This window comes from Oncorhynchus masou, chromosome 17 (assembly GCF_036934945.1).
Source record: "Oncorhynchus masou masou isolate Uvic2021 chromosome 17, UVic_Omas_1.1, whole genome shotgun sequence".
NCBI lineage: Eukaryota > Metazoa > Chordata > Actinopteri > Salmoniformes > Salmonidae > Oncorhynchus > Oncorhynchus masou.
Window position 1 is genome coordinate 11,863,018 of NC_088228.1, and position 122,199 is coordinate 11,985,216.

Consider the following 122,199-nt stretch of genomic DNA (forward strand, 5'->3'; position numbering starts at 1 on the left):
ACGTCGTCTACTGTATTCTTTCTCTAATACCAATGATACCTTAAAATAAAACATGTTTAAATAGAGAAATTGGTTCAAATAAAATATTAACATCTGGAAAACCGGGAAGATAGATTTATTTAATGACGTTTAAGATCACAATGGATGACTAATCAAATTTTCTACAAAAACAAAATCGTGACAGGAACCGGTGAATTGGCTGATTGAGCTAACATATTACACAACCTCTCAAAACATTTACAAAACAGTGAAAACTTTCAAATAGACCAAATAACACAGTTATGGCCTTCGGGATGCATTGGCGTGTTTGGCAACTGATAACCAAGCAAGCCTCCAAGCCAGAATGCTCGACTCACCGCTCTGTTCTCCTAAAAAGACGAGTTTAAATTTCCTCAGAGGGTTCCCCAAGTCTCCTCCGGCGGACATGGTTACAGCGATAAAGCTCTATCGGATTATAATACAGGTTTTCTGATCCAGAGGCGTTGTTTCTTTCACTATCGGTGTGTTGGGATCCTCCTCTGCTCATATGATGATGGGAATGCAGCTCAGTATCGTCCTGTCAATTTAGGATGCGTGTGCGCCTGTGCGCGACCTCACCTTATTCGTTCTCTCACCTTCTGAAATATTATGGCATTTTCTACGGTTATTCCTTACATTTACACAGTGTATGCATTTTCAGAAAAGTAAGTAACGTAATGCAATAGCTGTGTTTTCGGGTTAGTTTTTATTTCCAAACACATTGTATTATAAACAATTTGTTATAGTAATATGACATTCACATTCATTCACAAATAGTGTCATTGATACAAATCCTCATAAAATTAAAAACATGCGAATACAGTACAATAAACCCGTAGCATATACCGTTTTTCATGATAAACAAACCGAAACATTGCTTTATCAAAACCATATGAAGTTATCAAAAGGCCCTTCAAAATGGAAGAAACTGCTATGTTAATTTGTATTATAGTTCAAAATAAAATCTTCAATGTTGATACTTCGTAATATAATAATATGGCCATTTAGCAGGCACTTTTATCCAAAGTGACTAACAGAGCTGTCATTGACAGTGGCACATATTCAGCTTAATTGGCCAATGCGGGAATTGAACCAGCAACCATAGTGTTTCCGGTATTGCGATCTAACTTGAGCTGAAGGAACCAATAGCCTTGAACCTCTCAGGCTCAGTGCCTTCCTCTTACTCCGGCCTCCCAGGCTCCTTCTCAATACCCAGGCTAGGCCTGTGATGGCTGTAATCTCCAGCCAGCCAGGAATAAGAGCACTGACCCAAGGCACTTATAACCCACCTGTAGCCCAATAACCCGAAAGGTTGCTGGTTCGAATCCCCAAAACTGACGAGGATAAACATCTGCCGATGGGACCTTTAACAAGGCACTTAACCCGAACTGCTCCTGTAAGTTGCTCTGGATACGAGCATCTGCTACATTGCTAAAATGCGTAAATAAAACGTTCACAAAAAACAAGGACAACAAGACTCTGTTCGTGTTGACCCCTAATTTACAAGCACATCAAGTGCATCTGCACCTGATCCGAAGGACGTTGTTTGTTGTAGTAGTAACCGCAGGCGCTCAGTTTATTCCCACAGGCCTCTGCTTCCACCAGACACAGGAGTAGTCAATGGCCAGTTTAAACACAGCAAGGGCTGGCAGCCAGGCTGAAGTATATGGGTTGAAACATATTTGGAATCTATACTGAACAAAAATATAAATGCAACATGCAACAATTTCAAATATTTTACTAAGTTACAGTTAATATAAGGAAATAGGTCAATTTAAATGAATTCATTAGGCCCTAATCTATGGATTTCACATGACTGAGCAGGGGTGCAGCAATGGGTGGGCCTTGGAGGGCATAGGCCCACCAACTTGGCAGTCAGGCCCACCCACTTGGGAGCCAGGTCCAGCCAAATCTGATGAATTTTTCCCCACAAAAAGGCTTTATTACAGACAGAAATACTCCCCACCTGTCAGGTGGATGGATTATCTTGGCAAAGGAGAAATGCTCATTAACAGGGATCTAAACAAATGTGTGAACAAAATTTGAGAGAACATTTCTGGGAATTTTTTTTCTCAGCTCATGAAACATGGGACCAACACTTGACATGTTTTGTTTATATTTTTGTTCAGTGTAGATGGGGTTGTGGGATGAATCCAGTGAAGACCATGAGGATCATGGAGGGCAGGAGATGGGGGTTGCTCTTGGCAGAAGAACCTGGATGGGCAGTGCCCATACCCATGACAGCATTATATGGGGATGCTGTCATTATATTATAATATATAATAATAATAATCTCTAATAATAATCTATAAAAAATCATCTCTAATAATAATCTCTAATAATTAAAAAGATTACCTATAATAATAATACTAATCTATAATAAAAATCTATAATAATAATCTATAATAATAATATACAGTAATTACAATCTCTAATAATAATAATCTCTAATAATAATAATAATAATAATAATCTCTAATAATAATAATCTCTAATAATAATCTCTAATAATAATAATAATCTATAATAATAATAATAACCTATAATAATCTATAATCTATAATAATAATCTATAATAATAATAATAATCTCTAATAATAATAACAATAATAATCTCTAATGATAATAATAATAATAGTATAATAATAATAATAATCTATAATAATAATAATAATAATCTATAATCTATAATAATAATAATAATATATATAATAACAATAATAATAATAATATCTAATGATAATAATAATAATAATATAATAATAATAATAATCTATAATAATAATAATAATCTATAATAATAATAATAATAATCTATAATAATAATAATCTATAATAATAATAATAATAATAATCTCTAATGATAATAATAATAATATATAATAATAATAATAATCTCTAATAATAATAATCTCTAATAGTAATAATATCGTATAATAATAATCCATTGAACTTGTAGCACTTTTCAAGGACCCAAAAACGCTTTACAATTGTAGAAACTTAACAGATCAAACAAGGCAACACCAGACTAGCAGCAGGGAGAAATAGAAACATGAAACAAAGAGAAGGGGGAGGTGTTTAAGCAGGGAAAAGCTTTAGGAGGGACTGAACGATGGTGATGGGCTTAGAGTCACAGATGGCTGGAGGGAGGGAGTTCCAGAGCCGTGGAGCTTGGACTCGGGAACGGCAAGGTGGCCTGCTGTGGTGGAACAGAGTGAGCGTGTGGGTTGGTAAGGGAGAAGAAGGTTGGAGAGGTAAGGGGGGGGAGGGGCAAGGTGGCCTGCTGTGGTGGAACAGAGTGATCGTGTGGGTTGGTAAGGGAGAAGAAGGTTGGAGAGGTAAGGGGTGGGCAAGGTGGCCTGCTGTGGTGGAACAGAGTGAGCGTGTGGGTTGGTAAGGGGGAAGAAGGTTGGAGAGGTAAGGGGGGGGGCAAGGTGGCCTGCTGTGGTGGAACAGAGTGAGCGTGTGGGTTGGTAAGGGAGAAGAAGGTTGGAGAGGTAAGGGGGGGGCAAGGTGGCCTGCTGTGGTGGAACAGAGGGAGCGTCGTAAGGGAGAAGAAGGTTGGAGAGGTAAGGGGGGGGGGCAAGGTGGAGAAGAGCTTTGTACGTCAGAAGGAGGATCTTGTAGTTAATGCGTTGAGAGACAGGGAGCCAGTGGAGTTTATGGAGGATGGGGGTGATGTGCTGCCAGGACTTTGGGCTGGAGGAGTCGGGCTACAGAGTTCTGAACGATCTGGAGCTTATAGAGGGAGCTTGCGTTGTTGCCGGTAGAGTAGGAGATTGATGCATGTATGAGGGTTTCAGCGGCAGGACAGGAGAGGGAGGACCTGACTTTGAAAATATTGTGGAGGTGGAACAAAGAAGATTTGACAGGGGATTTGATATATTGATTTGATATACAGTATTTGACATGGAATTTGATATAGTGATATAACTCAAGGATGAACTATTCAGTACCTGGACTCTGTGAGAGTTTAGTGGGTCGGTAGTGACATTAGTGCAGCCAGTGTGACAGAGAGAGATGTACTCTGTGCTGTTCACTCTACACACAGGGTTAAAGACATAATTCAGACAGGAACAGTTGGAGTTACAGAGAGGGAGAAACCGGGTAAAATAATAACAGAATAGAATAGACTAGAATATTTGCCAACCTATCAGTGATGGTTGCTTTGGCTACAACGGTGCAACATGTTGAGTACACAATGCAGTCAGTGGTCTATATAAAGCGAATGACGTAGAGACAGCATAGGGAGACTGAACATTAATAATTGAGTTAGGATTTCTACCGCCAAATGAAACAAATGTCACAGTAAAGTGCCACACAGTAATGAGGGGTATTTTCATACAGTCCACTGGATCAGTGTGTCACTGTAGCCCACGTTGACCCCTGCCACTCTCTGAGTGGAACAGCCCATGAAGACGAGAGGTACACAGAGCAGGATGGAGAGGGAGAGAGGTACCTAACACAGATTCATCAACACCCCGCCCAGCAGCCCTACAGCAACAGTGGGCAGGTTGATGCCCCTGGAGAGAACCAACAGGGTGGAGGTCACAGTTGGGTTTAGGGTCAAAACAATTAAATGTTTCAAGCTATACATTTAGAGATTGTGTGTGTGTGCGTGCGTGCATGTGTGCGTTTGGAGTGTGTATATGTGTGTGTTTGGAGTGCGTATATGTTTGTGTTTGTGTGTGTACAGTAAGTGTGTAGCGTATGAAGCACATCATCCATGAGCAAGCTGCCATAGGCGGCGGAGGTGCCATACTGGTGCTCCAGGAACTAGCTGAAGAAGGTGGTGAGGCCAGCAAAGGAGGAGGAGGGAGAGAGGGATGGGGAGAGAGGGATGGAGGAAGAGGGATGGGGGAGAGAAGGATGGAGAAAGAGGGATGGGGGAGAGAAGGATGGAGGAAGAGGGATGGGGGAGAGAGGGATGGAGAAAGAGGGATGGGGGAGAGAAGGATGGAGGAAGAGGGATGGGGGAGAAAGGGATGGAGGAAGAGGGATGGGGAGAGAGGGATGGAGGAAGAGGGATGGGGGAGAGAGGGATGGAGGAGTAGAAGTAAGAGGGGATGGGGAAGAAGGATAGGGAAGGAGATTAATGGATGGAGAGGATGGGGGAGAATAAGGGGGTTATCGGGACAGGAGCAGAGAGAGAATGGTAGGGGAAAATTCCATTGAATTTGAAAGTCATTGCTTCATATTTTTCTGGCTGTATGTGCTCTTCTTATTACTAACGGTGGAGCAGTGACATACTTAAACCTATCTTGTCCATGTCTACATAGATTCAGAGCATCATGAACCCAGGAGGTACCCAGAAGGCTGGCCCAAAAACAGAGATGGTGAGTGGGGTGGCTGGAAGACACAATAAATGAATTGTGAATAAAATATCAACCAGGTGATATTTAAAATATAACTCATCGCCAGGGCCAGATTCAATGAACCCCTAGAAATGATTTCATTGATAAAACGCTCAGATCAAATCGATATCCTCAACAAAACATTTCACAACAAAACATTTCACTGTTAGTCTACACCTGTTGTTTACGAAGCACGTGACAATTTAAAAAATGTTTAACTAAAGAATGTGTCAATGAACATTTTGTCTGGTTCTCCTATTAGAAACGTCATGATAGATTCAGGCAGAACTGTAGCTGTAGCTTACCAACGTCCACATAGGAGATGCCAAACAGCACCTGGGAAGCAGCCAGGGTCAGCCACTGTGTCTGCTGCCCCCCTGTCTGCACACCTCAGGGGCAGAGGAGTTCTTCCTGGGAACACACACCTCCCACAACCCTTCGGCTAAAAAGAACAACACATGCATATATTTCTCTGTAATCTGTTCAGTATTTTTGAGAAATATGCAGTGAGCATTATTATTGTTTACCAAAAAAGCTTTAAAGAAATCAAAATATATTTGAGATTTGTCAAATAGCCGCCCTTTGCCTTGATGACAGCTTTGCACACTCTTGGCATTCTCTCAACCAGCTTCACCTGGAATGCTTTACCAAGAGTTTCCACATCTGCTGAGCACTTGTTGGCTGCTTTTCCTTCACTCTGCGGTCCGACTCATCCCAAACCATCTCTATTTGGTTGAGGTCGGGGGATTGTGGAGGCCAGGTCATCTGACGCAGCACTCCATCACTCTCCTTCTTGGTCAAATAGCCCTTACACAGCCTGGATGTGTGTTGGCTCATTGTCCTGTTGAAAAACAAATGATAGTCCCACTAAGCCCAAACCAGATGAGATGGCGTATCGCTGCAGAATTCTAAATAAACCATAGACAGTGTCAACAACAAAGCACCCCACACCATAACACCTCCTCTTCCATGCTTTACGGAGGGAAATACACATGCGGAGATCATCCGTTCACTCACACCGCGTCTCACAAAGACACGGCGGTTGGAACCAAAAATCTCCAATTTGGACTCAAAGACCAAAGGACAAATTTTCATCGTTCTAATGTCCATTGCCAAGTCTATTCTTCTTATTGGTGCCCTTTATTAGTGGTTTCTTTACAGTAATTAGAACATGAAGGACTGATTCACACTGTCCTCTGATCAGTTGATGTTGAGATGTGTCTGTTACTTTAACTCTGTGAAGCATTTATTTGGGTTGCACTTTCTGAGGCTTGTAACTCTAATGAACTTATCCTCTGCAGCAGAGGTAACTCTGGGTCTTCTATTCCTGTGGCGGTCCTCATGAGAGCCAGTTTCATCATAGCACTTTGTCACGTCCTGACCTTAGTGTTTTTTTTATGTCTCTATTTTTGGTTTGGTCAGGGCGTGATTTGGGGTGGGCATTCTATGTTTTTGTTCTATGTTTTGTATTTCTGTGTTTGGCCTGGTATGGTTCCCAATCAGAGGCAGCTGTCTATCGTTATCTCTGATTGAGAACAATACTTAGGTAGCCTGTTCCCACCTGTGTTTGTGGGTAGTTGTTTTCTGTTTTGTGTGTCTTCACCTTACAGAACTGTTTTGTTTCGTTCATACTCTCTCTTTGTTGTTTTTTGGTTATTGCAGTGTTCAGTTTATTTATTAAAATTAACATGGACACTTACCACGCTGCGTATTGGTCTGATCCTTCCTATTCCTCATCCGAGGAGGACAACGTTCGTTACAGAACTACCCACCACAAACGAACCAAGCAGCGTGGTAACAGGGAGCCGAGGGTTCAGGACTCCTGGACTTGGGAGGAGATATTGGACGGCAAGGGACCCTGGCACAGGCTGGGGAATCTAGCCGCCCCAAAGAAGAACTGGAGGCAACTGAAGCTGAGCGGCGGCAATATGAGGTAAGGCAGCGCAACAGGCACGAGAGGCAGCCCCAGGGGGCACACTGGGGGAGATTGGCGGAGTCAGACGATAGACCTGAGCCAACTCCCCGTGCTTACCGGAAGAAGCGTAGTACTGGTCAGGGACCGTGTTATGCGGTGAAGCGCACGGTGTCGCCAGTGCGCGCTCATAGCCCGGAGCACTATAGGCCAGCCCCCAGAGAGTGGGCATCCAGCCAGGGCCTGTTGTGCCAGCTCAGCGTCTTTGGTCTCTGGAATGCTGTTTCAGCCCAGGGTATCCTGTGCCGGCTCTGCGTGCTGTGTCTCCGGGGCGCTGGGAGGGTGCAGTTCGCCCTATGCCTGCGCTCCGCCCGTGCCGGGAGAATGTGGGCATTGAGCCTAAGGGAGAGGTGTGAGTGGTATGCACCATATCTCCAGTGCTCCCCCATAGCTCGGTTCAACCTGTGCCTGCACTCTGGAGGGTCCGGGCTAAAGTGGTCACCCAGCCTGGAGGAGTGGTGGGTGCCAAGGCTGCGCACCAGAGCTCCAGTGCTCCCCCACAGCCCGGTCCACCCAGTGCCTCCTCCACGCACCAGGCCTCCTGTAGGTCTCCCCAGCCTGGTGTTCTCCCGCCTGTCCGGAGCTGCCAGAGCCGCACGCCTGTCCGGAGCTGCCAGAGCCGCCCGCCTGTCCGGAGCAGCCATGCCTCCCGCCTGTCCGGAGCCGCCAGTGCCGCTCACCTGTCTGGAGCCGTCAGAGCCGCCCGTCAGTCCGGAGTCGCAGGAGCCGTCCGTCAGTACGGAGCCTCCAGGTTCTCCCGGCACAGCCAGAGTCTCCCGCCTGTCCGGCGCCACCAGAGTCTCCCTCCTATTCGGGGCCCGAATAGTTAGAGGTCGGCGGCAAGGGTCGCCACTCCAGAGGCGCCACATAAGTGGGCCAAGACTAAGGTAGAGTGGGGTCTACGTCCCGCACCAGTGCCGCCACCACGGTGTAATGCCCACCCAGACCCTCCCTTATAGGTTCAGGTTTTGCGGCCTGGGTCCGCACCTTTGGGGGGGGGGTGCTGTCATGTCCTGACCTTAGTGTTTTTTTATGTCTCTATTTTTGGTTTGGTCAGGGCGTGATTTGGGGTGGGCATTCTATGTTTTTGTTCTATGTTTTGTATTTCTGTGTTTGGCCTGGTATGGTTCCCAATCAGAGGCAGCTGTCAATCGATGTCTCTGATTGAGAACCATACTTAGGTAGCCTGTTCCCACCTGTGTTTGTGGGTAGTTGTTTTCTGTTTTGTGTGTCTTCACCTTACAGAACTGTTTAGTTTCGTTCACTCTCTCTCTATGTTGTTTTTTGATTATTGCAGTGTTCAGTTTATTTATTAAAATGAACTTGGACACTAACCACGCTGCGTTTTGGTTTGATCCTTCCTATTCCTCATCCGAAGAGGACAACAATCGTTAAATACTTGATGGTTTTTGCGACTGCACTTGAAGAAACGATCAAAGTTCTTGAAATTTTCTTGATTGACTGCCCTTCATGTCTTAAAGAAATGATGGACTGTCGTTTCTCTTTGCTTATTATGGCAAGCTGTTCTTGCCATATTATGGACTTGGTCTTTTACTAAATAGGGCTATCTTCTGTATACCCCCACAACCTTGTCACAACACAACTGATTGGCTCAAATGCATTAAGAAGGAAAGAAATTCCACAAATTCACTTTTAAGAAGGAACACCTGCTAATTTAACTGCATTCCAGGTGACTACCTCATGAAGCTGGTTGAGAGAATGCCAATAATGTGCATGTGATCAAGGTGGCTATTTGAAGAACCTCAAATATAAAATATATTTTGATTTGTTTAACACTTTTTTGGTTACTACATAATTCCATATGTTTTAATTCATAGTTTTGATGTCTTCACTATTATTCTACAATGTAGAAAATAGTAAAAAATAAGTAAAACTCTTGAATGAGTACAGTAGGTGTTCTAAAACCTTTGACCGGTTTTAGTATAAGCTGTATAAGGAAATAAGCAAACAGGAAACCACTTACCCAGGGGCGGCGCTCCTAGTGGCAGCAGACTTTAATGCAGGGAAACTTAAATCAGTTCTACCAAATCTCTATCAACATGTTAAATGTGCAACCAGAGGGAAAAAATTCTAGATCATCTGTACTCCCCACACATAAATGCGTACTCTCCCTCACCCTCTATTTGGTAAATAGTGACACAACTTTATCCTCCTGATTCCTGCTTACAAGCAAAAATTAAAGCAGGAAGCACCAGTGACTCAGTCTATAAAAAATGATCAGATGAAGCAGATGCTAAACTACAGGGCTGTTTTGCTATCACTGACTGGAACATGTTCCGCGATTCTTCCGATGAAGACACTGGAGCTCCACAGGGGTGCGTGCTCAGTCCCCTCTTGTATTCCCTGTTCACCCACGACTGCATGACCAGGCACGACTCCAACACCATCATTAAGTTTGCTGACGACACAACAGTAGTAGGCCTATCACCGACAACGACGAGACAGCCTATAGGGAGGAGGTCAGAGACCTGGCCGGGTGGTGCCACAATAACAACCTATCCCTCAACGTAACCAAGACTAAAGACACGAGGCTCCTCGTGTGGCAGGTGGTTATGGAGTTGGACTAGTTAACGGAAAGGTTGCAAGATTGAATCCGAGCTGACAAGCTAAAAATCTGTTGTTCTGCCCCTGAACAAGGCAGTTAACCCACCGTTCCTAGGCCTTCATTGAAAATAAGAACATTCTTAACTGACTTGCCTAGTTAAATAAAAGTGTACATTTTTTAAATTAAAGATATAAAAAAATATTGGCCAAATCGGTGTCCAAAAATACAGATTTCCGATTGTTATGAAAACTTGAAATCGTGCCTAATTAATTGGCCATTCCGATTCAACGGTCAACCTCTAGTTGAGAGCTTCAAATTCCTTAGTGTCCACATCAACAACAAACTAGAATGGTCCAAACACACCAAGACAGTCGTGAAGAGGGCACGACGAAGCCTATTCCCCCTCAGGAAACTAAAAAGATTTGGCATGGGTCCTGAGATCCCCAAAAGCATCTGCAGTTGCAACATCGAGAGCATCCTGACCGGTTGCATCACTGCCTGGTACAGCAATTGCTTGGCCTCCGACCGCAAGGCACTTCAGAGGGTAGTGCGTCCGGCCCAGTACAACACTGGGGCAAAGCTGTCTGCCATCCAGGACCTCTACACCAGGCGGTGTCAGAGGAAGGCCCTAAAAATTGTCAAAGACCCCAGCCACCCCAGTCATAGACTGTTCTCTCTACTACCGCATGGCAAGCGGTACCGGAGTGCCAAGTCTAGGACAAAAAGGCTTCTCAACAGTTTTTACCCCTAAGCCATAGACTCCTGAACAGGTAACCAAATGGTTACCTGAACTATTTGCATTGTGTGCCCCCCCAACCCCTCTTTTACGCTGCTGCTACTCTCTGTTTATCTTATATGCATAGTCACTTTAACTCTACATTCATGTACATACTACCTCAATTGGCCCGACGAACCAGTGCTCCCGCACATTGGCTAACCAGGCTATCTGCATTGTGTCCCACCACCCGCCAACCCCTCTTTTACGCTACTGCTACTCTCTGTTCATCATATATGCATAGTCACTTTAACCATACCCACATTTACATACTACCTCAATAAGCCTGACTAACAGGTGTCTGTATATAGCCTTGCTACTGTTATTTTCAAATGTCTTTTTAACTGTTGTTTTATTTCTTTACTTACCCACACACACACACACACACACACACACACACACACACACACACTTGTTTTTTGTGTGTTTTTTTCTCTGCGCTATTGGTTAGAGCCTGTAAGTAAGTATTTCACTGTTTAGGTCTACACCTGTTGTATTCAGTATTTCACTGTAAGGTCTACACCTGTTGTATTCAGCATTTCACTGTAAGGTCTACACCTGTTGTATTTGGCGCACGTGACAAATAAACTTTGATTTGATTTGATATATATATACTGTATTCAGTGACTGAGGATTTACAAAATAATCGCTTGATAACCTGTTGAAATATAACTAAATTGTTATATTGTTAAACTCTAACTGAGAATTTAATTCTTCAAGGTTTTCTCTAGAGGATGCTATCATGAGCCAGCCAGAGCAACACAATTACACCTGTATTCATAGTCTAACTAGTGTCATGGACTTCCTGCACTGTAATGCTTTGAATTTGGGCAAAAATGCACTGTAATATATTGAGTAAAATATTTGTGTTTGTCTTCTTACCAGCTAACATGGAGTGGTACTGGTAGGGCTTGGACAGGAAGTGAGGTAAGGTCAGGGTGGCAGCAGCACAGGACATGAACAGCCCTCCCAGGCCATTGAAACGAGGCCGTTGGACCCGGCTCCTAAAGTGACGGACAAACACCACTAGCACTCATCTTAAACACATCTACTTTGACACAAAAAGTATACACCTCACACATATGGTTTCAGAAAATAACACCTATACCATGTCAGATATACAGTGCCTTGCGAAAGTATTCGGCCCCCCGTGAACTTTACGACCTTTTGCCACATTTCAGGCTTCAAACATAAAGATATAAAACTGTATTTTTTGTGAAGAATCAACAAGAAGTGGGACACAATCATGAAGTGGAACGACATTTATTGGATATTTCAAACTTTTTTAACAAATCAAAAACTGAAAAATTGGGTGTGCAAAATTATTCAGCCCCTTTACTTTCAGTGCAGCAAACTCTCTCCAGAAGTTCAGTGAGGATCTCTGAATGATCCAATGTTGACCTAAATGACTAATGATGATAAATGCAATCCACTTGTGTGTAATCAAGTCTCCGTATAAATGCACCTGCACTGTGATAGTCTCAGAGGTCCGTTAAAAGCACAGAGAGCATCATGAAGAACAAGGAACACACCAGGCAGGTCCGAGATACTGTTGTGAAGAAGTTTAAAGCCGGATTTGGATACAAAAAGATTTCCCGAGCTTTAAACATCCCAAGGAGCACTGTGCAAGCGATAATATTGAAATGGAAGGAGTATCAGACCACTGCAAATCTACCAAGACCTGGCCGTCCCTCTAAACTTTCAGCTCATACAAGGAGAAGACTGATCAGAGATGCAGCCAAGAGGCCCTTGATCACTCTGGATGAACTGCAGAGATCTACAGCTGAGGTGGGAGACTCTGTCCATAGGACAACAATCAGTCGTATATGCACAAATCTGGCCTTTATGGAAGAGTGGCAAGAAGAAAGCCATTTCTTAAAGATATCCATAAAAAGTGTTGTTTAAAGTTTGCCACAAGCCACCTGGGAGACACACCAAACATGTGGAAGAAGGTGCTCTGGTCAGATGAAACCAAAATTGAACTTTTTGGCAACAATGCAAAACGTTATGTTTGGCGTAAAAGCAACACAGCTCATCACCCTGAACATACCATAACCACTATCAAACATGGTGGTGGCAGCATCATGGTTTGGGCCTGCTTTTCTTCAGCAGGGACAGGGAAGATGGTTAAAATTGATGGGAAGATGGATGGAGCCAAATACAGGACCATTCTGGAAGAAAACTTGATGGAGTCTGCAAAACACCTGAGACTGGGACGGAGATTTGTCTTCCAACAAGACAATGATCCAAAACATAAAGCAAAATCTACAATGGAATGGTTCAAAAATTGAAGGTCCCCAAGAACACAGTGGCCTACATCATTATTAAATGGAACAAGTTTGGAACCATCAAGCCTCTTCCAAGAGCTGGCCACCCGGCCAAATTCAACAATCGGGGGAGAAGGGCCTTGGTCAGGGAGGCAACAAAGAACCCAATGGTCACTCTGGCAGAGCTCCAGAGTTCATCTGTGAAGATGGGGGAATCTTCCAGAAGGACAACCATCTCTGCAGCACTCCACCAATCAGGCATTTATGGTAGAGGGGCCAGACGGAAGCCACTCCTCAGTAAAAGGCACGACAGCCCGCTTGGAGTTTGTCAAAAAGGCACCTAAAGGACTCTAAGAAACAATATTCTCTTGTCTAACAAAACCAAGATTGAACTCTTTGGCCTAAATGCCAAGTGTCACATCTGGAGGAAACCTGGCACCATCCCTACGGTAAAGCATGGTGGTGGCAGTATCATGCAGTGGGGATGTTTTTTAGCGGCAGGGACTGGGAGACGAGTCAAGATTGAGAAAAAGATGAACGGAGCAAAGTGCTCCAGAGCGCTCAGGCCTTCCAACTGGGGCAAAGGTTCACCTTCCAACAGGACAACAACCCTAAGCACACAGCCAAGACAACACAGGAGTGGCTTCGGAACAAGTCTCTGAATGTCCTTGAGTGGCCCAGCCAGAGCCCAGACTTGAACCCAATCAAACATCTCTGGAGAGACCTGAAAATAGCTGTGTAGCGACACTCCCCATTCAACCTGACAGAGCTTTAGGGGATCTGCAGAGAAGAATGGTGGAAACTCCCCAAATACAGGTGTGCCAAGCTTGTAGCATCATACCCAAGAAGACTCGAGGCTGTAATCGCTGGTGCTTCAACAATGTACTGAGTAAAGTGTCTGAATACTTATGTAAATGTGATAATTCAGTTTTAATGTTTTGTATACATTTGTTAAAGTTTATAAAAACTGTTTTTGCTTTGTGATTATTGGGTATTGTGTGTAGCTTGATGAGGGGGAAAAAACTATTTAATCAGTTTTTAGAAAAACGCTGTATCAAAATGTGGAAAAAGTCAGGCAACCTGAATACTTTCCAAATGCACTGTACATCCATAAAGACTGAAATATAACAAAAATGTTTGTCATAGATACACCGTATTTTCAGCTGTTTTTAAAAAAAGTGTATTAATTATGAAATTATGAAAAATATGAATAACATTCCCTCCAGCTAGTGCTGGAGAGATTTTGCAGTTACACATGACTTTGTGCTGTCCCAGTTGAGAACGGAAGAGGTGCTGTACCTCATGCAGGGAGGAGATGGTGCCCATACTGTAGATGTGCTGTTGAAACCCAAGGGGTGCTCTATGGTGGTGATGCAGCTCTTGACGTAGGCACTTTGCAGCAGCTGGATGAGCTGGAGCAGACTGTGACACAGCACAAATAGCTCGGGGGGAGGGTGAGGGAGGAAGAGAATGGAGAGAGGGGGGTAGAGAGGGGGTAGAGAGATAAAGAAGAAAGGAGACATGCAGAAAGAGAGACGGAGAGAGAGAGAGACAGAAAGAGAGAGGAAGAGAGAGACAAACAGAGAGAGACAGAAACAGAGGCGAAGAGAGAAACTAAGAGAGAAACAGAAAGAAAGAGGAAGAGAGAGACAGAGAGAGAGAAAGAAACAGAGACAAAAAGAGAGAGACAGAAAGAGAGACGAAGAGAGAAACTAAGAGAGAGAGACAGAAACAGAGAGAGACAAACAGAGAGAGACAGAAAGAGAGACGAAGAGAGAAACTAAGAGAGAGAGACAAAGAAAGACAATGAGAGAGACAGAGAGAAAGAAAGAGACGAAGAGAGAGAAAGAGGCGTAGAGAGAGAGAGACAGAGAGAGAAAGAGAGAGAGAGAGAAAGAGAGAGACGGAGAGAAAGAGAGATGAAGAGGGAGAGAGGCAGAGAGAGAGAGAGAGAGAGACAAAGAGAGACAAAGAGAGATGAAGAGAGAGACAGAGAGAGAGAGAAAGAGAGAGAAAGAAAGAGAGACGAAGAGAGAGAGAGAGAGAGAGCGAGAGAGAGAGAGAGAGACAGAGAGAAAAAGAGAGGCGAAGAGAGAGGAGACAGAGAGAGAGAAAGAAAGAGAGACGAAGAGAGAGAGAGAGAGAGAGAGAGAGAGAGAGACAGAGAGAGAGAAAGAGACAAAGAGAGAGAGAGTCAGAGAGAGAGAGAAAGAGACGAAGAGAGAGAGAGTCAGAGAGAGAGAGAAAGAGAGGCGAAGAGAGAGACAGAGAGAGAGAAAGAGAGGCAAAGAGAGAGATTAAGCAAGCAAATTTTCTGTTTGTACCAAGATACCTTCTATAGGCAATGAACACCTATAAATAAGGAAAGCCTTCTTGGCCGTCTTATCTCTGGTAGACCTTGTCTACATATGATATCTTGCTGTGGCTACAGAATGAGGGCAAACTGTTTTTGATCTTTACTTTGAGCATGAATATAGACATTTTGCAGTCCGTGCAACACGTGGAACTGAAGAAGTCTAGACTCACACCAGAAAGGGGTGTTAAACTCCAAAATCAAAGTTTGTCAGATGTTTTCAGACCTCAGAAGTCTTCTCTTGAGATATGTCCACATTCCAGGCCATCTGTTTTGTAGATAAAGCTTTATGCTACAATTAATGGAAAAGACAAGCATCATATAATTTCCAGATTTTCTGTGCCTATCTTTTACATTAATTTGGCCTTGATGCATTTGCAGGATCTATAATCAATTTTGAGATTCACTGTGGACTAGTTCAGATCTAGTTACAACCGCAGACCAAGTGTAACCACGCCGGCCCAGGACCATCACATCCGACTTCTTCACCTGCTAGATTGTCTGAGACCAGCCACCAGGACAGCTGATGGATCTGAGGAGTATTTCTGTCTGTAATGATTAGCTTTTGTGGGGTAAAACTAATTCTGATTGGCTGAGCCTGGCTCCCCAGTGGTTGGACCTGGCTCTCAAGTGGGCCCTCTCATCCATGGCTGCGCACCTGCCCAGTCATGTGACATCCATAGATTAGGGCCTAATGCATTTATTTCAATTGACTGATCTCTTTATATAAACTGTGTCATGACGTTGGCCTTGGGGGGGGGGTAGGTTTATGACAGTCATAAATATCTCTTCCCCCCTTCTTCTTCTCTCTACCCTACTGAGGTTACATTTGCAAACCCCTTGGTTAACATAGAGATTCTGGGAACATCAGAAGGTGGGGGGAAATGAACTATATTCTGGTAATCCGAACAATTGAACATATGCGGTGGTACTTAATGAATATGATGTCAGTTCGGTTGTCATCTGAGACATTCTCATCAATGATAAGATGACATAACCTCTACAGTGGAAAGTCTACACATCAGAGTTATCAGATTCACATGGAATTGTTGTTCAATTTAAATGTTTAAATATGAAATTATTTGTGATGGGATGAAATGTGATTTTAGCTTCTAAAATGTGAGATTTGGGTTTTCATAAGACAGGGCTCTGCTCAATCAGTGGCCCATCCCTGTGAAGGGACATGGGCTATAAAACTTTTCAAACACGCCCACCTCTCCCTTCCTATATAAGCCCTTGACGACAATATAACATCCTGTAGCGAGGATGTAGGACGGTGGTCCGATGTCAGAATGTTTCACATAATAACTACAGAACGAGGCCAACATCAGCATGAGCTTTGGTTGCGAATGGTATGAACTTTGAACTCTTATTCACTACAGAAGTGATACCTCCTAGCCGTTGAGTTAGCAACAGCAGACGCAACGAGGGTTAGGAAGAAACAGACAGAGTATCCCGTCTATCACCAAACAACGTTACTACAATGTATCCAATTGACAACCAGAGACATTCTTCAATTGACTCGGTTTGGCAACACGGCCTTCCATCTACCACCAACCTACCGAAGCGCAGCTCAGAGTAAATATTTATTGCATTTTCCTTTTCCAAATGGGCGGTAATTTAGAATGCATCAGATACTGTACTTACGATAGCACAGCTTCTCCCTGTGTCCCTCAGTCTTCCCGCTCTTTCACTCAAACCCAGCCCTTTTCTTTTGTGTAACAAGCTGTCATATCTGTTCCGCCCGCTAGGGACATTTTCCTGTATGACGTAATTTGTAATCAAGTTATGATTTAATTATGTGTATGTGTAATTCTGTGTGATTAGTTAGGTATTTAGTAAATAAATAATTTAACCCAATTTTGTATTGCTGATTCAAATTGTTAGCCAGGGTTCGTGCAGATAACCAAGAATTTACAACTTTCAGATGAGACTGAATTAAGATGACGATTGATATTGATTGCTATTGATGTAAAATATTACTAGGTCTTTAAGAGTTCATTCGGAAGATAACAGCTCTATAATTATTATTTTGTAGTGCCCGACTCTCTAGTTAATTACATTTACATGATTAGCTCATTCAGGTGATATTAATTACGGAGAAATGATTTTATAGAATAGCATGTCATATCACTTCATCCGGCATAGCCAAAGACACGACAACTGTAACTCAGTAAAATCTTTGAAATTGTTGCATGTTGCATTTATATTTTTGTTCAGTATAGCATTAGGCACTGTTGTAATGAGTCAATGCAAAAACAGTTTGTAATTTGTACTTGGGCAGACATCAGGTTATGTTACAGGGGCTTATGTTGTTGCTGATTTTAAAACACATAAAACTATTCATGTAAAACAGACTTTCCATGAGATAGATTGTGGATTGTGTACGTGTGTCAATCAGAGGGTGAAAGGGCAAGACAAAATATATAAGTGCCTTTGAACAGGATATGGTAGTAGGTGCCAGGCACACTGGTTTGAGTGTGTGTTTTTTACCCTCAACAGTTTCCAGTGTGTATAAAGAAAGTACCACCACCCAAAGGACATCCAGCCAACTTGACACAACTGTGGGAAGCATTGGAGTCAACACAGGCCAGCATCCCTGGGGAAAGCGTTCGACAACTTGCAGATTCCATGCTCAGACCAATTGAGCCTGTTTCTGAGGGCAAAGGGGGGTGCTGATAGTCCCAGGTTGAAAATACAATCTAGAAAGGCCTTTCTAATCAGCAGGTTTGCATGGGCTTTCCATGGTGACATCACCATGAAGTAAATTGGTTAGTAGACCAATTCCAAACCTCTGCCAACAGCTAGTTTAAATTTGTCCTCCTCCACTATTCTCAGATAGTCCAAGCAAAATTCTTGCTTGAACATTTTTGGGGGGCCCATTTTAATGGAAATCTATTACAGTAATGTACTTAATTGTCACCAGAAATTATTTTATATTGATATAAAAACGGCTGATTAGGGCATTTATTATCCAACATAAATCAACAATCTAAAAGCTGTAATGATATCATGATCAAGGATGTATTCAGCTTCTTTCAATTGATTTGCAATGACATAACACTCATGCACACTCATTCTGAATTAATAGTCTCTCCAAAAGCCCCAAAATGCACTGAACCGTCTAACAACACAAACAAGTTTTACAAAAAAAATATCAAAAGACAAAGTGAAAACCAGGACTAATGTTTGAAATCCTTACAGAAAGCAGGCTGTGGTTGATGTATTTACAGATCTTGTTGCTGAAACAGGAAAATTCTGTGGCGCTGCTACACTTTTGAAGCTCTTCTTCCGGACTGGTAGTCTACACTATGAACTAGCCTTGTGCCCAGACACTGACACTCTCTGGTGCCCCCTGGATGGTACCTTCCATGTGCTGCAGCAGTCCCAAAGAACGGGGCTTTGATGTCCTCAAATCTGTCAAGCCACAACCGCTTCCCTTCCTGGATCTCCTGGAGGACCGCCTTGTGGAAGTCCCTGACGGTCTCCCATGGGAAACCCCCTACGTGGTAGAAGACATCGTCTCACATCAGGTGCCCTCATTTTCAGCTCCTCAGCTGTCAGCTCCTGCTCCAGGATGTGGAAGTAGCCCAGCATGTAAAGGTCAATGGTCAGGCTGTCGTAGATCGCCTGGGGAGGCAGGAAGTGCTCGGGCAAGAGGTGGTGGGGCGATTCTGGCTTGGGGATATCGGAGAATACGGGTGTTGACCATCTTGTCCACGGCAGTTTTTTACGTGGTAGAAGTGGAAGAGAGAGCTGGTCCGTTGTGGCATCCCCAGTTGTGTTGTCGTCCAATGTTGTATCCCTGACAGTGTCGAGTTCATTGTGTCGACCACGGCCTCGTTCGACCGCCTCCTATCTCACCCTGGCTCTCATGGAGATGGCTTACACCGACTTCAGGAACAGAACAACGATGCGCTCGTCTCAAGAGTTGGACCTCAAACTCCTAACCGACACCCGAGACTACTGATCTCCCTCTCCACCCTCTGCTGCATATTCACAGTACCAATTAAAAGTGTGAACACCTACTCATTGCAGGGTTTTTCTTTATTTTTACTATTCCCTACATTGTAGAATAGTGAAGACAAACTATGAAATAACACATATGGAATTATGTAGTAACCAAAAAAGATTCTTCAAAGTAGCCACGTTCTGTCTTGATGACAGCTTTGCACACTCTTGGCATTCTCACAACTAGCGTCATGAGAACGTCACCTGGAACGCATTCCAATTAACAGGTGTGCCTTCTTAAAAGTTAATTTGTGGAATTTCTTTCCTTCTTAATGCGTTTGAGCCAATCAGTTGTGTTCTGACAAGGTAGGGTTGGTATACAGAAGATAGCCCTATTTGGTAAAAGACCATTTCCATATTATGGCAAGAACAGCTCAAATAAACAAAGACAAACAACAGCAATAGCAGCCCATAGTCACAGCTCAGATAGGGCACCTTCTGAGTGTTAATTATTCAACGCTGGGATTGGATGTCCAGGGATGAGGAAGTAAATCAAAAGGAGGCTGGTGGGAGGAGCAATAGGAGGATGGGCTCGTTGTAATGGTAAGCAAATATATGTAAACCATGTTTGACTCTGTTCCATTTCAGCCATAACGAGCCAATCCTCTTATAGCTCCTCCCACCAGCCTCTGCTGAGTAGACCAATGGCTATGTGGATGTACAATTGAAATCGGAAGTTTACATACACCTTAGCCAAATACATTTAAACTCAGTTTTCACAAATCCTGACATTTAATCCTAGTACAAATTAGGATCACCAATTTATTTTAAGAATGTGAAATGTCAGAATAATAGTAGAGAGAATGATTTATTTCAGATTTGATTTCTTTCATCACATTCCCCGTGGGTCACTGAATTAGTGTTTGGTAGAATTGCCTTTAAATTGTTTAACTTGGGTCAAACGTTTCGGGTAGCCTTCCACAAGCTTCCCACAATAAGTTGGGTGAATTTTTGACTATTCCTCCTGACAGAGATGGTGTGACTGAGTCAGGTTTGTAGGCCTCCTTGCTCGCACACACTTTTTCAGTTCTGCTTACAAATTTCTATGGGATTGAGGTCAGGGCTTTGTGATGGCCACTCCAATACCTTGACTTTGTTTTCCTTAAGCCATTTTGCCACCACTTTGGAAGTATGCTTGGGGTCATTGTCCATTTGGAAGACCCATTTGCGTTCAAGCTTTAACTTCCTGACTGATGTCTTGAGATTTTGCTTCAATATATCCACATACTTTTCCTCCCTCATGATGTCATCCATTTTGTGAAGTGCACCAGTCCCTTCTGCAGCAAAGCACCCCCATGACATGATGCTGCTACCACTGTGCTTCACTGTTGGGATGGTGTTCTTCGGCTTGCAAGCCTCCCCCTTTTTCCTCCAAACATAATGATGGTCAAAGTACATTAATCTCTAGGAGACAGAGGGCGTCTCCTTCCTGAACGGTATGACGGCTGCATGGACCCATGGTGTTTATACTTGCGTACTATTGTTTGTACAGATGAACATGGTACCTTCGGGCATTTGGACATTTCTCCCAAGGATGAACCAGACTTGTGGAGGTCTACAATTTATTTCTGAGGTCTCGGCTGATTTCTTTTGATTTTCCCATGATGTCAAGCAAAGAGGCACTGAGTATGAAGGTAGGCCTTGAAATACATTGACAGGTACACCTCCAATTGAATCAATTGATGTCAATTAGCCTAGCAGAAGCTTCTAAAGTCATGACATTTTCTGGAAGTAGGGGCAGGGTAAGCAGGTCCGGAGCAGAATCCAAGGAAGCAGTAGAGCGGGGGTCCAGGGCAGGGGAGCAGCATTGACAAGACCAGAGTCAGAGTGGACAGAACTGTAGCGGAGAGAAAAGCAGTGTCAGGCTAGGGAAACCAGGCACCACAGGATAACAAGCTCTATGCAGGTGCAAACAGCTAGAAATGCAGACTGAGCAGAGGCTACGATCTGGCAGTATGGAAGTGGCAGGGCTGAGTATTTGTAGAGGTCTTGATTATGGAACAGGTTGCAGCTGGTGGGGATCTGCTCTGACTCTAGCACACCTGTCTCCACTCACACAATCAGATACACCCACACAGAGAGAGAGAGAGAGAGAGAGAGAGAGAGAGAGAGAGAGAGCACTGGGAGAGTGGCGGCAGTTTAGGGAGACACGGGATGAGAAGTAGTGGGCGTGGCAGGGGCAGATGTAACATGTATGCATAGATATAAAGCAGTGTTCTATAGCTATGGCTGTATGGATGTGAGAGAACCAAACACTTGGGCAGGGGAAAGAAATGACCTACAACAATGGAAGGCCTGTCAGACCAACCAGAACAAAGGCATTGAATACTTCTTGGCTCATTGGGTAGCCTTTATGTTGGAGCATCGGAGACATTTATTGGCTGACTGGTTCATCATTATGTTATAGCATAGTAGACATTCATTGGCATCAAGCTGTTGATTGATAGAGATTTGGCTTTGCAGTGATCGGGCCAAAACAAAATGAGTGAGGCTATAGGGAGAACATGTGTGAAAAGGCATAGCACTAAAGCCAAACACACACACAATACAATAATAACAATAATAATAATTCCACATATAATCAGGCCATCTTCCCCAATATGTCACACATTACAAAGGCCCTTTAATCCCTGAATTGGGCTGTATCTTTAGGGTCACACTGTCGCAGCGGTCAACCAAACAACTAATCGTTAAGTACACTGAACAAAAATATAAACGCAACATGTAAAGTGTTGGTCCCATGTTTCTTGAGCTAAAATAAAAGATCCCAGAAATGTTCCAAACGCACAGAAAGCTTATTTCTCTCAAATTTTGTGAGCACATTTGTTTACATCCTTGTTTGTGAGCATTTCTCCTTTGTCAAGATAATCCATCCACCTGACAGGTGTGGCATATCAAGAATCTGATTAAACAGCATGATATTTATAAAGGTGCACCTTGTGCTGGGGATAATAAAAGGCCACTCGAAAATATGCAGTTTTGTCACTAAACACAATGCCACCGATGTCTCAAGTTTTGAGGGAGCGTGGAATTGGCATACTGACTGCAGGAAATGTTTACCAGATCTGTTGACAGAGAATGTAATGTTAATTTCTCGACCATAAGCTGCCTCCAACATCGTCCAACGTCGTTTTAGAGAATTTGGCAGTACGTCCAACCGGACTCACAACCCCAGACCTACGTGTATGGCGTTGTGTGGGCGACATTGTGAACAGAGTGCCCCGTGATGGCAGTGGGGCTAAGGTATGAGCAGGCATAAGCTACGGACAACAAACACAATTGCATTTTATCAATGGCAATTTGAATGCACAAAAATACCGTGCCGAGATCCTGAGGCTCATTGTGATGACAATTTTTTTAAAGGTATCTGCTGCTAACAGATGCATATCTGTACTCCGAGTCATGTGAAATCCATAGATTGGGGCCTAGTGAATTTATTTAAATTGACTGACTTCCTCAAATGAACTGTAACTCAGTAAAATCAATGAAATTGTTGCATGTTGTGTTTATATTTTTGTTCGGTATATTTCATTAGTTGAATTAGATGTGTTAGTGCTGGGCTGGAGCAAAAACCTGCACACCATGTACAGTAGGGGCCCCAGGAACAGGTCTGAACAACACTACATTAGAGACCCTTTTTACACATTTCAAACCAGCACGTCCTTGCATCCTTGTATAAGGTAGGATCTATGAGTTTTAGATGATTGGCGATGCCAGACAACAAAATCCAGACAAAGGACACAAGCAAATGTTGCATAAGTTCCACATTTATTTCACTTTATTCTGACAAATTGTTTACGTGTCCACAAACATTAGAAGACACTAGAATTCCAACACTCAAAAGATAACGTGAGCACTGAGATGACATCACAGGCCAGTTATTATGGAACGGGGGTTACATTTGTGCGATCGGACCCACCACAGCCAATCAGGTTCATTATTGACAAGACAAGAGCCAATCAAATGTCAAGTTCAATGCAGAGTCATTTAGGCGGGCGTTTAGTATACGGGGCTGTTTCTATACAAAGCTGCACTGAGGGGGATAGGGCGTCATTAGCAAGCAGTGAGGGAAAGAGAGAGCAGGGTGAAGAAGCAGATCCACATGCTTGGATCCGGGAAATGTAATGCTACATAAAAAAGCTGTCAAAGCAGTAACAGAATCGATCTGTATTTGTATATATAGCCGGCTCACGGAACTTCAAATGCATCGTTTTAACTTCTTCTTTGAGGATGGAACTTCATATATCCTAGCTGTAAGAAGAACCCTAGTTTTAAGAAGTATCCTAGCGTTAAGAAGTGCCCTAGTTTTAAGAAGCATCCTAGTTTTAAGGAGCATCTTAGTTTTAAGGAGCATCTTAGTTTAAAGAAGTACCCTGGTTTTAAGAAGTATCCTAGTTTTAAGAAGTATCCTAGTTTTAAGAAGTAGAGTTAAGAGTTAGTAAACGCTAAAGCGACAATAGTACATTTTTAATATGATAAATTATGATGTTATAAGTACAATAAATTATACTTGGATGACAATTCAATAGCCCTAATATTCCTTACTCACGTAATCCACCTCCAAATAGAAACAAGAATTCATAAATAAAGCTTTCTTTTCTTCCATTGGTCGAGTAGGCAAAATAGCATACCAGTGTACACCAAAGTTTAAAAAAATTGCATACGACACACACCAAGATGACCACAACCGGGTCGGCAGGTAGCCTAGTAGTTAAGAGCGTTGGGCCAGTAACCAAAAGATTGCTGGTTTGAATCCCGAGCCAACAAGGTGAGAAAAAAACATCTATAGATGTGATCTGGAGCAAGGCACTTAACCTTAATTGCTCATGTAAGTCGCTCAGGAAACGAGTGTCTGCTAAATAACTAAAATGTAAAAAATACAAATAATAAACAGATCCACAATATGAAACCCAGAGATAGGTTGTAAATTTAATTAGTTCATAGTGTGTATCTTGTAATAGGTTGTATTTAAGTTTCAGCATTCTAGAAACAGAAAACAAAGAACCGTGTGATTTTCCACTGAAACCAATCAACTCTCAATTATTGCACTGCATTATATACGCAATATACTCCTTGTAGGAAGGATATAAGAAGATATGTTCATAATTGAGGATATAAGCGCTTATTAATATTATTTGAGGAACATCATGTGTGAGTACACCATGTTTTGCATGTTGCTCCCTTGCTGTGGCTATCTGAGCATGCTCTGTAGGTTGACAGGCCTGAGGCATGCATAAAAACCCAACACTATGTGTTAGATGGGAGAATTGTGTTTTGACCAAAAACACAAACCTCGCCATACAAACAAGGAACAACCGTAGGACATGATCCAATTGGCTGTCTGGCCATGGCTGGTCTGCTGCACTCACACATGATGTTGCTGTAAACACAACACTAATGCTTGGTTTTCAATAAAGCAAAAGGACGTACGAAAACATAGAACACTCAGACTATGAGACAACCGGCAACTTCAGTTTGAAATGGTCCATCTCCTACGGCTGCTCGACCAAGGTGGCACTGAAGAGTCACTTTGCTTCGGTCGGCAGTGCCACCTTGATTCACTTTGGACTACTCTCGTTTCAGATAGCAGTTTGTGGTCATCTGGGTGTGAAGGAATGGTCACAGCGACAATAAACCACAGCCAAAGTCCCCAGGATGGCGACTTCATAACATCTACAGGTTCATACTGTATAGGTTTCTGACACAAGCATCAGGCTGTAAAACAGCCATACAAAAGCAAAGCAGAGGAGGTTAGCTGCTACTTTACACAAGAAGCTAGTGTAGCCTATAGACTGTACACATATTAGTCCAAATGGATAGAATCACATGGACACACGGCATCAATATTATGTTCATAGCATCAGAGTAAATAAAAGCTTGCTTCGATACATGTAACATTGAGCTAATGTGGTGGACGTCAACGATACTAAAGTGTGGATTTGATGAAAAACAGGAAAGAGAGAGAGCGAAGTGGAGAAAGGGAGGCACTACCTGGTGCATAGCGATGCACTTTCAGACAACTCGACTGGTGGAAAAAAGGTCAAAAATATCCCACTAACTTATCAATTGAGTATAATCACAGGGTTCTTTTAAATTATTCAATGTACTGCAACCCACCACCATAGAAGGCAAAGCAACCCACCACCATAGAAGGCAAAGTAACCCACCACCATGGAAGGCAAAGCAACCCACCACCATAGAAGGCAAAGTAACCCACCAGCATAGAAGGCAATAAACATCCTCTTGCTGGAGAGGAGCCATTCTTAGTATATCCACGTGGAATATTTAACTTATAAACAGACATTCAGGGCCAATAGCAGAATCGTAGATATTACATTAATATCTCACTAAAACCTAGGAGCCATTTTTTCAAGTCTACATGACAGTGGATATCTTCACTATTTTAAATAGATTGGACTGCTTTGGTTAAAAACAACTGAGTGAATGGGACAGGCATCAACTCAAGAGAATATAATGCAACAATAAAGTGCCATGCGACAAAACTGGTCAGTGATCCCACATAAATAAATTAAACTGGTCAGTGATCCCACACAAATAAATTAAACTGGTCAGTGATCCCACATAAATAAGTTAAACTGGTCAGTGATCCCACACAAATAAATTAAACTGGTCAGTGATCCCACACAAATAAGTTAAACTGGTCAGTGATATATAAATTAAAACTAAAATAACAAATAAATAATATATATACACAAAGAATATGTAAACGGTCAAGGACACATTGCTCTCCAGTGTGAGTCAGGCAGGTGGCGTATTATATTGCCTAATGCTCTACAAACATGTTACTATGAAATGTCAACACAGTGAACTCGCCATTCTCCAAGCATGGAAGGCAAAGTGTCATCCTATTGCCCTATCATATCCCCATTACCCTAATCTGTCCATTACATTATCCAACTACTACAGTACCCCACTTCTATCCCACTGTATACCGTCTAAAACCTGGATACATCACGTTCATCCTATACTGTCTAAAACCTGGATACATCACGTTCATCCTATACTGTCTAAAACCTGGATACAAAACAGATGCAACGACAACGAGTTCCAGTTTGCGACTGGCAGCCATTTCAACATGAGGTAAATGTGGATATGCTGTTTTAACATGAGAACACACACACAGAAACAGATATCTCTTATGAGAGGACTAGAAAAGGGAATATACCATGTCACCATTAATATTTTTCTTATCAGTCTACAGTGTTAATAAGAAATAGATGAGTGGCTTTGATCTGGGGCATAATGTACAGTCAGAGTGGGGCGGTTGTAAGTAGCAGGCCATTGGAACTGATAACAACTTGGACTAAGACTTATACACTATAACGTTTCTCTTTGTTTGGATAAACCCTATGGGGACTGTTAGCATGTTAGATAACGGTAAAGTTTACGTGCACATGACAATGGGGCGTGTCACAACCAGGCACAATACAGCCAGCAGGGGTAAGCCCCACTACACAGGGTCAGGTTGTTAGTTAAGTCTTACATGGGTATTAAGGGTGTTTGATGGGTAGTTTAAACTGTGCGTGTTCCAGGTAACCAGGAAGAGGCTTCAGCTGGGATGGTTTTAAGTGCCATTTGGGGAAGTATCAGCGACAGGATGGAGCACTGTTAGGACAGGGAGAGCTGTTTAGATGAGCTGTATACAGGAGAGGGTCAGTGGAGCTTTGAGATTGTGTTTTTGTTTTATTTTTTCTCCCCCCCCCTCCTCCCCTCCCGTGTGTGTTCCTCTCTCTCACATCCTTGGGCCTGACTTTCTTCTGGAGAGCTTAGACCTTGGGGAGGGAGGGAAAAGAGGGGAGGGTTAATGTTTGACTGAAAATGATCGGGGGGAGACAGTGAATTTGAATTAGAAAATAGCTTGAACAAGTGTTTACGAGGAGATTTAAGTAACCTGGTATTACACAAAAAATAACATTTTGAGGAGGGGTTTTCATTGATGAACACGGGGTAACAATGTTGAGGCAGTGAGGGGTTACTATACCTGATAGTTCCGGCGAGCAGGGGGTTAAAAGCATACAGCCAGTCGTGCATCTCCTTGTCATTACTGGCCTGGAGGAGTATTCCACGATGCTCGGTACACACTGCAAATGTGTTTGGAGTCTAAAAGCAGAAATGATTTAGATCACTAAAAGGATCTGGTAAATTAACTACAATTGGACAGATACAGGAAATCAATGGTATAAAACATATATTTATTATCCATTTATTAAAAATATACTTGTCTATAAACAAAAAATATATCCAAGAAGTGCATTCCAACAAACGTATTAGTGGTATACTGTATTTTTGGTTTATCCATTGTATATTTGTAATATATGAGTGATTTATTTGTAAAAATGTATATGGTATATTTTTGATATATTTATGAAATATTTGGAAGAAGTTTCTGTCAGTCGTACCCGGAGCAGAGTCTGCTTGTCCTCGCTGTATTCCACCTGGGCAGAGGAGAGGTTGATGACAGCGCGCTCCACATTGTCCCTCTCGTTGCGGTACAGGTAGACGTAGGGCCGGCGTACCACCACGTAGCGCTTCACCCAGCCACTGGTGTGGGGCTCCAGGAAGTGCAGGTAGCCTTTCTTCGACACGATGGGGCTGCAGCCCAGGGGAGATAGAAGGACAGTTATATTTCACTTATATATGAAGTAAAAATCATATTTTCTTATTTATTGTTGATTTAGTAGAAATACAGCCCATCCGAATAACTTAAGTATTGCTCATATATTTTTTCATCTTTATAGTGATTCCAAACAATGAATCTAGCAGAGATATATCGTAATTCACCCCAATATTAAATTGTATGACTCATCTGACCTCTATGGAATCCTGTACAGCAGTCTAGTCCTAGCTGAAATTGCTAAGCCCCAGAGTGGTCTGGTCTCACCTGACGCGGATCTCCTGGATGTCAGGGACGAAAGTGCAGCCTCTACCCGGGATCCTCTTCCTATCTACAGGGCTGAAGGGGTCCAGGTCTGGGGTTGAAGCTCCAGAGCTGGGCTCAATGTGCCTGCAGACCAGAGATAACGTTCCATCAATGTTCTCTCAACTTTCTTAAAACATTGTGCTTTCTCAATGTTCTATCAATGCCCTTTTAACAAAGCTCTTTCTACAAAGCGAATGAATTCATATGCATATACAGAGCATTCGGAAAGTATTCAGACCCCTTGACTGTTTCCACATTTTTTTACGTTACCGCCTCATTCTAAAATTGATTAAATCATTTTCCCCCTCATCAATCTACACACAATACCCCATAATGACAACGCAAAAACAGGTTTTTAGAACTTTTTGCAAATGTATTTAAAAAAAAAATGAAATTTCACATTTACATAATTATTCAGGCCCTTTACTCAGTACTTTGTTGAAGCACCTTTGGCAGCGATTACAGCCTCGAGTATTCTTGGGTATGATGCTACAAATTCGGGAGGTTTTTGGGAGTTTCTCCCATTCTTCTCTGCAGATCCTCTCATGCTCTGTGGGGAGCTTTTTCAGGTCTCTCCAGAGATGTTCGATCGGGTTCAAGTCCGGGCTCTGGCTGGGCCACTCAAGGACAGTCAGAGACTTGTCCCGAAACCACTCCTGCGTTTTCTTGGCTGTGTGCTTAGGGTCGTTGTCCTGTTGGAAGGTGAACCTTCGCCCTAGTCTGAGGTCCTGAGTGCTCTGGAGCAGGTTTTCATCAAGGATCTCTCTGCACTTTGCTCTGTTCATCTTTCCCTCGATACTGACTTGTCTCCCAGTCCCTGCCACTGAAAAACATCCCCAGAGCATGATGCTGCTACCACCATGCTTCACCGTAGGGATGGTGCCAGGTTTCCTCCAGATGTGACGCTTGGCAATCAGGCCAAAGAGTTCAAACTTGGTTTCATCAGACCAGAGAATCTTGTTTCTCATGGTCTGAGAGTTCTTTAGGTGCCTTTTGGCAAACACCAAGCGGGATTTCATGTGCCTTTTACTGAGGAGTGGCTTCCGTCTGGACACTCTACCATAAAGGCCTGATTGGTGGAGTGCTGCAAAGATGGTTGTCCTTTTGGAAGTTTCTCCCATCTCCACTCTGAAGCTCTGTCCGAGTGACCATCGGGTTCTTGGTCACCTCCCTGACCAAGGCCCTTCTCCCCCGATTGCTCAGTGTGGCAGGGCAGCCAGCTCTAGGAGAGTCTTGGTGGTTCCAAACTTCTTCCATTTACAAATGATGGAGGCCACTGTGTTCTTGGGGACCTTCAATGCCTCATACATTTTTTTGTGCCCTTTCCCAGATCTGTGCCTCGAAACAATCCTGTCTCGAAGCTCATGGCTTGGTTTTTGCTCTGACATGCACTGTCAACTGTGGGAACTTATAGACAATCTTATATAGATGATCGATGGAGCTCAATTTTGAGTCTCATAGCAAATGGTGTGAATAATAATGTAAATAAGATATTTATGTTTCTTATTTTTTATAATTATTTCTAAAAAACAGTTTTCATGTTGTCATTATGGGGGTGTGGGTGTGTAGATTGATAAGGAAAAACATTTATTTAATCAATTTTAGAATAAGGCTGTAACATAACAGAATGTGGAAAAAGTCAAGGGGTCTGAATACTTTCCGTATACTACTGGTCAACAGCAGGTCTGGGGTGAATAAAATGGGAGTGAGGGGTGACAGTTGAAAGGACTCATACCTGAAGTCATAATGTCCCTCCACCAATGAGGGGCAAGTAGAGGACGGCGTTAGCGTGCTCAGAGCAGAAGAGGACGGTGACATCAGCGACGCTGACATCTCAGACAGCTGAAACACATACACACAAGCATACACAGATAATCACACACACACACACACACACATATATACAAACAAACATGAACATATACACACAAAATAAGCACACACAAACACGCACATACAATGACACCATTATACATTCATCAACAGTTCCCATGTATTGCATTTGGAGGGTCGGCAAGGTCTATGACAGAATCTGATACTCATCAAGTCATCCGATGAGGTCATGAGAGGACATGTGTTTCAGCCCCAGGCTTTGGTAACACATGTAGAGACAACATGCTGTAGTAGGGACAGAGAAGCCTGACATTCTCTGAGACGGGGGTGGGAGGAGAGGGGGGTTGGAGGAGAGGGGGCTAGGGGTGAGAATGAGAAAATGTGTAGGTCGGGTGAAGGATTCCATAGAACAGAAGTAAATCAATGGAAAAGATGGGACCTCGGGGGATGGGGTTGTCGAGTGATGATGAGCAACTGAATATTCATTCATTCATTAAGAGAAGTGAATAGGGTAGTTATTTTGTTTTAATGTTAAGTTCTTCATTCGAATGTATTTCCTTGTTAGCATTCAGTTTTTTGTTAGAGTTTAGTTCTTTGTTTAACAAATAAGCAAATGATCAGAAAGGCTGCGTGTGTTAACTAGACAGGGGATCCGGAGGGAAAGGATGTAGATGACAGATGTCTTGGGTGGGATCAGTGAGAATCGTCTGGAATCTATAGGGGGCAGGTTTGATGGTATTCAAAGTGCTTTGGGCTAGGGGCTGGCTGGGGAAAAGTATCATGCACGGTGTACTGTAAGTTGGTTATAGAGGGGGTTAACAGGCCTGGGGGCTGGGTTCTGTAAGTGGGTTATAGAGGGGGTTAACAGGCCTGGGGGCTGGGTTCTGTAAGTTGGTTATAGAGGGGGTTAACAGGCCTGGGGGCTGGGTTCTGTAAGTGGGTTATAGAGGGGGTTAACAGGCCTGGGGGCTGGGTTCTGTAAGTGGGTTATAGAGGGGGTTAACAGGCCTGGGGGCTGGGTTCTGTAAGTGAGTTATAGAGGGGTTAACAGGCCTGGGGGCTGGGTTCTGTAAGTGGGTTATAGAGGGGGTTAACAGGCCTGGGGGCTGGGTTCTGTAAGTGGGTTATAGAGGGGGTTAACAGGCCTGGGGGCTGGGTTCTGTAAGTGGGTTATAGAGGGGGTTAACAGGCCTGGGGGCTGGGGCTCACCTTGCTCTCACTGGCACTGCTGCTCACCTGGCTGTACTCCCTGTTGAAGGTGTGCATGAGCAACCGCAGACACTGAGACCGCAGGAGGAGGAGAGGAGGAGGAGAGGAGGAGAAGAGGAGAGGAGGAGAAGAGGAGAGGAGGAGAAGAGGAGAGGAGTTAGCAGAAAAATGTATTATTATTACTCATAATCACAACCATTAAAAGTCCAAAAAAGAGAGAGAACCAGAAAGTGTTCTGGCAAGCAAGCATTGTATTAGGAGCTCCAAGGTAGGCCTGGTTCCTAATAGAAGCCAGGGATTGTAGTCACCTTGGCAGCCAGCTCCCTTTGCCTCTGGCTGGGGCTTTCCAGGGCGGGACTGCCCCCGGGGCTGTAGCTGAGGATGGGGCTCTTAGCAAAGTCGCTGATGTCACCACTCTTGCAGAGCGCGTCCTGCCCCGCGGCCAGGGTGGCCTCTAGTTTCTCCCGCAGCAGCAGGTAGTGCCTGGTCTTCTCTACCTGTAGTGACACACAGAGAGAAACTGCTGAGTCTCTGGCACAAAATGGCCACTGTCCATTATCCAGGTGAGTGACTCATTGGTGAGTAGTACCCCCACACAATACTATTTTGAAAACAGCTACTGTTTATGAATGGAAACATAATTGATTACTTGTTATTCAGACCACATTTCATTGGCAAAGTATTGTTTGTTTATTTCATTCATTCATTGACTATCACACTTGACTCCACCCCTCTGAATTCCGGCCCACCCACCCTACAGACCCTACCAATCCAAGGCCTCACCTCCTGCAGCAGGCTGAGTTTCTCCAGCTCCCACTGGTGGTCCAGGATGAGGCTGTCGCTACGGGGCCTCCACCCAGCCAGGTTCTCCTCTCCACGGACGTACGCCACTGAGGTGTCCAAGACGCGCCTGCGCCGCCGCTGCATGCCTGAGGGAAAAAATGGTAAAAAGACAGCCATGTCAAATATAAAAACTGAACTATGTTTATATACTGCCTATATACTGTCTGTATACTGCCTATATATACTGTCTATATACTGCCTATATACTGTCTATATACTGCCTATATACTGTCTGTATACTGCCTATATATACTGTCTATATACTGCCTATATACTGCCAGAACACACTAGGGATGTGGGTTGCAGCTCAGTCCAGATTTATCTCCAGACAGAGTGAACTGTTAAATTGACAGTTGCACACACAAGTTGGATGAAATGCAGCCCAGATACTTGTGTAGAATTAGGGGGTGTGGTATATGGCCAATATACCATGGCTAAGGGCTGTTCTAATGCACGACGTATCACGGGTGCCTGGATATAGCCCTTAGCCATGGTATATTGGTCATAATACCACAAATCTCAGAGGTGTCTTATTGCCATTATAAACTGGTTACCAACGTAATTAGAGCAGTAAAAAAATACATGTTTTGTCATACCCGTGGTATTACGGTCTGATATACCACGGCTGTCAGCCAATCAGCATTCAGTGCTCGAACCACCCAGTTTATAATTGTGTTTATAATCAAGCATTCTGCCATTCCTTTACCTGGACTTCCGGCATCAGCGACATGGCAGAGACTGACTTCATACACTCCAGTGACACGGTTACTGAGGAAGAGAAGAGAGAACAGAGTTAGTACTGTCAGAATCCACAGAGAGGGCTTGAGGTGGGGCCTACCCACATAGAGATATATAACCTAGAATAATATGGTCTATTTTCTATTTCTACGGGCCTAGCTACCTCTCTGAGGGCCTTAGGCAGCCGGTGCTGAAAAGGTTTCTAATGGAGCGAGAGGCAGGGAGCTTGGCGTCACGGGAGTAGAACACCATACAGAAGTCTTTGGTGATCACCGTCGGCTGGGCGCAGTTCTCCATCTGAAAGGCATGGACCAGGACCAGCATTAAGCTCACATCACTTGACATTGTAGTGTACAGGCTAACTCACCACTTCCCCCCATCAATATAGAGAGCCAACATGGGTGATGTTTCTGGGTTGCAGCGAAGGAAATGTTTACCTCTAGGTAGGCTGAGAGGGTGATGTAGATCTTCTCTCCATAGGGAGTGACTCGGTTCAGAAGGAGGGAGTTGTGCATGGAGCTGTCCCACGCTGCCTCGAACCGGTAAAACGTCCTGTAGGTAAACAGAACGGAAAAAGTTAGTGTTTTTTGTGTCTAGCACAGGAGGCTGGTGGTACCTTAATTGGGGAGGACGGGCACGTGGTAATGGCCAGAGCAGAATTAGTGGAAAGGTATCAACAACATCAAACAAATGGCTTCCGTGCTTTTGATGCCATTCCATTCTCTCCATTCCAGCCATTATTATGAGCCGTCCTCCCCTCAGCAGCCTCCACTGGTGTATAGACGAGGTTTTCAATGATGAGTGACTGGAAACACGTAGTATGCCTTTCCTTCGTCGGCATAGATCAGGCAGTATCAAGAGGAAAAGGGTATTCAGTTGTGCAAAAGCCCCTCAAAGACAAGGGGTACTGAAACAAACTCTATACATGGACAGAAACAGCAGCTTTGAATTCACTGCTAAGCGTCATGTCAAATGAACATGTTGGGTTAAAAACAACTGCAGAAAAAAGTTAGAAATAAAACAACAAAAAGCAAAGAAACAACGAGTTGTGAAGCAGAAAGGTTGTATAAAGAGAGAAGCAGAAAGGTTGTATAAAGAGAGGAGAGAAGCAGAACGGTTGTATAAAGAGAGGAGAGAAGCAGAAAGGTTGTATAAAGAGAGGAGAGAAGCAGAAAGGTTGTATAAAGAGAGGAGAGAAGCAGAAAGGTTGTATAAAGAGAGGAGAGAAGCAGAAAGGTTGTATAAAGAGAGGAGAGAAGCAGAAAGGTTGTATAAAGAGAGGAGAGAAGCAGAAAGGTTGTATAAAGAGAGGAGAGAAGCAGAAAGGTTATATAAAGAGAGGAGAGAAGCAGAAAGGTTGTATAAAGAGAGGAGAGAAGCAGAAAGGTTGTATAAAGAGAGGAGAGAAGCAGAAAGGTTGTATAAAGAGAGGAGAGAAGCAGAACGGTTGTATTAAGAGAGAAGCAGAAAGGTTGTATAAAGAGAGGAGAGAAGCAGAAAGGTTGTATAAAGAGAGGAGAGAAGCAGAAAGGTTGTATAAAGAGAGAGAAAGCAGAAAGGTTGTATAAAGAGAGGAGAGAAGCAGAACGGTTGTATTAAGAGAGAAGCAGAAAGGTTGTATAAAGAGAGGAGAGAAGCAGAAAGGTTGTATAAAGAGAGGAGAGAAGCAGAAAGGTTGTATAAAGAGAGGAGAGAAGCAGAAAGGTTGTGTGTTATACCTATGGTCAACTCCCAGGGAAACACTGCAATACAGCGAAGCACAAAGAAAAGAGAAGAGGGCGAGCGGGTTAAACAAGCAGCTGAGGATTTCACAGCAGCAAAGTGACCAAAATATACAGTGTTAATACACAACAACAAATACGAAGAGAAACATAGACATACTGCAGCAGAACATTATGGAAAATCATATTCGGTGTTGTTGTGAAAGAGAGAAACAAGCTACTATGTATAGTATGCACAGCATGCACAGTATGTCCATTATGTCCAGTATATCCAGTATGTACAGTATGCACAGCATGCACAGTATGCCCATTATGTACAGCATGCACAGTATGTCCGGTATGCACAGTATGTACAGCATGCACAGTATGTCCGGTATGCACAGTATGTACAGCATGCACAGTATGTCCGGTATGCACAGTATGCCCAGTATGTCCAGTATGTCCGGTATGCACAGTATGTACAGCATGCACAGTATGTCCGGTATGCACAGTATGTCCGGTATGCACAGTATGTACAGTAAAAAGCTGAGAAAGGGGAAAGCATACGTACTTGTCGTCATACGAGGGCCAGACGTAGCCTGCAGACAAGATGTTGAGGGAGAGGATGTTTGGGTCAATGATGGTCTCGTCAGCCTCAGGAGTATTCCGGATACGCCCTGAGAGAGGTCAAAGGTCAAAAGTCAAGAGATGGATGTTTATGATCCACCCGACACAGCCAGAAGAGGACTGGCTACCCCTCAGAGCCTGGTTCCTAGGGAGTTTTTCCTAGCCACAGTGCTTCTACATCTGCATTCTTTGATGTTTGGGGTTTTAGGTTGGGTTCCTATATAGCACTTTGTGACATCTGTTGATGTAAAAAGGCCTCTACAAATACATTTGTTTGATCGATTGATGTACTGTAAAGATGGAGCTAGTGGATCTTTACTGTCATTACGCTCTGTTGTCTCCTAATAAAGCATTCTTCCAGCCGTACTCACCCACCACCAGCTCCTTGACCTCCTTCCACTCTACGTCATTTCCTGTCTCGTGTGCTATGGTAACTGTGATCCTCCTCTGGATGCCCTGTGGACAGGTCACCACACAGGAAGTCAACACTGGGCTTTGAATAACTGAGAAATAGATTCAAATCAACTCCCCTCTGAAAATGTTCCAATTCTTTACCTGGTGAAGGAGGAAGGTTCCATGGCAAGGCATGCCACCTCTGTGGTCCACCACTGAAGGGATATAGCTGAAGACAAACACAGAACAAATGTACAAACTATATGAGTAAATTATGATTGTTGTGTCCATTTGATTCCTTGATACGAACAGGGAAGTAAGGAAACAGATGTAAGGTTGCTCACTCTCCATTGGCCTCCAGCTCACAGATCTCAAAGAAGGCCATGAGGTCATATTTGGAGTGACATGGGCCTGCCATGGAGCGGGTCAAGGTGTTTAGCTTGGTGGCCGGCACTGTGAAAGAGAAGGAATGAATCTGGCCTGGTTAACGTTCTGGCACTGTGACAAAACACTTTGCTAAGATAAAGAGAAGGACACATTGGCATGTTTGAACCCTCACCTGGTTTAGACAAGGGCATGACCCTCGGGAATTGCCTCCTAGAAGGTCGAAGGGGACTGTAAAAAAAGTGAGAACTTTTAAAATGGACTATTTTAGCAAGACAGTGAAACGGGATCAATTGAAGAAGAAGAGAACGAGTAGAGTTTTATCACCTGATGAGGTCTTTGCAGAGAGGTGGGAACGGCTGCTTCTGGTAGTGACCAAACACCTCGAAGACGATGGGCTGGGTCTTGATGTACTCCACAAACGACTTGGTGACCTCTACCGTGATCTAATAGATAAATCAAAAGTGAGGTTAGCCATCACTCAATAAGGCCTGTAACAATGGATGATACAAGGAAATACAAAATAAATTGATTAAATAATGGTAATATCATAGAAATGAGACCTATTAGTTGCAATGAAAAAGAACATATTGTTTCTGGTCAGTGCTTACATTTTGTACATGGTAGAATCCCAGAGGAGGTCCCCTGCCTGTGTTCTTCAGTGGCTCAGTGGAGAAGGCCTCGTCATGTCGGTGGATGAAGCTGGAAGTAGAAAAACACATTCAATCAGGGGCGGCAGGGTAGCCTAGTGGTTAGAGCATTGAACTAGTAACCGGAAGGTTGTGAGTTCAAACCCCCGAGCTGACAAGGTACAAATCTGTCGTTCTGCCCCTGAACAGGCATTTAACCCACTGTTCCCAGGGGCCCCTGAACAGGCATTTAACCCACTGTTCCCAGGGGCCCCTGAACAGGCATTTAACCCACTGTTCCCAGGGGCCCCTGAACAGGCATGTAACCCACTGTTCCCAGGGGCCCCCAAAACGGGCATTTAACCCACTGTTCCCAGGGGCCCCTGAACAGGCATTTAACCCACTGTTCCCAGGGGCCCCTGAACAGGCATGTAACCCACTGTTCCCAGTGTCACTTGCCCCCGAACGGGCATTTAACCCACTGTTCCCAGGGGCCCCTGAACAGGCATTTAACCCACTGTTCCCAGGGGCCCCTGAACAGGCATGTAACCCACTGTTCCCAGGGGCCCCCGAACGGGCATTTAACCCACTGTTCCCAGGGGCCCCTGAACAGGCATTTAACCCACTGTTCCCAGGGGCCCCTGAACAGGCATTTAACCCACTGTTCCCAGGGGCCCCTGAACAGGCATTTAACCCACTGTTCCCAGGGCGTCATTGAAAATAAGACTTATAAGACTTATAATAAGTCTTAACTGACTTGCCTGGTTAAATAAAGGTAAAATAAAAAATAAAATATTCATTAATCATGTGCATTGAGTGTATACAAAACAATATGCATTAAACTACTGCACTGTAACATTACTAAATACACTGAGTGTACAAAACATCTTCCCATGACATAGACTGACCAGGTGAAAGCTATGAGCCCTTATTGATGTCACTTTTAAATCCACTTCAATCAGTGCAGATGAAAGGAGGAGACCGGTTAAAGAAGGATTTTTGAGGCAAATGAGACATTCAGAGGGTGAACGGACAAGACAAAATATTTAAGTGCCTTTGAATGGGGTATGGTTGTAGGTGCCAGGCCAACCAGTTTGTGTCAAGAACTGCAACACTGCTGGGTTTTTCACACAACAGTTTTCCATATCAATAATGGTCCACCACCCAAAGGACATCCAGCCATTGGAGTCAACTTGGGCCAGCATCCCTGTGCAACGCTTTTGACACCTTGGAGAGACCATGCCGTGACAAATGTAGGCTGTTCTGAGGGCAAAAGGGAAAGTGTTCTTGATATTTTTTACACTCAGTATATAATATTTACTACTCTCAATATCCTGCATTGATTATGAGCACATTTGATGGAAACTTGTCTTTCACCATCAGACGGATCTGCCTTAGGAATAACACTAACCCTTAGGAATAACACCAACCCTTAGGAATAACACCAACCCTTAGTTTAGGAATAACACCAACCCTTAGTTTAGGAATAACACCAACCCTTAGGAATAACACTAACCCTTAGGAATAACACTAACCCTTAGGAATAACACCAACCCTTAGTTTAGGAATAACACCAACCCTTAGGAATAACACTAACCCTTAGGAATAACACTAACCCTTAGGAATAATACTAACCATAAGATTAAAGTTTGTTTAAATCAAGAGAGGGTGGGTTGTTTCTGGATAGAGAAGTGACAGGCCCTGAATGGCACGGCATTGTCATAGCATAGCTATGAGACAGTTAGAATGCGAGGACTGCCTGAGTTAAAGTACCTGAACCATAGACACTTGTAGTTGTTCCTAAGAAGAGATTTTAGAAACAAATACCTCCATATGCAACATCATCATCATCGTCATTCAAAATACTTTTCCTCACTGACATCTTGTCAAGTCTCTCTCAAAAACATTGAACCTAAACCTCAAGACACTTCCTGGTCAAATAAAGTCTAAAACACATCAAAAAGTTGGATGTGAGGCACTAACTTGAACTGGCAGAAGATATCGGCATATTCGGCAGAGATGCTGGAGGCTTGCAGCACGGTGACCCTGAAGGTGAAAGTGGATCCGATGCGGAGGTGGGACAGGGCCTTCTCCTGGTTCAGCTCCAGGGGTAGTTCCAGACCCAGAACCCCCTTCAACGGGCTCTGAGGGGCCTCAGGAGTAGCTGTGACGGGGGACAAGTCTGGGGTCATAGTGAGGACATGTTGACCTTTCAGTTAACATTTCATTTGACATATTATGGTTTATTTGGATAGGAAGCGATACGAAACACATCGACACATTGAATAAACAAGTATCCGATGCATTACACCCTAGATAGGCTTACAGAAATATGTCTTCTCTAAACATATTTGTGCGGTTAATATCTGAGGACCACAATGGGATTAAGTCGTTGACTTTGTTTGTCATCCTCAATGATTTGTAGTGTGGGCGCTGCCATTGTACACCACTGAATATATATTTATAGTAGAAAGGGAATGTGACCCAACGTTGAGACCACACTTGCAATACCAACAGAACATACATAACACATTATATTAAAGAGAAATCAGGTGTGATGATGAAGATGATGACTAAGATGCCCTTACCAGTACAGGTGTTGTTGTTGACCTCGTCAGGGTCAGCTCCTATGTCAGAGGTCTGTCCCTCCCCCTCAACAAAGCGGAGCTCCTCTTGGGAGGTGTTAGAGTGAGACATGCTGCCAGAACACGACTCTGTCTGGAACTGACCAGACAAACACTTGATATGAAATATATTATAACCCTTTTAGATAATGATACTGCATTGTTTTAGATACAGCATGCAGACAGTGGCTTGGCAAGTACTCCAGTTTTTATATCATCTCTTACTGATTCTACCTTCTCAAACTGTTGGTCCTCAAAGGAGATCTTGGCAGTTCCTGACTGTCTGACACCAGAGCCGTAGTCAGGGGCTTCTTCATCAGCTGGGGAGAGAAGACAGCTGGTTGGTTACGACTCCAAACACTCAACAAATACTAGCAGCATCCATAAACAAACTGTAATAGCTGTTGTATCACTCTGTCTTTCTCAGTTTCACAAGAGTCAACTCTCTGTACCTGAGATGGCCTGCACTGCCACCCTGAGGAAGCCCTTCACCTCTCCCTTCTCACTGACGATGGCCACACGGTGCACCAGGGGCACGGGGTACAGCAGGTTACTCAGGTACACAAAGGCCCTGCAGACGGGGAGGAGAGGGGGAGCAGGAACAGACACAGGAAAATCATTTCAGAGCGTCATAGAGTCTTGAGGTGGTCTCTAGTGCGGCAAGTCTACTAGCCCGGGCCCTGTTCAAATATTTTTCACGTGTATCCTCCCCTCTGTATGTTATTGGATCGGTTTCTATCCTTTTGCTCTCATAATGAAAACACTGGCTGCTTAGTGATTACCTCAAAGAAGTAAGGGAAAGACGGCTACATTTGAAAAGAAGAGGGCCTGGGTCCATGACTGACCTGCCCACCAGACGGAACCATGGGAAGCGGTCATAGAAGGGGTCTCCCCCGGTCAGGGCCTGGTCACAGTCCTCCACAGTGCTGCTGGGCACCTCCGCCGCACGGTCGTACATCTCCCTCATCAGGTCCAGCCTCTGCCTACAGGGGGCAGAACAGTCAACACACGGTCAGCACAGATTACATCACACCAACAGACACAGTAGACGCTGGGTAACGTAAACCCATATAGTCCTACATACCAGAGCTATGTGGAAAATAAAGTCCCACGATCCCCCCACACATACCGGAGTTTCTCCAGGGTCCAGTAGTGTGTGGCCCCGTTCTTCTGGTCCTGGATGTCCACTGCTACGATGGTGCTGGGGAAGGGCTGTCTCTCCCTCTCCTTGGTCACGCTGGGGGGCAGCAGGTCCGGGGGCAGTGGGGAGTACAGAGTGTCGGTCAGCAGCACAAACTGGAACTGGACCTGCAAAGGAGAGAGTGGATCATTTTAATATTTTAGCACATTAGCAACAAAATATTTTTTTTTTTTTTTTATGTTGATGTCAAATCTCATTTCACTGTGTCATCGAACCGATTGACAATTGGAAAGGTTCAATGACTACGCAAGTTTTTTTTGTTGCAATTACCAGTCTTTGCTGACACGTTGAATGGATTTACAGTTTCCTAAGACAGTTAACATTTTTACATTTGAGTCATTTAGCAGGTGGTCTTATCGAGAGCGGTTTGCAGCAGTGAGTACATACATTTGTTTTGTTGTTCATCCTAAGAACAGTACTCGTCTGATTCTGTGCACTCATTTAGTAGATTGACTGAACTTATCAACAACACAGTTTCATTTTACAGATAGCTGTTTCACCATTGAATCTTTGTTCTACTTTATAGATATAACGTACAGTGAGCTCCAAAAAGGTATTGGGACAGTGACGCGTTTGTTGTTGTTTTGGCTCTGTACTCCAGCACTTTGGATTGGTAATGATACTTTGTGCCCAATAGAAATTAATGGTAAATAATGTATTGTGTCATTATGGAGTCACTTTTACAGTAAATAAGAATATAATTATTTACCATTCATTTCTATTGGGCACAAAATAATCTGAAACACAACCACAACAAAAAACAGCAAATGCATCTAACAAGTGTGTAGAGTCACAAGCTTTATGTAGTCATTGCGTGAATATGGGACCAAATACTCAACTTTTGACAACTTTAATACAAATATATGTGAATTTGTTCCAATACTTTTGGTCCCCTAAAATAGGTGGACTATGTACAAAAAGCGCTGTAATTTCTAAACGGTTCACCTGATATGAATACAAAATACCCTCAAATTAAAGCTGACTGTCTGCCGTTCAACCACATGGTTGTTGTATCATTCCAACGTGCTGGAATACAGAGCCAAAACAACAACAAATGTGTCACTGTCCCAATCATTTTGGAGCTCACTGTATATTTTATTTTTATTTTACCTTTATTTAACTAGGCAAGTCAGTTAAGAACAAATTGTTATTTTCAATGACGGCCTAGGAACAGTGGATTAACTGCCTTGTTCAGGGGCTCGGGGATTTGAGCTCGGGGATTTGATCTTGCAACCTTTCGGTTACTAGTCCAACGCTCTAACCACTAGGCTACCTGCCACCCCAAAATATAATGACAGTGTACCTACCTTCTTCTTGAGCTCCACACTGATGGCGTTGGCTTCCTTGAGGAAGATGGCGTTTCCCCACAGCAGGTCCCTGAGGGAGGTAAACTGGTAGAAACGCCACTTACGGAATGCCCACAGTGCAAGCTCCGTCTCACACTTGGTCCATGGAACTATGGGAAAAACTTACAACATTCCATCATTCTAAAAATATTCCATTGTCTGGCCTCAGCAACGGGCATCTTATTTCAAAACGATTGTAAAATCTTGAAAAAGGGTGGTCTAGGTAGATAACTGTCAATCACTGTCTCACCTTCCTCCTCAGGCTCCTCCTCTTCCTCTGGGGGCTCCAGGCAACGGGAGTTTCTGTCCACCTGTTTCTGCAGGGCCTCCAGTTTACTCTCATAGTCCTAGGAGACCATGGTGCAAACACATCAAATCACATGACAGAATATAGCGCATATATATATATACATATATCTCATAAGTATTTCAAAACATCTCTTAGTGTCTTACCAGTCTCTGTTGTTCCAGAAGGTTACTGGCCTCCTCTCGTTCTCTGCGGTACTGATCTTCTAACTCTTGAAGCCTGCAGACAAAACGATCACAAATCAGTTTTAAGCTATATAAAAGGATGATAGTTCATTACAGTTGGTGCTTTGCCAAAGGTAGCCCATCGATTATTGTACCTTGACTCCATCTCCTGCTTCATGTCGATGCCCTGTTTTTCCAGCAGCTCTCTCTGGGCGAAGGCCCAGTCCACGGGCTCCACGGGGGTCTCAGCGAAGGGCGTCCTCTCCCGCTCCTGCCGCGCCTGCTCCGGGTCATTGAAGCGGAACACGTGGCTCTTCCCCATGATAATGCGGTTCCCTGGGGTCAGGAGTCAAAGGTCAATATGAGGTCAACCGCATCATGCATCAGTTGTTTCATACATTTTTACCTATTGATGTTTTTCTAACCCTTGGAGTGTGAATCACCTGTGATGATTCTTAGTTTATTTGTAGATGTTGTATATGGAAGCTGATTCATGCCAAAACAAATAAAACATTTTTCAATAAAATCCTTACAGAGTTTTTCAGTATGTTTTACGTGTGTGGTATATATGTTTCCCGCGCTCAGTGGAAGACGCTGTGGGGTTCAAGACTTACCTGAGCGAAGCAGAGTAGGCATGGTCACCAGTTTCCCGTTGACATAGATCTCCGCCCCCTCGCAGGGCTCCAGGAAGACGTTCCCTGTGTCATCATCATCAACAGACAAGAACCACCGGGGATGGTGAACATTTGACCATTCTACTGACTCTCTTGCACTGGTTCTGTGCACACTGACTGGACTCTACCCACACACTGACTGGACTCTACCCACACACTGACTGGACTCTACCCACACACTGACTGGACTCTACCCACACACTCACTAGACTCTACCCACACACTCACTGGACTCTACCCACACACTGACTAGACTCTACCCACACACTCACTAGACTCTACCCACACACTCACTAGATTCTACCCACACACTCACTAGACTCTACCCACACACTCACTAGACTCTACCCACACACTCACTAGACTCTACCCACACACTGACTAGACTCTACCCACACACTGACTAGACTCTACCCACACACTGACTAGACTCTACCCACACACTGACTAGACTCTACCCACACACTGACTAGACTCTACCCACACACTGACTAGACTCTACCCACACACTGACTAGACTCTACCCACACACTGACTGGACTCTACCCACACACTGACTGGACTCTACCCACACACTGACTGGACTCTACCCACACACTGACTGGACTCTACCCACACACTGACTGGACTCTACCCACACACTGACTGGACTCTACCCACACACTCACTGGACTCTACCCACACACTCACTGGACTCTACCCACACACTCACTGGACTCTACCCACACACTCACTGGACTCTACCCACACACTCACTGGACTCTACCCACACACTCACTGGACTCTACCCACACACTCACTGGACTCTACCCACACACTCACTAGACTCTACCCACACACTCACTGGACTCTACCCACACACTCACTAGACTCTACCCACACACTGACTAGACTCTACCCACACACTCACTAGACTCTACCCACACACTCACTAGACTCTACCCACACACTCACTAGACTCTACCCACACACTCACTAGACTCTACCCACACACTCACTAGACTCTACCCACACACTCACTAGACTCTACCCACACACTCACTAGACTCTACCCACACACTCACTAGACTCTACCCACACACTCACTAGACTCTACCCACACACTCACTAGACTCTACCCACACACTCACTAGACTCTACCCACACACTCACTAGACTCTACCCACACACTCACTAGACTCTACCCACACACTCACTAGACTCTACCCACACACTCACTAGACTCTACCCACACACTCACTAGACTCTACCCACACACTCACTAGACTCTACCCACACACTCACTAGACTCTACCCACACACTCACTAGACTCTACTGTCTGCTGTGATTACACTACTATAACTAAAGTCTAGAACCTCACTAGTCCACACCTCTATAGTCTAGAACCTCAGTAGTCCACGTCTCTAGAGTCTAGAACCTCACTAGTCCACGTCTATATAGTCTAGAACCTCACTAGTCCACGTCTCTATAGTCTAGAACCTCACTAGTCCACGTCTCTATAGTCTAAAACCTCACTAGTCCAAATCTCTAGTCTAAAACCTCACTAGTCCATGTCTCTATAGTCTAAAACCTCACTAGTCCACGTCTCTATAGTCTTGAACCTCACTAGTCCACGTCTCTATAGTCTAGAACCTCACTAGTCCACATCTCTATAGTCTAGAACCTCACTAGTCTACGTCTCTATAGTATAGAACCTCACTAGTCCACATCTCTATAGTCTAAAACCCAGTCATCCTAATCTAGTGTCACGCCCTGACCTTAGAGAGCCTTTTTATTTCTCTATTTGGTTAGGTCGGGGTGTGATTTGGGTGGGCATTCTAGTTTTTCTATTTCTTTGTTGGTTGGGTATGATAACCAATCAGAGGCAGCTGTCTATCGTTGTCTCTGATTGGGGATCATACTGTGGCAGCCTTTTTTCCCCCTTTAGTTGTGGGATCTTGTTTTTGCATAGTTGCTGTCTAGCCCTGCAGAACTTTAAATTCAGTTTTGAATTTTTTTGTTTTGTCAGAGTTCAGTATTAAAAATCATGAACACTTTCCATGCTGCGCTTTGTTCTCCTTCATCTAACGACGGACGTTACGTTACGTCTAGTCTATTAGCCAGTCATCCTAATCTATAAAACCAGTCTTCCTAATCTATAGTCTATAACCCAGTTTTCCTAATCTATAGTCTATAACACCAGTCATCCTAATCTATAGTCTATAACACCAGTCTTCCTAATCTATAGTCTATAACCCAGTTTTCCTAATCTATAGTCTATAACACCAGTCTTCCTAATCTATAGTCTATAACCCAGTTTTCCTAATCTAGTCTATAACACCAGTCTTCCTAATCTATAGTCTATAACTCAGTTTTCCTAATCTAGTCTATTACACCAGTCTTCCTAATCTATAGTCTATAACCCAGTCATCCTAATCTAGTCTATAACACCAGTTTTCCTAATCTATAGTCTATAACCCAGTCATCTTAATATATAGTCTATAACACCAGGCATCTATAGTCTATAACACCAGTCATCCTAATCTATAGTCTATAACCCAGTTTTCCTCATCTATAGTCTATAACACCAGTCATCCTAATCTATAGTCTATAACACCAGTCATCCTAATCTATAGTCTATAACATCAGTCATCCTAATCAATAGTCTATTAGCCAGTCATCTTAATATATAGTCTATAACCCAGTCATCCTAATCTATAGTCTATAGCCCAGTCATTTTACTCTATAACACCAGTCTCACTAGTCCCAGTCTCTACAGAGTCTCTATAACCTCTGGTGCACTCAGGCATAATCTGCCAGTTATTTCTCCCACAGAAATATAACGAATAGAACTAGCATGGTTCGTCCACAGTTGGTCAATTCAGTCTCACCTTCTCCCCCGGGGCCTGTGGTGCTGCTGAAGGTGCAGTGCTCATCCTGGATAAAATGGCCGCTGAGAACGATGTCCTGGCGACTTCTAGCGTCCTCACGACCCACCCTGAGGGAAAGATACAGAGGACATGGAGTATAGAGTGATTTGCTGTATGCAGATGCATTTCTTGTAAGAAAGCTATTTCAGTCTTCACATTCTGAAGATGATAAAATATCCTCGTCCACTTCACAGGACCACTCATCACCTTTGATATTCCAGGTAGTAAACTTAAACAGCTAACCCCCCTACTCCGAATCCATATATACTGTACTACAGGACTGTTGGCCACCTCAGTCCAAAATAGTTCTCATTGAGAAGTACACACTTCCTGCAGGTGGAAGAAAGCAGTCGTTCTTACTTGGTGGTCCCATCTTTGATGTAGTAGAGTAAGCACTCAGACATCAACGGGTCCTCGTTTAGGTTCACCAGGTGAGGGGTCTGGAAGAAAGACATGAACATTAGGACTTGTGTCTAAATGTTGTTGACAGGGGTTGTTGTAGCATGATGGGGGGAAAATGATTATGTACAGAGCATTATGGGTACTGTAGTGGATATCATTACAGTTGTGATAGGGGTGTACTGTATTTTTGAGGTTCTGACCTTCTTGGGGGAGAACACGCCCACGGTGCCTCCATCTTCTCTCATGGCCACACCCATCTCAGCCAGTAGGGCTTCCCTACAGATAACAGAGAGCCATGTTTTTGGGGAATTAGGGTTTGGGTTAGTTATAACGGTTATTTAAGACAGAGGGACTCAGATGAGGATAATGGCTCAATCCGTCTAACACACCTCTGCATCCGGATATCTTCAGTACGGCGCAACTTCTCCTCCCATGTTTCATTGAGCTCTGCAATGATTTTCTCTGTTTCCTAGGGTGGAAAGAATGACAAATGTCTAAATTGGTATGGTACACACATGGTATTACTAAGCATTGTGGTTAGCCTCCCTCACCCTTGCCATCTCTCTCTAATTTTCCTCTCTATCTCTATCTGTCACCAGCCATCTCTCTCTCCCCACCGCCTTCCTCTCCTCCTCTCTCTCCCCTTCCCACCCTGTCTCTTTCTCCTTCAATCCCTTTAGCTCACACAGTCACTTACTCACTCCCCCACTACCTCTCATTTCACCCTACCTCCCTCCTACCTACCTTGAGTCTCTCTATGGCCTCCTCGGAGGCGGGGCTGAAGATGCGGTCGTGTAGGTTTGCCATGGAGCCCGCGCGGCTGGACAGAGCAGAGAGTGAGGGGGAGGGGCTCATCCCAGTCATGGCATTGGTCACTGTGGATAGATCACCCATTTGATTGACAGCCTGGCGTTTATTGACAAGGTTGTTGTAATCACACAAGTCTGCCAGAAGAAGAGCGGGAGTGTGTGGGGGAGAGAGGGAGAGAGAGGGAGCAGACAGCAGGAAGGTGAGGAAGAGGAGACATCGGGGTGGAGAGAAAAACAGAGAGATGGACATATGGAGGAAAGGGAAGAGCAACAAAAAGAAGAAGAGAGCTCAAAAGATGGATTGTAGAAGCAGACAGGTGCTTACCAAAGCCACTGCAGAGAGAGCCAGAAAAGAGCAACTTAAACTGATGGAATATGTTAAGCATACGATAAGTTAGAGCCAATGCATTTCTCTGACATTCATATGGGAAATATATTAAATACCAAGCTAAAAACAAGCAATGTTATATGAAGACCAGCCAATATATAGGGCAGCCTAGAAGAAATGTCTTTTAGTTCTTACTTGCAGTATAATCTCCAGGCTGAAAGGCTGTGAAAGCATTATTGAATTAAATTCAATGCAATTCCAAAAAACGTCATTCATCCGCAAGGGACAATTATGCCGGGCAAGCAGTGTGAATTAGAAGGCAGCTGAGCTCTAGAGACCCAACCAGAGCCCACATTAAGAACCTGGCATATCATAGCTCCTCTTCAGAAGCAGAGCATCCAATCAGCTAGCTACACACCCAGAGAACTGGTGTAACCAATGTTGCATGCATCCCCAACAGTCTAAAATGGCTTCCTCCCCTCGTCTCCTCTTCTTGATCTACACTGATCTGAACAGGTGGACAAGTCTGTTCCCTAAGAGGAGTCCACCATCTTGCGTTCACCTATCCCATGTTTGCAGATCAGTGCAGATAAACGAGGGAAATGAGAACATGGAAAGTACTATGAGAGCAGTTTCTTGTCTACAGGGTCTGCTGGTCTCATGTAAAACCTTTCTATAGGTTTTAGATGAGTTTTGGTTCGGAGTCCTGTCATAGTTCTGGGGTGTAAGGACTTTAGTGTCATAAGAGTTTGAGCTTTATTGTCAAGTTAGCTGCAAAAGCGTGAGGTTGTCAGAATATACACACTTTTCAAACCAGCTATCACAGGACCAGGACATCGATACGCTGAGAGGAGAGGGGAGAGAGAAGAGTGTGTGTGAGACACTCATCTTGTGTGTGTGTGTGTGTGTGTGTGTGTGTGTGTGTGTGTGTGTGTGTGTGTGTGTGTGTGTGTGTGTGTGTGTGTGTGTGTGTGTGTGTGTGTGTGTGTGTGTGTGTGTGTGTGTGTGTGTACTCACTGTCTATGATATCTCCCAGACCCTGAGCAAAGAGGAGGTCCTTGAGGCGACACACCTCCTCCTTCAACTCACGCACCAGACGGTTGTTGGGGTCCTCGTTGATAACAGCGTTACAGCGGATCTGCTTAGCGCGGTCTGCATACCTGAGAGAATGAAACCCATTAAAGGGGACGTTCACCCCAAAATCTCAATTCTACTTTGTTCATAATTACATTGACAGTGAAAACATGGGAGCGTTCAAGGTATCATTATTTGAAGCTCCTGGGTTACTTTCTGATTTAGTCTCATAATGCAATGTCATTACAGTTCACAAATGCTGACAGTGAAGTACTATAGGGTCATCCAATGACTACTATGTTTTTAACAGGAGAATGTTACCTCAGAGCTGGGTTCTTACCTGAGGGTGCTCAGGGTCTCGTCATAGTTGATATCAGCAGGGCTGAGGGCTGCCACCATGGCGGTGCGAGAGTTACCTCCTAATGGACAGGAAGGGGAAAACAGATGAATTGTGGATGAGGGCGAGAGGAGGAAGGATTATTTAAAGGGTATCTGCAGAGGAATTAAACAAAAGAGTAAACAGTGATGAGGACGCCACAATTATCGTAGTCGGCAGGACCTGGGCTACTAGGTGGAAAGCACGTACCCAGGTTCTCTCTCAGTAGCCAGGTCAGCACTGAGTCTCTGTAAGGGATATGGCTCTCCACCTTCTTCTTCTTCTTGTTCTGTTAACAAATAATCTTCCCAATTAGAATACTGCTTCAATAGAAGTGCATTTACATGTTGACAAATGTAGGAATACATATAAGAAGAAACGGTTGTTTATCATCCAATCTCTTAATACCATTTCCCCAAATATTTTCTCATGACAGAAATGGAATAAGTCATTGAAATGGTGTACCTTATTTGGTGCGGAGTCCTAGAAAGATAAGAAGTTGACAGTATTGAATTAATAGACAGTTTTACCAAGTTGCTTAAATTACCATACAGACAACGAGTTGTGTACAGAAGAGTAAGGACTCTAACCACTTCAGCTAAAGCAGAGATGACTTTTCCCAGTGTAGTTAGAGATTTGTTGATATTTGCTCCTTCCTGAAAAGGAACAGATGGGGCGAAGTTTATCAATCGAGAAGCATTGCTTGGGACGCAAAAACTACAATCTCCACAATCTCGAGACACAGAGCCTAGATGCTTTGTAAAATGCATAGACGTGTCAACTAGAAATGTTAACTCAAAACTTTGAGGAATTCATACATCGACATCACTGGGGGATCAAATTCAGCCCATAAAGTAGACCCAAAAAAGACCCTCTCACCTTCAGCCTGGTTCCTTTGGCTCCGGTAGAGTCAGCTCTCTCACTCCCAGCCAGATCCACCAGGCTGATCTTGCTCACCTGCAACAAGAAACCACTCTGGTATCATCATTTATTTTGGCATGAATCTGCTTCCGTACTCTGTATTGTAAAGGGAAAATGTCCAGATTCCAAATACACAGCGGCAGCCCCAATAAACGCTCTGTGAGGGCTTATCTGTAATGAGCACTGAGTAGTGTTATCATAAAATGATAACACTGTGGATGTCCAGATAACATGGCAATAGATCTCAACTATAAAAGTGTAAACATATTGGTCAGAGTTATTAACTCTTTGGCTTCAAACCATTGCAGAAGCGTGAACAGGAGGTTGAACCTGGTCATGAAGTTGTTGTATTGCTTATTGTACCTTCTCAGACGTGTTCTCTGACTCCATGTCGTGTTTCTTCTGAGTGAAGATGATGTTGAAGACAGCGTGAGAGCGGCTGCTGGTCTCGTTCATGTTGGTGGCTGCCACCGTCCTGAAGGAAGAGAGAATGTAACCTTATGACATCCATCCATCCCTCTTTCATACACCCTTCCAACCCACCCATCTATCATCCATCCATCCCTCCCTCTTTCATCCACCATCCACCCTTTCAACCCACCCACCCGCCCACCCATCCATCATCCATCCATCCATCCCTCCCTCTTTCATCCACCATTCCAACCCATCCATCCCTCCCTCCCTCTTTCATCCACCATCCACCCTTCCAACCCATCCATCTATCATCCAGCATCCATCCATCCCTCCCTCTTTCATCCACCATCCACCCTTCCAACCCATCCATCTATCATCCATCCATCCATCATCCATCCACTGAAAGTCTCATTTACCTGGCCTTGTTGCCAGACTCCATCAGGTCCTGGATGTCGTTGTAGGAGGTGACGGCCAGTTTCGACAGGTCCTCCACGTAGGGCCCCATCAGGGGGTGCTCTCTCACACGCAGGTTCCCTTTGTTCTTTGGGTTCAGCAGGTCACGCACACGCTCACAGTAGATCTCCATGTAGCTCACCTGTGGAGGTTGTCAATACTCTATAGAAGTGCCAATCAAACCAACTCAGTGCCAATCAAACCAACTCAGTGCCAATCAAACCAACTCAGTGCCAATCAAACCAACTCAGTGCCAATCAAACCAACTCAGTGCCAATCAAACCAACTCAGTGCCAATCAAACCAACTCAGTGCCAATCAAACCAACTCAGTGCCAATCAAACCAACTCAGTGCCAATCAAACCAACTCAGTGCCAATCAAACCAACTCAGTGCCAATCAAATCAACTCAGTGCCAATCAAACGTCCATTGAGAACTTGGGATACTAAAGACACTCTTATCAGAACTCTTATCTTATGTTTGCATTATGACAATACTGTGTCCTCCCCATTGATTTTACATATCACTTGTCTTGGGGTTAAGCACCCTAATGTGGATTTGCCATTTCATGACTGTCAACCACGTTAGGATACAATTAGTTATGGTGGATTCTATATAGATTTAACAGAGCTATTCAAATCCCCCTGGAGTTAAAGTCAAGTTTCCCTCATTTTGAGTGTTATATTGTATTTGTGCATCTCTGAGTGATGTTCTAACAATTCCCAGGGTAATGTTTTCATGTGTATCTGATTTATTGGCGTTCAAACAGGCAGAAAGCAGGCCGGTATGATAAAGCACCATGATAAAGTCACTCTCACTATTCTGGAAGTTAATAGGAATACGACTTTAAGTTGGCGAAAACCTATATCATACATCAGAATTCAATGCTGGCCGATGTCATAACTCCATCGGGAGGATGTCGTCTCTCGAATGAGCCATTGATCTTATGTTTGCATTTTGTTTTGCATCTATCTGTTCCTACCCCGAGACATGGTCAATTTAAGGAGGGTCTAGCACATTTTTCCAATTTGTCTGCCTCTTTAGTCCAGAATGCATTGCATGGTGCCGTTGCTAGATATATTATAGAAAGGAGCAATGCATTGTGGCAATGCATTGTGGATTTTGTAGTCGACTTGAGCTGAAACAGATTTCCACAATGATTTTCCATGTTGCTACCAACCTTATTATAACGCCAAAATGTTAACACTTTAAAATCCCTAACCTACTATGGAGTAGGCCTCTCTTGTATTCAAGCTTACTCTAAAAACAGTAGAGGGTCAGGAGCACTCACCTCTACGGAGTAGGACAAGCTGTTGTCGGTATTGCTGTCACTGATCTTGGTGAAGAGGTCCTCACACAGCTAGCAGAGAAGAACGCATGGAGGGTTATTTGTTGTTATTATTATTGTTGTTATTTGTATTTGTATTTATTAAGGATCCCCATTAGCTGCTGCACTCTTCCTGGGGTCCAGGAACATGAAGACAGTTATATACAATTTTAAATATTACATTGATTATATGTCTGTCATAACACTTTCACAACCCATTAAGTGTGTTCCCTCAGGCCACTAACCTACTATCACATATCCACAAAATTCATGTGTATGTGTAGAGTGAGTGTCTTCTCATGTGTATGTGTGTCTGTGCCTGTGTGTGTGTCTCTTCACAGTCCCCGCTGTTCCATAAGGTGTATTTTTATCTGTTTTTTTTATATCTGATGTGGAATAGAGTTCCATGTAGCCATGGCTCTATGTAGTACTGTGGAATAGAGTTCCATGTAGCCATGGCTCTATGTAGTACTGTGGAATAGAGTTCCATGTAGCCATGGCTCTATGTAGTACTGTGGAATAGAGTTCCATGTAGCCATGGCTCTATGTAGTACTGTGGAATAGAGTTCCATGTAGCCATGGCTCTATGTAGTACTGTGGAATAGAGTTCCATGTAGCCATGGCTCTATGTAGTACTGTGGAATAGAGTTCCATGTAGCCATGGCTCTATGTAGTACTGTGGAATAGAGTTCCATGTAGCCATGGCTCTATGTAGTACTGTGGAATAGAGTTCCATGTAGCCATGGCTCTATGGCTAGTACTGTGGAATAGAGTTCCATGTAGCCATGGCTCTATGTAGTACTGTGGAATAGAGTTCCATGTAGCCATGGCTCTATGTAGTACTGTGGAATAGAGTTCCATGTAGCCATGGCTCTATGTAGTACTGTGGAATAGAGTTCCATGTAGCCATGGCTCTATGTAGTACTGTGGAATAGAGTTCCATGTGGCTCTAGCCATGGCTCTATGTAGTACTGTGGAATAGAGTTCCATGTAGCCATGGCTCTATGTAGTACTGTGGAATAGAGTTCCATGTAGCCATGGCTCTATGTAGTACTGTGGAATAGAGTTCCATGTAGCCATGGCTCTATGTAGTACTGTGGAATAGAGTTCCATGTAGCCATGGCTCTATGTAGTACTGTGGAATAGAGTTCCATGTAGCCATGGCTCTATGTAGTACTGTGGAATAGAGTTCCATGTAGCCATGGCTCTATGTAGTACTGTGGAATAGAGTTCCATGTAGCCATGGCTCTATGTAGTACTGTGGAATAGAGTTCCATGTAGCCATGGCTCTATGTAGTACTGTGGAATAGAGTTCCATGTAGCCATGGCTCTATGTAGTACTGTGGAATAGAGTTCCATGTAGCCATGGCTCTATGTAGTACTGTGGAATAGAGTTCCATGTAGCCATGGCTCTATGTAGTACTGTGGAATAGAGTTCCATGTAGCCATGGCTCTATGTAGTACTGTGGAATAGAGTTCCATGTAGCCATGGCTCTATGTAGTACTGTGGAATAGAGTTCCATGTAGCCATGGCTCTATGTAGTACTGTGGAATAGAGTTCCATGTAGCCATGGCTCTATGTAGTACTGTGGAATAGAGTTCCATGTAGCCATGGCTCTATGTAGTACTGTGGAATAGAGTTCCATGTAGCCATGGCTCTATGTAGTACTGTGGAATAGAGTTCCATGTAGCCATGGCTCTATGTAGTACTGTGGAATAGAGTTCCATGTAGCCATGGCTCTATGTAGTACTGTGGAATAGAGTTCCATGTAGCCATGGCTCTATGTAGTACTGTGGAATAGAGTTCCATGTAGCCATGGCTCTATGTAGTACTGTGGAATAGAGTTCCATGTAGCCATGGCTCTATGTAGTACTGTGGAATAGAGTTCCATGTAGCCATGGGGACTGTGAAGAGACTTCTGTTGGCATGTATTGTGGTGTATGATCAGGTGTCTGAGCTGTGTGCTAGTAGTTTAAACAGACACCTCGGTGCATTCAGCATGTCAACACAAGTAGTGATGAAGTCAATCTCTCCTCCACTTTGAGCCATGAGAGATTGACATGCAAATTATTAATGTCAGCTCTCCGTGTACATTTAAGGGCCAGCCGTGCTGCCCTGTTCTGAGCCACATGACTGAACAGTAGTCCAGCTGCCCTGTTCTGAGCCAATTGTCATTTTCCGAGGTCCCTCTATGTGGCACCTGACCACATGATTGAACAGTAGTCCAGGTGTGACAAAACCAGGGCCTGTAGGACCTGCCTTGTTGATAGTGCTGTTAAAAAGGCAGAGCAGCACTTAATTATGGACAGACTTCTCCCCATCTTAGCTACTGTTGTATCAACATGTTTTGACCATGACAGTTTATAATCCAGCGTTACTCCAAGCAGTTGAGTCACCTCAACTTGCTCAAATTGCACATGATTTATTACAAGATTTAGTTGAGGTTTAGAGTTTAGTGAATGATTTGTAGGAGCAACCATACGGAACACACTTTCTAGTAGGCTTAGATTGAAAATATGGCAAATAGGAGTGGTAATATTGTCCACTATTATCCTCAGTCATTTTCCATTAAATCAGACCTCAGTGGCTTGTCATTGTTGATAGACAACAATATTGTTTTTAATGGGTGCATGCTTATTAGTAACTGGAATAAGCAATTTCATAAATGTGTCAAGTGCAGCGTATGGTTGCTCCTCATTGCACACCACAGACCAACAAATATTATTTAAATCAACAACATAGGAATCAATACAAAACTTATTGTGTGACCTCTTATACACTATATTAGGGCCAGCCTTTGGAACTTTGGTTTTCCTTGATATGGTTACTAAAAACCAAATTGTATTTGTCACAAGCTCCGTATACAACAGGTAGACCTAACAGTGAAATGCTTACTTACAAGCCCTTATTAACCAACAATGCAGATCAATAAATTGTAACGGCTTTCCTCCTCTTCGTCTGAGGAGGAGGAGGAGATATCGGACCAATGCGCAGCGTGGTACGTGTTCATTATGTTTATTTGCCTTGAACACCAAAATACAAAATAACGACGTGAAGAAACAAAAACCGAAGCAGTCCCGTGTGGCACAAACACTAACACGAAAAATAATCACCCACAACTCAAAAGTGAAACCAGGCTACCTAAATATGGTTTTCAATCAGGAACAACGATTGACAGCTGACTGATTGAGAACCATACCAGGCCAAACACAGAAATCCCAAATCATAGAAAAAGGAACATAGACAACCCACCCAACTCACGCCCTGACCATACTAATCAAAGACCTAACAAAAGAACTAAGGTCAGAATGTGACAGAAATATAGTTAAGAAAATATTTAGTAAATAAACTAAAGTAACAAATAAAAAGTAACACAATTAAATTACATAACAATAACGAGGCTATATACAGGGGGTACCGGTACCGAGTCAATGTGCGGTGGGACAGGTTAGTCAAGGTAGTTTGGGAAAAGTGTAGGTTGGGGTAAAGTGACTATGCATAGATAATAAACACTGAGTAGCAGCAGGAAGCTTGGTCCCAGTGATGTATTGGGTCGTACGCACTTCCTTCTGTAGCGCCTTACGGTCGGATGCCGAGCAGCTGCCATACCAGGCGGTGATGCAACCGGTAAGGATGCTCTCGATGGTGCAGCAGTATAACTTTTTGAGGATCTGAGGACCCATGCCAAATCTTTTCAGTCTCCTGAGGGGGAAAAGGTGTTGTCGTGCCCTCTTCACAACTGTCTTGGTGTGTTTGGACCATGATAGTTTGTTGGTGATGTGGACACCAAATAATTTGAAACTCTCGACACGCTCCACTACAGCCCTGTCGATGTTAATGGGGGCCTGTTCGGCTCTCCTTTTCCTGTAGTCCACGATCATCTCCTTTGTCTTGCTCACATTGAGGGAGAGGTTGTCCTGGAAACACACTGCCAGGTCTCTGACCTCCTCCCTATAGGCTGTCTCATCGTTGTTGGTGATCAAGCCTTCCTGGCTAAATTCCCAATCTGGCCCTCAAACCATCACGGTCACCTAATAATCCCCAGTTTAAAATTGGCTCATTCATCCCCCTCCTCTCCCCTGTAACTATTCCCCAGGTCGTTGCTGCAAATGAGAACGTGTTCTCAGTCAACTTACCTGGTAAAATAACGGATAAATAAAAAAATACCACTGTTGTGTCGTCAGCAAATATAATGATGCTGTTGGAGTCGTGCTCGGCCACGAAGTCGCGGGTGAACAGGGAGTACAGGAGGGCAGTAAGCACACATCCCTGAGGTTCCCCTGTGTTGAGGATCAGCGTGTCAGATGTGTTGTTGCCTACCCTTACCACCTGGGAGCGTCCCATGAGGAAGTCTAGGATCCAGTTGCAGAGGGAGGTGTTTAGTTCCAGAGTCCTTAGCTTAGCGATGAGCTTTGAGGGCACTATGGTGTTGAATGCTGAGCTGTAGTCAATGAACAGCATTCTCACATAGCTGTTCTTTTTGTCCAGGTGGGAAAGGGCAGTGTGGAGTTGGGGTGGTTTGCGAATTGGAGAGGGTCTAGGGTTTCTGCATTGATGGTGTTGATGTGAGCCATGACCAGCCTTTCAAAGCACTTCATGGCTACCGATGTGAGTGCTACGAGGAGGTAGTCATTTAGGCAAGTTACCTTCACATTCTTGGGCACTGGAACTATGATGGTCTGCCTGAAACTTGGGAATTACATACTCGGTCAGGGAGAGGTTGAAAATGTCAGTGAAGACATTTGCCAGTTGGTCTGCTTATGCTCTGAGTACATGCCCTGGTAATCTGCCTTACCCCGCAGCCTTGTGAATGTTGACCTGTTTAAAGCTCTTGCTCAAATCGGCTACGGAGAGCGTGATCACACAGTCTTTCGGAACAGCTGGTGCTCTCATGCATGCTTCAGTTTTGCTTGCCTTGAAGCGAGCATTAAAGGCATTTAGCTCATCTGGTAGGCTCACATCACTGGCAGCTCGCGGCTGTGTTTCCCTTTGTAGTCCGTAATAGTTTGCAAGCCCTGCCACATCTGACGTCAGTGCCGGTGTAGTAGGATTCAATCTTATTCCTGTATTGACAATTTGCCTGTTTGATGGTTCGTCTAAGGGCATAGCGGGATTTCTTATAAACGTCCGGATTAGTGTCCCACTCCTTGAAAGCCGCAGCTCTAGACTTTATCTCAGTGCGGATGTTGCCTGTAATCCATGGTTTCTGGTTGGGATATGTATGTACAGTCACTGTGGGGACAACGTCGTCAATGCACTTAATGATGAAGCCAGTGACTGAGGGGGTATACTCCTCAATGCCATTGGATGAATCACGGAACATATTCCAGTCTGTGCTAGAAAAACAGTTCTGTAGCGTAGCATCCGTGTCATCTGACCACTTCCGTATTGAGAGAGAATCACTGCTACTTCCTGCTTTAGTTTTTGCTTCAGGATAGAATTATGGTCAGATTTGACAAATGGAGGGCGAGGGAGAGCTCTGTATGCGTCTCTGTGTGTGGAGTAAAGGTGGTCTAGAGTTTTTTCATCTGGTTGCACATGTGACATGCTGGTAGAAATTATGTAAAATTGATTTTAGTTTGCCTGCATTAAAGTCCCCGGCCACTAGGAGCGCCGCTTCTGGATGGGCATTTTCTTAGTGCCAGCATCGGTTTGTGGTGGTAAATAGACGGCTATGAACAATATAGATGAGAACTCTCTTGGTAGTATGATCTACAGCTCATCATGAGGTACTCTACCTCAGGTGAGCAATACATTGAGACTTCTTTAATATTAAACATCGTGCATCAGCTGTTGTTGACAAATAGACACACACCCCTGCCCCTTGTCTTACCACACGTAGCTGCTGTGTCCTGCCGATGCACGGAAAACTCGGCCAACTCTATATTATCCGTGTCGTCGTTCAGCCACGACTCGGTGAAACTTAAAATATTAATTTTTTTATGTCCCATTGGTAGGATAGTCGCGGCCGTTCATCCAGTTTGTTTTCCAGTGATTGCACATTGGCCAATAGAACCAATGGTAGTGGTGATTTTCTCACTCGCCTACGAATCCTAACAAGGCATCCCAACCTTCTCCCTCTGTATCTCTGCCTTTTCTTCCCGCAAATGACAGGGATTTGGGCCGGGTCTCCGGAGAGCAGTATATAATTTACGTCAGACTCATTTGCCCAGTTCAAGGTGAGTAATCGCTGTTCTGATGTCCAGAAGCTCTTTTCAGTCATAAGAGACCATAGCGCCAACTTTATGTTCAAAATAAGTTACAAACAATGTGAAAAAGCAAACAGAATAGCACAGTTGGTTAGGAGCCTGTAAAACAGCAGCCATCCCCTCTGGCACCATTTCTATATTGTGATCACTACATCTGATGGATTTGGATACTACTTTAAAGCAAATTTCTGCAGCATCAGTAAAGATGTGATCAATACATGTTGATGATTCCATTCCTGTGCTGTTTGTAACTACACTGGTAGGTTGATCGATAACCTGAACGAGGTTGCAGTTACTAGTTACAGTTTGAAGTTTTCTCTTGAGTGGGCAGCCTAATGAAAGCCAGTCAATATTTAAAATCACCCAGAAATTATACCTCTCTGTCGAAATCACATACATTATCAATCATTTCACATGTTATCCAGATATGGACTATTAGCGCTTGGTGGTCTATAGCAGCTTCCCACCAGAATGGGATTCAGGTGAGACAGATGAACCTGTAGATCATGAATATAAACCGCTCCACCTCCACCATTGGAGGCAGATCAACAGTATTTAGTTTAAGTAATAGTTCAAGTTAAGTTTTATAGGACTGTGGTTCTGAATATAAATGGCTATACCTCCACCATTGGCATTTCTGTCTTTTCTGTAGATGTTATAACCCTGTGTTGCTACCTCTGTATCATCAAAGGTATTATCTAAGTGAGTTTCAGAGATTGTCAGAATATGAATGTCATCTGTTACTAGTAAAAAAATGTATTTCATGAACCTTGTTTCTTAAGCTACATATGTTCACATGGGCAATTTATTTTGCACTTTTCTGTGATACTTGATTGTTTTCATTGCTTTACTGGGATGCTTAGCAGAAGTAGACATGCTCATGTTATTGATGTTAGTGCAGGGTGAGCTGCACACGGTGGACTTCCTACTAGGGCACACCACCTCAGTGCTAACAGTTTAACTCTGGTTCATAGGCACATGATTACTGCATACAATATCTGTAGGATGAGCAGAGACATTCAGGGCAGTTAAGAGCGACATAAATTAGGTTACTTACATTGTGTCTACCAACGCACAAGGGATAATGTACATTTGCTGAAGCATTATGACAACTCAGTGACACAATGGTAGGGATTAACTGAGCTGGGCTTTGGTCATTGAACACAGCAATCAGTATCTATTATGAATAAGAGGCATTTTTTGGCATAAAACTAAATGTGTTTTCATAGTTTCAGTATTTGACATGTACGTGATGAAGTAACTATAGATTATGATGTCTTTACTACATTTTGTCATCCATCCATTTATCCATCCATCCTACCAGAGGGATAATGCCTTGCTGGTCCTTCTGGTCCTGCTTGCCCATCATGGTATAGCTCTTCCCAGATCCAGTCTGGCCATATGCAAAGATACACACGTTGTAGCCCTCAAAGGCATGCAGCAACATCTCCTCTCCAATGTCTTTGTACACCTGCTTCTGTGAATGATAGTTGATGTCGTCCGGCTGCAGAGAGAGAGAGAGAAACAGAGAGAGAGAGCAAGAGAGGTTAGAGAAACAGAGAGAGAGCAAGAGAGGAGAGAGCAACAGAGAGAGAGAGAGCAAGAGAGGAGAGAGAAACAGAGAGAGAGAGAGCAAGAGAGGAGAGAGAAACAGAGAGAGAGCAAGAGAGGAGAGAGCAAGAGAGGAGAGAGAAACAGAGACAGAGAGCAAGAGAGGAGAGAGAAACAGAGAGACAGAGAGGAAGAGAGGAGAGAGACAGAGAGAGAGATTGAGCGAGAGTGCAAGAAGAGAGAGAGTGAGAGAGAGAGGAGAGCAAAAGGGATTGAGGTTTAATACACTTTATTAAGCAATTACAGAGTAAATACTGACCTCATGACTTGCACGATCCTTAAATGCACGACATTCAAGTCTCTAGTGTGGGACTTGTGTGGCAAAACTCACCGTGGTATGTGACCAGTAGGAGTAGTCGAAGTTGAAGCTCTTGTTCTCCTTCGGCTGTTTGGGGTTTAGGATCGCTGAAAGGACAGACAGGAAGGAAACAAAGGTTAGAAGTATCCAAACCAAACCCAGAAATCTACACCAAGTAAACTATTGTGATATATCTGGTCTGCCATATACAGTGTATAATATATTTGGCTGACTACATACAGAAGGTACAATTAGTGGAAAATGCATTGTCATCATTTCAGGAAGAATTGTGGAGCTGGTGGAATCTGAAACTAGGCCAGGCGTTTGTGGAAAACTGAGCAAGTCCATCTCTGTGAAAGCTTTAATGGCCAAGGCACAGAAGCAGAGAAAGCAACCTGGCAGCAGCTGGTGTCTGTGGCCCTTAGAGGTAATGCAGCGATTAGGTTCATCTGAGCCTGACTGATACAGCCACATCCTCAGTGGTGTCTGACCAATCATGACGTCACTTACGTCATAGACTGGGGAATGTACTCGCGTGCACGTGCTAGTCAGAACTAGGAAACTGACCTTTTCAACTTGCTAGCACGTGAACGCGGCTAGAGTACATTCTCCAGTCTATGGCATAAGTGACATTATGATTGGTCAGACACCACTGATGATGCTGCTGTATCAGCATTAGGTATTGATAGAGATATGTAGGCAGTCACAGCAAGGATGTAGGCAGTCACAGCAAGGATGTAGGCAGTCACAGCAAGGATGTAGGCAGTCACAGCAAGGATGTAGGCAGTCACATGAAGGAAGTAGACAGTCAAAGGAAGGAAGTAGGCAGTCACAGCAAGGAAGTAGGCAGTCACAGCAAGGAAGTAGGCAGTCACAGCAAGGATGTAGGCAGTCACAGCAAGGATGTAGGCAGTCACAGCAAGGATGTAGGCAGTCACAGCAAGGATGTAGGCAGTCACATGAAGGAAGTAGACAGTCAAAGGAAGGAAGTAGGCAGTCACAGCAAGGAAGTAGGCAGTCACAGCAAGGAAGTAGGCAGTCACAGCAAGGATGTAGGCAGTCACAGCAAGGATGTAGGCAGTCACAGCAAGGATGTAGGCAGTCACAGGAAGGATGTAGGCAGTCACAGGAAGGATGTAGGCAGTCACAGGAAGGATGTAGGCAGTCACAGGAAGGATGTAGGCAGTCACAGGAAGGATGTAGGCAGTCACATGAAGGATGTAGGCAGTCACAGCAAGGATGTAGGCAGTCACAGCAAGGATGTAGGCAGTCACAGCAAGGATGTAGGCAGTCACAGGAAGGATGTAGGCAGTCACAGGAAGGATGTAGGCAGTCACAGGAAGGATGTAGGCAGTCACATGAAGGATGTAGGCAGTCACAGGAAGGATGTAGGCAGTCACAGGAAGGATGTAGGCAGTCACATGAAGGATGTAGGCAGTCACATGAAGGATGTAGACAGTCACAGCAAGGATGTAGGCAGTCACAGGAAGGATGTAGGCAGTCACAGGAAGGATGTAGGCAGTCACAGTAAGGATGTAGGCAGTCACAGTAAGGATGTAGGCAGTCACAGGAAGGATGTAGGCAGTCACAGCAAGGATGTAGGCAGTCACAGCAAGGATGTAGGCAGTCACAGCAAGGATGTAGGCAGTCACAGCAAGGATGTAGGCAGTCACAGCAAGGATGTAGGCAGTCACAGGAAGGATGTAGGCAGTCACAGGAAGGATGTAGGCAGTCACATGAAGGATGTAGGCAGTCACAGCAAGGATGTAGGCAGTCACAGCAAGGATGTAGGCAGTCACAGCAAGGATGTAGGCAGTCACAGCAAGGATGTAGGCAGTCACAGCAAGGATGTAGGCAGTCACAGCAAGGATGTAGGCAGTCACAGCAAGGATGTAGGCAGTCACAGCAAGGATGTAGGCAGTCACAGCAAGGAAGTAGGCAGTCACAGCAAGGAAGTAGGCAGTCACAGCAAGGATGTAGGCAGTCACAGCAAGGATGTAGGCAGTCACAGGAAGGATGTAGGCAGTCACAGGAAGGATGTAGGCAGTCACAGCAAGGATGTAGGCAGTCACAGCAAGGATGTAGGCAGTCACAGCAAGGATGTAGGCAGTCACAGCAAGGATGTAGGCAGTCACAGCAAGGATGTAGGCAGTCACAGCAAGGATGTAGGCAGTCACAGCAAGGATGTAGGCAGTCACAGCAAGGATGTAGGCAGTCACAGCAAGGATGTAGGCAGTCACAGGAAGGATGTAGGCAGTCACAGGAAGGATGTAGGCAGTCACAGGAAGGATGTAGGCAGTCACAGGAAGGATGTAGGCAGTCACAGCAAGGATGTAGGCAGTCACAGCAAGGATGTAGGCAGTCACAGCAAGGATGTAGGCAGTCACAGCAAGGATGTAGGCAGTCACAGCAAGGATGTAGGTAGTCACAGCAAGGATGTAGGCAGTCACAGCAAGGATGTAGGCAGTCACAGCAAGGATGTAGGCAGTCACAGCAAGGATGTAGGCAGTCACAGCAAGGATGTAGGCAGTCACAGCAAGGATGTAGGTAGTCACAGCAAGGATGTAGGCAGTCACAGGAAGGATGTAGGCAGTCACAAGAAGGATGTAGGCAGTCACAGGAAGGATGTAGGCAGTCACAGGATGTAGGCAGTCACAGGATGTAGGCAGTCACAGGAAGGAAGTAGACAGTCACAGGAAGGAAGTAGACAGTCACAGGAAGGAAGTAGACAGTCACAGGAAGGAAGTAGACAGTCACAGGAAGGATGTAGACAGTCACAGCCAGGAAGAAGTTGAAAGTCGTAAAACAATGTTCCAGTTGAACAGTAGAATGCGTCAGTAGCTATGTTCCAGTTGAACAGTAGAATGCGTCAGTAGCTATGTTCCAGTTGAACAGTAGAATGCGTCAGTAGCTATGTTCCAGTTGAACAGTAGAATGCGTCAGTAGCTATGTTCCAGTTGAACAGTAGAATGCGTCAGTAGCTATGTTCCAGTTGAACAGTAGAATGCGTCAGTAGCTATGTTCCAGTTGAACAGTAGAATGCGTCAGTATGTTTCCATCCAAATATTCTAAAATCCGCATAAAAAACGCACAGAAATCCGCACACAAAATTTACTTTTTCATGTACAGAATACAAATCTAAAGGTCAATGTGTTTCCATCTCAATTCAGCTCTACCGGTAGTTTTGTCAAAAAAACTGTTGAATTTAAATAGCAAATGTGTCTACTCTGGTTTTTGCACGTGCTCTCTAGACAACAGCTAGCAGGCAAGGTTGTGCGGGAATGCTGGTCTACATGATGAGATTATTATGGATAAGAGTGAGAATATTTTTATTTGTCAAACGCAGTCAAGCATCGATAATCATGTCACCAAAAATCAGACTCTCAATATTTATTGGAAAAGAGCATCAAGAACACTGTGCACTTCCCCACCTTGTGAAGTTCATCACAACTTATTGAATCTGTAGCCTAATAAACTGCATGGTTTCCTGAGTTGTAGTGGGAGGACCACACACCATATCATCGCGTAACTCCAAGTTTACTTCCTATATGATGGTTATTATATCAATATTTGCTCATAAAGGCGTGTCGACTGCCATTATCAACTAAATTCATTTTACAGACACAAAAAGATCCCACCATATCGAATCAACAAATTATCTGTCAGTATGTATATAATTGCACTGAAACTTCCTGTTTCCATCACAGCTGTCGTGATTTTTTCTGTTCATAACAAATTACTTTAATCACATAAAAACTGTGGATGGAAATGTGGTTACAATCCCTCAGTGATACAAGACAGATGAGATTTCTGCAAGCATTCCCATCCTAATAGTCTAAAGTTCCTTGAAATAACCGTAGAGTGGAAGCAACCGGGAAGAGGATGATGCTAGCTGATGTTTACATGGTAAACAGTACAATGTATTACCTTCACCAAAGCAATTTCAGAGATTTCCAGAGATCTCACCTAATCTGTACTGTCATGACGTTAGCCTTTTTGGATATAGCAAGCCCATCCCCCTATTTTCCCTTGGTGCCCCGATTTCATAGTTAATTAGTTACGTGATTCATCAGTTGATCGCATAGTAACTAATTACAGAGAATCTTTGATAAAAACTATCCGTCTTCAGTTAATGATAGTAAAGACACGACAGTACCATGCCAAAGATTGTGGGAATGAGGTCATAAACAGACCCGCCGACAGGCACAAAGCAGAGGAACAAGACACACCCACACACACATCAGCTGACTCGGTGTCTCAGCTCAGACAGAAACAACGAGGCCTATTGGACCCTCTGGCTCACACAGAGGGTCCACACCCACACACACATCAGCTGGCTCGGTGTCTCAGCTCAGACAGAAACAACGAGGCCTATTGGACCCTCTGGCTCACACAGAGGGTCCACACCCACACACACAGACACACTCGGTTCTGACTGGACCCTTGGTTTCAGGTGTCGCCCATCTTCCCATTATCCCCTGGGTACTTATACCGGTGTTTTCTGTTCATCTGTTGCCAGTTTGTCTTGTTTGTTCAAGTCAATCAGTGGTTTGCCTCAGCGCCTGCTTTTCCCCAGTCTCTCTTAGTCTCGCCCTCCTGGTTATGACCCTTGCCTGTCCTGACTCTGAGCCTGCCTGCCGTCCTGTGCCTTTGCCCCTACTCTGGAGTACCGACCTCTGCCTGACCTGACCTGTTGTTTGCCTGCCCCTGTTGTTGTAATAAACATTGTTACTTCAACACAGTCTGCACTTAGGTCTTGCCTGAAACTTGATAGGATTCATCAATACATATTCCAGAGATCACTATAGAACATTGGCTACATTGCCTACTATAACAATGGCACACTAGGCATAAAACCAGCATTTCCCCTACCAGTACTTAGCCAATCACTGCCTTCATCAGTTGACCCCCAACTAAAATATTTTAGATTTGACATACACTACATTACCAAAAGTGTGTGGACACCTGCTTTGTCGAACATCTCATTCCAGAATCATGGGTATTAATATGGTGTTGGTCCCCATTTCTGGTATAACAGCCTCCACTCATCTGGGAAGGCTTTCCACTAGATGTTGGAACATTGCTGCGGGGTCATGCTTCCATTCAACCACAAAAGCATTAGTGAGGTCAGGCACTGATGTTCGACGATTAGGCCTGGCTCGCAGTCAGTCGGCATTCCAATTCATCCCTAAGGTGTTCAATGGGGTTGAGGTCAGAGCTTTGTGCAGGCCAGTCATGTTCGTCCACACCGAACTCAAAAAAAAAAATCTGTATGGACCTCGCTTTGGGCACGGGGGCATTGTCATGCAGAAACAGGAAAGGGCTTTCCCCAAACTGTTGGATTCACAGAATCATCCAGAATGTCATTGTATGCTGTAGCATTAAGATGTCCCTTCACTGGAACTAAGGGGCCTAGCCTGAACCATGAAACACAGCCCCAGACCAATATTTATCCTCCACCAAACTTTACAGTTGACACTATGCATTGGGGCAGGTAACGTTCTCCTGACATCCGCCAAACGGTGAAGCGTGATTCATCACTCCAGACAATGCGTTTCCACTGCTCCAGAGTTCAATAGCGGCGAGCTTTAAACAACTCCAGCTGACGCTTGACATTGCACATGGTGATCTTAGGCTTGTGTACAGCTAAGCTGTTGTTGCTTTTAGAAGTTTCCACTTCACAATAACAACACTTACAGTTGGCCGTGGCAGTTCTAGCAGGGCAGAAATTTGACAAACTGACTTGTTGGAAAGGTGGCATCCTATGACGGTGCCATGTTGAAAGTCACTGAGCTATTCAGTAAGGCCATTCTACTGTCATCGTTTGTCTATGGAGATTGCATGGCAATGTGCTCGATTTATACACCTGTCAGCAATGGGTGGGGCTGAAATAAATTGAAGGGGTATTCACATACATCTGTATACAGTGCAGTCGGAAAGTATTCAAACCTCTTGACCTTTTCCACATTTTGTTACATTACAGTCTTATTCTAAAATTGATTAAATGAAACAATTTTCTCATTAATCTACACACAATACCCCACAATGACAAAGCAAAAACAGTTTGTTTTTTTACATATATTTTGGGGGGGGTGGAGGGGTGTATTTTACCCCCCTTTTTCTCCCCAGTTTTCGATCTTGTCTCATCGCTGCAACTCCCCAACGAGCTCGGGAGAGGCGAAGGTGGAGTAATGCGTCCTCCGAAAACATGACCCGCCAAGTAAAGACCCACCGGCCAAACCCTCCCTAACCCGGACGACGCTGGACCAATTGTCGCAGACCTATGGGACTCCCAGCCATGGCCGTTTCTAGCACCCGGTCTGTAGTAACGCCCCTAGCACTGCGATGAGGGTCCTTAGACCGCTGCACTACTCAGGAGTCCCTCGAAAACAGGTTTTTAGAAATGTTTGCAAATGTTTTAAACATGAAAAAAATAAAAAACTGCTTTACATAAGTATTCAGAACCCTTGCTATGAGACTCGAAATTGAGCTCAGGTGCATCCTGTTTCCAATTATCATCCTTGAGATGTTTCTACACCTGTGGTACATTTAATTGATTGGACATGATTTGGAAAGGCACACACCTGTCTATATAAGGTTCTACAGGTGACAGTGCATGTCAGAGCAAAAACCAAGCCATGAGGTCAAAGGAATTGTCCGTAGAGCTCAGAGACAGGATTGTGTCAAGGCACAGATCTGGGGAAGGGTACCAATACATTTCCGCAGCAAGAACACAGTGACCTCCATCATTCTTAAATGAAGAAGATTGGAACCACCAAGACTCTTCCTAGAGCTGGCCGCCCAGCCAAATTGAGCAATCGGGGGAGAGGGGCCTTGGTCAGGGAGGCGACCAAGAACCCGATGGTCACTCTGACAGAGCATTTATGGTAGAGTGGCCAGACGGAAGCCACTCCTCAGTAAAAGGCCCATGACAGCCCGCTTGGAGTTTGCCAAAAGGCACCGAAAGGACTCTCACACCATGAGAAACAAGATTCTCTGGTCTGATGAAACCAAGCCTGAATGTCAAGATTCACGTCTGGGGGAAACCAGGCACTGCTCATCACCTGGTCAATAACATCCCTATGGTGAAGCATGGTGGTGAAGCATGGTGGTGGCAGCATTATGCTGTGGAGATGTTTTTCAGCGGCAGGGACTGGGAGACTAGTCAGGACCGAGGGAAAGTTGAACGGAGCAAAGTGTAGAGAGATCCTTGATGAAAACCTGCTCCAGAGCGCTCAGGACCTCAGATTGGGCGTAGGTTCACCTTCCAACATGACAACAACCCTAAGCACACAGCCAAGACAATGCAGGAGTGGCTTCAGAACAAGTCTCTGAATGTCCTTGAGTGGCCCAACTAGAGCACAGACCTGAACCCGATCAAACATCTCTGGAGAGACCTGAAAATAGCTATGCAGCGACACTCCCCATCCAACCTGACAGAGCTTGAGAGGATCTGTAGAGAAGAATGGGAGAAACTCCCCAAATAAAGGTGTGCCAAGCTTGTAGCGTCATACCCAAGAAGACTCAAGGCTGTAATCGCTGCCAAAGGTTCTTCAACAAAGTACTGAGTAAAGGGTCTGAATACTTATGTAAATGTGATATCTGTTGGTTTTTTTATATACATTTGCAACAAAAAAAAATCCTATTTTTTATCATGTTATTCAATTACTACCATGAAACTGCAACAAAGATAACTCAGACATGCAAGTGCCTTTTGCATTTTCTTACAATACTAGAAATGTCTTAAAACACCAAATATCCAATGCTCACTTGTGGTGTTCCCTGTCATCTGGATGATGCACTTGCTCTCCTTCCCGATCTCTCGAGAGTTGAAGGGACGGACCCGGACTGCCACTTTCACTGAAGCCCCCGCCATGCTTCCTGTCAGTGGGGGGGGGGGCGACGTGTTTATAGAGGAGTTCAGTCAGGAGGGGAGGGGCTTGTCGCCAGGTAGACACCTGACACCTGTGAAGAGGGATGTCATGGTGAGATAAAATCAGATCTTCATTCAGAGCTTCAACTACTTTGTAATGCCATCATCTAACAGAAAAACGGGTAACAACTTTACATAACCTGCATGGTTGCATTATGATGCAGTTTTAGTGCATTGAAAGACTTCATGAGGACCTGGCATCTTGTAATGATCCTGACTAAATGCCAGCCAGTCACCTTGTTTTTAGTAGCACTGTATGGTTGTAAAGTCTAGGCACATATATTTCCCTTATGAATTGACTGCTAGATGACATACAGTGTTTCTTATTCTGGAAGAATCACATGACATGTTGTCATTGTCTACTTATTGCACACAGAATGAAGTTCTCCTAAATCTATTTTTGACAACCACAAACGTAGACTAGGCAGCCCTACATGCTGCGTCATTCGCCACCTCCTCAATGAATTCGGATGACCCACAGCATCACCTGCACTTCATGAATCAATGTATCGGTATAGTTGATTTGCCTACGATACATCATGCCATCATCACAATGTAGGGCCTCCTTCTTACTTTTTTTTCTTTAGTCGGGATAATTCAAAACCTAAAATTAAAATATTCTCAATAAATTGCGTCATTTTAGTCGACTATAAACTAGTACATGCTGGGGTAAACATTCTAATCTAGGCTATCTAAAATTAAAATGGCTGCTTTCATCGTAGCGGACATCCTTATTTTTCTCCATCCTCGACGGACCTACTTACAATGGGCGCGTCTACAACGCTGCAGCTGACAATGCCGACTTTACTGCACCTGCATGAAGAGTCATATCCTATGGGTAATAATATGTAGCCTAACTGGGGCCTGGGTCTGTTGTCCTATATTGACCAAAAAATGTACCACCCATTACAAAATGGGTTGGCTTGTTACGTTTCATGAATTCGTTGATTCTACAGACAGCAATATCCACTCGACGCAGCAGCTAAAAATCTCAGTCATATCATTTTATGTGCACACTGTCAGACAGAGCATCATAAAACCTACGGCCCGCAAAAAGTGTAATAAATACATAAATGACATAATTGACATGGATATTAAAGTGACAAATGTTAGTATGCAGCAACCTAGTTCGTGGTTTTTTGTTTACACTCGAAAAGACCCAACATTCATAATGTAAATATTGTTATCTCCACCATCTAGCGCTGCCGCACCTCAAAGCAAACGCACTGTCGAAGCAATTTAATATAGGCCATCACTCAATTTACTGCTAGGCTATTCGCCCACTGTAGAAATCAATGTCATTGAATTCCTCCAGACATAAATTAATCCCTGCAACACATTAACAAATTCATGATTATCAGATGTAGTTGTTTATTTTGGACTGTGGATCTGATCAAATTAATGAAGCTATTGACAAGATGATTCTATACATTTAAAAACAATTGTTTCACAATGTCTAATCATGTGGATGCCAATGTTCCTCAATATAACAACACATTTAGTTTACATTATCCAAATAATCCAGACTTCGTGCATAAACATGTCGCAGTGCCCTTTTAAGATCTTTGTTTACTGCCCCAAGATAAGGAAGAGCCTCAAAATGGCCAATCCAAACAGACAACCATGAGGAACAACAACACCGTTGGTTCCCCACTGTGTCAACCCAAGACCGTGATCAGAAACAACATCTCATCAGAAAAGAACAAAACCTCAAATTGTCTTACCAAACCACCTCGAATTCAACAACCGCAGTGGGTTCCTCCTTGATATTTTTCCTTCCGTTAATATCAGCTAACAGCCTCCCTCAGAGTATCCATGCAGGGAGTATCCGCCTCGAGCAATAGAGAAAAACGGCGAGAGCTAGACCACCCCAGTCAGGGCTATGGCTGGGTGGGTTCGAACAACAGGGCCTGGTACACAGTGGTGCGTCAGTCGGTCTGCCAGCCAAGGGTAGGGGAGTGAACGGGGAGGAGAGAGAGAAGGGGGCTAGACTGGATTAATGCAGAAGGAGAGCTCAGAGAGAGAGAGAGAGAGAACGTCCGATACGGTAGGTCCAAAAAAAATGGTGCTGATGATGTCAATGATGACATCATCATCAGCATCATCGGAGTGGAGCAGGTAGAGAACAGTGAAGCAGCGCAGAGAAGGAGGAGGGGGAGGGGGAGCAGGGCAAGGAATGGGAGGGGTAGGAGGAGAAGACCAGGTTGAGGGAGGGGGTATTCAGGTACCAATGGGAAGCCCCCATTATACAAAGCACAGATAATTTGAGGTGGTGCAGATCTCATTGGTTTCTCACTGAGCTAAACAGTAGATAGTAAGGTTGTAATTCTATACCTACAGTACTACAACATAAATGCATCCACTGGCTGTCCAATGAATGAAGTCTTTGTTGTTCAAGTTCAAGTATTTAGCTGTGTGGGCAATAGTTAACAATATAGGCTATTGTTTCTCATAAATATGGTTTCTTTGTCTAGTGACCGCAGCAAATCTATGTTATTATACTGAACTGTAACGCTATTACAGAGTAGAGAGCAGAGATATGTTAATACATCTTCATAGAAGTAAGCATGTATTTTATTGTATTTGACATTTTCATGAATGATCTATGTGAAGGAAACATATTATACTTGAATGGGATTTTCCTCCCTCCAAGATACTCCTCTCTTTTCCAAGATATTCCACGTAAACTCTTTCATCAAATCATTTCACAAAGTGATCCATTTGAATGAACAGGATCAAACCTTGATCACATACTCTGTCAGAGCCTGGTCATAGAGGGAGCTGGGGAAGGTCAAATAAGCTCATTGATTGGACCCCATCTTCTGGACAGCTGTCACTATTACATAAAGCCAACATACACTGAGTGTACCAAACATTAGGAACACCTTCCTAAGGTGCCCCCCACTCCCCCGCTCTTTTTTTGCGCTCAGAACAACCTCAATTCATCGGGGCATGGACTCCAGAAGGTGTCAAAAGAGTTCCGCAGGGATGCTGGTCTATGTTGACTCCAATGCTTCCCTCAGTTGTGTCAAGTTGGCTGGATGTCCTTCGGGTGGTGGACCATTCTTGATACACGCGGGGGTCTTGGGGTTGGGGAATTATTTTATTTTATTATGGGGGGTTTTCACTGGGGGTATCTTTCGGGGAACTGCGCAGGGGGGGATCTTGGAGGGCTGGTGGCCTGGCTGATAGGTCGCTGGTTCCAGTTCCCGTTTTTGACCTGGTGGGAGATCTGTCGACGTGCCTTTGAGCAGGGTGTTTCACCTGGTTGCTTCTGTGGGTCGTCCCTGGATGGGAGTCTGTTCATGGAACTGAATGTAATGGAAATATTGAGCGGCTTCACTGCAGGTAGATTGTATGTTTCAATATTCAATTAAAATAAAATAAAAAGAAGGGATCATAGCTTTCAACTGGATTCACCTGGTCAGTCTATGTCATGGAAAGAGCAGGTGTTCTTAATGTTTGTACGCTCAGTGTATATAATGCATTATGATGTGGTTATAATGTATTGTAAGACCTGCCATTAGCAATGTATGACTTCCTTTATCATTTCTCATTATCCTCTCATGATGATCACACCTGTCACGTTCTGACCTTAGTTCTTTTGTTATATCTTTGTTTTAGTATGGTCAGGGTGTGAGTTGGGTGGATAGTCTATGTTCGTTTTTCTATGTTGTGTTTATGTGTTTGGCCTGGTATGGTTCTCAAGCAGAGGCAAGTGTCGTTCGTTGTCTCTGATTGAGAATCATACTTAGGTATCCTTTTCCCACCTGTGTTTTGTGGGTGATTGTTTTCTGTTTAGTGTTTGTCACCGTACAGGACTGTTTCGTTTCATGTCATTCTCTTTGTTATTTTTGTTTTAGTGTTCTGAGTTTAATAAATATCATCATGAACACGTACCACGCTGCGCATTGGTCCTCCGATCCTTCATACTCCTCAGACGAGGACGACGAACGTTACAACACCTCTGTTGCTCTTCTGTTCCTCGGATAAGGAAAGACATTATATAGACAAACAGTTGTTACTCTGTCACATTATCTGGACCCGTGTCAGCAGATTCAGAAGATGTTACATCACACATTAACATTGCGAGGAATCTAACTATGGAGGAATCTAACTATGGATGACATTTAACAAAAATATGTTGTTTATTATCTGACAGCCGATTCATCTATAGGCCCTGGCCAAACACAAGCCCGTTCTGTTCCTCCTCACACATGGAGAGTCCTCTGCCGGGCTCGCCAACCCCGCCAATGGCATTGGAGACCTCTGCCACAAGTGAGACACCGCTCCATCGCAAAACGATGTAAAAAAATTAAATACAGTTGAAGTCGGAAGTTTACATACACTTGGGTTTGAGTCATTAAAACTCATTTTCAACCACTCCACAAATTTCTTGTTAACTAACTATAGTTTTGGCAAGTCGGTTACTTTGTGCATGACACCATTTTAATTTTTCCAACAATTGTTTACAGACAGATTATTTCACTTATAATTCACTATCACAATTCCAGTGGGTCAGAAGTTTACATACACTAAGTTGACTGTGCCTTTAAACAGCTTAGAAAATTCCAGAAAATTATGTCATGGCTTTAGAAGCTTCTGATAGGCTAATTGACATCATTTGAGTCAGTTGGAGGTGTACCTGTGAATGTATTTGAAGGCCTACCTTCAAACTCAGTGCCTCTTGGCTTGACATCATGGGGAAATCAAAAGAAATCATCCAAGACCTCCAATTTTTTTTTAGACCTCCTCAAGTCTGGTTCATCCTTGGGAGCAATTTCCAAACACCTGAAGGTACTACGTTCATCTGTACAAACAATAATAAACACCATGGGACCACGCAGCCGTCATACCACTCAGGAAGGAGACGCATTCTGTCTCCAATAGATGAAAGTTCTTTGGTGCAAAAAGTGCAAATCAATCCCAGAACAACAGCAAAGGACCTTGTGAAGATGCTGGAGGAAACAGGTACAAAAGTATCTATATCCACAGTAAAACGAGTAAAAGTAATACAGTAAAACTGTTTGGCCATAATGACCATTATTATGTTTGGAGGAAAAAGGGGGAGGCTTGCAAGCTGAACAACACCATCCCAACCGTGTAGCACGGGGGTGGCAGCATCATGTTGTTGGGGTGCTTTGCTGCAGGAGGGACTGGTGCACTTCACAAAATAGATGCCAGCATGAGGAAGGAAAATTATGTGGATATGTTGACCCCAAGCATACTTCCAAAGTTGTGGCATAATGGCTTAAGGACAACAATGTCAAGGTGTTGGAGTGGCCATGACAAAGCCCTGACCTCATTCCTATAGAAAATTTGTGGGCAGAACTGAAAAAGCTTGTGCGAGCAAGGAGGCCGACAAACCTGACTTAGTTACACCTGACAGTTACATCTGTCAGGAGGAATGGGCCAAAATTCACCCAACTTATTGTGGGAAGCTTGTGGAAGGCTACTCGGAACGTTTGACTCAAGTTAAACAATTTAAAGGTAATGCTACCAAATACTAATTGAGTGTATGTAAACTTCTGACCCATTGGGAGTGTAATGAAATAAATAAATAAATCATTCTCTCTGATATTATTCTGACATTTCACATTCTTAAAATAAAGTGGTGATCCTAACTGACCGAAAACAGGGATTTTACTAGGATTAAATGTCAGGAATTGTGAAAACTGAGTTTAAATATATTTGGCTAAGGTGTATGTAAACTTCCGACTTCAACTGTACTACAGTATATCTCTGATGTATTTATCTGAATTCACACTTGTGTTGGCTGCAACTTCAAATTCAAGCCCTAAATTCCTCTCTCCTCAGACACAATACCCTGTTCCTTGTAGATACAGTTGCATCTTGGTGAAACGCCTATTTTCATGTACCAGCAGAGTAAGAAAACTTTGAATCTTGGTTAACCCGGAACTAAAATATGGCGTAATTTGGTCAGATGCTTGGTACCATTAATGTTCACGTAGTCTGTCTATAAGATATTAGAAAATGTCAGACTCTTGTTTCATTGTCAGTATGTCTGTATTCGTGTAACATGTTATCATAATTTTATTGTCTTTGTAGATATTGACATTCTGTACACTGGCTCTCAAAATGCCTTGAATGTACCCCCTGGCACAGCACCCATCTCTTTCAATGAAAGAGCATGGTAAGGACTCTGTGTGTATTTGTGTGCATGCATGTGTGTTGTATGACTTACAGAAGAAAGAGAGGGATAATTATTGAATTGAGACAAAGTGAATGTTTGAAATTTGAGAAATATGGACTTTTACACTCCCTCTTGATACCCCATACAGCCTAAATATGTTCGACAGGAAAACAAAACCAGTGTCCTACCTCTTTGACATGACCCACTTGTCTAACTAGTGGGGAAACGATGGTCAACAAGCCAGACTGTTAAGTCTACAGTATCCTCTTGAACACTACTTTATGAGAAAACCGCCCATCCTAACAGGGTGAAATGTGTTTCAGACACCAGCACCCAGGACCAGAAGTGTCTGGGTCATTTGCCCTGAGGGAATGTCTTGCTATTCTTGCTGAGAAGGTAAAGAAGAAGGTCCTAAATGAATTAACCATGTGTATGTCTATTAGCTGATTACTTTGAGGATTGCTTCTAATTCTCTAAATAAATCAGCTAAATATACAACCAGCTTTGGACCAGTTTCAGGCTTTCAGGCATACTGTCCCTGTACCATCAGTAGCAAGTTTTCAAATCAAATCAAATGGTAGTGGTCACATACAAATGGTTAGCAGATGTAAATGCTAGTGTAGCGAAATGCTTGTGCTTCTAGTTCCGACAGTGCAGTAATATCAAACAACAATATTCCACAACAACTACCCAATACACCCAATTTCGTATCGTCTGGAATTCCCAAAGATTGGAAAGCAGCCGCGGTCATCCCCCTCTTCAAAGGGGGAGACACTCTAGACCCAAAATGCTACAGACCTATATCTATCCTACCCTGCCTCTCTAAGGTCTTCGAAAGCCAAGTTAACAAACAGATTATTGACAATTTCGAATCCCACTGTACCTTCTCCGCTATGCAATCTGTATTTCAGAGCTGGTCATGGGTGCACCTCAGCCACGCTCAAGGCCATCGATAAGAGACAATAAATACTGTGCAGCTGTATTCATCGACCTGGCCAAGGCTTTCGACTCTGTCAATCACCACATTCTTATCGGCAGACTCAACAGCCTTGGTTTCTCAAATGATTGCCTCGCCTGTTTCACCAACTACTTCTCTGATAGAGTTCAGTGTGTCAAATCGGAGGGCCTGTTGTCCGGACCTCTGGCAGTCTCTATGGGGGTGCCACAGGGTTCAATTCTCAGGCCGACTCTCTTCTCTGTATACATCAATGATGTCGCTCTTGCTGCTTGTGATTCTATGATCCACCTCTACGCAGATGGCACCATTCTATATACTTCTGGCCCTTCTTTGGACACTGTGTTAACTAACCTTCAGACGAGCTTCAATGCCATACAACTCTCCTTCCGTGGCCTCCAACTGCTCTTAAATTCAAGTAAAGCTAAATGCATGCTCTTCAACCGATCACTGCCCGCACCTGCCTGCCCTTCCAGCGTCACTACTCTGGACGGTTCTGACTTAGAATATGTGGACAACTACAAATACCTAGGTGTCTGGTTAGACTGAACTCTCCTTCCAGACTCACATTAAACATCTCCAATCCAAAATTAAATTTAGAATTGGCTTCTTATTTTCGCAACAAAGCATCCTTCACTCATGCTGCCAAACATACCTTCGTAAAACTGACCATCCTACCTGTCCTCGACTTCGGCGATGTCATTTACGAAATAGCCTCCAACACTCTACTCAACAAATTGGATGCAGTCTATAACAGTGCCATCTGTTTTGTCACCAAAGCCCCATATACTACCCACCACTGCGATCTGTACGCTCTTGTTGGCTGGCCCTCGCTTCATACTCGTCGCCAAACCCACTGGCTCCAGGTCATCTACAAGTCTTTGCTAGGTAAAGCCCCGCCTTATCTCAGCTCACTGGTCACCATAGCAGCACCCACCCGTAGCACGCGCTCCAGCAGGTATATCTCCCTGGTCACCCCCAAAGCCAGTTGCTCCTTTGGCTGCCTTACCTTCCAGTTCTTTGCAGCCAATGACTGGAACGAACTGCAAAAATCACTGAAGCTGGAGACACATATCTCCCTCACTAGCTTTAAGCACCAGCTGTCAGAGCAGGTCACAGATCACTGCACCTGTACATAGCCCATCTATAAATAGCCCATCCAACTACCTTATCCCCATACTATATTTATTTATCTATCTATCTTCTTTCCACCCCAGTATCTCTACTTGCACATTCATCTTCTGCACATCTACCATTCCAGTGTTTAATTGCTATATTGTAATTACTTCGCCGCCATGGCCTATGTATTGCCTTACCACCCTTTTCTTACCTCCTTTGCACACAATATATATACTTTTTTTCTACTGTATTATTGATTGTATGTCTGTTTATTCCAAGTGTAACTCTGTGTTGTTATATGTGTCGAACTGCTTTGCTTTATCTTGGCCAGGTCGCATTTGTAAATGAGAACTTGTTTTCAACTAGCCTACCTGGTTAAATAAAAGGTGAAATAAGTATAATAAATATAAAATAAAAAAATACACACAAATCTAAAGGAATGGAATAAGAATATTTACATATAAATATATAGATGAGCGATGGCCGAGCGGCATAGGCAAGATGCAATAGACGGTATAAAATACAGTACACAAATATGAGATGAGTATGTGAGATACAGTGGGGCAAAAAAGTATTTAGTCAGCCACCAATTGTGCAAGTTCTCCCACTTAAAAAGATGAGAGAGGCCTGTAATTTTCATCATAGGTGCACTACCCTTGTTATGTTGGCCCATCTTCGTGATGAAGCACTGGATAAGGTATTGGTGTTGTACAACACAGTGTCTGAGGAGGGGAAACTAGCAGGCAGTTGGAAGGAGGGAGTAGTGGTACCAATCGGGAAGCCAGAGAAGGACCCAACGAGGCCAACAAGCTATCGGCCAATAGCTTTAACATCACACGTATGTAAGATTATGGAACGTATGATTACGGAGAGGCTAACTTACTTCCTGGAGAGCAGGGGGCTAGTATCGCCACATCAGAGTGGATTCAGGAAGGGGAGGGGAACTATGGACCCAGTGCTTACTTCCTGGAGAGCAGGGGGCTAGTTTCGCCACATCAGAGTGGATTCAGGAAGGGGAGGGGAAACTATGGACTCATTGCTTACTTCCTGGAGAGCAGGGGGATAGTATCGCCACATCAGAGTGGATTCAGGAAGGGGAGGGGAACTATGGACCCAGTGCTTACTTCCTGGAGAGCAGGGGGCTAGTTTCGCCACATCAGAGTGGGTTCAGGAAGAGAAGGGGAACTATGGACCCAGTGCTCTGCATAGAAGCAGAGGTCAGGAAGGCTCAGGTGGACAAGGAGACAGTTGTAGCAGTCTTGCTTGATGTGGACAAGGCATATGATATGATGTGGAAGAAGGGATTCTTAATCAAGCATGATATTATGGGGGTAGGAGGACGAATGTACAAGTGGATAAAGGATTTTCTGTTTGAAAGGTCTATCCAGGTGAGGGAAAGTCACTACCTGGTGGATAATGGCACACCACAGGGGAGCGTGATTAGTCATCTGTTGTTCTCAATCATGATCAGGGATGTTTACTCTCAGGTACGGCTAGATATTGGGAGGTTGTTATTTGTTGATGATGGGGCCTTATGGAAGAGGGGAGGAAATGTGCCATAGTCAGGAAGGTACAGGAAGCAATTGATGAGGTAGAGTGGTGAGCATTAATGTGGGGATTCAGGTTCTCTGTAGAGAACTCAGACAGTGTTCTTTACCGGGAAGAAGGTGGGAGATGAGGTATGCTTCAGGTTATATGGGAGAAACTTGGGTGGGGGCCTTCAGGTTCCTTGGGGTATACTTTGACATTAGACTGAACTGGGCAGAACACATTGAGAGAGTGGTGGGAAAGAGCAACAAGGTGCTAAATGTGATGCGCTCTCCGACGGGGAAGGATTCCTCTGATTACATTGAGGAGTACACCACATCAGTCAATTGCTTCATCAATAAGTGCATCAATGACGTCGTCCCCACAGTGACCGTACGTACATACCCCAACCAGAAGCCATGGATTACAGGAAAGATCTGCACTGAGCTAAAGGCTAGAGCTGCCACTTTCAAGGAGCGGGTCTCTAACCCGGAAACTTATAAGAAATCCTGCTATGCCCTCAGACGAACCATCAAACAGGAAAAGTGTCAATACAGGACTAAGATTGCATCGTACTACACCAGCTCTGACGCTTGTCAGATGTGGCAGGGCTTGCGAACCATTACAGATGTTGTGGAAAATCGGTTCAAATATAACGCTTACAAGAACTTGTGAAATCAATTGGCTTTTAATACAAGAGTATAGCAAGCCGGAGTGGTCCGCGGAACACACACACTTTTTCAGAGCACTGGCTCTGATTTATACACATACAACATATGAGTCCATCCCACATGCAAATGAAGTTACTTCCCTCAGTCCATCTGCCACCATTATATCCCAATCTGTGCATCCTGCTTGTTCAGCTCGATAACGCCCATATCTGCTTTCAGTCAAGTTATAATGGTGACAGGACCTCTTCATGTCCCAAAAATAATACATGCCTATCTTATGCTATGGGCCCTATTACGTTCAGCCTGGTGTGTTCTTTGGTATGTCTGTCCTTATTAGGACTCGTAGACTATGTGTCTCTTCTGACATTCCTTCAGCATCTCCATGTCCTAAACATATGTGGCCTATGTCTATAGTTCATCAGTTGGTCATTTGGCTGCCCCCCTCCTTTGTATATCCCTCTGTCCTTGGTATGTCCAGCTGTCCTAGGCGCCTATGTGTCACCTTCTCTTCATGTGGTTATGTAAGATCAGCAGACTATGTGTCTCCATCTTTAGTGTGTTCAGTTACCCTAGGCGCCTATGTGTCGCCTTCCCTTCGTGTGGTCTGTTTTTAGTGTTCAGCTATCCTATACATCTATGTGTTTGTCTATGTGTTTTATTTGCTCCCACACAGACTACAAAGGAAAGCACAGGTGAGAGCTGCACAGTGACACAAGCCTACCAGACGAGCTAACCTACTTTTATGCTCGCTCCGAGGCAAATATTATTGAAACATGCATGAGAGCACCAGCTGTTCTGGAAGACTGTGTGATCATGCTCTCCGCACCCGATGTGAGTATGACCTTTAAACAGGTCAACATTCAGAAGGTCGCAGGGCCAGACGGATTACAAGGACGTGTACGGATTACCAGGACGTGTACTAGAGTATGCGCTGACCAACTGGCAAGTGTCTTCACTGACATTTTCAACCTCTCCCTGTCCGAGTCTGTCATACCAACATGTTTTAAGCAGGCTGGCAAATTAGCCTGGCTAATTGACCACCGACCAGTAGCACTCACGTCTGTAGCAATGCTTTGAAAGGCTGGTCATGGCTCATATCAACACCATTATCCCAGAAACCCTAGACCCACTCCAATTTGCATACCGCCCCAACAGATCCACAGATGATGCAATCTCTATTGCACTCCACATTGCTCTTTCCCACCTGGACAAAAAGAACACCTATGTGAGAATGCTATTCATTGACTACAGCTCAGAGTTCAACACCATAATGCCCTCAAAGCTCATCACTAAGCTAAGGACCCTGGAACGAAACACCTCCCTCTGCAACTGGATCCTGGACTTCCTGACGGGCTTGCCCCAGGTGGGAAGGGTAGGTAACAACACATCCGCCATGCTGATCCTCAACACAGGGGCCCCTCAGGGGTGCATGCTCAGTCCCCTTCTGTACTCCCTGTTCACTCATGACTGCACGGCCAGGCATGACTCCAACTCCATTATTTAGTTTACTGACGGCACAACAACCAACAACAATGAGATAGCCTATAGGGAGGAGGTCAGAGACCTGGCAGTGTGGTGCCAGGACAACAACCTCTCCCTCAATGTGAGCAAGGCAAAGGAGATGATCATGGACTTCAGGAAAAGGAGGGCCAAACAGGCCCCCATTAACATTGACAGGGCTGTAGTGGAGCATGTCGAGAGTTTCAAGGTCTTTGTTGTCCACATCACCAACAAACTATCATGTTCCAAACACACCAAGACTGTCGTGAAGATGGCACGACAACACCTTTTCCCCCTCAGGAGACTGAAAAGATTTGGCATGGGTCCCCAAATCCTTAAAAGGTTCTACTGCTGCACCATCGAGAGCATCCTTACCGGTTGTATCACCGCCTGGTATGGCAGCTGCTTGGCGTCCGACCGTACAGCGCTACAGAGGGAAGTGCGTACGGCCCAATACATCACTGGGCCCAAGCTTCTTGCCATCCAGGACCTCTATACCAGGCGGTGTCAGAGGAAGGCCCCAAAAAATTATCAAAGACTCCAGCCACCCTAGTCATAGACTATTCTCTCTGTATACTACATGGCAAGCGGTACTGGAGCGCCAAGTCCAAGAGACTTTTAAACAGCTTCTACCCCCAAGCCATAAGACTTGATTAGACTTGACATCTAATCAAATGGCTACCCAGACTATTTGCATTGCCCCCCCCCCCCTTTTACACTGCTGCTAATCTGTGTTGCCATCTATGCTTAGTCACTTTAATAACCGGTGCCCCCGCACATTGACTCTGAACCGGTACCTCGTCTATAGTCTCGCTATTGTTATTTTACTGCTGCTCTTTAATTACTTTTATTCTTGTTCTTACTCCAACCTTTTTTTGTGTGTGTTCTTTTTAAACTGCATTGTTGGTTAGGGGCTCATAAGTGAGCATTTCACTGTAAGGTTACTGTTGTATTCGACACATGTGACTAATGACATTTGATTTGATTTTACAGGCATGCTGGGAACATGAGCGAAGACAGAACGAGTTTTGGGTGGGTGGGTAATACCCAGGAGAAGGGGATGGGACTGTATGGAAGGGAGTTTAGTCCAAAGGTAGCTATTTCTGTAAATCTACCACCAGACCATGTGGGAGTGGAGGGGAATGAGGCAGTTGATGTACTGGCTAAACAAGCACTTAGAAGCGGGGATGTTGATGTTGTAGTTTCAATGAGCAAGGCAGAGGCAAAAAGCCTGATATGGACATTGATGGTACAGAGATGGCAGGAGCAGTGGAATAGAGCAACTAAGGGCATGCATTTAAACTCAGCTAAAAAAGAAACGTCCCTTTTTCAGGACCCTGTCTTTCAAAGATAATTCGTAAAAATCCAAATAACTTCATAGAGTTTAATTGTAAAGGGTTTAAACATTGTTTCCCGTGCTTGTTCAATGAACCATAAACAATGAATGAACATGCACCTGTGGAACAGTTGTTAAGACACTATCAGCTTACAGACGGTAGGCAATTAAGGTCAGTTATGAAAACTTATGACACTAAAGAAGCCTTTCTACTGACTCTGAAAAACACCAAAAGAAAGATACCCAGGGTCCCTGCTCATCTGCGTGAACGTGCCTTGGGCATGCTGCAAGGAGGCATGAGGAAAGGATCCAACAGGAACGTGTGGTTATTGCCAGGAAACAGAGATAGTGGAGCATGTAATGCTACAGTGTGGGCAGTATCAGAGGGAAAGGGAGAGGCTGAGATCTGGTATGAGGGAGAAGGGGATACAGGAAATTAGTTTAATTGTGTATTGAGTAGAACGTCATTAGATATATCCTCAAATATGGTCTATTTTTTAAGAGCAACGGGGCTGGCAGGTAGGATTTCGTTTCTCCCGGTCTCTAGCCCACACTCCAGTACAGTAGGTTGCGGTAATGCACCATAACGTTGGATGCCAACCGCCGATAAACCCCACAGAAGAAGATTCATCTGTGAAAAAGGGGAGCTTCAGTAATATGACAGCCTGAGAATAATATTGTCGCAGTATTATATGCACCATTTCACTGCTTCGCGAAAGATTGGTATTTTCTAACATAATGACATACATTGAATAAGACAACCTTGCAATGACGTGCCCTTTTCACCAGTCAGGTAAGCATTTTTTTTACAATTTAATTCCAACTGCTTATTTAGCCTACTATCTATACATATATATTCAATGTCAACAGCATACCAACTCGATACAATTTTACCCGATAGATCTAGCTTTACTTTATTTCGTTTTTATAAATAAAACTTGTGACATTGTGCTTGATGTAGGCTGGATATAAGGTTAGATTCATGATATCGATAACGGCCCAAGAAACACATTTTATAAATTTCCTTATGGCCCTTCTACACTTCAACCATCCGGCGACTTCACTATTCATTTTCTAGATTAAGGTTGACTCAATCGTTTTAAACTTTTGTTTTACTATTGCCAGTTAGTTGATTTAGGGATTGTATATCTATTCGCTCTCTTTAAATATGTAATTTGATGCATTTGTTTGTCTCTGACTTGTTTAATCAAACGTTTTGCCGCCAGCTCCTTACATCAAGGCATGAGTGTCCTGAATTAGCCTAGTAGCAAGTGCGCCCAGCTATATCCTGTCCTGAGATTGTTTTCTCGGGCTAAACCAAAGTTATTTTATAACTAAACCAAGATGGACCACGGCCAGTCATTTCCAATGGTAGCAAATTAATCCACCTGATTAGACTACAATCACCCCACTGTAAAAGGTAAATATCATCACACCATTCATATAGTACGTGTAGTACGCGTAACCTTGGATTAGTGAGTGAGAACCACACATTGTACTGTGTTGGCAGAACAGATATCGTTAGAATCCCCGAGTTGACAAGATAAAAATCTGTCGTTCTGCCCCTGAACAAGGCAGTTAACCCACTGTTCCCCGGTAGGCCGTCATTGTAAATAAGAATTTGTTCTTAACAGATTTGCCTCGTTGAATAAATAAAACGCAAGTAGGTGGGCGAGACAAGCACAACGTAGTGAGATCCTATTGGCTCGTTCTAGCATAGGCCCACATTTGCTTATTTCCAATAGGGTACGTCTACACTGACGTGTGCTGTGCAATAAGTCAATTCGCCCTTGCATTACTTCTGAATAACGCCAAATTAAAACTTTAGCAAAGGGTAAAGTCTTCAAAACGTAGTTCACTCTGTTCATAACATATTATACTGTAGTTTTGGAAACATAAAATGTATTGAGGTCAAATGTTTAATCGATGAGTATTTGCATAACGTCGGCCAAAACTCATCTAACGCCATCTTCTCCCACTGCGGGTGTTGTACCGGAAAGCTACCCCTGCCACTCAATTCTTCATTGCTGCGACTTGCTTGCTAGTTGAGGTTTCTGATCACGTTAGGCTGCGTTTCATTTTTTTTTTAAGTCATTTGATCGAAGACACTGTCTTCGGTTTGGCTATTTGTTTCAAATGTATTAGTCTATAAATAAATGTCTTTGCCAAAATTCGTAATCTCTCCATGTCTTATTTGACTAGTCGTTCTAAAATGTCTTGCTTGCTTAATATAAGACACTTTAATTATTAATTTCGGTTATGAAGTTTGTTCTACAGAAAGAATTGGACTCTACCCACAAAATTAAGGAAATTAGAACGGGGGATTTCGGCAAGGCTATTTTCTTGCCTGGGGCTGTTCTATTGAGGGTTGATGGGAATGGTGGAGGTGCTGGGGGTCCTGTTGATGGTGGAGATGCTGGGAGTGTCCTATTGAGGTGTTGATGGGGATGGTGGAGATGCTGGGAGTGTCCTATTGAGGTGTTGATGGGGATGGTGGAGATGCTGGGAGTGTCCTATTGAGGTGTTGATGGGGATGGTGGAGATGCTGGGAGTGTCCTATTGAGGTGTTGATGGGGATGGTGGAGATGCTGGGAGTGTCCTATTGAGGTGTTGATGGGGATGTTGGAGGTGCTGGGACTGTCCTATTGAGGTGTTGATGGGGATGGTGGAGATGCTGGGAGTGTCCTATTGAGGTGTTGATGGGGATGGTGGGGGTGTCCTGTTGATGGGAATGGTGGAGGTGCTGGGAGTGTCCTATTGAGGTGTTGATGGGGATGTTGGAGGTGCTGGGAGTGTCCTATTGAGGTGTTGATGGGGACGGTGGAGGTGCTGGGGGTGTCCTATTGAGGTGTTGATGGGAATGGTGGAGGTGCTGGGAGTGTCCTATTGAGGTGTTGATGGGGATGGTGGAGGTGCTGGGGGTGTCCTGTTGATCGGAATGGTGGAGGTGCTGGGGGTCCTATTGAGGTGTTGATGGTAGAGGTGTCCTGTGGAGGTGCTGGGGGTGTCCTGTTGCTGGGACTGTCCTATTGAGGTGTTGCTGGGGATGGTGGTGCTGGGGGTGTCCTATTGAGGGTTGATGGGGACAGTGGAGGTGCTGGGAGTGTCCTATTGAGGGTTGATGTGGGGGTGTCCTATTGAGGGTTGATGGGGACGGTGGGTGTGTCCTGTTGAGGTGTTGATGGGGACGGTGGAGGTGCTGGGGGTGTCCTATTGAGGGTTGATGGGGACAGTGGGGGTGTCCTATTGCGGGTTGATGGGGACGGTGGGGGTGTCCTGTTGATGGGGACGGTGGAGGTGCTGGGGGTGTCCTATTAATGGGGATGGTGGAGGTGCTGGGGGTGTCCTATTGAGGGTTGATGGGGACGGTGGAGGTGCTGGGGGTGTCCTATTAATGGGGATGGTGGAGGTGCTGGGGGTGTCCTATTGAGGGTTGATGGGGACGGTGGAGGTGCTGGGGGTGTCCTATTAATGGGGATGGTGGAGGTGCTGGGGGTGTCCTATTGAGGGCAAAGAGACCTATTGGGGAGGGGATTCTTCATTGAGGCACATTCAGTCATAGTTTTGTTTTATATTATTATACATTTCTTTCTATTATAAGTTGACTGTGATTATGATAATGCACTCATGTTGATGTGTATATTTGACGTTTTTTGCCCATTATTTTTCTACTAAGGTTCTTAAACTAAGACGGAGTGTAAAAAAAAAAATGTATGAAAACACGATGGGATGGGTAGCGAGAACAGTAGGAGGCTCTGAACTATTATTGCTGAAATAACCACATCCTTGTGACTGGAGTCTAGAAAATAGCCTGCCTGAAACCCCCCCTTCTAATTTCCTTCATTTTGTGGCTCAAGTCAAATACTTTCTACAGAACAAACTTCACGTCAGGATAGGCAACCAAAATTAATAATGAATATTTGGTAGTGAGTGGCAACGCCAAGCAGATGCTTCACATTTGTACTTCCGGTGAAACATCTGACTGAGTGAATGCTCAAGAATCGCCAAGGTTCCATTCTTGCTGGCTGGCACGCATGTGTTCTATTTTGTGTATTTAAATACAGTACAAGTACATTTTGGTTGCATATGACCTCGACTACACACCACTGGTTATTATACTAAGATTTATGACGTCAATAAGCTACTATCACAATGTAAACAAAAACAACTTGTGTAATTGTAGGACCATTTAGTACAACCACTAGCAACATTTAATAGTAAAGCAACGCAACCCGTATGTATAGTGGAGCTGAAGTGGCAAGCGACTGAGTTTTTGTTGTGTGCTCATAGGCTACGTCGACATTGGATAAGCGCCGTGGTTGTCTGGCTAGGCCTACGCAAATGACTGTCCCATATAAGAAGCCCTTGTGTTCTCCCATAGCTGAGCTGAACCCTGCACTGCTGGCATTGGACTGGCTTCTCGGGGTCTGGGAGTCCGACGAGCCAGGAGAAGGCTCATTCTCCTCTATACCGCCTTTCCGCTACAACGAGAGACTGCACTTCTCCCATGTGGGCCAACCAGTCATCAACTTCATGTGAGTTGTATTGACAGCTGACTAGGGTACAGCAGGCCTAACAAAAATCACACTACACAAGGAGATTCTGTCAAGGTTGCGCTTAGCCTGCTATGATGTTTTAAAATCATGACCTTTCGAGCTCAGTTGGTATAGTAGTGTGCCAGTAATGACCATACATAGTCATGCGTGCATACATTTGACAGAAGTTGCGTTGGATAAAAGCGTCAGCTAAATGACTAATTGTTTTGGATTCAACGTCTGGCATAAATGAGTGGTTGGGTCAGGGAAGTTTCCTCTCACAACCTTTACAAGCCAGAATGATGAATAAAATTATATTTTGATTGACTTTACCTGTTGTCCGTGTGGTTGGTCCTTTTGCAGGTTGGTGTGAAACATATCCACAGGAAAGTAGAATTACATAAACTTTTCTGCAAAAAAAGATGATTCTGAGATAATTGGCTTTAAATATCTGAAGTGTCAGCCATTTTTATCTTGAATTTATCAAACATGAATGGGTATTGAGTACTATATTGGTAGAAAACATTTTAACTAGGCTGTCAATAACATTTGGACAAAAATGCAGATCGAACCTTAGTCCCAAGCTCTCTACATGGTAAACATCGCACAAGGAAATGGTTACTTGCAGGTTCCTTCTTGACAATGCAACAATAAGAAATAACAATAGATAAGAATATGAACAAAGTAAATGGCTGAATAAATAAAATACAGGAACAATTTTATAGTCCAATATTTAAACATGTTTTGGGGAAGGCAGGAATTGGGGGGGGCAAGTGTGTAGTGCATGTGTGCAGAGACTCTGCAGGTGAACTGGACTGACCAAGTGTTCAGCAGTCTGACAGTTTGTAGATACCAACAGAAACTATCAGACCTCATGCTCTGATACAGTCTGCCTGACTGTAAGGAAGAGAACAGCTGGTATGTGTGGGGTCCTTGATGATGTGCGAGACTTCCTTGTGCACTGTTTCAAGTAGATGTCCTGGATGGGTGGGAACACGGGCCCAGTGACGCACTTCACCATCTGCTGGAGGGCCTTGCGGTTGTGGAAAGAACAATTCCTGTACCAGGCCATGATGCAACCGGTCAGGATGCTCTTGATGGTGTAGCGGTAGTATTGGGAGAGGACTGGGGGATGGCATGTCAAATTACTTCAGCCGCCTTAGGAAGTAGCAGCGCTGTTGCACCCTCGACTGGTGGTGTTATTGGTCCCATGTCAAGTCCTCAGTGGAAAATGCTTACTAATGCAGTCCTGTTGATGTGGATCCGGGCATGTTCCCTTTGCTTTCTGAAGTCAACAGTCAACTTCTTTGTTCTGCTGATATTGAGGGAGAGGTTGTTGTCCTGGTACCTCAATGCCAGTTCAGTTCTCACCTCCCTATAGGCTGACTCATTGTTGGTTATCAGGCCTACACCCTTGGTGTCGTCAACAGAGTTGGTGTCGCGCAAAGTCAGTCGTGGAGTCGCGCAAAGTCAGTCGTGGATGAACCGGGAGTACAGCAGAGGACTGAGGACACACCTGTGTTAAGAGTAGAGTGGTGGTGTTGTCAATCCTCAGCCTGTGGTTTGCCCATCAGGTAGTCCAGGATCCAATTGCAGAGGGTGTTGTCCAGACCCAGGACTTTGAGCTTGGTGTCAAGCATCATGGGTTAGGATACATGTTGGTGATACTTTGGAAGATTTTGGTTAAAATTAGGGATGCATGATATCGGTAAGCATATTGGAATCTGACGATATTAGATAAATGTCAACATCGGCTCGATTTCTAGCTTAATACTAATGTCAAAGCTGACGTACATACCTATACAACGTAGATGTAATGACGGCATGAAAAATACTGCGCTACACAGAACAAAAGTAGAAAAATACTAAGCGCACACTTCCAACAAGTTCAAGTCGAGCAGTCATTTGAAAGAGTGAACATTTCAGCAAGACAACTCAAAGGCGAAATCCATCAACGCCAAGATAATGGAAATCATTGCCCTTGACAATCAACCGTTCTGTTGTGGATGATGTTGGCTTTCGTCGACTGGTCGAGCACCGGTACACACTACCAAGTAGACGCTATTTTTCAGATGTTACTCTACTGGAGTTGCACAGTATTATTGAAACCCATATCCATGAGCTACTTGCTATGGTCGTCACTGCTATTAGCTTCACATTTGGACCAGCGATATCAGCTCCATGAGCATGCTGAGTCTGACAGCACAGTGGGTCGACGAGGATTTCATACTGAGGAAAGCCGTATTGCGTTGCTCAATGTGCTGGTTCTCATACCACTGCTGCCATTTTAAATGGCATTTGAGAACCTGTTTGAAACTTGAACACACTCCTAGCCCCATTCGAACAACTGAATTGAGAAATACGTTCATCATCTGCAGCAGACGTGATACCCTCTTTCATGGCATTTAAACGCCTGCTCAACAAAACTGACGACACAGACCATGGGGTTAACTTGCAAAACGTACTCTACAAGTACTCTGTGAATAAGCAATTTGGTGGCATTCTCTCACAACCTCCTTTACTGTCGCCACCATGCTTGATGCTATGTACAAGGACCTCTACTTTGACGCAAACGAGCAGGGTTTACATGAAATGTTAGACAGCTGGACAAGATGGAAAAGGACACCGAGTGTGTACCGAGGAAGAGGCCATGGACAGAGCTGAAACTTCACTGCTTGACATGTATGATGAAATCCTGATTGAGACTGAACAAATTAAGAAATTGGTTTTGATTGTTTTACTGGTAATAGGGACATGCGTAAAGGCCAACAAACTAACTGTACTAGAATGCTTAAGGTCACTAAAATGTTATCGGTATTGGGGGTTTTTTGCAAGCAAAATATCGGTTTTGGCCAAAAATATCATCGGTTCCTCCCTAGTTAAAATCTCCAGCGACAATATGCTTCCGGATGAGAGGATTCCTGCTGGCTAATGTTCTTGTACTGTTTGTTGAATGCCACCTTTAATATTTGCTTGCGCAGAACCATGTAAACGTGCACGAGTTTGGCCAGTATCTTTTGATAGAAACCGCGCTTTGAAAAGTATAATTACACAAACTTTCCTGTGGATGTATTGTCTCTCATTCCTACCTGCAAAAGGACCAACCACACGGACAACCGGTAAAGTAAGTTCCAAATATAATTGTATTCAACATTCTGTCTCGTAGAGGTCATGAGGAAATTTCTGATCCAAATGCTAATTTATGCCCCACATGAAATTCGACACTGGGTTTCCGGGCTAGGATGAACGTACAGTGTTATAATAATCACGTTTACATTTATTTCCCCTGTTCTGCAGGTTTAATGCATTCCATGCTGAGAATAAGAAACCTATGCACAGGGAGTGTGGCTTCATCAGAATACAACCAGGCGGCAACAGAGTAGCCTTCATTATAGCACAGAACTCAGGTACGAGACTGTTCAATGCTTAGACCTAGCCTGTACTTACCCTTCAGATCATTTAGAGCGTTGCCCAAGTGGGACTTGAATCTATAACCTTTCATCCGTCAGTTCAACTAAGCTATTAAACCAGGTCTGAACCTTTAATCTCAGATAACCCAAATCTGAAGTCTCACGTAATTAGTCAGCGGCTCGATTTAAGTTTTGGTTCCACACGTATTGAGAGAAGAGATGAAAAGCTACTAGAACTGGAGCAGAAACAGAACGAGTTCCACCCTCTCTCTTTGCAAGTTATGGCCAAATGTCGAAAGATGCCATTTATTTTTTATTTTTTTGTCCAAATAACCAGTGACAAAACAACAGAACTACTGCTGCTCATCATCCCATTAGTTCAACAGATTTGACAGTATCAGTTGTTTGCATTGATCTGTCCATGAGATCAAACCTCCTATAAATCTGGAGTTCTCTTTACAGGCCTGGTGGAGATTGAGGAAGGAGACCTGACTGGACAGCAGTTAACTCTACACACCCATGCCCTGGCCAGAACCTCCTTTGCTAAAGAACCCCATGTACAGCAGGTGAGACTGCCACTTTCCAGTCTGTTGATACTCTTTTCGATCCAACAAAAATTGGCCTATTTCCCTAATAGATATTCAATGGTTGGTCCAAAAACAACTTACCGCTTTGCTATTTCCTGATCTGTAAATACCGGGAGCTTAGGACTTGGGCTTAGAAGCTACCTTGTGCCAAGTTGCTTACAAATTGGTGGTTCTTTTGGATCTTGACATGTGGTACGTCAAGTTTTACAAAATTGACAGATCCAATAGTGTTACAGAATTTAACAAGCTCCCTTCCAATTGGATACTCTCTAAACCACAGGAATTAGGATTTGATGGATTCCTGTTCTCTCCCTCAGATTTCCAGAGTGTTCCAGCTGAGACCGGATGGGAAGCTTGAGCAGACTGTCTCCATGGCGATGGAGGGTGGGCCACTTATGCAGCATTTGCACATCACCTACCGTCGCTCCTCTTGACCACCAGGAGGTGACGGAGTAATAACAAGCACTAGACTTTGTTAATTTGATTTCCTGACCCTTAATTAATGCTGATCTAGGTTAGTGTTGTGTTTTCTCCCATTGGGGTTTGGGGAGGATAAACCAATTCTAGATGTGGTCATTGTGCCAAGACAGCTGCTTGTGTAACAAGTGATGTTTAAGTGTGTTCAGCCCTTAATTTAACTCTACTATAATCAAGTTGTCTTTCCCAGAGGCTATATTGAACCCAATGGATAAGTGGAATAAAAACAAATAATCTAATTGGTGATTTCACTCCTGTTTACAAACACTTATCACAAGTGTTAGTTTATTTTGCATATGAAAGTATATACAGCACAATAAGTAAACTGGACCACAAAGTATATTTTCTAAGATTCAATCATCACTACAGTATCGGAATAAAATACATTAAGAATTAAAAAGATCCAACATTCTAAAATATCCCCCATGGGCATCATTCTGTCCTGTAATCAACGGGAGAGTATTCATTAGGGCACACCGTAGCAAAACATAAAATTTTATTGCAACATTGCAACAAACAAGTTTCTTATTGGACAAATGTAAGGTTAACCCCCTCCCCGTTCTGTTCCTAGCAAATGCAGCAGTGTAAAGTGTGCAAAGCCTGGCTAGACTGTTGCATCCCACAACATGAATAGCTCATCATACAATTCATGTCCTCTACAGTGGTGCAGCAAAAAAATCATTGGATTTATTGTCAATTTCTTCAGTGTAAAGTCCCAGAGATGATATACTGTAGGTATCAGACTGGATCTCACTTCAGAGGCATGAGCACCTACCACAGTACTCACTCCGACACAGTAGTGGAAAATGCATTACGACACTGAAAGATACATGGTTCTGTACATTGAGCAAAAGTTGATCATCTTAAGCGAATGGGTCGTTCCACAAAGTTCCTTTGCGTCCCCTTTGATATTTTAATTGTGAACCAATTAAATTTTAAAAGCCTGTTAAATTAAGTGCCCTTTAATATAGATCACATGGAAAATGACATTCAGCATTTTGACTTCTAGTCTGACGCATCATACGGGCTACATTTCTGTATTTGGAAAGTTACACATCAAACTTTATTGTTGACATGCAAAACATTTTGGGACTCAACAATGGTCTAATGAAACAAATACCAAGACTTTGGGTGGAATTTTCTTAAGTTGATCATCTGCTCTAATGACAGTTAAAATTAGGTCGCACTAAAAAGGGCACCTAATTGGTGGAACTACCCACATGAAATTGACTCACTACTCTTTGGAAGAAGAGCAGTCATTGATTGTACAAATGTGATACTGTGACTTGTACTTGGCAAGAAGGAAAGTCACTGTTTAGACAGCCATCAATCTTCCAGAAAATGTCAGGACTTCAAGCGCGTGCTCTTTCAACCTGAATTCTTCCAAGTCTCATGGCTCCTTCATAATGTAGATGTACAGTGTTGATAGAAAGTGCTTGCAGGATTGGGCAATGGGAGACAGCCAATGGGTCTGAGGAACGGCATCTAACTTCACCACACACCTCTTAATGTCCGTCTGGAAAAAGACAGGCATTTCCAACGTGACCTAAGAGAAATTGTCAGGACATTCTTTGCATCCTCCATCCTTACCACCTTCTCAACATGCATTGAAGGTCAGGAAAATAACCGTAGATCTAAGATATTTGAAGGAGGGCGATGTAAGGAATCAAGAAAAGACAATTGAGAAGCCAAAATCTCTGGTAATGTTGCCTGTACGTTTCCACTGAACCGCTAGAGGGCAGCATAGGCTAAACTCTGCATCCTTCAAAAAAACTACATTGAGGTGAAGGTCTGCTGCGCTTCAATAAGCATCCTGCTTCGAATACACCGACAGCGTCATTGCATTTTGGTACACCAAAATTACCTTTTAATTTCCAATGAAACGCTGAGATTGCGTTGCAGAGGCAGCGCGTTCGGTGTGGTGCATACATAGGATTTGTCGAACAAATATATGCGTAGACGGCGAAGGTGAATGTTGAACTTTACATATCCAGATGAAGCTGCATACTATTTTGAGCAATGACCCTGTCGGTGTGTTCGAAGAACCACAACGATGTGGTTGTTACGAAACAAAACTGTCCCTTGGTCAACAACAGTCCAGCCACTCACCCATCCTCCGCGTTTCTTCAGCCAAGGGGCCAGGTTCTTGCGGACAAACTGGCCCAGGCTGTCCACTATGGTTTGGACCGTAGCTGGCTGGTTCTGTCGCACGCAGTCCACCGCCAGAGCCCCAGCCACGGCATACATAGATACAACCTTCCCCCATGTGATACCTATGGACGAGAGAGCGAGAATCACGGATCAGTTGGCTGATTGTGGTTAGTTGATCACGATGCTTCATACTATTTATTGCAATACTGCAACATTAATGAAAAAAACATAGCTCATATCAAAACAGTTGAGGCAGTTAGACTGCTGATAAGTGTGCAATGCAGTTCACCGGTCCCAATTCAAATACACTGGGGTCCGAAATTGACACTATTGATAAAGATTAGCAAAAATGACCAAATTAAATAAGTCAAATGCTGAGCTATATTAGAGGCTCAAAAAATGAGGGGTATTTATATTTTATAGTAATACAGTTGCTCAGAGAAATATTAATTGTTATACAATCAACAACAAAAAGTAGGGGTAAACATTGACACTCGTTTTCAATGACTTAACTGCACTGAGCCTTTTTCTAAAATGGTTTTATGAGTTGTAGAACACTGGGATGAATCTTAGACCATCCTTCCACATCCTTGATGTCCTTCATCTGAGCTTATGATGAGCCTTCTTCCATTCAAACCGCAGGTTTTCAATGGATTTCAAGTCCGGAGACTGAGATGACCATTGCAAAATGTTGATTTTTGTGGCCAATAAACCATTTATTTGCATATTTTGATGTGTAAAGCCAAGTTTCAGCCTCCTGGTACTGGGTAAAGTTCACAATGCCGATGACCATAAGAGCTCTCTTTTCCTGTCGTGACCAAAAGCTCCAGTTCAAATCCATGTGCCAATGCCATTTAGCAAACAGGCATTTATATTTGTTGGATGTCACAGCAGTGCACAGCAGTAGTGGGTTTGGCATCGCAATAAGAATACATGAGCAGAAAATAACCCCATACCTACTGTAAAATAGGGTGGTGGATCTTTGATGTTATGGGGCTATTCTGCTTCCACTGGTCCTGGGGCCCTTGTTAAGGTCAAAGGCATCATGAACTTTACCCAGCACCGGGACATTTTAGCCAAAAACCTGGTTGCCTCTGCCAGGCGGCTGAAACTCTTCCAGACAATAACCCCAGGAACGTGTCAAAACCTACAAAGACATGGTTAATTAGCAACAACAAAATCAACATTTTGCATTGACATCTGTCTCTACTCTCCGGACTTGAAAACCTGTGGTTTGAAGTATTGAAAATGTTTGCAAATGTTTATTATGGGTGTCAATTTCGGACCCCATTGTACATTATTTTAAATTGCTCTACTTCTACATGCTGCAGTCTAGTGCAGAGATAGTCCCAAGACACTGCATACTTCAGAAGTCAACTGTACAGTATGTCCATTATCCAGAGAGAAAGAGCAAGGCGGTTGCGGTCGAATCAGAGCTCTACATCAAAGAAATGGTCATTAGTTTCCTAGTAAAGCCGTTTGGCTGTCAGCCTTGTCATGACTGATGCTTGAAGAACGGAAAAACCTGCACTCACTGAAATAGTCTGCTTTGATGTATATATTTTTTGCATCAGAGGTCAGAACAAACGCGTTTCGGTGGCATCCTTCATCAGCGTTTAGAGAAGAGCCATTGGCCCATATTTATAGATGAAGTCACACTGCAGTACTGCTTCTTTCTTTGCATTATAGTCATTTAGGAGATGCTCTTATCCAGAGAGACTTACAGGAATGATTAGGGTTAAGTGCCTTGCTCAAAGCCATAGACACATTTTTCACTTAATCAGCTCAGGGATTCGAACCAGCAACTTTTCCGTTACTGTCCCAATGCTCTTAACCACTGGGGTACCTAACTCCATTTTTCATAATCATTATTTACATTCATTTTTCTACTATTTTCCACAAGAGCTTAAAAACATGTAAAAAATAAACAAAGAAATGCACACCTGTTGCTCACAGGAAGCAAACTAACAGGAGTTATTCATATGACTGTGATGCAACAAGAAGGCTAATGGCATTAGCCTCCTTTAAGCCTTTTTTGTTTGCCTTCACTGACTGACCTATGACCTGGTTCTAGGGATCTATGGACCTCAGGGAAGGCTTAAACAAGCTAACTCCCTCTGGGACAGGGAGTTACTCACGTCGTCTAACTCCCTACAGAGATCTGACCCTGGCGTGAGATGACCCAGCCAAGAATAGATTGTCTGGGGATAAGGAGAAGATGGAGGAAGAAGGGGTAGAAGGGAAGGGAGAGAAATCGGGGACATTGGGGAAGCAAGATTAGTTTGTGCACTTGGCAATGAGTAAAAGACGAGAGGCGAGGTTACACGGAACGTCAAGCCAAAGCACTTCCTTATCGAATGTAATCCAATGATGTCATAATGGTCTATGGTTGGAAGTTGAAACACTTAATTTCAATCGTTTTTTAAATTACAGTTCATGATCAGAGTTGGGATATTGATCCATTACAATCCATTATTCTGAGTGCAGCATTTGATTGACAATTAAATCATGACTCATTCATCTCTTTTGCAATCATTACATGTAAGGAATCTTGCTCATCTTTTTTTTAGTCTAATAAATATACTGCCGTTTAACACCACATCCCAAAAGACCAACGTCGTCTTGGTCAAAGGTTTGTTTTTCTGTCTGGAGGATTCCACGGTGTTCCAAAATGCCTCTGGTGACGTCAAAACAGTCACAGTTCTGCCTAAATGCCTGCCTGAAAAATTCTTTCGAATGTAGGCTATTTTTATCTTTCCAGACACAGAGCCAAGTTTGAGCGACATATTATTAATGCAGTCTAGGGGACCCATGCTGTACTGTAGCAGTAATTAATGTATGGCATTGAATTACCTTTTCGCTCTTTAGTGACATGATCCATAGCAGAAACTGTGTGTACTAGTGACGGAATGTGAGCTGTTAGATAACAGATGAATGCATGTTTTTGTCAAAATTTCAACTTGCCTCCTTCCAATAGACAGAAAAACATGATGTAGGCTACTGTGTGATGCTTTTACACAGCAGAGACTGCATGTACCAGTGACGGAATAGGACAGTTGTTCCAGACACCTGATGTTCTTGTGTGTTGCCAAAAATCAGCCCTGACTGGTCAGCTTGTGCAACATCAACCCCCAACCCTTTGAAGTTGTTCACCTGCTGCGAATATCTCTGTTGCCACGGCAACGAAGGCATCAGAGACCATGGTCTCCATGGCTACTGAGATGTTGAGCTGTCTCGCCACGTTCCGGTAGACACTGGGCCGCATGCACTCCAGCTCATCACCTAGGAAAACCAGGGGCGACCACAAGGCTGAACATTTAGGAACAGGATAGCACTGAGAAAGCATGACTGGTCTATCAACCCAATTAATGACTGGCAATACGTAATTGAAACAATAAAGTGCCTCCCGGCCTGTTTCGGTAAAAAGCTGAGGGAAAGGGCTGGAGAAGTGTAATCGCTCAATTTCTTAGACAGAGCTATGTGTAACGGATGTGAAACGCTAGCTAGTTAGTGGTGGTGCGCGCTAAATAGTGTTTCAATCGGTGACGTCACTTGCTCTGCAAGGGCCGCGGCTTTTGTGGAGCGATGGGTAACGATGCTTCGAGGGTGACTGTTGTTGATGTGTGCGGAGGGTCCCGGGTATGGGCGAGGGAACGGTCTAAAGTTATACTGTTACATATGGATGCAAGGACTGACCAGCCATGATATCAAACCTATAGTTTAAATCATGTTGAGGCTGTATAGTGTTTTAACATCTACTTTGTTTACAAACATTGGAGAGAAAAAAAACGCTTATACGATGGGGTACGACAGTTGAACAAAGCTCATGAGGCCTTTATTTAAAAGTTATATTCTTCTAGAATCAATGGATACATATCATTGTTTTATACATCCAAAATGGATGCAGCAACTGCAGATTGTTTCACTGTCTAATAAGGGGCAGTCATTGAACCACAGGGGCTTTAGTTTCTATGACCAGTCTGGTTATCCTAAATCAGTTTTTCCCAAAACGTTTTGGCTCTGTGACCAAGTTTTTAGAGATGTATTGTGATCAACAAAGTAAACAAATCTATTGTCTTGGCCACAAACCAACCCAAGCTGAACGAATCAGCCATAGCCCACCAGTGTGTCCAGACAGGTCCTGCGCAACCCTTTTAGTAAATATAGATGATGAACAAGAGGGGCCTGTGGGGTATGTAAGTGTCATCTCACCTGTTTCAATTAGCATACCAAACTGAACCATTCAGTACCTTGATTGCCCTCACCTCGGACTGCCAGCCGGTTTTAATAGCCTTCTGGGTCATGCATGTCAGTCTTTAATCTCAAGGCAAGCCACTGATATACACGTGGTGGACAAATCCAGTACAGTGTGTACCATATCTATTCAGTGGAACATAGGGATTCTCAAGAGAAATTAGGCTATTTTTTATGTGAAGTTTCCCATGTAGCGGTTTGCAGCAGGTTCTTACCGAGACAGAGAAGCACAGCAGCCACATCACAAAGCGTTGAGTCCACCTGAGTTTTGGACGAGCCTAGCCCATAGAGGTTGAGCCTAGAGTGTATGTAGTCCCTACACAGTGCCTTGGACTTGGACACCAGTTCTTTGTCTGACGGGGAATGATCAAAGGCCTCCATCACCCCGGCTGCAAACACAGAAGAGCGACGAATCACCTCCATCTCCCAAGCAGGTTTCTGATTAGGAAAAACCTGACCACTTCAGTGTATCAGTGCCTGAGTGGTTCTGCTCAGCGGCAGCTCCCAAAATGAAGATAACCTTTAAATCTGTTAAAAATACATTTAAAAAGTTAGGCCTATCACAAACATTTTACATGTTAACAAAATATATTTTTTTAATTAAATACAAATAATGGTCAAGATGCATTCAAAACCTTAAATTTAATAAACCACTTTGTTATGTAACTCCAAGTAGGTTGTATGATTCACAAATTTGCCATAGAGGCATAGCCAAGACCGACAATTATCATAGGTCTACAATTATTTAATATCCATATACATGTACGAAAGATGTCAAGCTAGAATAGCCTAGTGAATTTCCCCTCGTTCATTTTACTAGATATAGACCAATTTATATAGGCTGAGAAAATAGTAAAATACTATTTTCGTATTAATTACTCATTATTAACCATCGATCAAACCTAGTAACCTATAGGTATTAAGAGTATCTTCCTAAATTAATATAGAAAATTCCACCCGACACCTGCTGAAAGACACGCATTACAGTGATCTTACCGATGCCATTTTGATTGGATTCAAATCATTCCTTGGGTGCCAAAGTAAAACATGTATATCCCTTCGGGAAAGTACTCTCGAATACAGTACTCAAATTACAAATCCTGTCTGCATACCGTCACAATTTTAACAAACAACGCAATCTCAACGCAAAAATCGTTGATTAAATTCCTTTTCTTGCGCGCGCGACCTTTTACAATAAACAGAGAAAACAAGCCATATTAACAAATGTAGCTACTAGACAATACTTCGTGTGCAGACCAAATTCATAGAAAACGGTAGGTCCACTCTTCGGTTTCCTTCTATAGCAAATTATTTGGGTTGAGATGACGCGAAGCGCAGCCAAAGAGTGCGTCTTTTCATGCCCCACCCTCTTCACCAGGCGCAGTGCTCAACGATCGTTGGCCCGGTTCATAAACTTTACATCCTAAATGTGTTGTTGTCTTCTTTAACCTAAAAGGCATGAATATTCATTTTATCATATTTCTTGCTTATCTTAAGGAATTTCATTCACATTTTTATTTAAATTAAGGGAAAAACTAGGCTACATAAAATAAATATGCTAACCTGGCTGAAACTCAATAAAATTATTATCATAAGCCTAGTAGCTATAAAACATTTAAGGATATTGAGCACCCGTGGCACCGTTCCCATTGTTAAGCCTTATTATCTCTATATTTAAATTGACCAAAACGACAGAGACGCCAAGAGTGGAGCACCTTCAAATCACTTGGAATTTGTGTTGTAGATATATGGTAGTAGAGTAGTGTAATTTAATGCTTGTAATTGTTTATAAATGCCTTCATTTTGCTGGACCCCAGGAAGAGTAGGTCCTACCTTGGCAGGAGCTAATGGGGATCCGTAATAAATCCTAATACACATGCATTGGTTAGAATGCTTAGAAATAGAATCCACCTCTTTATGAGCAAATGACATCCTCTCTAAACCCCAAATGTAAGCTATACTAATACACCAGATGTAGATGCAGCAATTGATTTATATCAGGGTAGGGATTTCATTTGGGATAACTACTTCTACCCCTCCTCTGTTTCAGTTTCTGTAGTGTAGAAGTTATTGTGTTTGCCTAACACACAGGGGCCAGTCACATACAGCAATTTAAAAGTATGGACAGTACTTAAAACAAATCAAACATGAGTCCAAACCACTTCTATCAATGTAAATAGATGATCAGCTCCTTTCCACTAGATGTTGGAACATTGGCGCAGCCACGAGAGCATTAGTGAGGTCAGGCTCTGATGTTTGGCGTTTAGGCCTGGCTCACAGTCGGCGTTACAATTCATCCCAAAGGTGTCCGTAGGAGTTGAGGTCAGGGTTCTGTGCAGGCCAGTCAAGTTCTTCCACACCGATCTCCGACAAACCATTTCTGTATGGACCTCGCTTTGCGCTTTGTGCACGGGGGGCATTGTCATGCTGAAACAGGAATGGGCCTTCCCCAAACTTTTCTCCCAAAGTTAGATGGACAGAATCATCTGAAATGCCATTTTATTCTGAAACGAGCAAAAAGTCAGTGGTTGTATTTGATTAACGTATATTGAAAAGTATGCATTTCAGCAAACAAAAGGCACGCAACTACAGAGGACAAACGTTTTTTTTTCATAGGTACATTGGTAGGTGTTTCATCATGACATTTTATTTTATTGCCATTGGGCAAATCGATGTAGTCAGAGCTAGATTCCACAAAGCCGGGTCTCTGCTCCACTCTGTTGGTGAAGTTCATCATAAGAGTCTAGTCTCGCAGCGCTGCAGCACTCCACCAACACTAAAGTCATCTAACATAAATCATGTAGTCTATAGTAGAAAGAGTAGTAGCCTGTGTGGTTTTTATGTAGCCTACAGACTGAAGACCATAGGTTATTTATGACAATGTTATGAGACAGACCCTTTTTTACATCATGCACATGTCTGGGCAGCAGGTAGCCTAGTGGTTAGAGTATTGGGCCAGTAACCGAAAGGTCACTGGTTTGAATATCCGAGCTGACAAGGTGAAAAACCTGTCGATGAGCAAGGCACTTAACCCTAATTTGCTCCAGGAGGTCTGTACTTCTATCGCTTACCATAAAATAACACCTTTCACTACATGTGACAATACATTTTCATATTTTTTTATCCAATCAAATAGTCTGGTGCCCTATCAAATAGAAATGTGCTTCGATTTGAATATGACAATGAAAAGTGACACCTAACTTTTCTATTTTTCGAGTTATTACATCAAACCGATCAGGATGGCAAAGAACACTGAAGTCATGTCGGCAACAAAAAAACATTCTGTGGGGTGATGTATTATGGAGGACCTGGCTAGCCAGCCTATTCCCTATAATGTAAACTCCAACAGAAATGATTTCAAATGTATAACTTCAAATTAAACCAAATTGTTTGCACTCATGACTACTGGTTTCAATAAAATGTTCAACCAACTTACAAGCAAATTTTTATGAATGTATTGTTACAAAATAACTTGCAAAGGTGCTAGCTAACTAGCCTGCTAACATTATGTTGGCACTACTGGTTTTGCTATCAACACCTAGCTTACAGCTATAATAAAGTAAACCAAATTTTGGGAAATGCATAACCTCATCGAACCAGCTATCAACAAATTTTAGCTTTATGCAGTTGTCTTAGCCAGCAAGCTAGCCAGCCAGCTATTAGCCTTGCCAGCCTAGCCAACCACCACGATTATGGTCAACAAGATAGAGCCCAACTGTTGGAGACCAGCTAGAACACAATTAGCACAACACAACTAAAACATAACCACAGATCAAAGCAAAAAATGAGCAGAGACTTACAGATTGATGGCTGGGACCCATCCAATAGTAAACATTTTAAAAGCATGCAGGCTGAGTTAGCTACCAAAGGCAGAGGAGGCGGGCACTTCACCAGCTGATGGAGAGTCCGGGAAATCCCAAATAGATACAGTAGATTCCAGATGTCCGTCAGCTAGAGAGCTAACACTAAGCCAAGGAGGAAAAATGTACAAAACTCCCATAGCCTACTTCACAAAGAACATGCCGAAAAGTTGACAAAACAAAAAGGAGAGCAGACAAGGTTCTACAAAATTAGAGCCAGCAAGTATGATTTTCTCGGGTGATTTGATCCTACGGGTGAAGACACCAGAGCCTACCATTAAAGTTCTAACGGGTTTGCACTAGATCAGTGTGGAGCGATGCCTAGTGCGCCTTCTGTCTGAAGAAAAGAGAGACCTAAGACAACAACATAGCATGGCAGCAACACATAACAACACAGCATAGTAGCAACACAACATGACAACGACATGGCAGCAGCACAACATGGTAGCAGCACAAAACATGGTACAAACATTATTGGGCACAGACAACAGCACAAAGGGCAAGAAGGTAGCGACAACAATACATCACGCAAAGCAGCCACATCTGTCAGTAAGAGTGTCCATGATTGAGTCTTTGAATAAAGAGATTGAGATATAACTGTCCAGTTTGTTGCAGCTCGTTCCAGTCACTAGCTGAAACAAGCTGCAGTAGATATCTCAGATAGGGGGGAGTGAGGCCAAGAGGGTTTTATAAATAATCATCAACCAGTGGGTCTTGCGATGGGTATACAGAGATGACCAGTTTACAGAGGAATATAGAGTGCAATGATGTGTCCTATAAGGAGCATTGGTGGCAAATCTGATGGCCGAATGGTAAAGATCATCCAGCCGCTGGAGATTACCCGTACCTGCCGATCTATAAATGATGTCTCCGTAATCTAGCATGGGTAGGATGGTCATCTGAAACAGGGTTGGTTTTGCAGCTGGGGTGAAAGAGGAGCGATTACCTAAGTTGCAGAGGATAAGTTCATTAGTTACCAGCCTCAGAAATTGCAAACCAAATAAATTCTTCACAGAGTTCAAGAAACAGACACATCTCAACTTCAACTGTTCAGAGGAGAATGCGTGAATCAGGCCGTCATGGTCGAATTGCTGCCTAAAAAACACTCCTAATGTACACCAATAATAAGAAGAGACTTTCTTGGGCCAAGAAACTTGAGCAATGGACATTAGACCAGTGGAAGTCTGTCCTTTGGTCTGATGAGTCCAAATTTGCGATTTTTGGTTCCAACCGCCGTGTCATTGTGAGATTTGGAGTAGGTGAACAGATGATCTCTGATAGTGTGGTTCCAACCATGAACCATGGAGGAGGTGTGATGGTGTGGGGGTTCTTTACTGGTGACAGAGTTGCTGATTTATTTAGAATTCAAGGTGTAACAGTATAACTTTAGACCGTCCCCTTGCCCATACCCGGGCGCAAACCAGGGACCCTCTGCACACATCAACAACAGTCACCCTCAAAGCATCGTGAACCATCACTCCACAAAAGCCACGGCCCTTGCAGAGCAAGGGGAACCACTACTTCAAGGTCTCAGAGCAAGTGACGTCACCGATTGAAATGCTATTTAGCGCTCACCACCGTTTAACTAGCTATTTCACATCCGTTACAAAGCCACACTTAACCAGCATGGCTACCGCAGCATTCTAAAGCGATACGCCATCATATCAAATCAAATCAAATCAAATTCATTTATATAGCCCTTCGTACATCAGCTGATATCTCAAAGTGCTGTACAGAAACCCAGCCTAAAACCCCAAACAGCAAGCAATGCAGGTGTAGAAGCACGGTGGTTAGGAAAAACTCCCTAGAAAGGCCAAAACCTAGGAAGAAACCTTAAGAGGAACCAGGCTATGTGGGGTGGCCAGTCCTCTTCTGGCTGTGCCGGGTAGAGATTATAACAGAACATGGCCAAGATGTTCAAATGTTCGTAAATGACCAGCATGGTCGAATAATAATAAGGCAGAACAGTTGAAACTGGAGCAGCAGCACGGCCAGGTGGACTGGGGACAGCAAGGAGTCATCATGTCAGGTAGTCCTGGGGCATGGTCCTAGGGCTCAGGTTCTCCGAGAGAGAGAAGGAGAGAATTAGAGAATGCACACTTAGATTCACACAGGACACCGAATTGGACAGGAGAAGTACTCCAGATATAACAAACTGACCCCAGCCCCCCGACACATAAACTACTGCAGCATAAATACTGGAGGCTGAGACAGGAGGGGTCAGGAGACACTGTGGCCTATCTGGTTTGCGCTTAATGGGACAATGACCCAACACACCTCCAGGACAATGACCCAACACACCTCCAGGACAATGACCCAACACACCTCCAGGATGTGTAAGGGCTCTCCAAGAAGGAGAGTGATGGAGTGCTGCATCAGATGACCTGGCCTCCACAATAACCCGACCTCAACCCAATTGAGATGGTTTGGGATGAGTTGGACCGCAGAGGGAAGGAAAAGCAGCCAACAAGTGCTCAGCATATGTGGGAACTCCTTCAAGACTGTTGGAAAAGCATTCCAGGTGAAGCTAGTTGAGAGAATGCCAAGAGTGTGCAAAGCTGTCATCAAGGCAAATGGTGGCTGCTTTGAAGAATATAAAATATATTTTTATTTGGTTACTACATGATTCCATATGTGTTACTTCATACTCTTCACTATTATTCTACAATGTAAAGAATAAAGAAAAACCCTTGAATTATTAGGTGTGTCCAAACTTTTGACTGGTACTGTATGTGTATGTATTTCTTTGTTTATTTTCAGTCATTGGCCTACTTTGTCAAAATGTGTTTCTGCCCGGTCTCAAACCGGGGACCTTTCCCAAGTAAGGCAAACTACACCACGTGAACTGCTTTAGGTGGTACTTGGGTGTCAGTTTGCTTGGGTGGTGGATTAGTCACTCTCAGAGCCTAATTAACTCAGAAATTGCTTTTATTACCTTAACGTTGATGCAGTGTTTTTTTTATAAATAAATGTCCAGGACTGTTCTATTTATGTATAGTGTAGGCCAGAATTTGGTGATTTTATCCTGCAGTCAACATGACATTTGCATGCTCCTTCAAAACTTGAGACATCTGTGGCATTGTGTTGTGTGACAAAACTGCACATTTTAGTGTGGCCTTTTATTGTCTCCAGCACAAGGTGCACTTGTGTAATGATCATGCTGTTTAATCAGCTTTTTGATATGCCACACCTGTTAGGTGGATGGATTATCTTGGCAAAGGGGAAATTCTTACTATCGGGGATGTAAACAAATGTGTGCACAAAACTGAAAATAAATACTTTTTTGTTGTGTTTGGAAAATGGGATCTTTTATTTCAGCTCATGGAAAATTGGACCAACACCTACATGTTTGTTTATACTTTTGCTCAGTACAGAATCAATTAGTAGACTGCTGTCATCCGGAACAACAGCAAAGGCATTTAGGCCTTCGGGAGATCTGCATCACTGGGCATCTCACAGCTGGATTTTCCTTTGTAGTCTGTTATCGTCTGCAAACCCTGCCATATACGACGAGCGTCGGAGCCAGTATAATAGGCTTCCAGCTTTCTCCTATATTGTCATTTTGCATATTCGATGTCTCATTTGAGGTTGTAGCGGGCTTATTTATATGGATCCATGTCCGTGTCCCGTTCCTTGTAATCGGTAGCTCTAGCCTTTAACCCAGCATGCATACCTTCATGTAGTCGACTGTGGGGACGCCGTAGTCTATGCACTTATTGATGAAGCCTGTGACAAATGTGGTAAATTAGCCTAGCCTCTGTTTCATCGGAAACACTTCCGTATTATCGTTGCATTGCTGCTGTTTTTTATTTAAAGAAATGTTCTAGCCTGTTCTGTTTATGTAGCCTATACTGTAGTCCTATCAATTTGTTCGTTTATTTTCAGTTATCGGCTCTGTCAATTTTTTTAAAATGTGTTTCCGCCCGGTCTCGAACCGGGGACCTTTCGCGTGTGAGGCGAACGTGATAACCACTACACTACGGAAACCTTAAAAAAATATTTCTTGGGTGTCATTTTGACTGGGTGAGGGGTTCGTCGCGCTCCGAATATATTGAAGTCAGAAATTGCTTTGTAGTCCAGATTTACGATTTACGATAACCCAGCATGGATACCTTCATATAGACACTGTGGGGACGACGTAGTCTATGCACTTATCATTGCATTGCTGCTGTTTTTATTTAAAGACATTTTCAAGCCGGTTCTATCTATGTAGCCCTATGGATGCGTTGTCTATTTTCAGTTATTATCCCCATACCAATTTTGTTAAAATGTGTTTCCGCCCGGTTTCGAACCGGGGACCTTTCGCGTGTGAGGCGAACGTGATAACCACTACACTACGGAAACCTTACAAAAATTTACATGGGTGTCATTTTGACTGGGTGAGGGGTTCGTCGCGCTCCGAATATATTGAAGTCAGGGATTGCTTTGTTTTATCACCGTTGCATTTCCACTGGTTATTTGAAGAAATGTCTAAGACAGTTCCATTCATGTATTACTGTAGTCCAGATTTACGATTTACGATAACCCAGCATGGATACCTTCATATAGACACTGTGGGGACGAAGTAGTCTATGCACTTATCATTGCATTGCTGCTGTTTTTATTTAAAGACATTTTCAAGCCGGTTCTATCTATGTAGCCCTATGGATGCGTTGTCTATTTTCAGTTATTATCCCCATACCAATTTTGTTAAAATGTGTTTCCGCCCGGTTTCGAACCGGGGACCTTTCGCGTGTGAGGCGAACGTGATAACCACTACACTACGGAAACCTTACAAAAAATTACATGGGTGTCATTTTGACTGGGTGAGGGGTTCGTCGCGCTCCGAATATATTGAAGTCAGGGATTGCTTTGTTTTATCACCGTTGCATTTCCACTGGTTATTTGAAGAAATGTCTAAGACAGTTCCATTCATGTATTACTGTAGTCCAGATTTACGATTTACGATAACCCAGCATGGATACCTTCATATAGACACTGGTCTTAACTTCCAATGCTCCACCCCCCTGCCCAACCCCCCTCCACGCCACTCCGCCAACCACCAGGATGCCCGGCATCAGAACATTCCAGGCATTCCCGTGATTGGCAGATAGCAGGTTGATTGACATGTCGGACCCCGCGAACACCGGGTACTGGTCAGTACAACACAACCACCTCCTAGCCTAACACATAACACACAGCTGTCTGTGCGGGTCGCTACAATATAGACACTGTGTGGACGACGTAGTCTATGCACTTATCATTGCATTGCTGCTGTTTTTATTTAAAGAAATTTTCAAGCCGGTTCTATCTCTGTAGCCCTATGGATGCGTTGTCTATTTTCAGTTATTATCCCCATCTATTTTGTTAAAACGTGTTTCCGCCCGGTTTCGAACCGGGGACCTTTCGCGTGTGAGGCGAACGTGATAACCACTACACTACGGAAACCTCACAAAAATTTACATGGGTGTCATTTTGACTGGGTGAAGGGTTCATCGCGCTCAGAATATATTGAAGTCAGAAATTGCTTTGTTTTATCAACGTAGCATTTCCACTGGTTATTTGAAGAAATGTCTAAGACAGTTCCATTCATGTATTACTGTAGTCCAGATTTACGATTTACGATAACCCAGCACTTATCATTGCATTGCTGCTGTTTTTATTTAAAGAAATGTTCAAGCCGGTTTTATCTATGTAGCTTTATGGATGAGTTGTCTATTTTCAGTTATTGTCCCCATTCCCATTTTGTTAAAATGTGTTTCCGCCCGGTTTCGAACCGGGGACCTTTCGCGTGTGAGGCGAACGTGATAACCACTACACTACGGAAACTTAGGTACAGGAGGTTGCTTGGTCTATTTCCATCAATGGTGGAAAAAGTACCTCAACTGTTATACTTGAGTATAAGTATAGATACCATATTAAGCCCAAACAGATATAAAATTTGACTAAAACACAATAATTTCAAACCTTGCTTACATTTGTATACCATCACATATATCTTTATTATGCGTGGGAATACTTGGAACAGATTTCCAAAGCATGTATTGCTGTCATATCATGTCCATTCACTGCCAACACTGCAGTGTAAGGAATCCAGTAATTTTGTAAATCTGGGTTAACTGTCGATTTAACTTCATTTGGTAAACACATTTTGTACCTGTTTCCGTAGTGTAGTGGTTATCACGTTCGCCTAACACGCGAAAGGTCCCCGGTTCGAGACCGGGCGGAAACACATTTTCCAAAATTTCACAGGACCCTAGGTCTCAGAACAAATATATTGACTAAATAAATAGAATGGACATTTCTTCAATCACATTACGTAATAACCATTTAATAATAATTCCCCTTTGGGATATAGGGAATTATTCAGTTTGAAACAAAACCCCCTTGGAGTTACATATTTACTGCGTTGCATGATATAGTTGTTTATGTAACAACCTGCTTCAATTGGAGATACATGGCAACAGTGTATGTGTATGATACGATGAACTGTGGATAAAATGTACTTTGTGTCTGACGCGACTGCGCGTTGAAATACAACTCCCACAACCCTGCACTCCTTGAAACACGCAAATGCGCATGCGCTGTTCAACCCATTATTTTGTCCTCCTCAAGCCACAAATAAAGAACAGGCTGAGTGTTCTTTGATATGAATTAAATATTAATATACGGAAACATTTTGTTCCTGTGTAATGTCACTCTTATACATGGAGTTACACGATACATAGCTTTGCATTTTGGCCGGGCTGTAAAGCCCGCCGTCGGGGGATTCGAGGCCGAAAACACTGCGGAGTGACAGCACGATAGCTTGGGTGTTTAGCTATTTGGTTAGCTAGCCCGCTAACGGAAGGGGTTCGAGAGGAGGGAAAATAAGATAGAGGAATTTTGACAACTCCGTCTTTCAGGCAGAAAGGGCTGCGGCTGCCCTTTTCCTGTCAAACCTGCCGAGCGGATGGCGCACCTACGCGACATGCAGAACCAGGTAGGTAGCCTAATCTGTAGGGACTGTCACCCCGTTTAGCCAAGGCGAACCCCGATGACTGCGAGGCATTCGATTAATAGATGGGCGGGTTTAGGTGGGTGGGGGCGCCTTGCTAAATCATTACACACTGACACAGACGACTGGAGATTTCGAAGATAGCGGAGATGTACACACCCATCCGAAATCCATTCAGCCTCCAATGTTTAATCTTGTCTCTGTCAACAACACACATCCTCCTAATCCCCATCAAGTAAACCAGCTAACCAATAACATTGTCGGTTATTTGCACGACTTATATTGTAGCCTATTTGGACAACATATGATCAAATTTACCTTTCTAAACTGTAATAACCTCTTACAAATAGATCATCCAAAACCAGAATGGCCAAATGTCTTGACAGATCCAGTTTACGAGCTAATAAAGCCTGTATTTGTGCCTTTTACTAAATCCTATGTTGTCACTGCTTTCCTGTGGAGCAGAATTCCAGGCTGGATCCTGAGGAATACTTCACCAAGCAGGAGCACATTGGGAATATTCAATTTTATTTGGAACCAGACAAAATTGAAAGGGCCTATTTATATAATGAATATGAATTTGGAGAGCAGAAATGATTAAATCATTAATTACACCTCTCACTAAAGGCTTCAGCGAAACAAAAGTTATACTTAAATCCAAACGGGTTCTCTAGAAAATTAATAAGGACGTCTCACTCGATGATAAATTGCCTTTTTCCTTTTATTCAGATTACAACCTCAATAACTTTCAGTTATTGAAATGGAAATCATCTCCCAAATATTTTCTTTATTTTTTTTACATTGTTGAATAATAGTAAAGACAAACTATGAAATAACACATATGGAATCATGTAGTAACCAAAAAAGTGTTAAATCTAAATATATGTTATATTTATATTCAAAGTAGCCACCATTTGTCCAAACTCTTGACTGGTACTGTGTATGTATGTACAGTGGGGAGAACAAGTATTTGATACACTGCTGATTTTGCAGGTTTTCCTACTTACAAAACATGTAATTTTTATCATAGGTACACTTCAACTGTGAAGGACGGAGTCTAAAACAAAAATACAGAAAATCATATGATTTTTAAGTAATTAATTTGCATTTTATTGCATGACATAAGTATTTGATACATCAGAAAAGCATAACTTAATATTTGGTACAGAAACCTTTGTTTGCAATTACAGAGATCATATGTTTCCTGTAGTTCTTGACCAGGTTTTCACACACTGCAGCAGGGATTTTGGCCCACTCCTCCATACAGACCTTCTCCAGATCCTTCAGGTTTCGGGGCTGTTTCGGGACTTTCAGCTCCCTCCAAAGATTTTCTATTGGGTTCAGGTCTGGAGACTGGCTAGGCCACTCCAGGACCTTGAGATGCTTCTTACGGAGCCACTACTTAGTTGCCTTGGCTGTGTGTTTCAGGTTGTTGTCATGCTGGAAGACCCAGCCACGATCCATCTTCAATGCTCTTACTGAGGGAAGGAGGTTGTTGGCCAAGATCTTGCGATACATGGCCCCATCCATCCTCCCCTCAATACGGTGCAGTCGTCCTGTCCCCTTTGCAGAAAAGGCCAAAAAGCTACATTTTTGTCTCATCAGACCACATGACCTTCTCCCATTCCTCCTCTGGAACATCCAGATGGTCATTGGCAAACTTCAGACGGGCCTGGACATGCACTGGCTTGAGCAGGGGGACCTTGCGTGCGCTGCAGGATTTTAATCCATGATGGCGTAGTGTGTTACTAATGGTTTACTTTGAGACTGTGGTCCCAGCTCTCTTCAGGTCATTGACCAGGTCCTGCCGTGTAGTTCTGGGCTGATCCCTCACCTTCCTCATGATCATTGATGCCCCACAAGGTGAGATCTTGCATGGAGCCCCAGACAGAGGGTGATTGACCACCATCTTGAACTTCTTCCATTTTCTAATAATTGTGCCAACAGTTGTTGCCTTCTGACCAAGCTGCTTGCCTATTGTCCTGTAGCCCATCACAGCCTTGTGCAGGTCTACAATTTTATCCCTGATGTCCTTACACAGCTCTCTGGTCTTGGCCACTGTGGAGAGGTTGGAGTCTGTTTGATTGAGTGTGTAGACAGGTGTCTTTTATACAGGTAACAAGTTCAAACAGGTGCAGTTAATACAGGTAATGAGTGGAGAACAGGAGGGCTTCTTAAAGAAAAACTAACAGGTCTGTGAGAGCTGGAATTTTTACTGGTTGGTAGGTGATCAAATACTTATGTCATGCAATAAAATGCAATTTAATTACTTAAAAATCATACTAATGTGATTTTCTGGATTTTTGTTTTAGATTATGTCTCTCACAGTTGAAGTGTACATATGATAAAAATTACAGACCTCTACATGCTTACTAAGTAGGAAAACCTGCAAAATCGGCAGTGTATCAAATACTTGTTCTCCCCACTGTATGTATGTGTATATACACTCAGCAAAAAAAGAAACGTCCTCTGACTGTCAACTACGTTTATTTTCAGCAAATTTAACGTGTAAATATTTGTATGAACATAACAAAATTCAACAACTGAGACATAAACTGAACAAGTTCCACAGACATGTGGCTAACAGAAATTGAATAATATGAACAAAGGGGGGGAGTGAAAATCCAAAGTAACAGTCAGTATCTGGTGTGGCCACCAGCTGCATTAACTTCTTGCATCGAGCAATCCCAGATCCGGGATCCTATTTATAGCCTCAAGCTCATTAGCATAACGCAACGTTAACTATTCATGAAAATCGCAAATGAAATGAAATAAATATATTTGCTCTCAAGCTTAGACCTTTGTTAACAACACTGTCATCTCAGATTTTCAAAATATGCTTTTCAACTATAGCTAAACAAGCATTTGTGTAAGAGTATTGATAGCTAGCATAGCTATAAGCCTAGAATTCAGCCAGCAACATTTTCACAAAAACAAGAAAACAATTCAAATAAAATCATTTACCTTTGAAGAACTTCAGATGTTTTCAATGAGGAGACTCTCAGTTAGATAGCAAATGTTCAGTTTTTCAAAAAATATTATTTGTGTAGGACAAATCGCTCCGTTTTGTTCACGTTTGTCTATGAAAAAAACCTGTATCCAGTTATAGCCTCAAGCTCATTAGCATAACGTAACGTTAACTATTTATGAAAATCACAAATGAAATGAATGTGCTAGCTCTCAAGCTTAGCCTTTTCTTAACAACACTGTCATCTCAGATTTTCAAAATATGCTTTTGAACCATAGCAAAACAAGCATTTGTGTAAGAGTATTGATAGCTAGCGTAGCATTTAGCGTAGCATTTAGCGGGCAACATTTGCACAAAAACCAGAAAAGGATTCAAATAAAATAATTTACCTTTGAAGAACTTCGGATGTTTTCAATGAGGAGACTCTCAGTTACATAGCAAATGTTCAGTTTTTCCTGAAAGATTCTTTGTGTAGGAGAAATCGCTCCGTTTTGTACATCACGTTTGGGTACCCAAAAAAAAACGAAAATTCAGTCATCAAAACGGCGAACTGTTTTCCAAATTAACTCCATAATATCGACTGAAACACGGCAAACGCTGTTTAGAATCAATCCTCAAGGTGTTTTTCACATATCTCTTCATTGATATATCGTTCGTGGATGTCTACTTTCTCCTCTGAATCTATTGGAAAAAGACGTGCAGCTGAAGATGACGCACCAATTTCGACGGAGGACACCGGGCGGACACCTGGCAAATGTAGTCTCTTATGGTCAATCTTCCAATGATATGCCTACAAATACGTCACAATGCTGCAGACACCTTGGGGAAATGATAGATCGGGCAGGCTCATTCCTTGCGCATTCACAGCCATATAAGGAGACAATGAAAAACAGAGCCTCAAAAATCCTGCTCATTTCCTGTTTGAAGTTTCATCTTGGTTTCGCCTGTAGCATCAGTTCTGGGGCACTCACAGACAATATCTTTGCAGTTTTGGAAACGTCAGAGTGTTTTCTTTCCAAAGCTGTAAATTATATGCATAGTCGAGCATCTTTCTGTGACAAAATATTGCACTTAAAATGGGCACGTTTTTTTATCCAATAATGAAATAGCGCCCCCATAGATGTAAGAGGTTAATTAAGTACTGCAGTGCATCTCCCCCCCATGAACTGCACCAGATTTGCCAGTTCTTGCTGTGAGATGTTACCCCACTCTTCCACCAAGGCACCTGCAGTACCCAGACATTTCTGGGGGGAATGGCCCTAACCCTCACCCTTCGATCCAACAGGTCCCAGAAGTGCTCAATGGGATTGAGATCCGGGCTCTTCGCTGGCCATGGCAGAACACTGACATTCCTGTCTTGCAGGAAATCACGCACAGAACGAGCAGTATGGCTGGTGGCATTGTCATGCTGGAGGGTCATGTCAGGATGAGCCTGCAGGAAGGGTACCACATGAGGGAGGAGGATGTCTTCCCTGTAACGCACAGCATTGAGATTGCCTGCAATGACAACAAGCTCAGTCCGATGATGCTGTGACACACCGCCCCAGACCATGACGGACTCTCCGCCTCCAAATCGATCCCGCTCCAGAGTACAGGCCTCGGTGTAAAGCTCATTCCTTCGACGATAAACGCGAATCCGACCATCACCCCTGGTGAGACAAAACCGCAACTCGTCAGTGAAGAGCACTTTTTGACAGTCCTGTCTGGTCCAGCGACGGTGGGTTTGTGCCCATAGGCGACGTTGTTGCCGGTGATGTCTGGTGAGGACCTGCCTTACAACTGGCCTACAAACCCTCAGTCCAGCCTCTCTCAGCCTATTGCAGACAGTCCAGGCACTGATGGAGGGATTGTGCGTTCCTGGTGTAACTCTGGCAGTTGTTGTTGCCATCCTGCCCCTGTCCCGCAGGTGTGATTTTCGGATGTACCGATCCTGTGCAGGTGTTGTTACACGTGGTCTGCCACTGCGAGGACGATCATCTGTCCGTCCTGTCTCCCTGTAGCTCTGTCTTTGGCGTCTCACAGTACGGACATTGCAATTTATTTCCCTGGCCACATCTGTAGTCCTCATGCCTCCTTGCAGCATGCCTAAGGCACGTTCACGCAGATGAGCAGGGACCCTGGGCATCTTTCTTTTGGTGTTTTTCAGAATTAGTAGAAAGGCTTCTTTAGTGTCATACGTTTTCATAACTGACCTTAATTGCCTACCGTCTGTAAGCTGTTAGTGTCTTAACGACCGTTCCACAGGTGCATGTTCATTAATTGTTTATGGTTCATTGGACAAGCATGGGAAATATTGTTTAACCCCTTTACAATGAAGATCTGTGAAGTTATTTGGATTTTTATGAATTATCTTTGAAAGACAGGGTCCTGAAAAAAAGGGACATTTCTTTTTTTGCTAAGTTTATATATATCTGCATACAAGTATATGGGGGGTTGGAAGTGATGCAGACAATTACATTGATGGAAGCTACAATCTCTCTGCAATATTAAAGCTGATCTGCCCCATAAAATAATAATTTTAAAAGCTTACTAAGTCCTTCTATGTTGTCACTGCTTTCCTGTGGAGCAGAATTCCAGGCTGGATCCTGAGGAATACTTCACCAAGCAGGAGCGCATTGGGAAGGGCTCCTTTGGAGAGGTCTACAAGGGCATCAACAACCGCACCAAAGAGGTAGTGGCCATCAAGATCATTGACCTGGAGGAAGCCGAGGACGAGATCGAAGACATACAGCAGGAGATCACTGTACTGAGTCAGTGTGACAGCCCCTTTGTCACCAAGTACTATGGCTCCTACCTGAAGGTAAAGCTAAACGCATAGATAGACAGAGACTGAAAGAGACACACACACACACAGACATACATACAATAATATACACCAATATATACACACGCACACAAACTCACACACTCTGAGACTTCTGCCTATGTTCAGGTCAAATCTCACAGCAAGCCTTAGCATTGAAAACGTCTCGGTCTCTGTTTCTCCAGGGCACTAAGCTGTGGATCATCATGGAGTATTTGGGTGGGGGATCAGCTCTGGACCTGGTAAGACAATGCCTTTCCTAATTGCCCCTGAGGGGATAAGTGCAATTGTATTTAATTGAATCAATGCCAATTGTTTGATTCATAAATGCTGACTTAGAATTTATTAATCAGACATCTAACTTACAATACAAATGCATGAGTTGGAGGATGTACACAGCACACGTATTTAGCAATAATCTAAATAGGCTCTCAGCAAGAAACTCTCCCTTTCTCTCTCTCTGTCCCTCCCCCACTATTTCTCTCTCTTCAGCTACGTCCTGGGCCTCTAGAAGAGACCTATATCGCCACCATACTGAGGGAAATACTGAAGGGACTGGAGTACCTGCACTCTGAGAGGAAGATCCACAGAGATATCAAAGGTTCAGGCTGCTCCCTTTGGTCCTCTATCAATCTGTAAATGCAACAGGACAGCACCCCCTAACAGAATCCCCCAACCATCGAAATGATACCCTGAGCCTGCACTCTCCTGGTGGTTTACGTAGTGTCGTGGTTATCACGTTCGCCTAACACGCAAAAGGTCCCCGGTTCAAAACCGGGCGTAAACATATTTTCAAAAAGTAAATAGCAGCTGCTGCGGAACCGACTTTTCGTTCCCCCAAACTAAAGGTCTCAGTGTCTGCACGTGTTTTATCTACTTGACGCACACAGTCTCTGCTCTACTTGTAGAGAACAGGGGTGTATTCATTAGCCAGATTCTATTGAAAAACGCTGACGTTGCGAAACGTTTTGTAACGGAAACTATTTACTCCAAACAGAAAACATTTTACAACGAAAACAAGAGTCTCTATTGGACAAATTCATGTAGGTCCCTCCCCGTTTTGTTTGCTCTGTTTGCTTCCTTGAGTAAACGGTAAGCAGTTTCCGTTGCAATATGTTTTGCAACAGAATACGACTAATGAATACACTCCAGGCTACTCTGGCGAAAGCTGAATCAATGTCTGCAAGATCACATAATGATAGTATTATACATAACACAACCTAATAAAATAGCATAGTATGACATTACTGTAAGACAAAAACACCACCACATCTTTCTCTCGTGGCCAAAACTGAACAGCGCGCCACGAGGCAAAATGCTACAGTTTGCTAACACCATCTGCTTTGAAATTCGCTCACTGTACATCATTCAAAACAACACTGTAGGCTACTTCGAAACAACACTGTGTTACTCAAGAAGATCTAAGTATCCCCATGAAACTGATTGAGATCAACTGGTTAGTAGCGGATGGACGTTTCACCGGTAAAACTTGAAGAATTATAATTTGCGATTAACAGAAAAACGTGAAGGGAGAGACCAAATGTGTGCGGAAAGTAGAGGTAAAGAAACACATGCGCAGAACGTGAAATGCACACGAGCAAAAGTTCGGCACCTTCAATCAGGGTAAAAAAGTTGTTTCCGCAGCCACTCCAACACTCAAGTGCCAGTTTACTAGATACACCCATTTAGTACCGGGTGGGAACCCCCTTTGCCTCCAAAACAGCCTGACTTCTTGGGGGCATAGATTCTACAAGGTGTGGTATCAAGGGCCCTAAAGTGTGACAGGAAAACATTCCCCACGCCATTACACCACTGCCACCAGCCTGTACCGTTGACACCAGGCAGAATGACTCAAGCTGCTTACGCTAAATCCTGACTCTGCCATCAGCATGACACCAGGCAGGATGGGCCATGGACTCAAGCTGCTTACGCTAAATCCTGACTCTGCCATCAGCATGACGCAACAGGAACCAGGATTCGTTGGACCAGGCAATGTTTTTCCACTCCTCAATTGCCCAGTGTTGGTGATCACACATCCACTTGAGCAGCTTCTTCTTGTTATTAGCTGATAGGAGTGGAACCCGGTGTGGTTGTCTACTGCAATAGTCCATCCATGACAAGGACCAATGAGTTGTGCATTCTGAGATGCTGTTCTGCACACCACTGTTGTACTGGGCCATTATTTGCCTGTTTGTGGTCCGCCTGTTAGCTTGCACGATTCTTGCCATTCTTCTTTGGCCTCTCATCACCCACAGGACTGCCGCTGACTGGGTGTTTTTTGTTTGTTTGTTTCACCGTTCCCTGTAAACCCTAGACACTGTTGTGCGTGTTAACCCCAGGAGGCCGGTTCTGAGATACTGGAACCGCCTGGTACTGATGATCATACCACGCTCAAAGTCACTTAGGCCACTCGTTTTGCCCTCTAACGTTCAACCAAACAGCCCCTAAATGCCTCGATGCCCGTCTGCCTGTTTATATAGCAAACCATGGCCACGAGACTCACTATCCGTAAGAACGATCCATTTTCATGAACGGGGTGGTGTACCTAATAAACTGGCCACTGAGTGTATATGTAGACAAAATCCAATAACTTGATATACTGGTACATACTTTATCATGTGGGATCATTTTATCTTCCAGTTCATTTAAGTTTCCATAGTGTAGTGGTTATCACATTCACCTCACACACTCAGTCCAGCTCCCCAGTTCAAAACCGTGTAGAAACATGTTTTGATAAAATAGATATGGGCCGATGACTGAAAATAAACACACATACATACAGTAGGCCTATACAGTATATACAATAAGTAGAACAGTTTTGGACATTTCTTCAAATGACCAGCAACAATGAAATGGTAATAGGCTAAGCAATATTCTGCATGTGATACTCAATTAAACCTGCTACTCCGAAAGCACAAAGAATTCATTAGGTTCTGAGAGTGATAAATATTCAGTCTTGCAGTTGAGTTTATGTAAAGTGCACAAGAAATGGGCCTGCCAATAACAATAATTCTCATTCCAATCTCCCATTATAGTTTTGTTAAATAGATTTTCCGGTACTATTTTAGCCAGTAGTTCTGAAAGTAGCACCCCCACGAGCCAAAAGTAATCCCCAAAGATTGCATACTACGTCACAAATGTGCACCACGTCATTGCTCTCTCTACTGTGTTTGCATTGTGCTAGCTGTCACTCAAATGGCAAGGGGCTGAAGCTCATTGGCTGAAACTCAAATTGCTAGGGGGCTGGCTCACGTGGGGGTGAATGTAGGGAAAATTGCGCAGCACAACTTCCAGAAAACAGTCGCTTTCAAACTTGGGATTTTGTGGCTAATTGAGGTAGGACAGTAACTCTCCTCATACACTACATGGTATGTGGACACCCCTTAAAATGAGTGGATTTGGCTATTTCAACCACATCCGTTGCTGACCGGTGTATAAAATCGAGCACACAGCAATGCAATGTCCATAGACAAACATTAGCAGTAGAATGGCCTTACTGAAGAGCTCAGTAACTTTCAGTGGCACAGTCATAGGATGCCACCTTTCCAACAAGTCAGTCAGTCAAAACATTTTCAACTGTAGGTGCTGTTATTGTGAAGTGGAAACGTCTAGGAGCAACAACAGCTCAGCCGCAAAGTGGTAGGCCACACAAGCGCACGTAGCGCATAAAAATGGTCTATCCTCGGTTGCAACACTCACTACTGAGTAACAAACTGCCTCTGGAAGCAACTTCAGCACAATAATTGTTCGTTGGGAGCTTCATGAAATGAGTTTATATGGCTGAGCATCTGCACAAGCCTAAGTGATCTTGGTTTGGCGCATGTTAATGCCCTTGATTTTGGAATGAGAAGTTTGACAAACAGGTGTCCACGTATTTCTGGTTATGTAGTGTATATAATGCAGGTATGATCTACACGTTCACACATCCAGCCAAACAAAAAATGCAAAGTACCTGAGCGTGTCTTTTAATAGTTGAAAAAATACTAAAGACTGATCTGGGAAGACCATGTAGAAAACTAGATGTGCCAGTGGATATGTGGTTCAGGCGACACAGATCTGTCCAGTCCAAGATGTCTTCAGGACAGGTTTATTACAGATACTGGGTTTAACCACACCACACTCCTTGTTTTGACTGCCTACTGTGTAAGTGTGTGTAAAAGTGGTCTTATTGAAGCCATTGGATGCTGGTGAGGGGGGGGGTGGCTCATAATAATGAATGGAATGGCGTTCATGGAATGGTATCAAACACATGGAAACCAGGTCTTTGATGTCTTTGAGACCATTCCATTCATTCTGTTCCAGCCATTACTATGAGTCCATCCTCCCCATTTAAAGTGCCACCAGCCACCACTGATGAAGGAATAGAAAGGAAAGAAATAACCATTAGTATTGGCTTACATGACATACCATAGAGTAGACTGTATACAGAATATATTATGACAAGGTACTGCTCTGCCATGGTATAATGCAAGGGGCAATGCCAAATACACTTAGAGAAATACACATTACAGAATAAAGACCCATTTACTGGTAAGTAAACGTGACTGGAATGCATCTAAGGTCTTGCATGAGACCAGAACCAACGTGGAATAGTGGCCAACTGCTTCATGTGGAAAAGGACAGGCTTTTAGGCTATATGCAACATTTGGCTACATACAGTACCTACATGATATAATTACATGAGGCTACATTAAATAATCTAAATGTCCACAAACACGGCTATAACTTTAACCTGACAACATGAGTAAAATAATATGCCTAAAACGATATAGCGTTACTTATGTGCTATACCAAGACTAACAAGCTAATGTTAAGATGACTGGCTGACATCTTGGCTTAGCTAACTAGCAATTGCATGAAGCACATGGAAAAGGAAAACATGTTACCATAAACATGGTAAATAACTGAACTGCCTTAGCAAGCAATGACATGTCACAGTACTTACAATTAGATGCATGCACTAACTGCAGGTTAAATTCAATAAAGTTGAGGCACAGTCCAAGGAGCTTCTGACTTCGATCTCACTCTGAAGATGGCCCGGCTCAGTCAGGTTCACCGGGAATGACGAACTGTGATTGGCTGATATAGGTACCACTAATAAAAATAAACGTTGTTGTGGGCAAGTACAACAAACTATTAGATTGGGGCTGCTGAAAGGACTAGCTAACTGTTAACTAATGGTGCTCTTTAGCTAACTGGGTAGTGTTGTGATCTAACGTTACTGATATACAACATGCATATTGTTCAATCTTGTTATTACATGTCGTTACAGTGTTTAAACAGTAGATGTTCTGATTCATCAGGGCCTGGAGATTTTGCAGAAGAATCATCCATAAAAACTGATTTCTACAAAGCAATAGCTGTAGACCAATAGATCAACACAGAGAACATTAATTGCCATCTTCTTTTTGAATGATGTAAGTGTTGTGATGATATCTATTAAATGTAAGTTCTCACTGTAAGTCACTTTGGATAAAAGCGTCTAAGTGGCATTTATTATTATTATTATTATATATTGACCACCAACCTTGCTGTCTCCCTCCCCTTCTCCCTCTCTCTGTGGCAGCTGCCAATGTGCTGCTGTCAGAGCAAGGCGACGTGAAGCTGGCAGATTTTGGCGTGGCGGGCCAGCTGACCGACACCCAGATCAAGAGGAACACATTCGTGGGCACTCCTTTCTGGATGGCGCCCGAGGTCATCAAACAGTCGGCGTACGACTTTAAGGTCAGCAGCCTCCACGGAGTTGGCAGTTGGCTCAAATATGTCCTAGTCTGTAGGGTTGGTTGTCAGAAGGGTTTATTTCTGTTCAGGATATTCAATGAAACTCCAATCTGAGAAGAGCCTCTTATTGTCAATGAACATTTTTCTATTTTTGAATTGGAAGATCGTTTCACTTCCTTAATTGACTGAATTGAGGTGGAATTTACATTAATCCTGCTGCTGCTTATTTGTTTTTGATGTCAGCCTCTTTAAACATGTTCAGCACATCCCTTATGAATTCTGTACACATAAATATCAAGTGTGACTGTGTGTGAGCACATGTTTTTATCTGTGTATACTTGGCTGTCTTACACTTGTCTGGCTTCCTCCTAGGCGGATATCTGGTCCCTGGGCATCACGGCTATTGAGCTGGCCAAAGGGGAGCCCCCCAACTCAGACCTGCACCCCATGAGGGTCCTCTTCCTCATTCCTAAGAACACCCCTCCCACCCTGGAGGGATCCTACAGCAAGCCCTTCAAAGAGTTTGTGGAGGCCTGCCTCAATAAAGACCCGCGCTTTGTGAGTCAATTAATTTCTCCATTGACAATGATTTTCTGTTGAGTGCTAGGCTTAATCTAGGTTCTGGGAAACTGGCCCTGAGAAGTCTACCTGATTTGAGGGGATTAGCAGGAGACAACCTATCATGAGCATGACTTTGTAGGCAGCCTCCCATAAAAGAGAACATGGGTACTTACGCTGTTATAAGCATTTGTTTGTTTTATTTATAGAAATAAACTTACAATACCTCTATGGTGCAGCTGGTGCACCTATATTTAGAGTTTTATCATAAAAATACCAACTTCATTTCTAAAGCGCTCAAAGCAGTCATATTTAGTATGGGAATGAATGCGTGTCTTTGTACTACGCTTTTTCCCTCCATAGAGGCCAACAGCCAAGGAGCTGGTGAAGCACAAGTTCATTACACGCTACACCAAGAAGACAGCCTACCTGTCGGAACTCATCGACCGCTACCGTCGCTGGAGGTCCGAGGGCCACGGGGAGGAGTCCAGCTCAGACGACTCAGATATGTGAGGCCCTTAACACACCCACAAGCGCAGACATATACAGTGCACAATGGATGAAGCAGTTTTGAAACACACACACAGACAACCTAACCAACATATTGAATATTTCTGACTGGCTGTAGATATATAACATGCAGTTCTCTATTTTACGTGATACTGAATTAAACATTTCAAACAGACTTACTGTCTCCTTCTCTTCTTCTTACAGGGATGCTGATGGTGACGACAACCAGAGTCCCGTGTGGACCTTCCCCACAGTCCGACCCAGCTCCATGAACAAACTACAGAAGGGATACACACACTCCGATACAGAGGTGAGACCATGTTGGTGCACATTTAAACACACAAACAAATGGTTTGGGCTGGGACACTGAAGTCATTTGTCTGTTCTTTTTTTTTTTTAGTCTGCAGATTCGGTGAAACGCCAACCCAAGTCACAGTGTCTGTCGGCATTGGTCACTCCCATTTTCAAAGAGGTAACAAGTTACAGAAGCTACTCATTAGAATGTTCACATTGTGTGGACAATACAATTTTCCTTTTCTATTAACTTTATATCTATGCTGAAATCGAACTAATCCCCGTTTGTACTGTCCAGTTAAAGGAGAAGCGGAGGGCTGCTGGAGGTGGCGTAGGGGCCATCGAAGAGCTGGAGAACGCCTTTAACCTGGCCGAGGAGTCCTGTCCCGGCATCTCAGACCGTCTCGTCACACACATGATGGAGAGAGTCTGCAGGTGAGTCTGGCTTCAAGCACACCCACACACACAATTCCAATACACTTCAGTGACATCCTTTTCTCATCTCTTGTCCTTTGTGACTAACCCCACTGATCTGAAAGGACAAAGAATAAAAGGTGAGGTATGACTATAAGGACGCAGATGAGTGCGATTCATTGGAGTCTTATCACTTCAGTGTCACCTCGTCACTCATTTAAATCTACCCTCTTCTATTCATCAGGTTCTCTCTCAATGGTAACACCACCCCCTCCTCGCGGTGAACCCCTGCTGGCAGCTACTCCAAATCCCCTTCTGTCTACTTCTATTCCCCCTCAGACCGTCCAACATCTCCCCCCCCCCATGGACAACGAAAACCCCTCCTCTGCCCCCTAGTCCACCTGACCAATCTCCCAGAGAACTTTTAATTAGTTATGATTAAATATTTTTACAGTTTTTCTTTATAGAACGGAGAGTATTTAAGAAAAAAAGAAAGCCATGACATTAAGAGTGCTGTGTATACCTGTTAGATCGAGAGAGAAACAATCCTAAAATAAAGTCTATGGAAACGTCTATGGGTTTGTGAGCTTGTCTGTTGCATCACATGCATGGGTGTCGTAGGTTTTCTATTCAATGTAATTCAACAAATAACACCTGGGTAAAATACATATTTTAAATAATTCAGGTGTGCACCTTTAGCACTATTCCATTGTGCTTGACACAAATCAAGCACTCAAGTATTGCAAATGTTTGATATACATATTCAATCTGGGTCTGAAGCAAATTCTCTGAACATTCTGTTCAATATAAAAACCAAGTTCCAATGTTTCCACCTGTCCGGTTCATTTTTAAGCTCCTTAGCTTTCCTCACACTGGCAGTGAACGGCAGGGCCTCGGGTGACCTTAGTCTTAGCCAGGCCCACTGCTCCGCTGTTGCCAGGTGGTCATAGGTATGAAGACTCCTTGAGAGCGTTCACCATTTTACAAGCGTTTCACTATGGGAGCTAGGCCAGTGTTAGGAGTTTGAGTTTATACTTTTTTTTTTTAACCCCCCTCCCCCTTCTGACGAGGTTGTTCAAACACATACACTGGGTTACAGTACTAGTGACAGGTTTTTGAACCCGTCTGTGTTTTTGAACATTCTCTGATGTGAAAGGACCATAGTCAAAGTAGCTCGTTTGGCAAAATGTTTGAGAAAAAAAAATACTGCTTGCCCTAGATATTTCCATTAAAATTCTGTAAAATGTCATATTATAGATATTTAAATCAGATACGTCACTGTCATCCCCCATCAAATGCCTGCTGATGCCTACAGAAGATGCTTGTCATCTAGTGATGACCCAGACGTGTCCCCCAGGATGGCATAGTAGAACTCCGTTGGGGTGCGGGCTATGCCAATCTGGTCAAACATTCCCAGTGGGAGGC

The 122,199-nt window shown here is 43.6% G+C and overlaps 5 protein-coding genes and 7 non-coding genes across 28 annotated transcripts in view; 4 read left to right on the forward strand and 8 right to left on the reverse strand.

Annotated features, from left to right (window-relative positions):
* Positions 1–563, reverse strand: part of LOC135558473 (ras-related protein Rab-6B-like) — a 13,810-nt gene extending 13,247 nt beyond the window's left edge. The window contains exon 1 of the mRNA XM_064992287.1: positions 357–563. Within this exon, the coding sequence (XP_064848359.1) occupies positions 357–426 (70 nt within the window). The 5' untranslated portion in view covers positions 427–563. The remainder of the gene's footprint in view (positions 1–356) is intronic.
* A 22,502-nt stretch (positions 564–23,065) lies between these two features.
* LOC135558474 (kinesin-like protein KIF1A) lies at positions 23,066–70,026 on the reverse strand. 15 transcript variants are annotated; one of them, XM_064992288.1, is made up of 50 exons: positions 69,719–70,026; positions 67,832–68,026; positions 60,095–60,168; positions 59,474–59,656; positions 51,907–51,975; positions 50,580–50,758; positions 50,113–50,224; positions 49,708–49,785; positions 49,419–49,484; positions 49,294–49,311; positions 49,039–49,117; positions 48,793–48,871; positions 48,396–48,538; positions 48,184–48,222; positions 47,574–47,600; positions 46,986–47,185; positions 46,631–46,710; positions 46,442–46,517; positions 46,200–46,279; positions 45,801–45,907; positions 42,870–42,953; positions 42,411–42,591; positions 42,238–42,310; positions 42,035–42,131; positions 41,746–41,906; positions 40,367–40,545; positions 40,083–40,220; positions 39,690–39,808; positions 39,463–39,557; positions 39,202–39,337; positions 38,597–38,795; positions 36,596–36,686; positions 36,312–36,430; positions 36,160–36,233; positions 35,945–36,053; positions 35,763–35,829; positions 35,579–35,663; positions 35,152–35,257; positions 34,599–34,622; positions 33,318–33,432; positions 33,044–33,177; positions 32,849–32,910; positions 32,083–32,228; positions 31,608–31,796; positions 31,300–31,371; positions 29,993–30,099; positions 28,219–28,341; positions 27,737–27,929; positions 27,319–27,437; positions 23,066–27,109 (listed from the first exon to the last, which is right to left on the reverse strand). In XM_064992288.1, the coding sequence occupies exons 2-50, from the start codon at positions 67,935–67,937 to the stop codon at positions 27,070–27,072; spliced, it is 5,232 nt and encodes a 1,743-aa protein (XP_064848360.1). In that variant the 5' UTR covers positions 67,938–68,026; positions 69,719–70,026; the 3' UTR covers positions 23,066–27,069. The 15 variants fall into 15 exon arrangements, with proteins under 15 accessions (XP_064848360.1, XP_064848363.1, XP_064848372.1 ...); XM_064992291.1 differs by having other exon boundaries at positions 36,160–36,215; positions 38,597–38,777; positions 39,472–39,557; positions 41,746–41,894; positions 69,719–70,025; XM_064992300.1 differs by having other exon boundaries at positions 39,472–39,557; positions 69,719–70,025.
* An 11,589-nt stretch (positions 70,027–81,615) lies between these two features.
* Positions 81,616–90,504, forward strand: thap4 (THAP domain containing 4). Of its 2 annotated transcripts, none has more exons than XM_064992305.1 (5): positions 81,616–82,049; positions 85,547–85,791; positions 89,089–89,198; positions 89,664–89,767; positions 90,106–90,504. In XM_064992305.1, exons 2-5 carry the CDS (start codon positions 85,598–85,600, stop codon positions 90,220–90,222), a joined length of 525 nt encoding a protein of 174 aa, XP_064848377.1. In that variant the 5' UTR covers positions 81,616–82,049; positions 85,547–85,597; the 3' UTR covers positions 90,223–90,504. The 2 variants fall into 2 exon arrangements, with proteins under 2 accessions (XP_064848377.1, XP_064848378.1); XM_064992306.1 differs by having other exon boundaries at positions 81,623–82,049; positions 85,638–85,791.
* Positions 90,505–90,511: 7 nt separating this feature from the next.
* Positions 90,512–97,954, reverse strand: LOC135558476 (bcl-2-related ovarian killer protein homolog A-like). Its single transcript, XM_064992304.1, has 5 exons — positions 97,667–97,954; positions 96,886–97,198; positions 95,570–95,698; positions 92,375–92,538; positions 90,512–91,781 (listed from the first exon to the last, which is right to left on the reverse strand). The coding sequence occupies exons 2-5, from the start codon at positions 97,091–97,093 to the stop codon at positions 91,656–91,658; spliced, it is 627 nt and encodes a 208-aa protein (XP_064848376.1). The 5' UTR covers positions 97,094–97,198; positions 97,667–97,954; the 3' UTR covers positions 90,512–91,655.
* A 6,490-nt stretch (positions 97,955–104,444) lies between these two features.
* On the reverse strand, positions 104,445–104,517 carry trnav-cac (transfer RNA valine (anticodon CAC)). The gene has a single exon. It is a non-coding gene; the product is annotated as a tRNA-Val (tRNA).
* Positions 104,518–104,801: 284 nt separating this feature from the next.
* Positions 104,802–104,874, reverse strand: trnav-cac (transfer RNA valine (anticodon CAC)). Its single transcript has one exon. It is a non-coding gene; the product is annotated as a tRNA-Val (tRNA).
* A 353-nt stretch (positions 104,875–105,227) lies between these two features.
* Positions 105,228–105,300, reverse strand: trnav-cac (transfer RNA valine (anticodon CAC)). Its single transcript has one exon. It is a non-coding gene; the product is annotated as a tRNA-Val (tRNA).
* Positions 105,301–105,884: 584 nt separating this feature from the next.
* On the reverse strand, positions 105,885–105,957 carry trnav-cac (transfer RNA valine (anticodon CAC)). The gene has a single exon. It is a non-coding gene; the product is annotated as a tRNA-Val (tRNA).
* A 308-nt stretch (positions 105,958–106,265) lies between these two features.
* On the reverse strand, positions 106,266–106,338 carry trnav-cac (transfer RNA valine (anticodon CAC)). Its single transcript has one exon. It is a non-coding gene; the product is annotated as a tRNA-Val (tRNA).
* A 330-nt stretch (positions 106,339–106,668) lies between these two features.
* On the forward strand, positions 106,669–106,741 carry trnav-aac (transfer RNA valine (anticodon AAC)). Its single transcript has one exon. It is a non-coding gene; the product is annotated as a tRNA-Val (tRNA).
* Positions 106,742–107,097: 356 nt separating this feature from the next.
* On the forward strand, positions 107,098–121,347 carry stk25b (serine/threonine kinase 25b). Of its 2 annotated transcripts, XM_064992307.1 has the most exons (12): positions 107,098–107,491; positions 113,044–113,274; positions 113,463–113,519; positions 113,770–113,878; positions 118,844–119,001; positions 119,371–119,556; positions 119,920–120,065; positions 120,271–120,376; positions 120,467–120,538; positions 120,659–120,795; positions 120,900–120,914; positions 121,019–121,347. In XM_064992307.1, exons 1-12 carry the CDS (start codon positions 107,462–107,464, stop codon positions 121,056–121,058), a joined length of 1,287 nt encoding a protein of 428 aa, XP_064848379.1. In that variant the 5' UTR covers positions 107,098–107,461; the 3' UTR covers positions 121,059–121,347. The 2 variants fall into 2 exon arrangements, with proteins under 2 accessions (XP_064848379.1, XP_064848380.1); XM_064992308.1 differs by lacking the exon at positions 120,900–120,914.
* On the forward strand, positions 113,992–114,064 carry trnav-aac (transfer RNA valine (anticodon AAC)). Its single transcript has one exon. It is a non-coding gene; the product is annotated as a tRNA-Val (tRNA).
* Positions 121,348–122,199: the final 852 nt, after the last annotated feature.

Bases quoted from the DNA above. Each gene is read 5' to 3' on its own strand.
- LOC135558474 (XM_064992288.1), bottom strand. From the start codon at position 67,937: ATGGCGGGGGCTTCAGTGAAAGTGGCAGTCCGGGTCCGTCCCTTCAAC. The intron at 50,759-51,906 runs GTGAGTGCTCCT...CAACCTCCACAG, and splicing joins GCTTGTCCTACTCCGTAGAG to GTGAGCTACATGGAGATCTA. The intron at 27,110-27,318 runs GTATAGTAACCC...TCCCTCCCCAAG, and splicing joins CTGCTCGCCGGAACTATCAG to GTCTAAGCTCTCCAGAAGAA.
- thap4 (XM_064992305.1), top strand. From the start codon at position 85,598: ATGACTGTCCCATATAAGAAGCCCTTGTGTTCTCCCATAGCTGAGCTG. The intron at 85,792-89,088 runs GTGAGTTGTATT...CCTGTTCTGCAG, and splicing joins CAACCAGTCATCAACTTCAT to GTTTAATGCATTCCATGCTG. The intron at 89,199-89,663 runs GTACGAGACTGT...TTCTCTTTACAG, and splicing joins CATTATAGCACAGAACTCAG to GCCTGGTGGAGATTGAGGAA.
- LOC135558476 (XM_064992304.1), bottom strand. From the start codon at position 97,093: ATGGAGGTGATTCGTCGCTCTTCTGTGTTTGCAGCCGGGGTGATGGAG. The intron at 95,699-96,885 runs GTAAGAACCTGC...TGGTTTTCCTAG, and splicing joins TGCTGTGCTTCTCTGTCTCG to GTGATGAGCTGGAGTGCATG. The intron at 92,539-95,569 runs GTGAACAACTTC...TCTCGTCCATAG, and splicing joins AACAGAGATATTCGCAGCAG to GTATCACATGGGGGAAGGTT.
- stk25b (XM_064992307.1), top strand. From the start codon at position 107,462: ATGGCGCACCTACGCGACATGCAGAACCAG. The intron at 113,275-113,462 runs GTAAAGCTAAAC...CTGTTTCTCCAG, and splicing joins ACTATGGCTCCTACCTGAAG to GGCACTAAGCTGTGGATCAT. The intron at 119,557-119,919 runs GTGAGTCAATTA...TTCCCTCCATAG, and splicing joins TCAATAAAGACCCGCGCTTT to AGGCCAACAGCCAAGGAGCT.